Source organism: Pollachius pollachius, assembly GCF_949987615.1.
Source record: "Pollachius pollachius genome assembly, chromosome: 2".
NCBI classification, from domain to species: Eukaryota; Metazoa; Chordata; class Actinopteri; order Gadiformes; family Gadidae; genus Pollachius; species Pollachius pollachius.
Window position 1 is genome coordinate 29,716,158 of NC_136935.1, and position 126,622 is coordinate 29,842,779.

Here is a 126,622-nt window from a genome sequence, read left to right on the forward strand (position 1 = left end):
GTCTCGATTGATGCTGATGACAGCCAGTCCACTTAAACGCTCCTGCCCCATCGATGAACGCAGGTATGTTTTAATGAGCTTGAGTTTTGAAAAGCTTCGCTCAGCAGAGGCAACTGTGACGGGGAGAGTCAATGCAATTCGCAAAGCAATCCACAGATTGGGATACACCTCTTGGAGCTGATTGTCATGAAGAAATGTCAGCATTTCCAAGGCAGATGTCTCTGGTGGTAGCTGAGGAAGGTTGATGATTTCCTGCAGCATTTCAGGTCCATCAATGTCAGCTGTTCCCTTTTCCGTAAGTGTCTTGTGTACTTCATTGCAGTGTTTTTTTAAGTCCTCCTTGGACATTCCATTAACTTTGCTGAAATCAAGCAGCACTCCATATTTTTCTTTGACTTGATTCATGGTCTCAAACCACTCCTGCAGTGACATTAAAGAAGAGTCCACGACACTATTGAAAAATGTGGCCTCAAGCTTTTTAAGGGCATCATTGAAGGGCTCTTCAACAGCTTCATACACAAACTGCCTTTTTGTGCTCCTGAGTCTTTTCTGCTTAAGCTCTGGTTCTATATTCAGGGCCTCACAGAGTTCCTTAGCAGTTGACACAGCCTTGTCAACTGCTTGACTGTCTGTATTTGGTGAGGTTACTTTTGGCACTGTCAATGAGCCTAACAGCAATATCAAGCTGCATGGAACTTGATTGAAGTAGCTTGTTCACCTGGTTTGTGATGGTAAGAAGTTCACACCACACAACAGAGCAAATCAAAAATCGAAATGAGGCTACTTCCTCAGCAAGAGCTTGAGCCTCCACTTTTGCCACTGGATCCTTTACAGCCTCCCTAGCCTCCAGGAGAGCATCTCTCACTTCCTTTGTTTGATTCCGGACAGCTGTTACACTCTTAAGCCTGCTCTCCCATCTAACATCACTCCCAGATTTCAGTGTCAGTTGGACATGCTTTGTCAAAATGGCCCATCGCTGGGTGGCCCCTGAAAAGAAATTGAATAACTTTTGCAAATAGCCGAAGTAGCCAGTGGCATCTTGGGAGGACTTGGCAGCATCAGCTATGACGAGATTCATGGTGTGAGCTCCACAAGGAACCAACAATGCTCTTGTGTTTAATTGTAGAAGTCTAGCCTGAACACCTTGCTTCTTCCCCTTCATGTTGGCTCCATTGTCATAGGCCTGTCCTCGACAATTTTCGAATGGAATGCCAAGCTCCTTCAACTTCTCTAGGATAACATTTGACAGGCTAAGGCCAGTAGTTTCCTCCACATCAATATATCCCAGGAAGTATTCTTTAATGTCTGGTTGTAGCTGGAGATGGACAATGCGTACTATGACTGACATCTGTTCCTTGTGACTCAAATCTGGGGTACAGTCAAGAATGATAGAAAAATATTTTGCTGACTGGATATGTCTCACTATAGTGCTTAATGTTTCTGAAGAGATTATCTGAATGAGTTTGTTCTGTGTCTCATGACTGAGGTAGTGTGTGCGGGAAATTTTAGCCAGGTGAATCTCCATTACAGGGTCATATGTTGCCATAAGCTCCACTTCCTTCAGAAAGTTGCCATTGTTTGGCTCATGAAGACGGTCAGAAGAGCCTCTAAAAGACAAATTTCTTGAAGCCAGTGAGAGAGTGATTGAGAGCAGGTGTTTCAGAACATCTTGCCACTTTTTCCTTTCTGCCTTCAGTAATGTCAACTCCTGTTGGTCTATTGCCATGCCCTTTTTAAGCCGTGTGTCCAGTTCTCTCCACTTAACCATGCACTGTGTATGGTTTGGGCTACACTCATGACCTCTCAAACTGGTGTTGATGTTCGACCAATCACTGTGGCTCTCTGCAGTCAGCTTTATGTCCTTCACACTAAAAAGTTTACATGCAAAGCAGATCACAGCATTGTTCTGTGGAGAGTACACTACCCAGCTTCTGTTAACCTTCTCTCCATTTGGTAAGGTTTTGAACTGGAGGCTGGAATGAAATGCTCTTCCATCGGGTCCCTTTGGAAAACTAAAATCAGGGCTGACTTTGAAAGGCCCTCTGTGCACAATTTCAACCCGATCAGCATCTAAAATGTGTGCTGGCCATAGAGCAGGATCAGTTGGAGGGGGCACATACGTCTCTACAATGTCACTTGCTGATGGCCTCTCAGTGACAGGACTCACTTTGCCAGTGGTTGTGGGCTAGGTTTTATCTGTACCTGACCTAGTAGTTGATGGTTGTTGGTCAGGGCTGGGTGCTATTGCAGAGTCTGCAGAGATTGGTGGTTGATGATGTGTGCTTGAACTGCTGGTGGATGGTTGATCATCTAAATCTTTCTCCTGGTCTTGAGGAACTCCTCGCACATATCTAAGCATTGACCCTGCATTCAGAAATACAAGAAGAAATATTCAGGGATTGTACACTGAAATACGGTTTTGCACCTTGATTTTAAAACAATATTAAATATTAATTACAGGTTTATGTAAGCCTATGTGTAAAAAAAAAAAAAAGGCACCGTTACGAGGCACCGAAATGTGCGTTCTTATTCGATCTCGTTACAACCGTTTACGTCGGAACCGGTTCCCTACTGGAACCGAGTTTCGGTGCTCAACCCTAGTTACCAAGAGCCGTTCTCCATTCATCAACTCATTACTTTAAAGTATCATCTGTAGCATTACTTTTTCCATTACAGTACACAATTGCATACTCGTTGGTTCACACTACACATGCTAGCATAACGTAGGCTACATAACAAACGCCAAATAAACGTCCTGAAATGCAGTAGGCCTATATAAGTAAACTTGGCTGATGACTTATGATGGCTAAAAGAATATAGGAGCTAACGTTAGTTTGTTGACGTTAATGGTAACGTTAACCCTGGCATGAGCATAGACATTCATAAAAGGACTAAATGTTACGGAATTAGCCATTTTTATTTAAAACATTGTCTTACCTGCCATCGACGCATGTGCATCATCTCGATGTCTCTTCTTCTTTCTCTTATCCGCCCCAGACTCTTGATGCCTTTTCGAGGCCATGTCCAAACACAGGTGTCTGCCGAACTTGAGAATGATGTCGAACATACCACTGGGATGTGGGGGAGGGGGGCACGAAGGGGAGAGAGAGAGGGAGACACATCTTTTTCTCGAGCAAATGTTACTTTTGTATTTCTTATCTATTAACACGTTTTACACATGTTAATTTTAAATATATGGTGTTATTATGATTATTGTTATGATGATGATTATTATTATTTTTTTGGTGCTCCCCCAGGCACTTGGTGCCCTACGCGCAGGGCGTGTTCTGCGTGTGCGGAGCGCCGGCACCGGAGATAGGTCTCAAAGTGATTCTTAAGAAATAAGGAACGTTGGTCTTGAGTGTGCTACCTGGTTTTTAAATTGAGTTCCCTGGTCTGTAAGCAGTCTCTGAGGTGCATCAAATTTATATACAAAATCACACAAATGTATTGATTACCACTCTCTGCAGCACTGGGCCTCATAAGGTCCATTTCCAACAGCTCTAAAGGCTCGGATACCTGAAAAGGTTTAATGATAATTACACATTAGTATAGAAAGTAGATGGTATGTAAGCACATTTCGCTGCATGGGACATTCAGTTGCACAAATAACCTCACCTCTATTGGGTGGTACTCAGCCTTTTCCTTGGCCTGCTTCCTCTGGCACTCTGGACACTGGGCAACCGGAAGTCAAATATTATTCAAATCAATGTACCTCAGGCCTTTGGGCAAGTAGAAACAATAAGTTAAAGAGATTATGTGTAGTTTGGTTTGACCGATTATTAATTAGGCCCAGTGGCGCCGGAATGAATTCAGATGCACGTGCATGTGTCGAACAGCGCGGACACCTCATCAGCCTATGATAAATCAATCAGTCCGTTTCCCGGGTCTGTCGGTCTTGAGATTATCAGTGTGATACAAGAGGGAATTCCCTGACGTAAGTGCCGTGGTGGTTCCAGCTGTGAGAATGTTTTGACCAATGAATGATTCTAGAACAGAGATTTTGACTAGCCTACGTAATCATCGGAGAAACCCCTCTTGCATTAGGACGGGATGTTTGGTGTCGTTCTCGGGCATAGCATACCGACACAAACATATAATGCCAGTTCTTTCAATCAATTCGTTTCCGCAAACTAAAGGGGGGTTGGACTGGAGTTAAGTGAAAGAGATCAACCTATTCTGTTGTTGATGCTTGTGACTGTGTCTCAGTCCGTAGGCTACTAAAACCTAGAGAAAGCATCAGACGATTGGGCAAGCTGCTCCTCAAAATACAACGTAGGATAAAGGGTAGACTATATGCACTTTATACGTTTTGAAGTCTCCTATCTGAGCTGACAGCTGAAGCTGCGGTGGGTCGAAGTCTCCAACACGCTTTCTAATTGAATTACCTGAAGTCCTATTCCTCCCCAAATTGCAATGTGACATGCCTGCCGCCACCTAGTCTGACCTAGATGTAATTCATTTTGCCATAAGAAATAATGCTTTACAATCGATTGTCAGTCATAGCTGTATTTTGTGCGTAACATGCATTAAACCAACATCTTCCATCTCAACCTGGCGCAATGAACTTAACGAGTTGGTAGCCTATTTTAGGCTACGTTCTCCATGGAGCAGATAGGTTACATGGCGAAATGAATGAAGCACAAAGGACCCAGCCTCCCTCACTTTAGCTTTACTCAAATAATTTAACCTTTCGTAGCCAACAAAACAAAGGGCATTTTCTTAGAAGGCTGGGCTATAGCCAGATGCTAATTTAATTGGTAGCTACCAATGCAATTATTTTTTGGGCAACGGTGGCCATTGACCTCGTGGCCTAATATTACCTCATATGTAGCTACCAATGTAGCTACATAGCCAGGTGCGCCGGAACCTATGTAGCTACCAATGTAATACCAATGTAATTGGTAGCTACATATGAGGTAATATGAGGCCGCGAGGCCAATGGCCACCCCGGCCAAAAAATAATTACATTGGTAGCTACCAATGTATTGATGAAATATTTAGTTTCTTAGTAGGCCCTTAATTTTTTTTTCTACTAAGAAACTAAATATTTCATCAATATAAGCTAAGAAAATAATTACATTGGTAGCTACCAATGTAATTATTTATTTATTTTGAAAATAATTACCAATGTAATTGGTAACTACATATGAGGTAATATGAGGCCACCCGCGAGGCCAATGGCAACCGTGGGTGGCCCAAAAAATAATTACATTGGTAGCTATGCTTAGCCTGTATTGATGAAACATTAAGTGTAAAAAAAAAGAAGTAAATTTGGCGTACCTTTATTACTTACCCATTTGCCATTTCCGCCTACATGCCAGGCCAGTAGTATCGGCTGATCACTGCAATGTGGGTCTTTTCGACCACCGACACTGCTACAGTGCAGTTCCTCAAATATGAGGTTGGCCTTGGCCGCTGAGCGAACAACCTTGGCCAAATGCTTCCTCTCTTGCCTTCTTCTTCAGTCACTGGTCGTCATGGCAGCGCGCATTGTTCAGCCCGGAATACATTATGGTTTCTCAGTATGAGTGCTTCAGGCAAATACATTTTAGACAGTGCCCTAAAGAAGTCATGAAGTTTAACAGGTGGTTAATGAAACAAGTTCTGCTCCGAAAATCAATGAAATGCCCTTCTTGCTCTCATGCAATGAATTTGAAGAAGTCATACAGCAGAAAAGACTGCATGGTGAGTACACACACACACAGGCACACACACACATACACACACACACACAATCTCGGTCAAACAGCAACTCACACACACACACACACACACGCACAAACTACCTCAGTCACCCGCACTATGGCCAGGTCATATTTTAACGGCTTTATTTGCAGTAATTAAACAATTAGGAGGTAATATTGGGTGAAATCTTAATAAATGGAGTAGTAAGGCTAAAATAAGGTTATACAGAAGAATAATATGTGTCTAATAATTACTAATAAAGGGCCAGTATGTTACTAATAGGCATATTAATAAGCACCTAGTTAATGGTGAATATGTGTACTTTAATATAAAGTATTACCCACATCTCTTTGAATGCTTACATCTACTCCTGCTCAAGATATGAATCAGAAAACCAGAAGCTTGGTCTGGGATTGGTGTCTGTCTAGTCCAATGCTTTGAAGATGTGATAAGAAAGACTATTAGGCAGGAAGAACAGAGTGTTTTGTTTTTTCCTGCTTCTACAGGCGTTAACCAAGAAACCCATAAATAAACTACCAATGCATCAAGAATATACAGACGCCTCCGAAAACAGTTGTGGTTTCTGCACACAGTCCAACGTGCAATGCTACATATAGAGAAAATAACACCATGAAAACATTCACACACACAGGCAGCCACACCCATTCATACACACAAAAGCATGTAGATGCACATAACCTCATGAACAACAACGGACTAAATGTAAAGTCCATGCACAGACTATGTTGAACAGGATGGGGGAGATGAGAAAGAGATCAAACTAACCCTGCACAAGGGGTTTCTGTGAAAGTACAAAAGCCTTTGCTTATTCAATAGCTTTATGACACGATCCAGGGTTTACTGCAATTGGTCAGCCAGTGATTGGTGTGCCAGGATAATATTTAGTCTAGTTTCACAGCTTGCCAAATTGCCATAGGGTAGGGGTTTGATTCCCTCTGGTGCCAGCCATGCTAAGAACATATGAAAACACAGCGTTGTAAAACTGTTTGGATTAAAGATTTAATTAAATTTAATAATATTGAGTAAATGCTAACAGAATATTTCTGTATTATTGGTGGATATATGAAGTTATTAAGAAAGTTTTACTCGGTTTCATTGCTATAACTACGATTTTGGAGTATGGAAAATATTATATCAATGAACATTTATTCTAATCTAAACTTGAATCAGAACGAAATTCAGGTCACCTCAGCCCATGAAAATGTTTTCGATGTTCTGACAGTCAAACCTCACCTGATATGCTGATAGAAATAACCTCAACATTTTCCACAAGGCCAGCCAATCATAAGTTGTTTTCATCTTTCCGCCTGTCAGTCAAATGCGCGTCACAAAAATGTTTCAAATGTCTTCTTCTCAACAGATCATCACCATGAGCTGGATGTATGTCTTTCTACCCATCGTCTGGGGTAAAATATTAATATTTTTAATATTCATTTAATATTTAATATTCAATAATACACAAATTGTATATGTTGTACAGTAGGCCTATTATCTTGTTCAACAAAAACTTTTAATGATGGATTACTATATCATTACTATATATTATTACTTATATATTTGAACACACATCATTCGATAGTCTCTATGTTGCTTCTTATTTCTTCATTCTGACTATTTTATATTTTATATTTTTAATTCAAGGTGCTGTTGTGTCCTCTTACACAGTAGTGGAGCTGACCGTGAGTCCAGGAGAAGACGTTACTGTACCTTGTGAATGTAAACTCTCACCTGGTGAAACTATTGTTTGGTACAGGAACTGTTCTCATGCGAATCAGCCAAGATTTACTCTGAAAGGGTATAACGCAGATAAAGGCATGGATTATGAAGAGAATGGAAGCCATTCCTCCCATTTATATATGAGGTGGAATAATTCGTCAAACTCATACAACTTACTGATTAAAAACATCACTGATTCTCACCTTGGTCTCTACTACTGTGGAACTACAAAACCGGTTGTGATAGATAGAAACAATTCGAAGATAATTCGAAAATATATCCACAGATATGGAAATGTGACGAGGATTTCATTTGGTAAGTTGACTCTGTGTAGATGTGTATAGCCATTAGAAATTGTTAGCACAAAAAATGCTCCATTAAAGTAAGAAAATCAATGTTCTCAAGATGGGTTGATATTCTCATCGTAGATATTTGTGCCACTAACTAGATAAAAGATTTACCCTTAGCGTTAAAGTCCTATACACACCCTGCACTTTTATCTCCAGATACAAGTGCAGGATATTGGTATGTATTGTTTAATGTATAACTTGTTATCAGTGCATTGTAGAGGGTAGAGAGATGATTGATTCATTAAATATGTATCATTGATTAGTTGATTTATTATTTTTCTGACATTGGAATTTTTTTTGTGATTTCTTGCAATATGCAGTATATATTGACAACATGCAGTATACATTAAATTGTAAAAGGGTAAAAACTATATATTATATATATATATAAAATATATAGTTTTTACCCTTTTACAATTTAATATTTTTTATTGCTGCATGTGGTCATATATAACTAAATAAATATAGTTATATAGATTATTTTTATATATATATATATATAATATTTTTTTAATCTTTTAGTTAAGCCTCTAGATGTATGTGCAGACTGTGGACAGTGCTGGAGGCTGCTGGTCATCCTAAGTTCCTCCTCTGCTCTTCTCCTCTTCCTCCTCTCATTCTCGGTCGTCTACCTCCACTGCAGAAGGAAAGGTAGCGAATATATCTCTGTTAACTGTCATCTTCTGTATCTTGAGAACACCTATGCTAGATATTGTCTTCTGTATGAGCAGTAACTGTCTCCCTGCGCTGGTTTTGTGATGTAATATTGACTGTGTTTCTTTAAGATGTTGCTCAGGGAACATCCAGCAGTATGGATATAACACCTATCAGGAACCAGGTAACGTATAGTTCATATACATTTCTGATGTAATGGTAGATCCAATGTATGAATTACATTTACATGTTTAGTGGAGCGCTGTACAAAGATGTTGACTGAAGGCTGAATGAACAACAATGGACCCAGTGTTCAGTGATAGTCAGGTGTTATAGGACGCAGTGAGAGAAGTACATTCAAAAGAGCTTCATGTGATTCTTTAAGAGTTCAGAGTAGCTGCTTCCTGTAGAGTCGCCTCATCAGGGTGTAACAAGGGAGACACACTTAAGCAGTGTTCAATAGTTTGATATGAGACGGGAAACCAACTAATATGTTGATGATGATATGGTAACGCAAAGTGTACATTGTTTTGATGATGCAATGGTTCTGCAGAGATAATGATGTAATAGTAATATTAATAGATGTATCTGTCTCTCTCAGGATGAGGATGGCCTGTTTTACGCTACACTAGATATCCCTCTACGTTCTCAGAGACCTAAAAAGAAGAGAGTCCAACCCTCAGAGTTCAGCACCTATTCAGCCATCAATACTAAGAGGATGTGACCATGACCAAGTCTTTTACTACAAATACAAGGACTCTACTTCTTCAATATGAATTCAGCTTTGTGCTTTCTAGAGGAGGAAGACTATATCATTTTCCGCTTCAGTCTCAATAAAATGCATGTGATATAGTAAAGCTTGTTCGGAAGTATGTTTCAAATATCATATACTGTTTCCATATTGTTTGTCAATAGTATAAATCCAATAATGCGTTTTTGGCTATGTTTATTCACTACATTATTAGATATTGTTTGTTGTTCATTGTTTACTATGTAGTAAGATGGAGTAAACGGAAATGTACAAAGGACTCTATTGTATCAGGTTATGATCTGGAGCTAGCTAAAGCTATTCTGCGTAGGTTGTCATTTTTGCTTGGCAGTCTCTACTCCTTGTCTTACAAGTAGGATGCTGGCAGCCTCTTAAATATCCCAAGAACACGTCATTATAACAAAAATACCTTTAACATTTTACAAAAAGGCTCCATTAATGAACCATTAATTAAGTCTTCATTCAAATAATATTAAATCTATAAATATAGTGTTAAAGGAAAACAATGGGATTTCTTCAACCTGTACCCTTTATTGCAATCATTTCGGTTCTAAGGGACTAATACAGACCACAATTTTTGATGGTCCAGTATTGAGCGAGAAGGTAAACTGGAAAAATGGGGACTCCCGATTATTTTCGAACATAGTGGAGAGGATCTTTGTAGAAAATTAAAATGGTTTTCTTTACCTTTCGCCTTGATCTGTTTGTTATTGTGTCAAATCAAGTCTTATTTAAAGATAAGTCTAGCTTATTAAGAGTTCAGTTATTGCAAAAGGAGAACAGTGGATCTGTGAGTTAGAGCTGGAGAGAGATGGTTGTGTTGGACTACAGAAATTGTAGATTAGTGTTATCTAAAAGATTTGGTTGAACGAGAGTTGAGTTGTATTGACAATAGGGAAAATCCCAGCAACATCAAGATGTCAGAGATCTCCATGAGCGAGACAAAATAACAAACAGAATGGATGAAATGAAAGGTAGAGAAAAATGTTTTATCTCTCTGTAGGGTTCCTTTCCATAATGTTGTCAGCCATGTGTACCAGTCAGTCAGTGGCAAAAAGCAGCCCTTTAAGAGAACATAAATTGAGGGGTGCTGTTGCCCCAAAGATAAGCTTTGGGGCCCTTCTCGTAGATTACAGCTGAAGCTTCTTGCTCAATACTGGACATATTTTCAATTATTTTTTCTTCAACCTAAAATTATCAGAAAATAGGGCCCAAGTGGAGAAATTTATTTTTTCTGGTTGGTGAATTAAGCCTAATTCCTTTGCTGCTGGAACAATATTTTCATTCATGTTGACATCTTTAGTTTTCAATGATGAACAAGTGTGTGGCAATATAATCACATTAAAATACATAAAAAGGCTAAGAAAACTGTCAAAATATATTTAGCAATATGAAGGTTATTCGTGAGGGCTGTTGTAAAATACAAGAGGTCTGCTAATTCAGTGACTGAATAGACTGCAGCAAGTGTTGTGTTTTTCAGCTACAGGATGCTGTTGTGGTTTTCCTGTCTACTTCTCATCAGTTAATTGTTAGCATGTTCACTCCATTTTTATTTTTTTGGGTTATGTGCACATATATGGTGGTATATATAGAGTGTGGTGTCATGAAAAGTTCATTTTCATTTGGTCACATTCGTTCTAATCTAATATTAGCATTTGCCATGGAGACTAAAATAACACACTGAATAAACGAATCAAAGACTTCCGGTTATCTGCCAAGCAACACAACGACATCTGCAAGTGCTCCACTCGGGTTAATCAGTGGAGTGGAGTCCATTTGACCTAATACAAACAATAAATAATGCAAGTCATATAAAATAAAATACATGCTCATTCATTTGTTTGTGTCATCAGCTACTCCAGCAGTTAAGGTGAAGAACTGAAGGGATGTCCCACCGTTTCACAGCTTCTGTTAATGAAAATAATGAACATATTGTCAGAAATTAACAAACTGAAGCCTTACTAACACGGAGGTTTAGCATGTTAAATTAAGTGAGTACACTTCCTTGCCTGTTGAGATTTTTCATGATTTGTAAATTTACGTTCATTGATTGAAAATAAGGCAACAGTACTTACTTAGTGCTCCGAATCTTCACCAAGCATCTTTGTGTAGCTGCTGCAGACTGGAGTTTTTTTTTCCGCCTCCAATAAATTTTCAGACAAAAACAGATTTCAAATCAATGCAAATTAAAGTTCTGATATTCATGAAAGTACTGGTCCCATAGTCCAATTTTGGATAAGTACAGACCAGAATAAAAACTAGGTAATTGACATCGATAGAAACGTTGAGTAATCCTCAGGGAGATTGAAGTGGTAAAGCCTCTCAAGGGTTTAAGTTGACGTAGGCTTATATTCTGGGCCTGATGTGGCTAGACATAATATGACTTGACCTGGCTCGAATCAGGCTCTCACTGATTTGTCCGGGTCCATCGGTGTTTGCTGGGATTCCACTCCAGATGTTACAGACAAAGACCGGCTCAAATTCATAATGCGATATTTATCTTTTGATGGCATCATTGTAGGTTTTTTTTTCAAGTTTCAGTGAATTCAGAGTCATTGAGGAGAGTCATTTTGCCAGTCTGTTCTTGGAGTTCTACAAGACATTGGTAATGATATCAATAACGGCAGATGCCAGTGTTATGATAATGCCGCCAACATGTCCGGTATTTACAACTAACTGACCCTTTGGGCGAGTGACTTCCTGCGCTGCACACACAGTTAATTTTAGTAGGGATTAACAGTGTTAACTGCTGTCTCAAGGCTGCAGTTAACACTGTTAATGTGCAGGAGCCAAGCCAGACACTGTTCAATTTAGAAAAGTTTATCAATTCAGGAACAAACAACCGGTTTGGGGGACAGCCGTCCGGTACTATCAGTTCCCTGTCTGACCCCTTTCTCAATGCTCCAAGTGACAGCCCCCACCATGCAGGAAGGGGGAAGGATATGGTGGGTAACCTTGGAGCAGAACCAGGGTCAACAGGCGAGATAGAGCATCAGCCTTTATGTTCTTCGAGAGAGTTGCTTGGAAACTTGTTATCAGTTCATTGTAGAGGGTAGAGAATCGATCGATTCATTAAATATGTATCATTGATTAGTTGATTTACTATTTTTCGCTGGATTTGTGGTGTTACATTGACTGTTTGTGATTCTTTAAGATGAAGACCTCCATGTTGCTCAGAGAACGCCCAGCAGTAGAGATGTAACATCAATCAGGAACCAGGTTATATATAGTTCATATATTTAAGTACATTTGTGATGTAATGGTAGAGGACACTGTGGAGAACATTCACATGTTATGATGGAGCGCTGTACAAAGATGTTGACATCAATTGACCCAATGTTCAGCGATAGTCAGGTGTCATAAGACACAGGAAGAGAAGTACATTTAGCAGAGCTTCATGTGTTTTTCTAAGAGTCAAGAGTAGCTGCTTCCTGTAGAGTCGCCTCATAAGACAACTATTATGTTGATGATGTAATGCTATGATGTATGTTGATTATTCAATGTTACAGCAACGTGTACAGTATGTTGAAGATGTAATGGTGTAGCAGAGAGTAAAGTAGGGTAATGATGTATTAGTAGTATTAATGGTTATCCCTAACCCTGTCTCTCTCAGGATGAGGATGGCCTGTGTTACGCTACACTGGATATTCCTCTACGTTCTCAGAGACCTACAAAAAAGAGTCTAACACTCAGAGTTCAGCACCTACTCAGCCATCAATACTAAGATGATTTGACCATGGCCAATTTTTTCATCACAAACACAAGGGCTTTCTCAATATGATACATCTTTGTCCTGTCAAGAGGAGGAAGAATATAATTTTCCACTTCGGTCTCAAGATAATGCAAACATTTAAGAAAGTAAGACTGATATTATATTTGCAATTTAGATTATGAGAAAGTGTTTGTTGTAATGGTTTATTATCTATTAAGATTGAGTGAAGGTATATGTACAAAGGCTTTACTCTTCAATGGATCATCATTGTAGATAGCTGTACTGTTTAACGGTTTGACCCTAAAGAGTTACCGTACTATGAGTGGGTCTCGCGGGATTAACTTCACGTGATTTGGTTGCGATTACCCGGAACTCGTGGTACATGGATTCTCTGTTAAACTGTGGTCATCAATAAATAAGATTCTAACTTTACCTTCCGGATACCTTATTGATCAAACCAACATGGTGTCAGAAGTGGGATGCTTCCTGAAGACATCACCCGGACAACTTAATCTCTAGGAACGTTAACTTTGAAGTCTCGACCGCGTTAAGCGAAACCATCGAAATGGCAGATGGATTCAGACGTCCGGACCCTCTCGTTTTCGACGAGAATGTGGCACTGCACTGGCGCAAGTTTGAACAAGAATATGACATTTTCATTGCCGCCGCACACGGCGATAAACCTGCCCGAACAAGAGCTTATATACTCCTCAACCTCACAGGACCGGAGGCTATAGAGAGGGAGCGGTCATTCACCTATGTGTCCGCAGTACTAGGAGAGGATGATAACGTCGTCGTTCAAGCAGAATCTAGAGAGAACCCCAAGTGTCTTAAAATAAAGTTTAAAGAAATATGCAACCCTGAATCAAACGTGATAATGGAGAGGCCCAACTTCAACACCAGACACCAAAAACCTGGCGAAACAATCGAGGCATACGTGAGTACACTGAGAAACCAGGCTAAAAACTATAATTTGGTGCATTGGAAAACGAACTGATAAGAGACAGACTAGTCTGTGGAATAAGTAGCGACAGTGTCAGACGTACGCTGCTAAAAGATACTGACCTAACACTGTCTAAAGCACTACGCATTTGCCAAATTAGTGAGCTCACTGAAAAACATAGCAAAGCCCTCTCCACGCATGAAATTGCTACAACCGCCAGCGTGGATGCTGTACAAATAAAACATAGAAACATCTACAGCAAAATGAAGCGCACTATGAAGGAAAATCCATAAATTTCCAGCTGCCGGAATTGTGGGGGAACCCATCCAGCGAAACGTGACCAATGTCCGGCTTTTGGCCAACAGTGCCACAACTGTGGTAAGCAGAACCACTTCAAAAGCCAATGCAGGTCTACCAAGTCAAGCAGACCAAACAGACAGATAAATCAGCTATATGCCGAAACAAACTCCAGCAGGGAAAGTGAAGACACATTCACCATTGAAGGCTTGTCCTTGCATGATGATGGGAAGAAAATTTACAAGGAAGGACATTGTTTTGTGACTGTTAATGACAAACGACTGAACCTGAAAGTGGATACAGGGGCGAAATGTAACGTTATGTCCCTTAACACATACAAATTCGTCAGACACACTGAAGAACTGCAAATGCCAATTAAGCAGGTCAATCTTGTAGCATTTGGTGGATCTATGATCAAACCGATTGGCACAGTGACATTACCATGCAAGCTAAATGAACAGCTGTATAACCTACAGTTTCAAGTCGTGAAGGAAAGTGTTCACTCCATTCTTGGCCTACAGGACAGCCTACATATGAAGCTAGTCACCTTCAGCAGTGAGGTGCTCAACCTAGACTGTGTTAAGGATCACACCCTCTCGCAGAAAATGTTTAAGGCGTATTCAGACCTATTATAAGATGAAGTCGGTGACTTACCTGTAACGATGAAGGTAGATCCAGAGATAACACCGGTTGTCAGCCCTCCACGTCGTATCCCAGCTGCAATGCAAAAGAAAGTGGAGCAAGAGCTCCAAATAATGCAAACCCTGGGAGTAATTTAACCTGTGGACGAGCCCACAGAATGGGTTTCGAATTTAGTGGCCACACACAAGAAAGAGACGGGTGACGTGCGCATCTGCATAGATCCCAGAAACCTAAACAAGGCCCTCATGCGCCCTCACCATCCCATGCACACGGTGTAGGAGGTTGCCGCTCAGATGTCAGGTGCCACTATCTTTTCCGTCCTTGATGCTAAAAGATCCTTCTGGCAAGTCAGACTGGATGATGCCTCATCCCTCCGCACAACATTCACAACTCGGTATGGCCGATTCAAGTTCTTAAAGATGCCGTTCGGAATTTGTACAGCCTCAGAAGTGTTTCAAAGAGCCATGGAACAAATCTTTGCAGGACATCCATGTGCTATAATCGTGGACGACATCATCATCGGTGGCATAGACCCTGATGAGCATGAAAGAAACCTGAAAAAGGTACTGGATCGTGCCAGACAGGTGAAACTGAGACTGAATCCCAGCAAATGCAAGTTTGGACTCAACGAGGTGAGCAATGTTGGGCACACATTCACAGATAATGATGATGCAATGCATCACAATATGGTTTAGGGGCTGCCTGCCTCCAAGAAGAGAATCCCATGTCATACACGTCTCGCACACTGACCCAGACGGAGACGAGATACACGCAAACCGAAAAGGAACTTATTGCAGTGGTCTTCGCCTGCTACAAATTCTATGACTACATCTACGGCAAGCCGGTTGTGATTGAGACTGACCACCAGCCCTTGGTCACCATTCACAACAAGCCATTTCACACTATCCCGGCTCGCCTGCAACGCATGATGTTGCAGTTGCAAAGATTCGACCTGACTCTCACCTACAAAAAAGGAAAGCACCTCTATTTAGCTGACACCCTTTCCCGTGCACCAAGGTGCAACGCCAGCCCACAGAGGGCAGAACGGCCAGAGTTTGAGGTGATGACAGTTCAACTAATATCCCCACGGCGTCTTGAAGAACTCCGTCAATAAACTGCTGAAGACGCAGTGCTACCACAGAAGCTGTACTCAGAAGTACCACAGAAGCTGTACTCAGATAATGGAACACAGTATACAAGCCAGACCTTCCATGACTTCGCCCGATCTTGGGATTTCCAGCATGTGACGAGCAGTCCAGAGTATCCTCAGTCCAATGGACTCAGTGAAAGGGCCGTAAGGAGTGCAAAGAAACTGTTAGAGACCACAGAGAGGGACGGGACAGACTTCTACCTGAATCTGCTTGGAACACGAAACATGCCCCGAGACAAAATCTTGGGCTCACCTGCACAAAGGCTGTTGTCCCGTCGCACTTGGACCATTCTGCCCATCTGCAAACTTTGCTTAAACCAGCTGTGAGAACCCCGTCCGGCATCAAAGCACAATTAACAAAGAAGCGGCAGACACAAAAAAACTAATACGACGAAGACCGGCAAACCACTGCGCCCCCTGGAACCAGACCAGGTAGTGAGACTCCAAACACAAAGGGGACATGATAAAGTTGGAGTGGTGACGCGGAGGTGTGATGAGCCACAATCATATGTTGTGGATTCTGAGGGGAAGGAATACAGGCGTAACCGACGCCACATCCTGCCAGTGATGGAATCACAGCCTCCGAAGAGCACCACATACACTGATGAACTGAACACAACAGGTTACACGCTCGACCCCAACATGGACAAAATACAGACTAAAGGAACTGAACAAACACCAGCAGAACAGTGTCACAGACAACAAAATCCAGAAAAGTCTCCCACCAATGTATCCCAGCAAGGCGTGGGATCCGAGCAACGTGTCGTACTGCCGGCCAAAAACCCAGTTCAAGTTGCTTATTCTATATATTTCACTAGGTCCAGCAGAGCCTCTAGGCCAAATAGAAAATACATGAACTGAGCAATCTGCCGAAATTTATTGAATCCAAAACGTCAGAAATTATGTTTTGTTATTTGACGTCTGCATAATGTTTATTCTGTTGACAATGCATTTAGTTGTGGGGCACTCAGTTAAAGTTAAGTAAATCAGATCATATTTACATTTATATTATAAAACTGCTGTTAGTGCAAAAGTGTATCGTTCTATGTTTCCCATGTTCTAGAGCAACAGCTAAAGAAGGGGGATGTAGATAGCTGTGCTGTTTAACGGTTTGACCCTAAAGAGTTACCGTACTATGAGTGGGTCTCGCGGGATTAACTTCACGTGATTTGGTTACGATTACCCGGAACTCGTGGTACGTGGATTCTCTGTTAAACTGTGTTCATCAATAAAGAAGACTCTAAATTTACCTTTCAGATACCTTATTGATCAAAACAACAATCATCATGCGCTGGATCGGATGTATGTCTTTCTTCCAATCGTCTGGGGTTAAATATATATATATATTTTAAATTTCTTCAAATATACATGAGTTTTATCTGTTGTATAGTAGGCCTATTATCTTGTTGAACAAAAACTTTTAATAATGGATTACTATATGGTATTTTAACAGCACATCAATGGTCTCCGTATATAGCTCCATGATGCTGTGTATTTCTTCATTCTGACTCATATTCTATATTTTTGATTCAAGGTACACTTAAGTCTTAAAGCCCATGTTCCAATTTGGAGACCTCTGTGATGAAAGAATTTTTTGAAAGAAATTGTGAGTTAAATTACTTCCGCGTCTCAAAAAACGCTCTGACCGGACGTGACCGGAAATGACGCAACGACAGGTAAACATCATCTCTTCGTAATGGAGTCAGACAGTGAAGAGATTGCAGTAGGGGTTAATGTCAGCTCTTACGATGGGCCATTGCCATACAATTAAGAGCCGCCTAGGTGAGAGAGGGGTCAGGCAGAGGTAAGGGGAAGGGTCAATGGACAGAGGAGAGATAGAGTTGTGGTGTGAGGAGAATCGGTGGAGAATTGAGCAGGTGTCTTGGTGAGTTAATGGTGGCTAACGTTGTCTTCATGTTTATCACATTGCAGTATTTGTAAAAAATCATATTTAGCAATATTGCTGTCGACTTTTTTGTTTTTTAAGCATCCATGTAGATTGTCACCAGCAACATGTGTCTTAAATTCTTTATTTTAGATCCCAGATGTTAAATGAATGCTATAGGCTATAGCTTTAGCTATAGCCGTAAATGAGCTAGCACATACAGTATTGCGGAGGACGTGTCTGAAAGCAGTTAGTGTTCCGAATAGGACGGGGATATGCTGTTCATGTAAATATCGTCATTGTTACAAGGATATTTTATTGTCACATGCAGATACTGGGTGTAAGGCATGCAGAGAAATTGCATCTAATTGACAGCCTATACTGTGCATAAATGGAGGATGGGATGTATCTCACTTACCTAAGCTTTAGGAAATAAGTAGTCTACATGTCATTTCTTTCAAGGCCTTACACCAACTATTAGAGCTACAAGAAGGGAAGGAGAGTGAGTTTATCTTAGCACAATTTGTTTAACAGGTGCTTGTGTGATAGATGTGAGGCTGTGCCGTCAGCAGTGGAGAGTGTGTGCTGTAGGGAGGTCGACGCCTATTGGTCCCTTGTCCAAAATCTAGATCCCCCAGAAGATATTGCCTGCCTCACACTCCATCCAGGGTTTGAAGCCTCCTGTCTGAATCCTTCTGTGCTGCAGATAGCTTACATGAACTTCAGACAGGAGCACGGCCCTCTCCAAGCCAGCAGACCATATTAGGTTTTGAGCAAAAATAATTTAACTTTAATTTAAAGAACCAGCTTTTCTACACCAAAAAAGTAAATCCTGTTAAGCAGGTTTTAAACTCAGAGGTTTCCATTTACTTCCTATAAAACCAATTTGGTGTTGTGTAGTACAGTAGAATATCAGCCAACAGGACATGCAATATTTACCATTTGAAATTGTTTGCTATGAAAACATGGTATGATCAAAATTAAATTATGTCCCCATCTCCACCAGACAGTTCCAATACACAGCATACAGGCAGGTTGTCCAATGGGCATACGGAGTTCTAGGCAGGGACATCAGGAAAGCCATACCTTCATGTGTTGCAGCAATAAGGAGGTAGTTTGCAGGAGAAGGACAAGGATGTAAAGGTTTCCAGTGGCCCCGTTTGGAAGACGATGAATAAATTCATAGTGAAACAAACTGTGCTGGTAAAATGTATTAGATTAGATTTATTTGTCATTGCACAGGAAAATCAGTGCCATTGTATCCATTCTTTTTTTTTCGGCTAATAAACTAACTAAAGAGTACCGATATGTGTGTTTTCTCACAATTTCTTTCACGTATGTTTTATTACATGTTAAAACGCAAGTGTCGTGCGAGATGGAGGCTGACTACCTCATCCTTGGCAACCTCCTGGAGGGGAGTGGTGAGGGGGGGCTGGGCAGCAGAAGACAAGACAGCATTGCTTTCTTGTAGGGCCTGTGGTAATCTAGAGTATTCCTCTACCAGACAGACCATAAGATTTGTTGCGTATCCTTGAGGAGAGAAATGTTAACACATTTAGTAACATGGTTGACTCGCATAAAAAAAGAGATTCACAAAAGATATTGAGAAACTAAGCGAAACTACTAACCATAAGATGGTTTCTCCTTGATTGGGCTGACTACCCAGCCACCTTTCCGAAACCGTGGGTAGCCAACGGCGTAGCGTGCCTCACCCTCACTGGTTCAAGCTACATCTCTGTTGCCATTACTGTTGAAATGTAGGGCCGCCAAGGGAAGCCTGTAGGAGACAAGTAGATCGAACATTAGGTCTCCAAAGTTAACCCAACACAGTCTAATGCAACAGAAATACAATATATGAGATTAATGTTTTCAGTTCAAATGGGTCTAAGACAAGGACTCAACTTTTGCGCACAATATGTAATGCTGTTATCAAAAACATTTTGGTCTACTATACAACACTACATTACTTTTTAGCCATATTCATTCCGTCACCATTTACCTGCTGTTAGTGTTGCACGTGCACAAAAGTACAAAAGTATAGCAATATCCTGAAATTTAAAAATGTCAATACCTAATTTTATTAGTATCGATACTTTTAAGTGATAACACTACCTGCTGTACATCCAAAGAAAAGAGAAACCAGTGTGTTTGGGAGCAAAGTGCAGAATGAGGGGATGGTAGGCCTCCAGGGAGAATGTCTGATGCTGAGGTGACAATTCTCGAACATCTTTCACCAGTGCTTTCCTGGCAGCTACACTCTCCAGTTAAGCAGCTGCTGGTGGTCCTGCATGAAACATTATGTCATATAGTCTGTCGCATCTCATAACAAAAGTAATTATTAGTACACATACTTTCATGAGATTCATGTTAATAGTTGTTCACCATTACACATTCATTGGTAACAACACATGCAGTATCTAATGCAACCCAGTACACAATATCTTTTTCTAACATTATGAAGTTCATAATTTCAATGTTTGCTGTCTGAAAAGTGTAAATTGCTAAATAGTAAGCATCAGGGGCGAGGCTAGCCCATTTTTAGGGGTGCTGAAGCACCCCTAAAAAGGGGCTCAGCACCCCTAAAACTTGGGAGTAAGAAATGTTATTCTAAAAATTATATTTGTTCGTCTTTGAAATTGTTAAATAATGTCCAAAACATACTCTGTAGTTTTTGGTTTGAAATGTATATATTTAAGGAAGAAAATGAAAAAACATCCCCGCTTAGCAAATGGTATCATCCTCTTCTCAACCATCCTTCTCCTCTGTACCTGCACCGCTCCGCAGCCCGCCCGTCGTCCAGCGCGACTCATGCAGAGTGAGATCTGTTTAGTTGTAGTGTTGTGAATCAATCAACTAAGTAAGTTGCTCTAAAGCTGTGTCTCACACTTCTTTCCTTTTACCTAGAGTTGTTCCGATTCTGATACCATATCGGATTTGCATATATTTTTGTGTGAAAAAAGGGTGGGTGGTGTGGCAGTGGGGCTCATTGAGTGCTCAGCACCTCTAAAGCTCTGACCCTAGAATCGCCCCTGGTAAGCATGGAGAAAATGAAAAATGTTAACATGTCATCCTTATTTGTGATTGTATATGGCATGTATGGTGAATGCTAGATATAAGCTAACTACCTAATGAACGATGGAAACATCATATGTTGCACTGAGATCCACGGTGGACCATTACTGGCTCAGGGTCCATCGTAGAGATGTCTCCATCTCCATCATCTTCAGGCTCTGAAGTGGTAGTTGCACGCGCCCCATCTTTGCTGGCACAATGTTTCTGTCAACCGCAGCCTAATATGAACCACAATGGTCTCCACAAATGATATAGCACACTTCAGTGGCCGCAATAGATGAGCGGCTGTGTTGCTTTTATTGTCGAAAATGTGTGCATGTTTTGGTGCTGTAAAAATTACTCTTGGTTTAAATCCTTGAAAGGAAAAAGATTTGTCTGGCTACATAGCATCATTAAAAAGCAATTTTTAACTATACTACTATATAATTATAATACTATATATAAGACTATAATACTATAAAACTATAATATAATAATATATATATAATAATTATAATAATATATATATATATATATATATATAATAAAATAATATATGTGGAATCACCGGCAATGATTTTTGATATACCCTTAACAAATGAACTGTTTAACATTACCGAGTGTCTGATTGATTGTTAATGTGTTGATAGTGTTGTGGAGTAGGTCTGACGCATCAAATTAACATTATTCGTTGACAGGTTTTATTAATTAGTCTCGGAACATAGGCCTATATAGTGCAAGGGACAATGCAGTACGCAAATAATGGCTGGTAGACAGTAGAGTTGGCTCGGTCGCGAACTAATCAGTTCGAATGAACGAATCTTTAAGACGAACGAACCGAACTGGTTCCTCTCTCGTTCGTCTCGTTCGTCTGGTTCGTTCTCAGACTCGACTCCTCCCAGACCCACTAGTCACTGACTCACTGACAGTTCGTTCACTCACTGTGTGAGTGGTGAGGAGGGACCGACTGAGAGACGTCACGACTCACGAGATCCAGCCAATCGTATGCTGTTCTAGGACTGAGTCTAGGACGCTCTCGTTGAATTTTAGTCAACGAGAGAAAGAAATCAACCGGTATCTTGGGGAATTAAACAAATGGGCTTAGTGAGCGAGCTATCTATTATTCACATTGGCCATCTGTTGCATGGAAGTATTCAAAGGATACATTGTACATATTTATATTTTGAAATTCGTCCCAGCCTTATACCACATTTTTCACAACCTACCAGCTCTCGTTGTGAAGACTAGTCACCGCGCCATTCGTTTCAATGGGAATCGCGACGGTATACTTTCAACATAAAGTGTACATATTTATCATTTGAAATTCATCCCAACCTTTATACCACATATACTCTAGGGCATAGCTGTCAAACTCAAGGCCCGCGGGCCTAATCCGGCCCGCGGTGTAATTTAATTTGGCCCGCCAGATAATATCTAATGTCTATCAGAACTGGCCCGCCGGTTTATCGCATTTCAGCGTTAAAACTACAAGTCCCACAATGCACTGCCGCTGCGCTGGTATGCGTCAATCGAGGCCCGCAAGCGCGAGCCCAGCCCCCACAACCTGTAGCGCTCTAGTCTAGAATGTTTACTGCAGCAGCCGCATACTGTTTATCACCTGAAGTAGCCTAAGTTTTTTAGCTAACTTTTTGTTAGCTACCTGTCGCCCCATCTGTCTTGTGTGCGGAGCAGATGTGGCTGTCACGAAAGAGTACAATTTAAGACGGCACTATGAAACGAGACATCAAGACAAGTACAAGGATATGAACATTCAACAGAAGCTACAGAAGGTAGTGGAGTTGAAACGAAGTTTGATGTCACAGCAGACTATGTTTGTTAAAGCCAAAATACAAAGTGATGCTGCTGTAAAGGCCAGTTTCATTGTGGCGGAGAAGATTGCTAAATCCGCCCGGCCCTTTACCGAGGGAGAATTTCTAAAAAACTGCCTTTTTAAACATCAGTCTGAGCAGAAACACCGTTGCTGATCGTGTATGTGAGCTCTCCACCAATTTAACAGCTGACGGAAAAGGGAAAACAATTTATCGCATACTCCCTCGCTGTGGATGAGAGCACTGACACGTCAGATACGGCCCAGCTGTCAATCTTCATCCGCGGAGTTGACTCGAGCCTGCGCGTTACAGAGGAACTTTTAGGACTGAAATCAATGCATGGCACAACTACCGGGAAGGATCTCTTTGATGAGGTGTGCAAATGTGTGAATGAAATGGGTCTGCCTTGGGATAAACTTGTGGGACTAACACAATTGGGGCGCCTGTGATGTGCGGTCAAAAGAATGTATTGGTGGGCAGGATTTGGGAGAAGATGCTGGAGGTGAACGGCGCAGGAGAGCTGACAGTGTATCACTGCATCATACACCAGGGATCGTTGTGTGGCAAAGCTTTGAAAATGGATCACGTAATGAGAACTGTAACACAAGCAGTTAATTTCATTAGAGCCAAAGGTTTAAATCACCGTCAATTCAAGTCCTTTCTGGCGGAGATTGGTTCGGAATATGGTGATGTGGTCTATCACACAGAGGTGCGGTGGCTAAGCTGGGGGAGGGTGCTGAACAGATGTTTCGAGTTGCGTGAGTAAATATGTCAGTTCATGGAAAGCAAAGGGAAAGACACAACAGAGCTCCGGGACAAAGGGTTTTGGTGTGAATGGGCGTTTCTGTGTGACATTACAAGCCATCTCAATGCGCTCAACCTGCAGCTTCAAGGGCGGGATCATGTGATCACTGACATGCACGCTGCGGTGAAGGTATTTAAAACCAAACTGCGCCTGTGGGAGATGCAAATCCTGCGAGAAAACCTGGGCCATATCCCGTGCTGCCAAACTATGAAAGAGCAGGTCTCTGTGTTCCAAAGTGCACAATTTGCTGAAAAGCTCGGCATACTTAGCGCCGACTTCACACGCCGATTTGCCGACTTTGAAGCCCAAAAGAGTAGGTTTGAACTGTTCAGTAATCCGTTTGCCGTAGACGTGGAAAGCGCACCAACCAACCTCCAAATGGAGCTGATCGAACTCCAATGTAGCGACACACTCAAGTCGAAGTATGACTCTGTTGGTGCTGCACATTTTCCACGTTTCATCCCTGACACAATGCCCCAGCTGCATGCTCAAGTTGCTCAAATGCTCTCTATGTTTGGTAGCACATACCTATGTGAACAACTTTTCTCTGTAATGAAGTTGAACAAAACATCACACAGGAGTTGTCTCACTGATGAACACCTTCACTCAGTCCTGAGGATTTCCTCAGCTCAGAGCCTGACCCCAAACATTGAGGAACTTGCGTCGAAGAAGAGATGTCAAGTATCTGGTTCAGGCACCAGGGCAAATCACAGTGCAGTAAACTGAGCTTTAATGTAGCATAGGTTTCATTTTTGCACTTTTGTATATGTTTGGATATTAATTGAGGCATGTGAAATTAGTGTCTTTTTTATTTTATTTTGAAATTTGATCTGAGTTAGCCTCCTTGTTTCAGATTACATATCTATTTATATGTGTGAAACTAAGGCTGATTTCATGTTTAGGCCTACAAATGAATAGATCTTATTGCAATAGCTAATAAGCCTAAGCTTTAGGCCACTTTCAGATTCAATATAGGTAAAACTTAAGTTCATAATAAATATTGATATGTCCGGCCCACGGCTTGGACCCAGTTTTTTATTTCGGCCCACTGGGTATTTGAGTTTGACAGCCCTGCTCTAGGGTATATAGCATATAACCGCGTTGTCTGATTACAGTTTAATTCCTTTTTTACAACCTACCAGGTCTCGTTGTGAAGACTAGTCACCGCGCCATTCGTTTCAATGGGAATCGCGACGGTATACTTTCAACATTAAGTGTACATATTTCTAATTTGAAATTTGTCCCAGCCTTTATACCACATATACTCTAGGGTATATAGCATACAACCGCGTTGTCTGATTACAGTTTAATTCATTTTACACAACCTACCAGCTCTCTTTGTGAAGACAAGTCACCTTGCCATTCGTTTTAATGGGAATTGCGACGGTCCATACTTTCAACATTTACATATTTGTAATTTGAAATTCGTCCCAGCCTTTATACCACAGACACTCTAGTGTCTATAGCATATAACCCCGTTGTCTGATTACAGTTTAATTCATTTTTTACAACCTACCAGCTCTCGTTGTGAAGACTAGTCACCGCGCCATTCATTTCAATGGGAATCGGGACGTCTATACTTTCAACATTTGCATATTTGTAATTTGAAATTCGTCCCAGCCTTTACGCCACAGATACTCTAGGGCAGGCATCTCCAAACGGAGGACCGCGGTCCGGGTCCGGACCAAGTGACGGTCCTATCCGGACCCATGACAAATTTAAAATAATGCTTCTTTTTTTTTTGTATTTCACTATACAAAGCATGATTATGTTAATAAAGACATTTCACACTGAAATACAAATTGAAAGGCAGAATAGTCCGTAGTACAGCATAAAAACAGCAAAAAGAGTCTTCACAGAGCGAAGATCATGCACTCTCATGGGATATCATGCAATGATATCACAAATACTGTATTTTATTGGCACAAACTCACTTTCTTTGAAACTAACAGAAAAGTATGAAGTGCAATTAATGAGCTCATGTACAAATTCTGTAGCCTGGGCAAGAGTGGGAACTGCCACTTCATAAGCCAATAATTCTTGATTAAAATTCAAAGTTTCATAGCGCTGGAACTCAAAAGCAACAACAGTGGAATCAATCAGTCCAAACACTGGGAGAATGTCATTCACATCAGCAATAATCATAGACTTTCCACTGATGTACTTATTGCCATTGAGGATAAACCATTTCACTGAGACAATAGACTGCACGATATCTAATGTAAAAAACTTATGTCATTCTGACAACATTCAAGAAACTGATTGTGGTTTGCTAGTGATTTACACACATTTTTGAAATTTAACTTAGAGGCCCATTGCTTAAAATAGGAATGCTTTGCCTCAAAGCGAATGCACATACTCCTTATTAAAGGACCAAGGGATATGATTTGACAAGGAAGATGCAACATGGAATGCTGCTTGGGTATCACATTGGCTTCAGGGAAAAGTTGTTTGAACTGATACAGGTGTTGCTCAATCATACTTTTGAGCAACAATACAGTTTGTAAAGAAATAGTGGGAGCCAGGACTATTTGTACTATCTCAATTAACTTCATAATAAATTGAACGTACTCATTGTCCACACCACTCAAAAGAAAAGATAATATTTTTAAAAGTATAAACATCTGCCCACAAGTCTGTTTCAATTTGTTGTCATTAGCTGCTAGAGTGGTGACACTGATAGGACAAGGTTTGTCCCGTATATCAAGAGGTGAGTAAGGAAAGTTTTTAATGGCTGCATTAAACTCATGTAAATCTATTTTTCCAAAGAGAATAAGGTGTTTTAATACAAGCTTAACCTCCATTGGTGCGACACCTTCGAAAATAACATGCATTATGTCCTGGGGAGTTTGTTTGATCAGATCAAATGCAGGAACATCTACTAGTCTGCTTCTTCTGTTAATTCCATAAGTTGTTTTGAGGGATCCTTTCAAGACATCTGTGCTTGCTTTGTCTATTTCAAGACACTGACTGATGTGGTTCTCCATAGTTCTTTTAACAAAACTATTCTCGTCAGAAAAACTTTGCATATCCTCAAAGTCACATTCACAGTGTCTATATTTGCTATGAGCAAAACCGACCCCCTCCTTAAAGCCAGCAAGCTCGTGTTGGGCAAGTGTGTCTCCACATATGGGTATCACAGCACCAAACAACTCAGTTTCACCATTTTGTGTATCAATCATGACACCATTGTAAAGCTGTGTCAGATCCCCAAGAATTCTATTTAGTACAACATCAACACCACTCTCCGAAATATCTTTTGCATTTGCAATAGCAAGGAGTCGTATTGAAGCCAACTTAGACCTAAATTTTGGATCAATATTACCTAAACTATAATAAAACATGAGCAATTTATTTGCAGAAGCATAGGACCCCAAGGGGTTACATATTTGGATTTCATCTGTGTATAGTATTATTTGCAATGCATTCGGCCTTTGAGAATATAAAGGGTGAGAGGTAAAGAGGGCCCCATCACTAAAATCATAGAAGAATCCCTCTCTGCTCCTTTGTGGTAAAGTGTTCAACATGGTAAAGATTCTGGAATTGGTCAATAATTGCTTTAGACTTTGAATTAGGGGAATATAGTAAAACACTTTGTTTCTTATGGACATGACCTGTGAACGACCTCGCTTTGCCCAACAAATCTTCTGGGACACTACAACTTCCTCTGGGTCAACTGGATTGAATAGTTCCCGAATGGCCCTATTCTGTCCATATGCAGTTGTGGAGAAAGGATCTGTGAACGTATCAAACGTGGCCAAAGCCGCATCTTGAAGCCGAGTGGTCGTGTCGGAATTCTCTTCAAACACCCTTCTCATTCTCTCTCTCAGCGTACCCAGGAGAACAGCTTGATATTGTTGCACCCCTGAAATGACATTGTTGACGGTTCTCTGTGAAAATATTTGAAATTTATATTATTTCTTCCTGCACTATGAATCCATCCAATAAGTCCACAATATACAACTAAAGGCCATGACATAAACTATGTTTGTCTCAAAAATCACCTCACCTATGATCAGTTCATCTCATACCATCCATACACCCAACCACAGCTTGTGGAAGTTTATATTCAATTTCGTTCAAGAATTGATAATTTTGTCAATGTAAACGTATGGGCACCGAACATATTTAGAAATTGTTCTAAAGGTGCAATTTTCATCCTGTAGACTTTCATTTTTAAAAAAATATATATACTCGATTACTCTCAGCCAGAGGCATGACGTGACTCGCTCAGCAGGAAATATGTTCGGTGCCCATAGGTTAACATTGATAAATGATAGATTCTTGAACAAAAGTGAATTCAAACTTCCACATGCTGTTGTTGGATGTATGCATGGTATGAGATGAACTGATCATAGGTGAGGTGGTTTTTGAGATGAACATATATTGTGATAGGTTATCCCTTTAAGCAGAAAAAGGGACTGCCATTATAAACAAATACAATATTGTGTAAAATACTGGTCCAATAGAACAAACCAGACCGTGGTAATTCGTGATGCCATCCACGATCAAGACGCCACTGGCGCATATAAAAAAGCATTGAAAAATAGGTGAATGGTGAGAAGGATTTTGTCAGGTCAGTTGTTTTGCTTTTTGTTTGCTGTGTCCTAGCTTGTTTTGTTCATAACTTGGTTAGCACTTGGTTAGAGTCCTACATTTATTTTCCTAAAAAATACATGTAGTAGAGGTCCCACACATCCTTTAAAGTTTTTTGTTTTTGTATTTTACGACATAACATTGCATTGTCAAATCGTTGTTGTTTGTGTTCAAAAAATGACTTGATTGTGTTTGATGTTATGATGATGGAACCCTGACAGTGTTTCAATAAATTTGGATTTTCCTCATGCAGTCCTGGCTGTGGTTTCAGTCAGTGAAGATGTGTAGTCTAGGAATAAGGACAGGTTTTAAGGTTTTGGGTCTATTTTTAAGCTGTATTTAGTTTCATTCTAGGATGAGGCAACTTGTATCAAGATACAGCTTAATCATACTATACTTAAACTGAGTCTTTTCGACTTAAAATATAATTTTTTTCAATGTTTTTAATCTGTAATTTGCTAAAATTAAGGGTGGGGGGAGAATTGTTTGCTTATCTTAAGTATATTTCCCTTATTATTGGACTGTATTAAGTTCAATTTCAAGTATATTAATCTAAAAAACAAGCATTCTCAGCTTATTTTCAACAGCGTATTTGCTTATATTTAGTATATTTCCCTTATTATTGGGCTGTATTAGTTCACTTTCAAGTATATTCATCTAAAAAACAAGCATTCTCATCTTATTTTTAACAGCGTATTTGCTTATATTTAGTATATTTCCCTTATTATTGGGCTGTATTAGTTCAATTTCAAGTATTTTAATCTAAAAACAAGCATGTTCATCTTATTTTCAACACTGTATTTGCTTATATTTAGTATATTTCCCTTATTATTGGGCTTATTAAGTTCAATTTCAAGTAAATTAATCTAAAACTAAGCATTTTCAGCTTATTTTTAACACTTTGAATACTACTTATTTCTATATTTTAAAATCTTATTTCAAGATTTCTTATCAAGTAAAATTAACTTGCTGCATGGACAGATAATTTCACTAGTTTTAAGTAGATTCTCCTCAAATTTAGTGCTTATATCTTATATTCAGCCTACCCTTTTTTGCAGTGTGGTCATTTTAATGTTGATTTTAAATAATCAAACACACTTGATTACTTTGCTACTTTATTCCGGTCACAAATGTATGCATTGCACGGTCTTGCTGTGCATGCAATACAATGTAAAGTTCTGTTGTTTGTTTTTGAGCTGGTTTGCTAAAGAGGCTAATGCAGTTAACAATAAACAACGACTAGCCAATTTCATGACACAATCACAAAAGAAACAAACAAACGGGAACACTATAAGTGCTCCGAGACCGGAAATGACAACACAAGTGCAACTCGGAAGGCTGGTGTCCGAGGCATCTGGATCACACTAACAGTGTAGCCTGCTAATGAACCCAAGGAAAAAGAAGAACACGCACAATGAACAAAGGGCAACAATGTAGGACATCCAAGAACGACGGCAAACTTTTGCGAGACATTTTCTTCAATAAACAAAGCTATGGCCATTGTCCAGAAATACCTTGCGGGTACTGTGTTTTTTTGTTATTATCCCCCTGTCGCACGGCTGTGACGATTCTGTCGACCAATTAAGGGACGGCGTGTGTAGCTCGAACTTGCCGGCACCCTTTCAGTCGTCTCAGTACCCCAACGGAGGAGTACTGTGAGATGAGTACGGCTCAATACCGTACTCATCCTGCCCACTGCATCCGTCCGTTGACGGATCCCATTGACTTTGAATGGGGCGGAGCCACAATGCATTGTGGATCCATCCGTTCCGCTGGATCCGTCGGCTCCGTCAAGAAAGTTGAACATTTTTCTACTTTTCAGGCAGCGACGGATCCATCATCTAATCAGATCGCGTATGCTCGGGCTTGGCTGACGTATGCCTCTGCAAAGACCCATCCGTCAGCCACATCCTTCATGGACTCACTTCTAAGACCACCACATACCACCTGTGCTCGGTTCACTGTTACCGTTTTTTACAGTTCTGCTCGAAACATTCTCCCCCTGACGTGGCAATTTCCTTTAACAAATATTGCGTCTAGGACAGATGAGATTTCTAAATGCAAAAAGCACACAACACTTGTAGACAATTAACCTAGGTTTAATGCATGCATACGTTGGACTCCTCTCTAGCAGAGTGAGTCCAGAATACAGTTTGACAGAGCTATTTATACAGTTCCCATCCTCCCCCCATTGCAGATGTCAATAATCAAATCAGGTAATGTTTACCCAAGATTCAGAGTTGCCTGTGTTCTCATCAAGCAGAAGAGTGCATAAAAGGATGTCCTCTCCCTTGTGACCGGTTTACCCAAGTACGAAGGTTAACACTTTGATTGACTCTGAGGAGGGAAGGCCGGTTACCCATAGAAAATGGTTTTAGATGCCACTGAGGAAGGTGGGACAGCTGGTCAGAGCACAAAGGTTAAGGGTAAACATTTTGACAACATCCCTCGGATATGAGGTGGCTGACGCAAGCACAAAGGCCAATACATAGACGACACTGAGGAAAAGCAGGCTGGCAAGACAATAGGTTACAACCTATGCATTCTTTCATCACAGTTTGCACTTCACTTCCAAATAGTTCCCGCTTAGAGCCACAATCGTAGTGTTTTTGAACCATTCATAATTTGAGCACTTATATCTATTATTTTAATATTATTATGTTTAGATTTCTTTTTGCGCTTATGGTGTGGTCTAGAACATGAATGGACTGAATTGGTTATTTCGACATCAAGCTAGATTCTGGACATGGACATCCACACATTCCCAATTAGGACCTAGGGGAAAATGGGCGTGACCCCTGACAACAATTACCACAGTTCGAAGACGGATTGTTTTATTTGAGTGAGAGCAACTTTGGGACTTTTGCGGTCAAAAGTTCGAACTGCTCAGGATAAGATGGAGTCAATTGACCAAACAACATGGCCGCCAGAGCCCAAAGTGGTCCAATCAAATTGAAGGAGCTAAAAGGCAGGGTTTACTTAACCCAATCATTATACAACTTGGTTTTCTTAAAGGAACATGTGTTAAGATGAGTTGCTCCAAAGTTAATCAAGATTGGGCAATTGAGGGCGCTATAGCAATAAACTAAAAAGGTAAATATTGGACAGTGATATTTTCTGACCCCTTTCATCTACGTTCAAGAAATTCTGCCCATGTATGTGTCTCTTGATGGCAACTGAATACCATAAGGATCCTATTTTTTTTTTTACCTTGATCAAAATCTTTTAACAGGTACCATCTACGGACCAATACATTTCATCAATCGAGAAAGGAAGAATGTACACAAAAGAAGTGCCAAAACACAAGTGCCAAAAGCTAAGAAAAGGGGGTGGTTTAAGACATTTGGACAGCTTATATCGACATCAAGATTGATGCCTATGATCTGGAGTCCAATACAAAAGTTCTTCAGGATAAAATTCTGAACAAGATGTCATCCACACATTTTCAATTACGGATTGAATATCCCCGTCAGGGGATCATCGTGGAGGTTGACGCCTCAGACGTGAGCCTAAGGGCTGTCCTCTCTCAGCAGTCCATGACGGATAACAAGGTTTACCCCTGCCCATTCCTTTCCAAGAAACTCTTGAAGAACATCAAGCCCGATGCTCTGTCTCGGCTGTTTGACCCTGGTTCTGCTCCAAGGTTACCCACCAATATCCTTCCCCCTTCTTGCATGGTGGGGGCTGTTACTTGGGGCATTGAGAAAGAGGTCAGACAGGCAACTGTTAGTGTTCAAGTAGTATGGGGTGAACATGCTAACAATAAACTGACGAGAAGAAGACAGGAAAACCACAACAGCATCCTGTAGCTGAAAAACACACCACTTGCTGCAGTCTATGCAGTCACTGAATTAGCAGAACTCTTGTATTTACAACAGCCCTCATGAATAAATGTCATATTGCTAACTATAATTTGGCAGTTTTCTTAGGCTTTTAATGTGCAATAAAACAGGATTATATTTCCACACACTTGTTCATCGTTGAAAACTTAAGATGTGTCAACTTGAATGAAAAGATTGTTCCAGCCGCATAGGAGTTAGGCCTAATTCACCAACCTAAAAAAATAAAAATTCTCCATTTCAACCCTTTTTTCTGATAATTTTAGGTCGAGGAGAAAATAATTGAAAATATGTCCAGTGTCCAGCAAGAAGCTTCAGGTGTAATCTGCGAGACGGGCCCCAAGGCTATCCTTTGGGGCAACAGCGCCTCTCAACGTATGTTCTCTAAAAGGGCTGTTTTTGCCACTGTCTCTGACAGCTACACATGGCTCTGAAATCTTGTTGTTGCAGGGAATTTCCCTATTGTCATTACATCAACTCTCCTCCAACCAAATCTTTTAGATAACACTAATCTACATTGTCTCTCCAGCTCTCCCTCACGTATCCACCGTTCTCTTTTTGCAATAACTAAACTCTTGTGAGACTTATCCTTAAATAAGACTTGATTTTACACAATAACAAATGGATCAAGGCGAAAGTTAAAGAAAGGGGCCACCCTTTTTGCGGTCTACCATCTCGCTCAATACTGTCAAAAACCGTTGCCTTCAAAAAATGATTAAAACAGTGATGAACCAAAATGATTGTAATGTTTGGTACAGGTTGAAGAAATCCCATTATTTTCCCATAACACTTTATTTATAGATTTAATAATGTATAAATTAAGACCTAATTCACTGTATTACTGCAATAACTAATGTTAATTAATGGTTAATTAATATAGTCTTATTGAAAAATGTTACCGTATTTTTTTTGTAACAACGTGTTCATGGGATATTAAAGGTGCCGCCAGCGTCCTACTTGTAAGACAAGGATTAGAGACCGCCAAGCAAACATTACAACCTACGCAGAATAGCTTTAAATAGTTCAAGATCATAACCTTATACAGAGGCCTTTCTACATTTTCTTGATACTGAAGTGGAAAATTATACTCTTCCTCCTCTTGACAGCACAAATATGAGGTCATATTGAGGAAGTAGAGTCCTTTTATTTGTAGTAAAAGACTTGGTCATGGTCACATCCTCTTAGTATTGATGGCTGAGTAGGTGCTGAACTCTGAGGGTTGGACTCTCTTCTTTTTAGGTCTCTGAGAACGTAGAGGGATATCCAGTGGAGCGTAACACAGGCCATCCTCATCCTGAGTGGGACGGATAAAACTATTAATATTACTATTGCATCATTATCTCTGCTAAACCATTGCATCATCAACATAATGTACAATTTGCTATTCCATAACATCATCAGCTTGATCACTGGTTTCCTGTCTCAAATCAAGTTATTGTTATTATTATCAAGTTATTAAGTGTGTCCCTTGTAACACCCTTATGAGGCGACTCTACAGGAAGCAGCTATTGACTCTCAAAGAACCACATGAAAATCTGCTTAATGTACTTCTCTTCCTGCACCTTATAACACCTGACTATCGCTGAACATTGGGTCCATTGATGTTTATTCAGCCTTCAGTAAACATTTTTGTACAGCGCTCCACCATAACATGTAAATGTACTCCATACTGTCCCCTATCATTCCATCACAAATGTACGTAAGTATATGAACTACACGTTACCTGGTTCCTGATTGATGTTACATCTCTACTGCTGGGTGTTGTCTGAGCAACATGGAGGGCTTCGGAGGGAAACACAGACATTATGAGTGATTATAACTCCACAAAACCAGCACAGGGAGACAGTTACTGCTCAAACAGAAGACGAGTAGGAACTGTCAATTGAACAGCTGCATCTTGAGGTGTTCTCAAGATGCAGAAGATGACAGTTAACAGAGATATATACACTACCTTTCCTTCTGCAACAGAAATAGACGACCAAGGATGAGAGGAGGGAGAGGAGAAGAGCAGAGGATGGACACAAGATGACCAGCAGCATCCAGCACTCTCCACAGTCTGGAGCAGCAGAGTCCCCAAAACCTGCAGCAAAGGCATCATATATATATATATATATATATATATATATATATATAAATTAATAGAACAATAAATTAAACATTTTTTATACATATTTAATGAATATATAGGCTCTCTTGCCACTACATTGAACGCAACATCTGATAATACCTGATATCCGTCACAACAAGGAAGAGCATGTCTTACCAATGTCCTTCAGTGTAGGACCTACACTTATATCTGAAGATAAAAGTGAAAAGGAATTGTAATGGTTAGGGTAGAATTTGTAACTTTAGTTAGTGGCAGAAATATCTCAGATTAGCATAACGGCCCATCTTGAAAACATGTTGAATTGATTTAATGAAATAAAAAAATAAATGCACATCTTTGGAAACTTTTTTCAAAAGTAAATATTCTTTGCTTGACATGCAGAACAGTTGCATATGTCCCTACTTATGATAACAGTTCCTAACGGTACCGCCGATATGACATAAAAAAATTAATTAAAAACATGGACTGGGGACAAACACTGTTTTTAGTTTTGGAAGATCTTGACTTTGTTTTTCGGGATCTTGACTTTCTTTTGTGCTCCAAGGGACCGGCTGGCAATCGGGGTGGTGGTTGTGCCCTTGGGATGGTGGGAGGGTGGGAATTTGATAGGTGTTTGCCACAGAGCTCCCGAGGGGGACACAGACCAGCGTTTTGCCGTGGAGAGTGCAATGTGCGTGTGGGTCTGGCAAAAAAGGATCGAAATCTTGCAAATCAAACTAGACACCTCGCAAAACAAACAGAAGATCTCGCAAACCAAACTCAAGATCTTGCAAAACAAACTCAAGACCTCTCAAAATAAATTCAAGATCTAGCAAAACTATAGTCAGTGTTTGCCCCCAGTACATATTTTTTTCTTTATGTCACTTCGTTGGCGCCGTAGTTCCTTATTAATTTCAAGAGAAAAAATTGTTGTAGCATGAGGCAATTTCCTTCAATTTGACATTGCTATAACAATCCATGCAGAGCCAACTTACCAAATGAAATCCTTGTGATTACATTTCCATATCTGTGTTTATACTTTGTATCATACTGGCCTTGATCTATCACATACTGTTTTTCGGTTCGACAGTAGTAGAGACCAAGGTGAGAATCAGATATGTTTGTAATCAATAAAGTGTATGATTTTAAATAATTGTCCCACATCCCCTTTAGATGGGATGAATGGGAGTCGTTATTCTCATCTAATTCCTGCCACTTCAGAATAAGTGGGGGCTGGTTTTCATGAGAACAGTTCCTGTACCAAACAATAGTTTCACCAGGTGAGAGTTTACAGTCACAAGGTACAGTAACGTTTTCTCCTGGTCTCACGGTCAGCTCCACTACTGTGTAAGAGGACACAACAGCACCTTGAATTAGAAACAAAGATTATGAGACAGAATGAAGAAATACACATGGATAACATGGAGCTGAATCAATGAACATGAATCGATATTTACGTTTCTTTTTAAACAAGACAATAGGCCTATTATACAACTGGCCTACTGTTAAGTAGAAATTCAAATGTTCATATTTTACCCCAGGCGATGGGTAGGAAGATATACATCCAGCTCATTGTGATGATCCGTTGCGGAGTAAGACATTTGAAACTACACATACAGACACATACTAACACACACAAACACCCACACACAAGCACACACACATAAAAAAAGAAGCCTTGCGATTGGCTGGCTATATGGAAACTGTTGAGGTTATTACAATCTGCTTATCAAGCAAGGTTTGATTGTCAGATTATCAAAGAGATCTTATGCTTTTTTAAATGCTTCTCTTTTTTGCAACTATAATTGTGTTATTATATGAAATGTAAAAACACGATGTAACAATTAACATTTGTTAATAATTTAACTAGTTGTTCTACATTCAGGTCTTTCCGAACCACCAATAATACAGAAATATTGTCTTAGTTTCTACTCAATTAAATGAATTTATTTATTTTGTGTTTCCAACACAGACACAACGTGACATTAGGACAGTACAACTACTGAGCACACTTCCTAATAGAACAGGTTATTTACAAAATTTAATGTAGAACGTGTACTATCAGATACCTCATGTTGCGGTGTTAAAGGTCTGGTTTCCTGAGAGACGCCAGGGTGTCCGGTACGAACCGAAACACAGACTGAGTTAGAATAAAAGAGACAACGCAATCAAATGAAGTGCAATAACACTTCCAGTGGATAAAAGCACATGCAGTTCGACCCATGTGACTGCAGAGGAAGCAGAGGAACAAAGAGAGGAGAGCAGAGGACAGGCACAGGGTGACCAGCAGCATCCAGCACTGCCTACAGTCTGGAGCAGCCGAGTCTCCAGCACTGGCACATGGGCTTACCTGAGAGATGTATTTCTTAATATTGATAATATTTATGAATATATAAGTATAAATAAATAAATACAACCGGGCGAGTAATATAATGTAAAATATAGTATTAGTTAGCATATAGTATAATTCAATTTTTTATCCAAACCTTCCAATACTGTGTTTTCATAAGTTCTTAGGCGGCCCAGAGGGAATAAAACCCCTACACTATGACAGTTTTGCCATCTATCTATCTATCTATCTATCTATCTATCTATCTATCTATCTATCTATCTATATATATATATATATATATATATATATATATATATATATATACACAGTATATAGATCTATGAAGCTCTATCTATCTAGATAGAAAGATCTTCTCCAATGTATACCATTTCATCAAACAGCTTCTCCATCACACAGCTCAATGTATTGCTAATCAATAGTATCTATCTATGCAGCGATTAGTCCATTGATAGACACACAAAGAAAAAACCTGACCTGCCACACCACAGTGCTGGGCCCCAGGGCTGCATCTGGATACTACTCGTTCGCCATGTGTTTTACAGAGAGAGACAACTAGCTAGCTCGCCAGTGTGTGTATTCCTACGAATTCTATGAAACGGTTATACCCATGAAGCGTGAGTCAGTACGCTTCATAATACCATTGCACTAAACCCTGGACCTCTTTCTCATCCCTCCCTTTCTGTTCAATATATTGTATGTATGAACTTTACATTTGTCTGTTGTCCATGGGTTATGTGCATATGTCTTTGTGTGTGTGTGTGTGTGTGTGTGTGTGTGTGTGTGTGTGTGTGTGTGTGTGTGTGTGTGTGTGTGTGATAGGTAGCATTGCAGGTTGGACTGTATTCAAAGAACGCATCTGTCTTCATTTTGGAGTTTAATTTAGGGGTTTCTGGGTAAACGCCTGGAGTATCAGGCAAGAACAAACACAAGATTTCTTCCAGTTTGGTAGTCTGTCTGATCACAGCTTCAAAGCATAGGATGAGACAGACAACCATCCAGACCAAGCTTCAGTGTTTCTGCCTGTTTTCTTCTTTGTTGGTCATTCAGCCATTCTTAACCAATCGGCTTCAGACGAGAGACAATAAATATAAACATTGATTGAGGGAATTGAAATAAAGAGATATGACTTTTGACTGTGCTAGTTTGTGAGTCAATACAGTCTGAGATAAAGCATTGTGATCTCATACAGAACTTTTGTTGGAACATAGCAAATCAGTCTTTTTGTAACATTTATTTTTAGTTTATTGAATTTTTAGGTATTATTGGCATTAGTGGTGATATACGTAGTAGCAGTGGTAGAAAGAATTTCCCCCAAAGGGACAAATAAAGGATAACTTAAACTTAAACTTACTTAGTATTATTATTGTTTTAGTAGTATCGTCATTCATATTATTTAAAAGAGAAATTCATATAAGTTGTAGTTTGCTGGAACAAATAATATTTTTCCTTTTCTTTTAAGGGCCCCTATTTAACCACCAGATGTAAGTGTATTTAGCAATTGCAAGCTGTTTCAAAATCTGAACTGCCCTGTGACTTAGTGACATCACAAGTTGGAGTGTCCGCTCAGATGTATTTTGGATAGATCAGTCTATCACTCTACCCAGTGGACCGTAGCAAGTGCTTATCCGTCCATTTCATACAGCATTTCAGAATGTTTGTAAACATTAGGCGTCAAGATACTTCCGGGTGTCAGAACACGAGCGGCTTCCACTGACCTGAAGCGATCCAGCCGGCTACTGTAAACAGTTATATAGTTAAAAACATTGTTGTTGATCTGAAGTTGTAATGATGACGAAAACTATATTAATATTATATTATGTGTACATATATATAGATATATTAATGCGACGTCACGTTGTACCCCGCAAGAAGAAAATCATTGTTTTCTCGATCGCTCTGCCCTGGTCAAATGACATTGATGGGTTTGTTTACTAGTGGTGCCATTGGAGAACACTTCGGATTTTGACATCCGGAGGAACGTATATTATTGTTGTGACGTCATGGTGAATTGTCGTATATCGAGGTGGACCCTCCACTTGTGATGTCACTAAGGTTTCAGTCACACTGCGAGCATTCTGCTTAATTCGGATTGATAGCTCAGATCCGATTTTTGGGTTTGGATGTTGAGATTACGTTTAACAAGTGGTCAATATCAGATTCCAGTGTGAACTGGCCAACATCTGAGCTGACCTGCATGCGCAAGAACAATAACATAGACGTCACACGCAGAACGCACAGACGTATACATGAAGTAAGTAAATAGTAAGTACATTTAATTGATAAAGCACATTTACACACAGCATAACCGACCAAAGTGCTGTACAGTGGAAAACTAAAAAGACAAATAATACAAAAAACACATTGGACCAATAGTCGTAATTATATAAAACATAAATAAAAGGAAACCCCATGGAAGGCCAGGGACTAAAGGTGGGTTCAGCCTGGATTTGCAGACTGAAATGGAGGGGGCGGTTCTGATGTCCAGGGGGAGATTGTTCCACAGACGTGGAGTAGCAACTGCAAAGGCTCCATCACCCCTCTGTTTTAGTCTCGAGCGCGGCACATGCAGAAGCCTTGGTGGTCTGAGTGGGGCTGTACAAGGTAGGTGATATAGGTTGGGTCCAGCCCATTAAGTGCCTTAAAAACAAATAATACAACTTTAAACTGAATCCTGAAAAGAACTGGGAGCCAGTGCAAGGAGGCCAGAATGGGGGTGATGTGCTCATGAAGGCCACTGAATTCAGCAGTTAAGGTCAAATCAATAAGTTGATGTGCAGTAGTACTGATACTGTGTGGACCTTTTCACTACAGGGGAGGTTCTTTTCATCAACTGAAATTTCTAAAGCGGTTTAAAATGTTTAAAAAAATGTGTTCTTTTAATGATGCCAAACTACCAAAAAGCCAAACTACAGTATCACATAGGATTGCTGTGTGGCGTGGACGTCAATGGCTTTTGGGTCCACCCATCGGTCCGAGTCTGACTCTGTGACGGCAGAGCTTCAATGCAGCCTCAAAGTTTCTGAAGACACACAGCTTCCATAGTATCAGATAGCAAACAAATAAGGTGGTTTAAACATTGTGCAAAGTTTTGATGAAATTGCACAGCAGGAATAGCGCTATTCAAGAGAAAAACACTGATTATTGATCAACTGTGCATCCACTTTGAACCTCCATCACTGCTGTCTTTCATTTATTCACTGATTGTGTTCACATCAAACTTGCATGAATTTCAATATGTTCAACCTGAGGTTCTGTTACAAGAAATCAGTCCTGAATCTGATTTAAGGAGATCAGATTCTATGCGATTCTTGCCCAGTTTTGCCTCCAGAGAAAACAATGCCAGAGTCCCAGGGCAGGGTCGATTTTGAACGTCTTCTAACAGCAAATAACACTTACCTGGTAGTTTAATAGGGGCCTTTTAAGCCTGGTCAATCTGTCCTCGTAAAGAAAAGCCTGACCTCTAGTGGAAAGATGCAGTGATTCAACACAGACAGGACACAACTAGGGCCTCATGCTGTGTGGCGCTGCTAGGATTGTTGTGTTCCTTCCTACATCAGGGATTCTTACATTTTATTAAATACAAAAAAATCCTTTTCACACAATTAAACAAGTACAGTAAAAAGCTTTATTCAGCTTTTTATTCCAAGAAGACATTCATTCAATGTGTTTTGGTAGTTGCTGGTATTTGTGTTCATAAGATCAGGTCTGTTATGAAGAAATGAGTATGATGCATTACTGCACCAATGTGCAATGTGTTCAAGGTTACTAAATAATATGATGGTATCTTTCAAATTCACCGGAATAATAAGAAGTGCTCCATTCTTTTCACTAACTGCCCAAAGAAAAGATTTACTAACATATTGCATATTATAAACCCATTGCCAAACATACTGAATAAATACAATACTAAATAAAATCAATCAAGAGCTGAAAATGAAACATAATTGAGTTGTATTTAAATGTAGTCAACATTGAACCTGAGAACATGCTCAAATAAACTGATGAGAAGTACACAGGAAACCACGGCAGCATCCTGTAGCTGAAAAACACGAACCACTGGTGGTCTAAACACGTGATGTTGTCCACGGCGTTGAACACTGTTAATGTGTGTCTCCCTTGATACACCCTTATGAGGCACCTCTACAGGAAGCAGATACTTTTGACTTTTAAAGAACCACCTGAAGCTCTGCTGAATGTATTTCTCTTCCTGCGTCTTATAACACCGGACTATCGCTGAACATTTGTACAGCGCTCCATCATAACATGTAAATGTACTCAATACTGTCCTCTACCATTACATAATAAATGTACTTAAGTATATGAACTACACGTAACCTGGTTCCTGATTGATGTTACATCTCTACTGCTGGGTGTTCCCTGAGCAACATGGAGGTCTTCATCTTAAAGAAACACAAACAGTCATTATAAGGCCACAAAACCAGTAAAGGGATAAGGTATATGTTGCTGCTTCTACGGAAGACAATATGTATCGATGGTATTCTCAAGATACAGAAGATGACAGTTAACAGAGATATATGCGCTACCTTTCCCTTTGCATCGGAGGTAGACGACCAAGGATGAGAGGAGGGAGAAGAGAAGAGCAGAGGAGGGACACAAGATGACCAGCAGCACCTTCCAGAGTCTGGATAAGCAGAGTCCCCAACACCAGTAGGAAAGGCATCATATATACTGTATATATATTGTGGCAGACGCCAGGGAGGAGTGAGGGGATTGGGGATTGAAAGGAGACATTTGGCAACCCGCAGGCTCCACCCCCAAGCCATACATGGACTTACTCCAATTAGCGAGGCAGGCCTGAAGGCCATTAAGCTTGAGTGCTTGCTTTTAAAGAAAAGAACAGGCTACCACAAGCTGGAGCGAGGGGGAAGCTAGGGCTAGCAAAGACAGGCAGGATTTGTGTGATCGCCTGGAAGCGCGGTACGGCCTAAGAGAAAGAGATAGGCGGAAAGTAGTGAACTGATTAGGAATACGGATGGTACCTTAGCAGAGGTGGATGACCCTTTTCCCACCCTGGTGGTTTTGATTTACTAGGTAAATAAACCATCACCCATTTGAACTGCTCTGTGTTGTGTTGTTTTATCATTTAACTTGCTGGCGTGGAAACCCTACACCCACTGGTCCACTACAATATATATATATATATATATATATATATATATATATATATATATATATTTAGCGAGACAATATGAAATGAAAACACTGGGGTTTTACCTTTTTACAATCTACTACTGTATAAACTATTGCTGCATGTAGTCACAGATATGTACTAGAACAATCAATTAATAATTAATGAAGCATATATAATGAATCAATAGGCTCTCTTGCCTCTACAATGAACAGCATCTAGTTACAATTGATATCCATCATAACAAGAAAACATTTACCGTTGTCCTACACTTATATCTGAAGATAACAGTGCAGGATATTTATAGGAATTGTAATGTAAAGGGTAGAAATAATAACTAGTAATTGGCACAAATAACTCAGATTAGCATAGTTGCCTATCTTGAAAACATGTTGAATTGATTTTCTTGATAAACTCAAATGATATTCTTTTGACACTTTTCTATGAAAACTTATGAAAGTAAATATTGTTTGCTTGAAATTCAGCCCAATTGCATATTGTCCCTCCAAAAGATAAGAGTTCAATTATTAATGGCCAATTTCCGTTACTTACAATTAGACATTGCTGTGAAAATCGACACAGGGTCAACTTACCAAATTAATTCCTTGAAATATCCTTTAAAAGTCCATATTTGTGGATTTATTTTAAAACCATCTTGTCTCCAGGTTTCATAGTCGGTCCTGCTGCTCCAGACTGTGGACAGTGCTGGAGGCTGCTGGTCATCCTGTGTCCCTCCTCTGCTCTTTTCCTCTCTCTCCTCGGTCGCCTACCTCCACTGCAGAAATACAGGTAGCGCAGCAAACTCATCCTCTGTTTAGATCTTCTTTTGACCAATATTTACCAGTCTACATTGGCTTTCCATGAGTTAAACCTACACTATGGGCATTTCGCTATATTTTACAACCTCTAGGGGCTTGAGTTGTATCCATATTTATAGATTTTCCCACAGCAGGGAACAAGAGTGAAACAGAATGAACGTTTTTTTAGGGAAAATATTCCTGGATTAAGGGCCTTGTAGTTCCATAGTGCAAATTAATCTGTCAATGCCTATGTATGTATATATGGATATTGTTTGATATATTGTGGGCCTATTGTATCAAAAGAGATGATTAAGATGCAAATAGCAACAACTGACCACTCATTTTTCCACATCTTGACTCTGTACCAACTCCAGCCGCTAAAGACCCCAGAGTTTATTTGACAACACCTGACTCAAGAAATAGAACTCAGGACACCAGGTTCCAGAACCGCTTCACCCAGTTCCTAGTTTTCCTTAACTTCCTAGTTGTGTTTTTAACTTCATACATGCGAGAACCATCCATTGTAAAAAGCTGTACTGTACTGACACTGTTGTATTCAGACGGTGTCCCATAATAACACCATCCTGCAAAGATAGCTCTCATCGTTTATCCGAGGCAGAAAATATTGCTCAATATTGTTTGAGTTATATTCTATCCCATAGTGATTTGTGTTGACCTGTATTCTTACATTAATGGATTTAATATAGGAGATATGACTTTAACTTCTTTTTTTACTGACTCAAATAAAGTATGAAAGTTTAAAATAAACTGCCATGCAACATCTTTGGATTTTATTCATTTATTCATGCGTTTTATCAAATCATATAAAAGAAAGGTTACTTTTGGGTATAAAACGATATACAAATGCATATTTCAATGTTTTTTGTGAAACATATTGTACATTAATCCAAGTTGTATAGATTTCAAGGTATCAAAAGACCATGAAACACAATTTCAATTCATGTGTGTTTGTGTGTGCGACTGTGTTTGTGTTTTTTAGTGAGTGAGTATGTGTGTGCGTTGGGCTGTGTGTGTTGTGGAGGGAGGAACTCTAACCAATCCGCCTCTCAAAGCCCACTCGTACTGCGGGCGGAGAAGCTGTGAGATTCTTTGTGTTGTGGAGTTTTCAACACAGAAAAAAACACACGGCTGTAGTTTTCATCCTGAGAGAGAGACAAACACAACGTGACATTAGGACAGTACAACTACTGAGCACACTTCTTAATAAAACAGGGTGTTTATATCAATTAATGTAAGAGGTGAACTATCAGATACCTCATGTTGCGGTGTTAAAGGTCTGGCTTCCTGAGAGACGCCAGGGTGTTTTCTGGCACAAACTGAAACAGAGGCCGAGTTAGAATAAAAGAGACAACGCAATCAAATGAAGTGCAGAAAGACATCCAGTGAATAAAAGCACATGAAGTTCTACCCATGTGACTGCAGAGGAAGTAGAGGAACAAAGAGAGGAGAGCAGAGGACAGGCACAGGGTGACCAGCAGCATCCAGCACTGTCCATAGTCTGGAGCAGCAGAGTCCCCAAAACCTGCAGCAAAAGCATCATATATATATATATATATATATATATATATATATATATATATATATATATATAAATTAATAGAACAATAAATTAAACATTTTTTATACATATTTAATGAATATATAGGCTCTCTTGCCACTACATTGAACGCAACATCTGATAATACCTGATATCCGTCACAACAAGGAAGAGCATGTCTTACCAATGTCCTTCAGTGTAGGACCTACACTTATATCTGAAGATAAAAGTGAAAAGGAATTGTAATGGTTAGGGTAGAATTTGTAACTTTAGTTAGTGGCAGAAATATCTCAGATTAGCATATCGGCCCATCTTGAAAACATGTTGAATTGATTTAATGAAATAAAAAAATAAATGCACATCTTTGGAAACTTTTTTTCAAAAGTAAATATTCTTTGCTTGACATGCAGAACCGTTGCATATGTCCCTACTTATGATAACAGTTCCTAACGGTGCCGCCGATATGACATAAAAAAATTAATCAAAAACATGGACTGGGGACAAACACTGTTTTTAGTTTTGGAAGATCTTGACTTTGTTTTTCGGGATCTTGACTTTCTTTTGTGCTCCAAGGGACTGGCTGGCAATCGGGGTGGTGGTTGTGCCCTTGGGATGGTGGGAGGGTGGGAATTTGATAGGTGTTTGCCACAGAGCTCCCGAGGGGGACAAGGACCAGCGTTTTGCCGTGGAGAGTGCAATGTGCGTGTGGGTCTGGCAAAAATGGATCGAAATCTTGCAAATCAAACTAGACACCTCGCAAAACAAACAGAAGATCTCGCAAACCAAACTCAAGATCTTGCAAAACAAACTCAAGACCTCGCAAAATAAATTCAAGATCTAGCAAAACTATAGTCAGTGTTTGCCCCCAGTACATATTTTTTTCTTTATGTCACTTCGTTGGCGCCGTAGTTCCTTATTAATTTCAAGAGAAAAAATTGTTGTAGCATGAGGCAATTTCCTTCAATTTGACATTGCTATAACAATCCATGCAGAGCCAACTTACCAAATGAAATCCTTGTGATTACATTTCCATATCTGTGTTTATACTTTGTATCATACTGGCCTTGATCTATCACATACTGTTTTTCGGTTCGACAGTAGTAGAGACCAAGGTGAGAATCAGATATGTTCGTAATCAGTAAAATGTATGATTTTGAAGAATGGTTCCACATCCCCTTTAGATGGGATGAATGGGAGTCGTTATTCTCATCTAATTCCTGCCACTTCAGAATAAGTGGGGGCTGGTTTTCATGAGAACAGTTCCTGTACCAAACAATAGTTTCACCAGGTGAGAGTTTACAGTCACAATATACAGTAACGTTCTCTCCTGGTCTCACGGTCAGCTCCACTACTGTGTAAGAGGACACAACAGCACCTTGAATTAAAAACAAAGATTATGAGTCAGAATGAAGAAATACACATGGATAACATGGAGCTGAATCAATGAACATGAATCGATATTTACGTTTCTTTTTAAACAAGACAATAGGCCTATTATACAACTGGCCTACTGTTAAGTAGAAATTCAAATGTTCATATTTTACCCCAGGCGATGGGTAGGAAGATATACATCCAGCTCATTGTGATGATCCGTTGCGGAGTAAGACATTTGAAACTACACATACAGACACATACTAACACACACAAACACCCACACACAAGCACACACACATAAAAAAAGAAGCCTTGCGATTGGCTGGCTATATGGAAACTGTTGAGGTTATTACACTCTGCTTATCAAGCAAGGTTTGATTGTCAGATTATCAAAGAGATCTTATGCTTTTTTAAATGCTTCTCTTTTTTGCAACTATAATTGTGTTATTATATGAAATGTAAAAACACGATGTAACAATTAACATTTGTTAATAATTTAACTAGTTGTTCTACATTCAGGTCTTTCCGAACCACCAATAATACAGAAATATTGTCTTAGTTTCTACTCAATTAAATGAATTTATTTATTTTGTGTTTCCAACACAGACACAACGTGACATTAGGACAGTACAACTACTGAGCACACTTCCTAATAGAACAGGTTATTTACAAAATTTAATGTAGAACGTGTACTATCAGATACCTCATGTTGCAGTGTTAAAGGTGTGGTTTCCTGAGAGACGCCAGGGTGTCCGGTACGAACCGAAACACAGACTGAGTTAGAATAAAAGAGACAACGCAATCAAATGAAGTGCAATAACACTTCCAGTGGATAAAAGCACATGCAGTTCGACCCATGTGACTGCAGAGGAAGCAGAGGAACAAAGAGAGGAGAGCAGAGGACAGGCACAGGGTGACCAGCAGCATCCAGCACTGTCCACAGTCTGAAGCAGCCGAGTCTCCAGCACTGGCACATAGGCTTACCTGAGAGATGTATTTCTTAATATTGATAATATTTATGAATATATAAGTATAAATAAATAAATCCAACCGGGCGAGTAATATAATGTAAAATATAGTATTAGTTAGCATATAGTATAATTAAATTTTTTATCCAAACCTTCCAATACTGTGTTTTCATAAGTTCTTAGGCGGCCCAGAGGGAATAAAACCCCTACACTATGACAGTTTTGCCATCTATCTATCTATCTATCTATCTATCTATCTATCTATCTATCTATCTATCTATATATATATATATATATATATATATATATATATATATATATATATACACAGTATATAGATCTATGAAGCTCTATCTATCTAGATAGAAAGATCTTCTCCAATGTATACCATTTCATCAAACAGCTTCTCCATCACACAGCTCAATGTATTGCTAATCAATAGTATCTATCTATGCAGCGATTAGTCCATTGATAGACACACAAAGAAAAAACCTGACCTGCCACACCACAGTGCTGGGCCCCAGGGCTGCATCTGGATACTACTTGTTCGCCATATGTTTTACAGAGAGAGACAACTAGCTAGCTCGCCAGTGTGTGTATTCCTACGAATTCTATGAAACGGTTAAACCCATGAAGCGTGAGTCAGTACGCTTCATAATACCATTGCACTAAACCCTGGACCTCTTTCTCATCCCTCCCTTTCTGTTCAATATATTGTATGTATGAACTTTACATTTGTCTGTTGTTCATGGGTTATGTGCATATGTTTTTTTGTGTGTGTGTGTGTGTGTGTGTGTGTGTGTGTGTGTGTGTGTGTGTGTGATAGGTAGCATTGCAGGTTGGACTGTATTCAAAAAACGCATCTGTCTTCATTTTGGAGTTTAATTTAGGGGTTTCTGGGTAAACGCCTGGAGTATCAGGCAAGAACAAACACAAGATTTCTTCCAGTTTGGTAGTCTGTCTGATCACAGCTTCAAAGCATAGGATGAGACAGACAACCATCCAGACCAAGCTTCAGTGTTTTTGCCTGTTTTCTTCTTTGTTGGTCATTAAGCCATTCTTAACCAATCGGCTTCAGACGAGAGACAATAAATATAAACATTGATTGAGGGAATTGAAATAAAGAGATATGACTTTTGACTGTGCTAGTTTGTGAGTCAATACAGTCTGAGATAAAGCATTGTGATCTCATACAGAAATTCTGTTGGATCATAGCAAAAGAGTCTTTTGGTAACATTTATTTTTAGTTTATTGAATTTTTCGGTATTATTGGCATTAGTGGTGATATACGTAGTAGCAGTGGTAGAAAGAATTTCCCCCAAAGGGACAAGTAAAGGATAAATTAAACTTAAACTTACTTAGTATTATTATAGTTTTAGTAGTATCGTCATTCATAACATTTAAAAGAGAAATTCATATAAGTTGTAGTTTGCGGGAACAAATAATATTTTTCCTTTTCTTTTAAGGGCCCCTATTTAACCACCAGATGTGAGTGTATTTAGCAATTGCAAGCTGTTTCAAAATCTGAACTGCCCTGCGACTTAGTGACATCACAAGTTGGAGTGTCCGCTCAGATGTATTTTGGATAGATCAGTCTATCACTCTACCCAGTGGACCGTAGCAAGTGCTTATCCGTCCATTTTATACAGTATTTCAGAATGTTTGTAAACATTAGGCGTCAAGATACTTCCGGGTGTCAGAACACGAGCGGCTTCCAGTGACCTGAAGCGATCCAGCCGGCAACTGTAAACAGTTATATAGTTAAAAACATTGTTGTTGATCTGAAGTTGTAATGCTGACGAAAACGATATTAATATTAAATTATATGTACATATATATAGATATATATTAATGCGACGTCACGTTGTACCCCGCAAGAAGAAAATCATTGTTTTCTCGATCGCTCTGCCCTGGTCAAATGACATTGATGGGTTTGTTTACTAGTGGTGCCATTGGAGACCACTTCGGATTTTGACATCCGGAAGAACGTATATTATTGTTGTGACGTCATGGTGAATTGTCGTATATCGAGGTGGACCCTCCACTTGTGATGTCACTAAGGTTTCAGTCACACTGCAAGCATTCTGCTTAATTCGGATTGATAGCTCAGATCCGATTTTTGGGTTTGGATGTTGAGATTACGTTTAATCACTTTACGTTTAAAGTGGTCAATATCAGATTCCAGTGTGAACTGGCCAACATCCGAGCTGACCTGCATGCGCAATAACAATAACATTGACGTTACACGCAGAACGCACAGACGTATACATGAAGTAAGTAAATAGTAAGTACATTTAATTGATAAAGTAGGTGAATTATGTTACACTTACTACAAAAGCACATTTACACACAGCATAACCGACCAAAGTGCTGTACAGTGGAAAACTAAAAAGACAAATAATACAAAAAACACATTGGACCAATAGTCGTAATTATATAAAACATAAATAAAAGGAAACCCCGAGGAACGCCAGAGAGTACTGGTGGGTGTTAGCCTGGATTTTCAGGCTGAAATGGAGGGGGCGGTTCTGATGTCCAGGGGGAGATTGTTCCACAGACGTGGAGTAGCAACTGCAAAGGCTCCATCACCCCTCTGTTTTAGCCTCGAGCGCGGCACATGCAGAAGCCTTGGTGGTCTGAGTGGGGCTGTACAAGGTAGGTGATATAGGTTGGGTCCAGCCCATTAAGTGCCTTAAAAACAAATAATACAACTTTAAACTGAATCCTGAAAAGAACTGGGAGCCAGTGCAAGGAGGCCAGAATGGGAGTGATGTGCTGATGAAGGCCACTGAATTCAGCAGTTAAGGTCAAATCAATCAGTTGATGTGCAGTAGTACTGATACTGTGTGGACCTTTTCACTACGGGGGAGGTTCTTTTCATCAACTGAAATTTCTAAAGCGGTTTAAAATGTTTAAAAAATTGTGTTCTTTTAATGATGCCAAACTACCAAAAAGCCAAACTGCAATATCACATAGGATTGCTGTGTGGCGTGGATGTCACACAGCAATCGGAATTGTAATGGTTAGGGTTATTTCCAATTAGGACCTTGGGGAAAATGGGCGTGACCCCTGACAACAATTACCACAGTTCGAAGACGGATTGTTTTATTTGAGTGAGAGCAACTTTGGGACTTTTGCGGTCAAAAGTTCTAACTGCTCAGGATAAGATGGAGTCAATTGACCAAACAACATGGCCGCCAGAGCCCAAAGTGGTCCAATCAAATTGAAGGAGCTAAAAGGCAGGGTTTACTTAACCCAATCATTATACAGCTTGGTTTTCTTAAAGGAACATGTGTTAAGATGAATTGCTCCAAAGTTAATCAAGATTGGGCAATTGAGGGCGCTATAGCAATAAACTAAAAAGCTAAATATTGGACAGTGATATTTTCTGACCCCTTTCATCTACGTTCAAGAAATTCTGCCCATGTATGTGTCTCTTCATGACAACTGAATACCATAAGGATCCTATATTTTTTTTTACCTTGATCAAAATCTTTTAACAGGTACCATCTACGGACCAATACATTTCATCAATCGAGAAAGGAAGAATGTACACAAAAGAAGTGCCAAAACACAAGTGCCAAAAACTAAGAAAAAGGGGTGGTTTAAGACATTTGGACAGCTTATATCGACATCAAGATTGATGCCTATGATCTGGAGTCCAATGCAAAAGTTCTTCAGGATAAAATTTTGAACAAGATGTCATCCAAACATTTTCAATTACGGATTGAAAATCCCCGTCAGGGGATCATCGTGGAGGTTGACGCCTCAGACGTGAGCCTAAGTGCTGTCCTCTCTCAGCAGTCCATGACGGATAACAAGGTTTACCCCTGCCCATTCCTTTCCAAGAAACTCTCGAAGAACATCAAGCCCGATGCTCTGTCTCGGCTGTTTGACCCTGGTTCTGCTCCAAGGTTACCCACCAATATCCTTCCCCCTTCCTGCATCGTGGGGGCTGTCACTTGGGGCATTGAGAAAGAGGTCAGACAGGCAACTGTTAGTGTTCAAGTAGTATGGGGTGAACATGCTAACAATAAACTGACGAGAAGAAGACAGGAAAACCACAACAGCATCCTGTAGGTGAAAAACACACCACTTGCTGCAGTCTATGCAGTCACTGAATTAGCAGACCTCTTGCATTTACAACAGCCCTCATGAATAAACCTCATATTGCTAACTATAATTTGGCAGTTTTCTTAGGCTTTTAATGTGCAATAAGACAGGATTATATTTCCACACACTTGTTCATCGTTGAAAACTTAAGATGTGTCAACTTGAATGAAAAGATTGTTCCAGCCGCATGGGAGTTAGGCCTAATTCACCAACCTAAAAAAAAAACATTTCTCCATTTGGACCCTTTTTTCTGATAATTTTAGGTCGAGGAGAAAATAATTGAAAATATGTCCAGTGTCCAGCAAGAAGCTTCAGCTGTAATCTGCGAGACGGGCCCCAAGGCTATCCTTTGGGGCAACAGCGCCTCTCAACGTATGTTCTCTAAAAGGGCTGTTTTTGCTACTGACTCTGACTGCTACACATGGCTCTGAAATCTTGTTGTTGCAGGGAATTTCCCTATTGTCATTACATCAACTCTCCTCCAATCAAATCTTTTAGATAACACTAATCTACATTGTCTATCCAGCTCTCCCTCACGTATCCACCGTTCTCTTTTTGCAATAACTAAACTCTTGTGAGACTTATCCTTAAATAAGACTTGATTTAACACAATAACAAATGGATCAAGGCGAAAGTTAAGAAAGGGGCCCCCCTTTTTGCGGTCTACCATCTCGCTCAATACTGTCAAAAACCGTTGCCTTCAAAAAATGATTGAAACACTGATGAACCAAAATGATTGTAATGTTTGGTACCGGTTGAAGAAATCCCATTATTTTCCCATAACACTTTATTTATAGATTTAATAATGTATAAATTAAGACCTAATTCACTGTATTACTGCAATAACTAATGTTAATTAATGGTTAATTAATATAGTCTTATTGAAAAATGTTACCGTATTTTTGTTGTAACAACGTGTTCATGGGATATTAAAGGTGCCGCCAGCGTCCTACTTGTAAGACAAGGATTAGAGACCGCCAAGCAAACATTACAACCTACGCAGAATAGCTTTAAATAGTTCAAGATCATAACCTTATACAGAGGCCTTTCTACATTTTCTTGATACTGAAGTGGAAAATTATACTCTTCCTCCTCTTGACAGCACAAATATGAGGTCATATCGAGGAAGTAGAGTCCTTGTATTTGTAGTAAAAGACTTGGTCATGGTCACATCCTCTTAGTATTGATGGCTGAGTAGGTGCTGAACTCTGAGGGTTGGACTCTCTTCTTTTTAGGTCTCTGAGAACGTAGAGGGATATTCAGTGGAGCGTAACACAGGCCATCTTCATCCTGAGCGGGACGGATAAAACTATTAATATTACTATTACATCATTATCTCTGCTAAACCATTGCATCATCAACATAATGTACAATTTGCTATTCCATAACATCATCAGCATGATCATTGGTTTCCTGTCTCAAATCAAATTATTGAACACTGCTTAAGTGTGTCCCTTGTAACACCCTTATGAGGCGACTCTACAGGAAGCAGCTATTGACTCTCAAAGAACCACATGAAAATCTGCTTAATGTACTTCTCTTCCTGCACCTTATAACACCTGACTATCGCTGAACATTGGGTCCATTGATGTTTATTCAGCCTTCAGTAAACATCTTTGTACAGCGCTCCACCATAACATGTAAATGTACCCCATACTGTCCCCTATCATTCCATCACAAATGTACGTGAGTATATGAACTACACGTTACCTGGTTCCTGATTGATGTTACAGCTCTACTGCTGGGTGTTGTCTGAGCAACATGGAGGGCTTCGGAGGGAAACACAGACATATGATTATAACTCCACAAAACAAGCACAGGGAGACAGTTACTGCTAAAACAGAAGACGAGCAGTAACTGTCAATTGAACAGCTGCATCTCGAGGTGTTCTCAAGATGCAGAAGATGACAGTCAACAGAGATATATACACTACCTTTCCTTCTGCAACAGAGGTAGATGACCAAGGATGACAGGAGGGAGAGGAGAAGAGCAGAGGAGGGACACAAGATGACCAGCAGCATCCAGCACTGTCTACAGTCTGGAGCAGCAGAGTCCCCAAAAACTGCAGCAAAGGCATCACATATATATATATATATAAATAAATTAATAGAACAATAAATTAAACATTTTTTATAAATATTTAATGAATATATAGGCTCTCTTGCCACCACATTGAAGCGCAACATCTGATAATACCTGATATCCGTCACAACAAGGAAGCATGTCTTACCAATGTCATTCAGTGTAGGACCTACACTTATATTTGAAGATAAAACTGAAAAGGAATTGTAATGGTTAGGGTAGAATTTGTAACTTTAGTTAGTGGCAGAAATATCTCAGATTAGCATATCGGCCTCTTGAAAACATGTTGAATGGATTTAATGAAATAAAAAAATAAATGCACATCTTTGGAAACTTTTTTTAAAAGTAAATATTCTTTGCTTGACATGCAGAACAGTTTCAAATGTCCCTACTTATGATAACAGTTCCTAACGGTGCCGCCGATGTGACATAAAAAAATGAATAAAAAACATGGACTGGGGACAAACACAGATTTTATTTTTGCGAGATCTTGACTTTGTTTTTCGGGATCTTGACTTTCTTTTGTGCTCCAAGGGACCGGCTGGCAATCGGGGTGGTGGTTGTGCCCTTGGGATGGTGGGAGGGTGGGAATTTGATAGGTGTTTGCCGTGGAGAGTGCAATGTGCGTGCGGGTCTGGCCAAAATGGATCAAAATCTCGCAAATCAAACTAGAGACCTCGCAAAACAAACTCAAGACCTCGCAAAATAAATTCAAGATCTAGCAAAACTATATTCAGTGTTTGCCCCAAGTACATATTTTTTTCTTTATGTCACTTTGTTGGCGCCGTAGTTCCTTATTAATTTCAAGAGAAAAAATTGTTGTAGCATGAGGCAATTTCCTTCAATTTGACATTGCTATAACAATCCATGCAGAGCCAACTTACCAAATGAAATCCTTGTGATTACATTTCCATATCTGTGTTTATACTTTGTATCATACTGGCCTTGATCTATCACATACTGTTTTTCGGTTCGACAGTAGTAGAGACCAAGGTGAGAATCAGATATGTTCGTAATCAGTAAAATGTATGATTTTGAAGAATGGTTCCACATCCCCTTTAGATGGGATGAATGGGAGTCGTTATTCTCATCTAATTCCTGCCACTTCAGAATAAGTGGGGGCTGGTTTTCATGAGAACAGTTCCTGTACCAAACAATAGTTTCACCAGGTGAGAGTTTACAGTCACAAGGTACAGTAACGTTTTCTCCTGGTCTCACGGTCAGCTCCACTACTGTGTAAGAGGACACAACAGCACCTTGAATTAAAAACAAAGATTATGAGACAGAATGAAGAAATACACATGGATAACATGGAGCTGAATCAATGAACATGAATCGATATTTACGTTTCTTTTTAAACAAGACAATAGGCCTATTATACAACTGGCCTACTGTTAAGTAGAAATTCAAATGTTCATATTTTACCCCAGGCGATGGGTAGGAAGATATACATCCAGCTCATTGTGATGATCCGTTGCGGAGTAAGACATTTGAAACTACACATACAGACACAGACTAACACACACAAACACCCACACACAAGCACACACATAAAAAAGAAGCCTTGCGATTGGCTGGCTATATGGAAACTGTTGAGGTTATTACACTCTGCTTATCAGGCAGGGTTTGATTGTCAGAATATCAAAGAGATCTTCTGCTTTAATAAATGCTTCTCTTTTTTGCAACTATAATTGTGTTATTATATGAAATGTAAAAACACGATGTAAAAATTAACGTTTGTTAATAATTTAACTAGTTGTTCTACATTCAGGTCTTTCCAAACCACCAATAATACAGAAATATTGTCTTAGTTTCTACTCAATACTATTCAATTAAATTAATTAATTTATTTTGTGTTTCCAACACAGACACAACGTGACATTAGGACAGTACAACTACTGAGCACACTTCTTAATAGAACAGGTTATTTATAAAAATTTAATGTAGAAGGTGCACTATGAGATACCTCATGTTGCGGTGTTAACGGTCTGGTTTCCTGAGAGACGCCAGGGTCTCCGGTACGAACCGAAACACAGACTGAGTTAGAATAAAAGAGACAACGCAATCAAATGAAGTGCAGATAGACTTCCAGTGGATAAAAGCACATGCAGTTCGACCCATGTGACTGCAGAGGAAGCAGAGGAACAAAGCAGAGGACAGGCACAGGGTGACCAGCAGCATCCAGCACTGTCCACAGTCTGAAGCAGCCGAGTCTCCAGCACTGGCACATAGGCTTACCTGAGAGATGTATTTCTTTTTATTAAAAGATATACAGTGGGGCAAAAAAGTATTTAGTCAGCCACCAATTGTGCAAGTTCTCCGACTCAAAAAGACGAGAGGCCTGTAATTTTCATCATAGGTAAACCTCAGCTATGAGAGACAAAATGAAAAAAAAAATCCAGAAAATCACATTGTCTGATTTTTTAAGAATTTATTTGCAAATTATGGTGGAAAATAAGTATTTGGTCACCTACAAACCAGCAAGATTTGTGGCTGTCACAGACCTGTAACTTCTTCTTTAAGAGGCTCCTCTGTCCTCCACTTGTTACCTGTATTAATGGCACCTGTTTATCAGTATAAAAGACACCTGTCCACAACCTCAAACAGTCACACTCCAAACTCCACTATGGCCAAGACAAAAGAGCTGTCAAAGGACACCAGAAACACAATTGTAGACCTGCACCAGGCTGGGAAGTCTGAATCTGCAATAGGTAAGCAGCTTGGTGTGAAAAAATCAACTGTGGGAGAAATTATTAGGAAATGGAATACATACAAGACCACTGATAATCTCCCTCGATCTGGGGCTCCACGCAAGATCTCACCCTGTGGGGTCAAAATGATCACAAGAACGGTGAACAAAAATCCCAGAACCACACGGGGGGACCTCGTGAATGACCTCCAGAGAGCTGGGACCAAAGTAACAAAGGCTACCATCACTTACACACTACGCCGCCAGGGACTCAAATCCTGCAGTGCCAGACGTGTCCCCCTGCTAAAGCCAGTGCATGTCCGGGCCCGTTTGAAGTTTGCTAGAGAGCATTTGGATGATCCAGAACAGGATTGGGAGAATGTCATATGGTCAGATGAAACCAAAATAGAACTTGTTGGTAAAAACTCAACTCGTCGTGTTTGGAGGAGAAAGAATGCTGAGTTGCATCCAAAGAACACCATACCTACAGTGAAGCATGGGGGTGGAAACATCATGCTTTGGGGCTGTTTTTCTGCCAAGGGACCAGGACGTCTGATCCGTATGACGGAAAGAATGAATGGGGCCATGTATCGTGAGATTTTGAGTGAAAACCTCCTTCCATTAGCAAGGGCACTGAAGATGAAACGTGGCTGGGTCTTTCAGCATGACAATGACCCCAAACACACCGCCCGGGCAACGAAGGAGTGACTTCGTAAGAAGCATTTCAAGGTCCTGGAGTGGCCTAGCCAGTCTCCAGATCTCAACCCCATAGAAAATCTTTGGAGGGAGTTGAAAGTCCGTGTGGCCCAAAAACATCACTGCTCTAGAGGAGATCTGCATGGAGGAATGGGCCAAAATACCAGCAGCAGTGTGTGAAAACCTTGTAAACACTTACAGAAAACGTTTGACCTCTGTCATTGCCAACAAAGGGCATGTAACAAAGTATTGAGATGACCTTTTGTTATTGACCAAAAACTTATTTTCCACCATAATTTGCAAATAAATTCTTTAAAAATCAGACAATGTGATTTTGTAGATTTTTTTTTTTCATTTTGTCTCTCATAGCTGAGGTATACCTATGTTGAAAATTACAGGCCTCTCTCATCTTTTTAAGTGGGAGAACTTGCACAATTGGTGGCTGACTAAATGCTTTTTTGCCCCACTGGATATAAGTATAAGTATAAATTAATTAATAAAAACTGGGCTGTTTTGTAATGTAATATATACTATTCCTGCATGTCGTCATGAATAACATTTAAATATCTAATGTCATAGAATAGTAAATCAATTAATCAAGGATATTTGAATCGATAGACTCTCTACCCTCTACGATGAATGTTTCAAGTAGTTTCAAGTATTTATAGCACAGATGTATATTGTCCATACGTGTAATTATTTCTAATTAATTTCAATCGTAAAAATCATTCATGGAGCATTTTCTATACTTACAATTTCCCATTGCACATCTACACAAAGTCAACTTACCAAATGAAATCCTTGTGTTACATTTACATATCTGTGGATATGTTTTTTAACAATCTTGTCTCCATCTGTCACAACTGTTTTTTCAGTTCCACAGTAGTAGAGGCCAAGGTGAGAATCACTGATGTTCGTAATCAGTAAAGTGTATGATTGTTATGGCCCATTGTCTAGGCGCAGGCATGAATAGATAGACATGAGAATTACTGAAAAATTGGGGTTATATTCAGGTTCCCGCATAAAGTCATGTGACTTAAACAGCCAAAGGCCGAACTTATGGTCTCACTCAGGAGACAGAAAAAGAAGGAGGTGGCAAGGCTTAAGCCCAACCGCAAATCTTCATGTTTAGGGAGAGGGAGGCTTTTTCCAGAGTCTGGTCTGCTGAAGTAGCCTACACCCCCAGGTATAGGCTATGATTGCCAATTGGCAGCTGGAAGCACTCTAGCACCAGCAGGTGGTGCTAGAGTGCATAAATAATCTATACAAAATAAAGAGGGTTTGTAACACCCTCTCCCTGAAATGGTGGCTCTAGCCACCACAAAGTAATAGTAGGGTTAGCCTATTTCAATACCTAATATCCACGTTTTAGGCTAATAAGAGCATTCATAATGAATCAAAGCTAGTTTATAAATCGCGAAAAACAAAAGTAAGTTCCCCCGATCTAATGGCCTCATGACAATGCATTGGCCAAGCTGTTATCTGACCCGCGCACATGCATGATTTTGAGGTCATTTGGCTGGAGGATGAGACTCCAACGCATCAAACGTTGGTTTGAGTTGTGCATCTTATTTAAGAAAAGCAACGGATCGTGATCGGGTGAGATTGACGAGCCGAGGTAAACCTCGAATTGTTGTATAGCGAGGACGATGCTTACTGCCTCTTTTTCAATGGTCGAGTATGCTCGGTGATGTACATTGAATTTCCGAGAAATGAAGCACACGGGGTGCTCAATACCATCGGGCCCATGCTGAAGTAGGACAGCGCCTGCACCTACATCGCTCGCGTCAACAGCTAGGTAGAACGGACTACCGAAGTCGGGGGCCAGCAGTATGTAAGCTGAAACGAGGAGACCCTTTACCATCTCAAACACACATTGGCACCTATTGGACCATTCAAACGGGACCTTTGGACTAAGTAGGTCAGTGAGTGGTGAGACCACGGACGAGCAGTTCTGGCAAAAGCTGCGGTAATAACCTACCATACCCAAGAACCGCCTCAGACTGCGTTGATCATCAGGCGCAGGGAATTTGAGGATGGCCTTTACCTTGGCCCCAACAGGCCGGACTTCGTCCCCACCCACTACATGGGCCAAGTATGTAATCTTGGCTTTGGCAAATTCGCATTTTGCCAAGTTGAGCGTGAGGTTCGCCGCGGACAACCGTCGAAACATAGCTGAGAAAGGTGTCAGGAGTTATGAAGGCCGAGATCTCCCTGGTGTGAGCCGTCATTGGGATTTGCGAGTACCCTTTTAGCATATTGGAATTTACTGACATAGAAGAAGGCCCCAACCCTGTCTACACAGTCATCTGCACGGAGGAAAACAGAGGAAAACAATCTGGCTTGGTAACAGTATCAACCCTTCGATAGTCTGTACAGAAGCGCAGGGAGCCGTCGGATTTACCTAAGAGCAGGCAAGGTGAACTCCAAGCGCTAGTGCTGGGTTCGGCGATGTTGTGCCTTTACATTTATTCAACTTCATATTGCAAATGAGCTCTCTTAGCTGGATTAACCCGTTAGGGATGTTGTTTAATCAGTGAAGTTGAACCAACATCGATGTCATGCTCGAGCACAATCGTTTGTGACAGGACATAACCGAAAAGATTACCGAACTCGCGTATAAGCATTTAGATATCCTCATTCTCAGTAGGCAACCAATAAGAGAGAAACTCTGGGAGTTTCGCAAGCATTTCGGAAATTTTAAGGGACAGAGCTACTTGGATCTGTTATGTCATCTTCTTTAGTCCCCACTAAAGACAACATAGCAGGAAATGTTTAGTCAGTGGAGACTCAGAGTTCAGGACTACAGAGAGCGGAGTCGGTGGAGACTGAGTTTGAGAGCACGGAGAGCGCCGCAGTATCACACTCTCATGCATAGTAAGGTTTCAGCATATTGATATGACATAAACGTGAACTCTTGAGTCGATCTGGAGTTTGAATCACATAATCACGATCAGATACCTTTCGTTCGACTGTGTATGGACCACTGAAACAAGACACAAGAGACGATCCAAGGACAGGGAGTAACACTAGCACTTTGTCACCCGGCTCAAACATGCGTCTTTTCGCTTTGACATCGTACCATAACTTCATTTTTGTTTGTACACCTTGGAGGTGCCTTTTCGTGCACAGTGAACAGACGTGAACTGAGGACACCTACATGATGAAGCACGCTACCCGGATTGGACTCACTTAGCCAAGCATCTTTGAGAACGTGCGCTGTGTGACAGAAAACTAGCTCAGCCGGGCTGAAACCAGTGGACTCCTGGACCACGTCTCTCGAGGCCAGGAGCAACCAGGAAACACCCTCCTCCCAACTCGCCCCTAGTTCAAGACAGTAAGCCTTAAGCATCGATTTAAACATCTGGCGATGCATCTCCAGCGCTCCCTGGCTTTCGGGGTGGAATGCGCTGGAGTTGTTGTGCTTGATCTTAAGCTAAATCAGAACTCTGGTGAATACATGAGAAGTAAAGTTAGTTCCCCTATCGCTTTGTATTACTTTAGGTAGACCGATGAGCGAAAAGAACTTAATCAGTGCCTACGTTACGGTTTTAGTGGTTATACATCGCAGAGCCACAGCCTCCGGAAAGCGGGTACTAGCGAACATCAAAGTGAATAAGTAACAGTAACCACCTACACAATCAATTATCATGTGCTCAAATGGTCAAATCACCGGAATCGGATACAACGGAGCAGGTGGAATCTTCTGATTTGGTTTGCCTAAGAGTTGACAAATATGGCACGTTTTGCAAAAACGCCTAACATCTTATTTTAGTCCAGGCCAATAGAAATGACGCAGGACGTGATCGTATGTCTTGGTGACACCTAAGTGTCAGACAGCAGCATCCTGGGCTACTCCAAGTATCTCCCCTCGATAAGCAGCAGTCACAACGATCTGTGACACTACCTGCCAATAATGTCGGAAATTGTGAGGTTTCCATTTTCTCATTAGAAAACCTTCATGAAAAAAATAGCCCTGAGGCTTCGATACAAGATCGATGGAAGGACAAGCCGATGTAACGAGCGAAGTAAGGGTCTTATCCTCCATTTGTGACTCAATAAATTTCTCTCTTGAAACGGGAACTCTAGCATTTTTAGTCAGCCGATGACTTTTCTCTACACTGCCTACAGCGGTGGACAAAGACTCAATGGTGTTAGAACCAATTATTTTGGTCGGGTCCGAATAGAGATCTTCAAGAAAGGTATCCTGCAAATCATCAAAGATGGCTGTACTTTACGCGTTTGTTTCCTTGGACATGGCACGGGTGATGGGAGACTTTCGGTGGCACCGCAACGTCCGGTGGCACCGCAACGACTTGGGGCAGTTTACCTGACTTCCCCCACACATCCCCACTGCCAATATCATTCCAGAGAAGGAAATCAATATCTGGAACCGGCAAAGACGGCCATACTCCCACTACGACGCAGTCAGAGAGATTGGCTGAAGACTTATGATGAAGTTTGTGAGGAGGAACTGGGATGAAAGTCATACCAATTCCACAAACCAGTAAGCTACTCCCTAGTGCAGTTTTGTCTGACAAAAGCAATATTCCCTTTTAATATCATGGATTGGCTAGCGCCGGTGTATCGAAGGATTTGAACAGGTTTAAGTTTGTCACTGCCTGGAAGTGAAACAAAGCCCATACTCAAACAGTTTATAACCCTCAGATTGATCACACTCATTGACCTCTTCCCCCAAACTTGGAGTTGGAGGCAAGCTATGTTTAGTGGCAATACAACCTGCACCCTTGGTATTTTTATTTTTCAGTGACAGACAATCTGCCACAACGTGACCAGGTTTCTTGCAGTAATCACACTTAAAAAAAGTTTTTTTTTCCCTCAGTCTAACCCAGTCTTCCCTTGGCCCAGCTTTCCTGATCAATTTTCTCCCGCGATGACGTCAAATGACGCGCTTGACGTCATCTCGGGTGAACTTTACTTGCCTGCTAGAAGTGCAGAGGACTACAAACCACTGATTCCGCAAATTTGTGAGCCCACCAATAAGGAAATGGGGGGGGGGGGGTGCTCGCGTAGGAGATGTAAACACAATGTCCGCCATGTTTCTTCACCGCTTAGCTAGAGAACAAATTTGCAATGTGAAACAACCGAAATGGACTTTGAAAATCTATTGTATGATTTGGAGATTCAGGGCTATTGGAACAAGCCAGAATACAGCCAGGAAAAATTGACACAAATAGGAGGAGGCTGCTGCTGAACAAGCCTTGCCTGTTGCCGAGGAGCCGGAGCACGCCGGTTTGCTCTGTTCGCCTATAGACACTAACACAGAGTCCCTGTGCTGCAGCGAATTTCAGCGATGCCAGTTTCTTCTAGAATAAATGGCTGAATCTGGCGAGGACGGGCCATGTATGTAACCTCTCACCCAGGCTTTACGCCTAATCTGAACAGTTGGGTATTGGATACATATTTCTGTACCCAGAAAGTGAACTGGAAACACCAGCCAAAGCCCACCGGGAGAAACAGACGTCTAAACATAGAGAAAGTGTTTAACACATTTGCTACAATAGTTTTGAATACCGGGGAACGTGACAATGTAGCTATCCGAAAGTGGCCGACCTTATTGGCAGAGCATAGGCTACGTTACGTTAGCTAGAAGTCTGTGTAATGCTGTATAGGCTACTCAAGGCATAATTTATCTTGCTTTGCTAATGTTGTTCTCTTTCTTTCTTAGACAGTATCGGCTTCCTGTGTTGTCCAGTCCATCAAAGCCAATTACCCAGCACAAGATGGGCAGTACCGTGGCTACCAGGAGACAGTAGATGCTCAAGATGAGCTGTGACTATTTTGACTCCATCAAACGCACCCTAAACATTTCATTTTTGTAAATAGTTCATATTTTTTCATGAATAAAACTTCAAATTCATGTTGGTTGTTTTAATTTGTTTACTAACCCAAGTGCTGTTATACTAAAGTAGTCCTACTGTATAAGATAAACACTTATTTCAACTGGGAAGAAAAGGTTGAGTACAAATACTTGATATGCTGAGCAACTGTAATTAGCAAATGTTTGTATGCTGTACAGTAATATACAAACGATGCGTTTGAAAAAACGAGGGCAGAAGTCTAAACTAGTCAACGTATCACGGGGATATGTTTACACAAAGTTTGCTCGCGCTACCACTCGCGCTAAGACCATGGGTCCTCCCCCCTCCAAACGGAAACAGGCGGGCGGTGCAGCGGGCGCAATGCACTGTGATAGTTTCTCCGGCTAGGATGAACTGATTTCAATTTTTTCTGCACATTTATAATACATAGAGTTATTTACTTCATATAACCTTCATATCTCCACCGGTGAAGTATTCCTTTAATTCAGCAGCACGACGATGAGAGCTATCCGATTGGTGTGGTAAGCTAGTCTCAGACGGCGGTTTCACCCGGTTCAAGGTCTCATTCTTACGCGGCCTGTCGCGCATGCCAACTCTATGAGTCAGCACGTACTCAACAGCGAGAACAGCGGCTTTATCAAGAGTCGTAGCCCTCTGTTCGTTGATTTACAATGCCACCGCATCGGGAAGAGTCTTTAAACTCCTCAATTAACACCAACTGACAGAGTTGTGCGTAATCTGTGACCTTTCTCCTTTCTCTCTGGCGAATTCCACAAAGGTGTGGCTATCGGTTTTACGCAAGTGTCAAACGCAATCAAAAACCGCTTCTGGCAAGCTTATATGCCCGCAAGATCGCACTCTTCACCCCACCATAATCTGCACTCTGCTCTAATGATAAAGACGGCTAACTAGCCTAGCCATTGCAACCTGAGAGGCAAGCTCCTGCTCACGGGCCTGTGATCATAACTCTTTCCTCCGAAAGGCCAATTCATCTCGTCGAAGTTGCAATTCCTGCATTTTATATTCGTGATCGTGCTTGCGCTGATCGAGCGATATGGGAGTTTTCGGGGTTCTACGAGTACTCGGCGGCTCCCCTGGAGCAGGAGACCGGCCTCCACCGAGTGGTTCATCTGCTGCGTCATCTGACTCATCATGCGGATCCTCAGGTGGATTGTCTGGTTCAAGAATAATTTCTTTCTTTACCAGACCAGCTCTTAAAGCACTCATTGCTGTATACTTTCTCCGCCTCGAATCATACGTGAGAGTAATTTTATAATGATCGGCCAATTCCACTATTTGGTCTTTGACAGTCGCCATACGTGACTTTACTTAGTTGTTAGAAAATAAACAAGTTTAACACTCAAATCAGCGGTCTCTCAAAGTGTGCACTAACGCAACGGAAATTTAAGCAAAGCTTAAGGAAGTGGCGTTCAAACCATGGGCGAAGTGCACAGAGATCAATGGTCAAAGCTTAACCGGTGCACAAACGAAGCACTGCAGAGCAATGCAGGCAGTTAACCAATGCATCACACAAAGACAACGCACAACCCCCTTAACAAAGCGCTACATATGCAACGCAGTAATGTTTCAAAGAAACAGAGCGCAACCACGCACAAAGTCTCGGTCAAACAGTTAACAATCCACGGTAAAAACGGCAACACAGAGAAACCGTGCAAACGGAACCATGCACTTAACTGAATCAGCGGAGTTCCCTCCTACCTAAACTGAAAACTGCCTCACCAATCTTTTGGCCGTACTGAGCTCGAGGTCTTCCACGGACCCCCTCCTCAGATATTGCCTGAAAAAAAAGTGAATGAAACAAATCGGTCTGCCTACAGGAACTCCACCCACCCAGGAATGCGCTTACCTTATTCCGCACACTTGCAAAAAACCTGTATGCATGTTAACCGACGAGACTGTAACAAAAGGGCCAAATTCAAAATCTCGAATTCAAAAGAGTCCGAAGACACGGATACAAGACCCCAATCAATTCATGTTACGGCCCATTGTCTAGGCGCAGGCATGACTAAATAGACACGAGAATTACTGAAAAATGGGGTTTTTATTCAGGTTCCCGCATAAAGTCATATGTGACTTAAACGGCCAAAGGCCGAACAATTATGGTCTCCTGCAGGAGACAGAAAAGGGAAGAGGTGGCAAGGCTTAAGCCCAACCGCAAATCTTCATGTTGAGAGAGAGAGAGGCTTCTTCCAGAGTCTGGTCTGCTTAAGGTGTAGGCGATGATTGCCAATTGGCAGCTGGAAGCAGGTGAAAGCGAAAATGAGCCACAGAACATAATAGCACCAGCAGGTGGTGCTAGAGTGCATAAACAACCTAAACAAAATAAAGAGGGTCCGTAACATGGTTCCACATCACATTTAGATTGGATGAATGGGAGCTCTTGTACCGAACAATTTCTTCACCAGTCACAGTGTAGAGTAATGTTTTCTCCTGGTCTCAAGGTCAGCTGCACTACTGTGTAAGAGGACACAACAGCACCTTGAAGTGAAAAATACAAAATATGCGTAAGAAATACGCAATAACATGGAGCTATATAGGGGACTACTAATGTGATTTTAAAACACCTTCGACCAATCAAACGATTTTCAACAAAAAAATAAGCCTACTGAATAACATATACAACTCTGCATGTATTATTGAAGTAGAAATAAAGATATTCATATTTTACGATGGGTAGAAAGATATACATCCAGCTCATGGTGATGATCCGTTGCGGAGTAGAAGACATTTGAAACTACAGACACAGCGACACAGACAACACAACCACAAACACATACACACACACACACTCACTCACTCACTCACTCACTCACTCACTCACTCACTCACTCACTCACTCACTCATATATGTGGAAAATGTTGAGGTTATTCCTTTCTGCGTAACAGGCGAGTTGTGAATATCAGAACATGAAAAACATTCTCATGGGCTGAGATGACCTGAATTTTATTCCGTTTTTAGATTAGATTCCATTTAGGGGTTGTCTTACAATTCTGTGTTTTCATATGTTCTTAGCATGGGAGGCCCCAGAGGGAATCAAACCCCTACCCTATGGCAGTTTGGCAAGCTGCATAACTGGAAATTGTATTGTTATGGCTCACCAACTACTGGCCAACCCTGGATCCTTACTATCATTAAAGAAAGGGAAGGCCTTCATACTTTCACAAGAAATCCTATGTTCAGGGTTAGTTGTATCTCTTGTCTCTCTGTAAAATGGGGGATGTGCATGAATTTGACATATTCTGTTTTGTATATTCTGGATATGTTCTGGATATTATGTCTTTGTTTGAACCAATGTGTGTTCCTGTGTTCACGCTTGTGTTTTTGTGTGTGTTTTTATGAATGTTTTGATGTTGTTATGTCCCCAGCCTCTGTCTGTAAGTAGGATTGCAGGTTTGACTGTGCAGAAACTAAAGCTTCCCACAGGCATGTGTTATAACTGTTGCTTTAGTGGTTAGTGTTTTCTGGGTTAACACCTGTAAAAATATTCAGATGTATGACTTTCGACTTTGCTAGCTTTTGACAGTCATGATATTCTTTCATAAATCAGTGAGGTTTTCGTGTTCGAACAGAGGAAGACAAGTCTTTTCTACTGAAATCCTTTTTTATATGATTGAAATATGAATATGAATAAGTTGTATTATTAGTGGTATAAGTAGTGGTTTCATCATTCAAATTATTTCAATGAGAAAAAAAAAGAAAATAAAAGTTGTAGTTTGCTACTTATTTTTCTTAAAGCGATTGTACAAACTGGCCTCTTTAAAACACCCTGACCTCTAGTGGAAAGATGATACAATAACTATATAAATTAATACATTTCCTAGAATAATTCTTTGAAAATGTAAAGAAAAAAGGAAAAAAAATGCTTTTTTAAACTCTCAACACAATCAAACCAGTACCTTATAATCTTATTTGGGATTTTTATTCAAAGGAGACATATTTTACATGACTGGGTATTGATAGTTTCTGGTAGTTGTGTTTAGAAAACAAGAAAGATAGTGAAGAGCATGTCTGTTATGAAACATTTGTATGATGCATTACTGCCCCAATGTGTTCATGGTTATTAGATAATATGACGGTACCATTAAACTTCTCCAGAGTAGCTCTGTTACATACATTTTACCAACACTGTCGGAATAAAACCTTTTCCCTACATATGGCCCAAACACTCTCTTGAAATACATACAACAAATAAAAGAAAACAAATTCAAAAATGTGAACATAAGTGTGTTCATTGAGCTGTAAACAATCAAAGAAATAAAGCTGCAAGCAGCACTTGTAGCCGTCCAAGCATTAAAAAAAGAGAAAACAATGTAAAATCAAAACAGCAATACTTTTCATATACTATGAATAGACAATTCATAGTATATGAATTGTAACAATACTATTGGTTTCATAAGGACCCAAATGCATGTTAAGGTGCTGTCATCTGGAAAGTTTGAGCAAGACATGTAGATGTTCTGTATTTTTTTTGACAAATTGGTAATGTTATTATGGTACAGTTATAGAGTAAAATATTTACGAAATTATATATTTTGGGCTACAATTTGTTGAACAATCTTCTTGGATAACATCCTTGGGGGATTTTGAGTGGTAGTGTGTTTTGAGCTTCGGACCCAAAGAAGAAGTGGAAGAACAGAAAGGAACAGAAGAAGAGGAAAGAGCATATAATGAACAAAATTAATGAACACAAAACATAAAAAAAAATTTTTTTAAGTCAAAGATCAGCTGTGGTTTACAGCTACATGGTAGCCCCTTAAACCAAAGCATAGTGTATTTGCAAAGGATTGCCAAGAGAACATGTACATTAATAAAGTTTTGTAAAATACATTTCATTGTCATTGAAACTAAAGCTTTCCAAAAGGCAGCATACTTCATATTTAAGTTTTCTAATTACTTCCAAATTAAAATAGTACAAATAATCACAAAAATATATTATATACTCTGTAAAACAAAAATCTACTTCCAGTGACAACCTGGATTATGAATTTATAATCAAGTTATATATGTCCTGGTAGCAAATCATTTACAGCAATACAAAATATTAAAGACAAATTTATATTAAATGATTGAATGTCTTTTCAGACACTTTTTAACCTGAGCATCATGCCGTGATTTATTAGCCAAAAGTCTTTGTTCGCTGTCGACATAGTATTCAAATGCAAAATAATAAGAATTCATTGCTTCATCCATGCTACAGAATGTTTTAATTAATTTTTTAATTAAAATAAAGATATATTGTGGACATAGCTTTCATTGTTAGATAATTGTTTTTAGAAACCTAAGCACAGATCAATAAGTATACCATCTGTTGGGAACGCCTGTAGCTTATACAGGATTTACACTGACCTTGATCAGTGTAAAGGCAACAATATCAACCCATTAGCTTACAGTGTGTAGCTCCATGGCATACGTAAGCCCATGCTGCCCCACATCCAGCAAAACAGTTCAATGATTCAGATTCTCCCATCACGCACACACACTCACAAGCACACACACACACACACACACACACACACACACACACACACACACACACACACACACACACACACACACATACACACACACACTGAAATCACACGCAGTAATCGATTTATACTGTTCTGCGTATAGACATATAGCGAACAATTCTATATGTAACAAATACATCCGATCATACAGGATTTCCACCGTATTCACATCCTGGCATAGAGATGCAATGATAAACTAGCCTAATGTTTTCCCCAAAAACCCAATGATATCTATTTATGTAGTTGTCACAAAATATTCTTGTCACAACCTGTAGACAAGAATAAGTACCTGAAATTAGGATTGTCCATTATATGCTCATCACTTGTGATGTAAATTTGAGAAAAGCTTACATGGAAAACACTAGATATTCCTATTCGATAAGGCATATATGATCAGAGGCCCCTGGTTCTCACCTAACTTTATGCAACTTAATTTAAGGTTGTCTGTTCTCAGCTCAGTTAACATTAGCAAAACCTTCCCACCCTTCCCTTATCCAAATTCCCACGGTCATGGGTCAACTCGCTTTGTCACCATCATGATGCTGACACAGCCTGCAAACCAATCATAATATTTTTCTTAATTGCAAATACATGACCTCTGCATTCATTGGTTTGTATTTCAACACACACATTAATAAAAACAGAGGTCCCAGGGGCACCGGCCCCATTGGCCGTTTGATAATCTAGAACTAAAAGAAAGAGCTAAATTATATGGTTCAGATAAAGTTTAAACATCAAGTTTCACAAAATCTAAACAACGAGAGTTATAGTTTCTGCAGGCCACCCTCCAGTCTTTCTGAAGCGCAGTCCTTTTTCTTTTTAAACAGGTTTTTCAGCTTTGAGGACTTCTTCCCCTTGTCTCTGTCCTTGCTCCTTTCCTCTCCTTCAGGGCCGTGCCTGGTCGGAGCAGAGTGGGAGGCCCTTGGTGGGATGGGTGGTGGTCCTGATGGTGCTGGAGCTGGCAGTGAGGCCCCCTCTCCTCCCAGTGGGCTCTGGGGCAGGTTGGGCGTCGACGCAGACAGTTCCCCCAGGCCGGGCCCCGCCGAGGGGCAGGACTTCTCCAGTATGCCGTCGTAGACGAGCTGGCACAACGGGCCGGTGGCCATCAGGTCGGAGGGTTGTTGTTTCCATGGAGACGTTATGGTCAGGTCCGGCTGACCCATCCTACTGGGACACGTGTTGGCTTCAGGGTGCACCAAGAACTCGGACTCCCTAAGGATCCGTTGCTTTGCCGTTTCAACATCAGCTTTATCCCAGCGGACCTTCCCTGTGGGTGCATCGACAGCAATGTCCATCTTTTCCCGAGGTGTCCTTCGCAATAGAGAGCCGACACCCATCTCATATTCATCTCTCGCTGTCCTTGCTGCACAATACTCCAGCTCCTCTCTGGATATCTTTCTGGCGGGGATGCTCTCAGGCAACTTATCTTTCGGCACGCCTCTCACAAGAGACTCAAATTGAAACATGTCTGTCTTGTTCCAAGCCAACCTCCTAACTCCTGTGTCCATAGACATTCCCATTGAGTCCCTGGTTAATTTTCTAGGATTGGAGTCACATATTTGCTCTGCCCCTTCCCTCTGCAGTTTTCTGCAGCCGCTGTCCATTGAAGATCCCATCATATTTCTTGTTAGCCTCCTCGCTGCCACATCCACCAATGCATCCGGTTGACTCAAAAGCGTCTTTCTATTTGGAGCATCCTGTGATAAATCACTTCTATCTCTGTAAATGTTCCTCAAAGCAGAGTCTAGTACGTCTGTATTGCGAGGTGCAAATTCTACATCGGCTTCTGGGTCATTAGATGGTAGCTTTCTCCCATGGCTCTCCAGTGAATCTTCATTCCTCTCATTGGATTTCTTCCTAAAGCCACTGTCCATTGTCGATTCAGTAGCCTCCTCAGGCATGTGCAGCCCAGGAGTCTCAATGGGTTTATCTTTCACTTTTCTTTGGACAAGTTCTACAGATGCCTCAACCTCCCCCACAGACATCTTTTGGACAGGAGGCTCAATGGAAGCCTCCAGTTCTGTAGTGCTGGTCTTCCTGATGGAGGCATCTGCAAACGGCTCCATAGCTTCATCCCTATAAAGCTTTCTGGAGGAGTCTTTGGAGGAGGAGCTAGGATAGGTTCTGCTTCCCGGAACCATGTAATCTGTGTCTGGATACAACTCAAGGGAACTTCTGTTGGTGAAAGGAGAAAAGAAGGAAGGAAGGAAGAAGATAAATGAGGAATGAAAGAAGGAAGGATGAAAGAAAGGAAGGAAGGAAGGAAGGGAGTGAGAAAAGGAAGTGAGTTGAGGGAGAAAGGAGGAAGTGAGATGGGGTAGGAAGGAAGGAGGTAATATGAGGAAGGTTGGAATTGAGATGAGGAAGGAATAAAGGAAGTGGTAGAAGGAAGTTAGTGAGAGTAGGAATTAAGGAGTGATATGAGGAATTAAGGAAAGAAGGCAGTGAGTTGAGGGAGGAAGAATGGAAGGAAGTGTGATGTAATGAGGAAAAAAGGAAGTGAGGAAGGAAGACAGTGAAGTGAGGAAGGAATGAGGAAACATTTTTTATCAGATTCCAAATGAATACCAAAGTACATTTACTACGGAAAAACATGTAAAAATGTTTTTGAAAGTGGAAAGACATACTGTTTCATGTGTGGTGGTCTGTTGGGTTTGATGAAGCGCCCCTCTTCGTCTTCTGAATGGGGCATCGGCGCTCTAATGGGGATGAGGAGGTCCGGGTCTGAGGAGATCATGGTTGCTTGGGGCGGGACGATGACACCGGGCCGACGCAGTCGACAGATGACGGAGCCCCGAGGCCGAGGTGAGCGCTTCAGGGACGATCCTGGGAAGTTCAGTTTCAACAAATGATCAAAATTATAATATATTTTAATATATAACATCATTAAAATACAAAGGCTGTCAAAAGGTATGCAACACAAACATAACAAAAAGTTACTCCTCATTACTGGCCCCTTCGGCCGGTAGGTGAACTGCATTACACCTGCAACATACACTTAGAAAGTTTATGAAAGAACAACCATTGTTGCTATTAGCGACGTCTAAGAACACTGAGACGTCGGTTCCACAGAATGTGGTAGAGAATCTTGCCAGGTCAGGTAAAGTACAACATAATACAACATATATTGGACATTTAAAGAGATTTATGCATGTAAAAAATCAGACACGTAGAGCCTTTCAGCAGAATGATCATACAAAAATGACAATAAATGTTATGCATAATGCAAAATAATGTGTGTCAATGAAAACCATTAACCCTTCCACCACAAATGTCACCACCACATGATTCAACAGCCCCTCCTGTTATTACCACCGGCCGCCGATTCTACCAACCTGGCATCGGAGACATGATGGGGGCGGAGGAGTCCTCCATCAGGTCCTCCATGGAGCCGTGCAGGGAGCTCTGGCAGGAGTACGAGGCCTGGCCCCGGCTCACGGGAACCGGGACGGGCTCCGAGTACAGCATGGCAGTGAGGTGGGCCAGTCCAGCGTTCCTGAAGATTGGGAAGCCGCACAGACGCTCAACCTGCTGCCAGCGGTGGAGGCGCTCGCGCAGGCAGGCGGTCACGTCGGAGAGGGCGTTCCTGTGGAGGCGGACGGAGAGGTTACTGCAGTGGGGTACTGTGACTACATGCGTGTTGTCCCACGCATGAGGCCCTCAGGCTGGGGGTACGGAGGAATGTAACATCACGATAATCAGAGGGAATCTATCTTGCAGGATTGAGCAGTGTCTGGGGGGTTTCGCTCCTAGGCAAAACAGTAGTTGGTTTGTTTCCCGTGTCCTCCATTTAGCCATCCTTGAGTAAGATATGAGCCGATATGCCTATTGTGCAAACAGTGCATCTCTATCTATCTATCTATCTATCTATCTATCCATCCATCCATCCATCCATCCATCCATCCATCCATCCATCCATCCATCCATCCATCCATCCATCCATCCATCCATCCATCCATCCATCCATCCATCCATCCATCTATCTATCTATCTATCTATCTATCTATCTATCTATCTATCTATCTATCTATCTATCTATCTATCTATCTATCTATCTATCTATCTTTATGCAACCTGCCACCTTAATATACTTCAATATAGAAAGCCTATATATATATATATATATATATATAGGCTTACTCTATTGAGGTATATTTAGTTTGCAGCCATCTAGATATACCCCTTTAAAGATATTTAAAGTAGATCTGATGAAGAGTACTACAGTACAACTACAGTACAACTACAGTACAACTAGTACACCTACTGTCCACCTGCCTGAACGCACACACCGATGAAGTCAGGGTTAGTCAGTGGCGCGTACGCCCACACATGAAAGTTGTGTTTGGTGAAGGGGACTCACTTGGCCTCCAGTATCTTGTGGTCCACCTGGTCCAGGGAGGAGCTGTGCGCCACATGAAGAGTCCCCAGCAGAGAGCTTCTCTTCTTCTTGATCTTCTCTGCCTTCAGGGAGAGGAGGAGGGAGTTTAGCAGACAGAGGGGCTGACGGACGGACGGACAGACAGACAGACAGACGGACAGACAGACAGACAGACAGACAGACAGACAGACAGACAGACAGACAGACAGACAGACAGACAGACAGACAGACAGACAGACAGACAGACAGACAGACAGCATGTTGGCGTTACCTCTTCCTTGGCGGAGGCCAGCTGTAGCTCTGCGCTCTGCCTCTTGACGCTGTAGTACTGGACCTCCACCTCGTGGGTGAGCTGTAGCCAGAGCTGCAGGCCCTCGGAGGCCGAGCAGCTGACCTGCATGTCCTTCTCCGCCTGCTTCAGCGCCCCGCGCACCTGCCATCACCGTCCCAGAGATGGAGTCAGCTCATTAGGTTACCTCATTGTAGATATGTGGAGCACTTTCAAAACACACCCGGCTCAACAGACACTCCGCTAGAAACGGGTGTGGCCAGATGATCACGAGTACGTCGACCTGCTCCGACTGTTGGTTACCTTGTCCTAAACCTGCTAACCCTTAACATTGAGGTCCACATAGGAGGGACATGTTCAACCTCCTCACTGTTTTATGTTTTGTCACCCTGAATCAAATCAAATCAAATCAAATGACGCTTTATATAACCAATCGAGGGTCTTTCCGGTCAACATACATTAAACATACGTACATTAAAAGTCAGAGGAATCTCTGGACACCATTTTGACAAGTGGTTATGTAGGATCTGAAGAGTGGTACCAAGCAGGGGTCTTCAAAGTGTGAGCTGGTGACACCCCCCCTCAGAACAAATAAACGGCTGCGCCCCCCCTCCCCCCCATAAAAAAATCTTTCTGTTGTTTTTTAAAGATCGTTTTGTTATTTTACATAATACAAACATCTTTTTAAAAACATTTCAAACCCCTGTGTGTTTTTAAACATTTTTTTTTTCTTTTACACATATTAAATGATAATAAAAAAAAAAAAATAATCTTATATATTATTTTGTTGTTGGAGACGGCTGGCAGAGGAATGAACGGATCAATGGAGAGACAGGGCCCAGATGGAGTGGTAGATGACCGGCTTCTGGGGGGGGGGTGGTGCACACAGGCTACCTGCTCCAGCTCCTCCTCCGCGTAGCGCAGGCGGCTGAGCTCGGTGACGGCGCCCTGCCTCAGCCGGTGGAGCCGGTGGGCCTCCTGCTGAGCCCCCATGATCTCGTCCCTCATCTTCTCCTCCAGGTGGTGCTTCTCCTCCGCCACGTTACGCTTCTCCTCCTGTGCTCGCTCCAGCCTGAGAGACACACACAGATGCGAACACACGCACACAGACGCACACACACACGCACACACACACACACACACAAACACACACACACACACACACACACACACACATTACACACTCATATGTCTCACATTCATATATATATATGAATTCAAATGTTATATATGTAATATGTAAGTAATATATCTATGTAACTATCTATGTAAATATATGTTTACATATATATAGATAGATAGATAGATATATGTACAATAATACTTACTGTACATACATTGAACACTAACGACAAATCCATTACAAAATGCACACCACACATATTACACACAGACAGACAGACAGACAGACAGACAGACAGACAGACAGACAGACAGACAGACAGACAGACAGACAGACAGACAGACCCTCTACTCACTGCTCCTGCAGCTCCTGGAGACTGAGCTCAGCACGCTGCAGACTGTCCAGGTCCTTCATCATTTTGGAGATGTGGATCTTGCTCACTTTGTTCTGGGTCTGTGCGAACCAGCAGCCTCCGATCCCCATCACCACGGAAACAATCAGCAGCAGGTCCTTCATGTAATTGTGAGGAGGACCTAGACGATATTATAGTCATCAGCGTGTGTCCTGCCCAGCGAGAAAGGCAATTCAATTAACTCATTCAAGCACTACAGGGACAGACTTGAATGTGTGCTGGTGTAGCCGTGCTATCTCACCTCCAAGCAAAACAGCATATCAATCGCGTGTGTTTGTTTGTGTGTTTCAGCGGGAGAGTGAGAGGGTGAGGGTTTCCAAATGGAGGGTATGGTTTCGTTCTACTCTATGTACATTGGGCTAAATTGGGCCTCACAGCATTTGAGAAGCACAGCGTAGCGTCCATTGGCTGATAGGACATGGTTTTGTTGTGGCCGCCGAGTGTCTGGCATTTTGCAGAGAGTAATGGGTCTATGGGTGCTGGATATGTACCCAGTGCCTAGGCTCTAAGACCAGGCTGCCGCGTCCCAGAACCCAGAACCCAGCCTACAGGACCAGATTGCCAGACCAGACCCCAGAGCCCAACCTACAGGACCGGGCTGCCGGACCAGAACCCAGAACCCAGCCTACAGGACCAGAACCCAGAGCCCAGCCTACAGGACCAGGCTGCCGCATCCCAGAACCCAGAACCCAGCCTACAGGACCAGGCTGCCGGACCAGAACCCAGAACCCAGCCTACAGGACCAGGCTGCCGGACCAGAACCCAGAACCCAGCCTACAGGACCAGGCTGCCGGACCAGAAACCAGAGCCCAACCTACAGGACCGGGCTACCGGACCAGAACCGAGAACCCAGCCTACAGGACCAGGCTGCCGGACCAGAACCCAGCCAGCGGGACCAGGCTGCCAGGCATCACTATTCATTTCGTCCCATATTTTCCCAGTCAGCAATTAAAGATCAAATCAACAAAACCAATGTTGGTGTCGAATGGAGGGGCGAGCTCACGTGTGGGTGGTCCAAACAGCACTACATCCAGAGCCTTGATGTTAAGCTTCTGCTTGTCCCTTTGGTCCTGGATTCTGAGGTGGCCGCTGAGGAAGGCTGGTTCATTGGCTGCGATCCTATTACAGAAGACTATCAGTAACTGGAAGGAAGTCCATAATACTGTGCGAGTATTGTAGCAGATATGGAACAAAAGCTATTCTGCAACAAAAGTCTGTCTTTGTAAATAACAATAATGGTATTCATTTAATTTAGTTGTAGGCTATACTGGATAATCTTATGGCAAAATCTGTTGATATCATAACATGTTCATTAGTTATGGTAGCATTCACATCTGAACATTAGAGCATTATTGAGTCACGCCTGGTTTCCTGTTTTGTTGTGAGATATTGTACCGAAGAGAAACTCCTTCATGCGAGTGGATGAAGCTGTCAGAAAAGGATTTCAATACGTGTGTTTCTACAGTGGCTCGTCTACACGGTGTTGATTGGAAATATTACAGGGACTTTTCGGTGTCCAGACAGGATGAGCCTTGTCTACCCACAAGGAAAGGTTTACTAGGTCTGAGGTTTTACCCAGATCTGAGGTCGTTTGACTTGATATCAGACTCGATATTACCAATCAAAAGTGTGATTTGTGAGGATGACGTTATAAAACCGTCGCCTCGATTGAAAGTTGGATTATAAACCGACCAAACCCTGTTTCAATTCTGTTACAATCTGTTCAGCACAAGGCCCCATTTCCTATGGTCCCATGTCATGGGGTCATTAGCTTAATGAACATTAGGGGGGGGGGGGACACTGTTAGCGGTAATCATGACAGCACGGTGGATTCCAGCAGTGTGTCTCACCTGGGGAGTGTGTTCCCGTTCACTTTGAAGTCCATGAAGTTCCTCTCGTACTGCGGCAGCTCAACGAAGCCCTTCAGCCAGCGCAGCACAGCGTCCTGAGTCCAGTTGTGCACTGTCGGAAACAATGTACGATACATAAACAACTACATATATATTACAATAGCATGCAGAAGACCGAGATGTTCACACAATTCCCATGTGTATATTGGCAGACAGACACACAAACACACGCACAAACACACAAACATGCCGCAAGTCACCCACACATTCACACACAGACACACATATGCACACACACACACAGACACACCCCTCTTCACCCACACGCCCAAAGACACACAAACGCACACACACGAGGTATTCACACACACACACACACACACACACACACACACACACACACACACACACACACCAAGGGCGTAGGAACCGAGGGGGACGGAGGGGACGTTTCCCCTCCAATATTTGAGACAGGCACATTTGTCCCACCTAAAAATTATACCGGGGGGAGAAAAATATTTTATTTTATTTTGAAAGTGCAACACAGCGTCTTGTCACCGCTTCTTATTCTAAAAACCTGGATGATTGAGCGTGCAATTAAAGAATTGATTTGATATTTATCAGTTCATTACTGCCATTCAAAATGTGTTTTCCTTTACATTTACAAATGTATCTTTATAGTAGAATAAAATATATTTGTGAATTTTTTCAGTGTAGTTCATTTATGACATATTTCTGTTCAAACCATTAACGGATCTGTTAGGTTTCCGATATGTGTCCCCCCCAATGTTAAACTCATTCCTACGCCCCTGACACACACACACCTTCACACACACACACACACACACACACACACACACACACACACACACACACACACCCTCAGAGGACTTCCATCCCCTCCAGAGCTCCTCCACAGTGATGTGCTGGTCCTCTCGGTGCAGGTGGCTGTGCTTGTTGGTCTGCTGCTCTTTCATGTCCTCGATGATGAACTTTGGGGGGGAAAAAGAAAGTCAGCAAATGCTAAATATATGCTTCACAGAAGGATCTTAACGTGCAACTATAAGGGCTAGGAGGCAAAGGGCAGTGGTCCAGCACAAGCTCAATCAAGCAGTCTAAAACGGTTGTGTTGCAAGAGCGGGCTGCAATGTGTTAGCCACTTAGGTTTCAGTCGGGGAATAGGGCCTGGAGCATGATAATACAGCGTATTTATTTAGAATTGACTTGAGGATCAGTTGGTATTCCAAATCTAAATGTGTGTTTGCGTGTGTGTGTGTGTGTGTGTCTGTGAGTATGCGTGCCCATGCATGCACGTGCACGTGTGTGTGTGTGTGTGTGTGTGTGTGTGTGTGTGTGTGTGTGTGTGTGTGTGTGTGTGTGTGTGTGTGTGTGTGTGTGTGTGTATTTCCTTGTGATTGCATGTGTAATTATGACTGTGTGTGTGCACAGTTGTGTGTGTCTATGTTTTTGGTGTTGCTGCTGTCTTGGAATGTGTCCTTGGCTGTAAATTGATTCTTCGTCTGATGACTAGGTGGATCATTTGAAGAGCCCTGGCCCCTCCCGCTGCCATCGCCATAGCAACCGCAACCCGAGCCCTGGGATACTGTGTCCAGGGACTACATTCTGAAACTTTGCACCATCCTGGAATTCTGGCTTTACTGCCGATCCTACATTTCCCTACAGGCCAAGCATTATCTCAGCAAGACAACCCTTCATGGTTCACTGGGAGATATTAAATTACGCTTTGATAACCAAGACTGAAGATGTAGAGTTAAATAGATATGCACTGGTATACAATATATGTACACTCCAATGTTTATGCTCTAGCTTCAAAACAGCTGAAGGTCTGTTGGACTAAATGTGGAGGCTTTCATCTATGGCATGGGTTTATGTTTAGATTTGGCTCCTTGTCAGTTTGCAGTTTTAAAAAGCTAACTTGACTTTAACATAGGCTTGTAGTGTTTGGCATTGATGCTGATCTGCTCTGTTTGGTTTGTCATGATAACAAACGACTCAAATTAATAATATAATAATAACAAAAAAAATAATAATAAACTGCAAATAAGGGAATACACCAATAGGAACCAAGTATTGCATTAGGCTAGGCATTGCTGTATTCAACCTTGCACTTGCAATTATTCCCATTAGCAACCCATATAGGCTTCAGTTGTAGCTTTATAATTTGGACCAGAATAAAACGGTTTAAATAGAATAACTTCTTGGATCAATTGATTTGTTGATCTGTGTAACTATCTATGTACATATATATATATATATATATATATATATATATATATTGTTCTGTTCTAACCTTTCTAGTTCAGTTATTTTTTAATGGAGTAAAAAGCTGCAATACAAATGAACAATAGTGCAGGTTTAATATTTTGCAATCCTAACAAGAACTATAAAAATAAATGTGCTTTAAATATATGACAATATATGTAAGGAAATTAACCATAGCTGTGAGAATTATATTTGTGATATTAATTTTACTAACACCTCACCTAATTACATTTACTCTGATATCAGTCCAGAAAGACCCTATTACAGTGTGTCTCCTCATACTATAGTGCGAGCATCAGCCTGGCAACAATTGGACTGGAATTGACCTCCGCACCAAGTGCTAATGATGAGATATCTTTTAACCGTGTTCCGTTGTCCAACTAATGCCTAATAAGCATTTTATGGGTGCTTTAAGAAGCACCTTTTTACCTCCACACTCTCCTCGACTTCGATGCCTCCATCGTGGTCGTCATCCATCATCTGGTGTATGTTGCGCAGGGCCTCCAGGCTGTAGCGGTCCGCCTCGCTCACGCAGGGCGGGGAGACCATCATGCACAGGTCTGCAAAGACCAGGAACAATGGGGACGATTTAGTCCCTCGAGCAGCTCTCTGGAGGTCAAAGTTTGGTGGTTCCTCCAACAAGCAACAGAAAAGTCCCCAGAAAGGAATCACTACACACTAAACAATAATGAAAATAACCAGAGGACGAGGTTAGAATGAACATGGTAAAACATATCATTCTTTCTGTTGTGTATATGTATATATTCAGCCATTTACACCTTCAAGATTGCATAGCTATGTAACTAAAGAGTATGTCAAAGATTCACTCAATCAATAAATAAATCTGTCTAACTCTCCAGCCATCTGCAAAATATAAAAATTAAATCCATTAATTTCAACTAACTGTAATGAATCAATTATTATGTAATAAATACATTCATGACTCTGCCATCTCAGTAAGCCCCACTAAGTCTTGTTCTAAAAGTGCTGATTCACGTAAATCTGACAGTTCCTACAGTACCTACTTATAGCCAGTGTTGAAAAATACATTTACTTTAACATTTTGAAAATGTTTTTGGGTATAAAGCATTGAACCCATTGACAGGGATTGGAAGCTTCGGTCCAGGACGTATGGATAGATGCAAAAGGGTAGCCCTAGTTCCTATTGCACAGGAAGAGGCCTAGAAATAACATACAACAAGGAGGAAATAACGTGGAGCATTCCTCGGGTGTGTCATGCATCATGCAATCATGAGATGTGTCATGTCTGACTCAAACGATTGGGTAACTAGAAGAAGCACGCAAAGGCCGGAGTCAGAGGTCAGCAGTCTAGTTTCTTTACAAAGCCCTCTAAAAAGGGCACAGATAGGATCCAGCATGGACAGTATCCCTACATAGTATTACATAGGTTTACCATGGGCAGCCTACTACACTTTTCGTGTATGATGATTGAGCGCTTTACGATGGTTGGGAGAGGAAAGTGACCTAATTCAGATTTAACAATTATAAATGGAATAAATACGACAATTGGGCCCTATATATATTGTTAGGATGACTGCAGATGTAAGTGTAATTTATGTTGTATTGGTTTGATTGCTGCATTCAAGATAAACGTACAATCACTGAGATGGTTGGTTTGTGTTCCCCGTTTGAAATATCTTCACAAGCAAGTTTATCAAAAATAAAACCATTCAGGAGTCAATCCATCCAGGGAACATTTCTCTGAATGGTTTTATTCGGGTCGACTTTTTCCCAGCCCATCATGGGACAATCTCATTCTCATGGGACTACTCAAGACACTTCAACTCAAGACACCAGAGGTTGCCAATGAAGAAACGTAAATAGCACCGTTTAAAGTTAATTTAGTTTAGTTGTCCTTAATTAAAATGCATTTTCCTTATCTATACTCAGTGAGATGGATGCTAATCTAGTCAAAACAGTTCATCACAAACACGGGAAACCAACACGTTCTCAGACTCAATTGTGACCTCGTGCAACCCTTTCACCTGTCAGCACATCAGTCATCGGGCCTACCTATGGGCTCGAAACCCGCGCCCCCGCTCCCCCCGGGGAAGACGAACCCGCGGTGGTCTTCATTGTGCGCGCCGCCGACGTCCACCCCACGCGTGGCGATCAAGAGCGCAGAGCGCAGGAAAAAGAAGAGCAGCGGGGAAAGTAGCAACATCGCAGAGAATACAGGCCGAGAAAGCCCTGGGAATAAAACCCCTGGGAATAAAAGCCAAACCAACAAATGTGCAGCAGTGACACAAAATGTAGCAGGTAGCGTCTGTGCCCGCAAGCGTTAAGCGATCTGTGTTGCTATTAACAGCATCTCCAAAACGGACACTCGATAGGTTACCAATGATCAACTTTAGATAACCAGCGACGAGATTGTTCTGGTGTTTTACCAAGTCTTCTTATGAAAAACGGGTAGCCGAAGACAAATTAAGACGATTTGGAAACTCGTGTATATAATACTTATGTCTGGCCTGGGCACAACTGTCACTCGAGCTGCTGCGGTCACAGACGACTCTCTGAAGAGCTGTGTGTAAAATGGCTCGGGGGCGGGTAGTCCATATCCAGATTATAGTCATTCCTGCCCAGCGTTAAATCCATACGAATGGACACAACAAACAAAAAAAAGAGCAGTGCAACCTAAAATAAATCCAATAAATCCTTAAACGCGTTGTGGTGCGACTAGGACGCACAGCGGTTCAAGTTCATATCGTAGCTCGGCTCACTGTAAACAACCTCTTAGGTCCGTCTCAAACTGTCCTGCTCTCAAGGTGACGTCAACGCTTTCCTCTTGTCCATCATATAGCATGCCGCCGTCGTTCAGTTTTCTTTCCATCCCTCGGTCGGTGTGCAACAGAAGTTGACACCGGTATAGGACGTTCCTGCGCGGAATTGACGCCAAGAAGAATCACGCCCACACCACACCCATCCAATTAAAAGTTCCCTCGCCACGCCAATCATTATCAAGTATTATACAATTAAGCATATCATAATAATACAGACTTGTTCATTCAGAGGGTTTGGTCAATAGGCGCTTGAGGTGACAATAATTTTCGCTGATTCCCAGCTAAGTACTTCGCATTTAATAAACTCAGCTAACAGGTAAACAAACACTTTTTGTCTAAATTTGGCATGGTCTCTCTCTCTGCCTTCATCTCTTCCCGTTCATCCCTATCTCTCTACCACACACACACACACACACACACACTGCTTGTTTAAACGTTCTGTGCTACATAGATGTTTCCCTCATGACTTGATATTGTGGCTGTCAGAGTTGCACAAATGTACCTCATTACCCCCCCCCCCCCCCCCAACACACACACACACACACACACACACAGTGTCAGTTTTCATTCCAATGACCCTTCCAGTCTAAATATAAAGCAGCTCTGTCTTGACTTACTCAGTGAGGCATGCGCAGATGACAAATATCCATCAAAGCCCCAACAGGAGTTCAGTGTTTATGTTTGCCACCCCCCTCCCCCCCTCACTCACCCCATATTGTAACAAGTCGGTAGCCCATACCCTTGGTGTCCTATGACCACTTTGTTGGTGAGTTTGACATTTCGCAGCAGGTATTAACCATCAAATATTAAGAGGTGTACGAAAAAGCAACAAACTCATGCGCACACAAACACACACAGTTAGGAAACAAAAAAAACAATACACAATATAAAATTACAAAATAGAAAACCCTGCAACACCCCAATTATGACTTTAATAGCTTAATCCCTAGCTAGTATTGTTTGTCATGTAAAGACTGTAATCGGGTTCAGGTGAGTACATGAATTGTGCGCCTACACAAGCAGGTTCATTGTTCAAACCATGCTACCAGCGGTAGCATGGCAGTGTTCTGTGGCCCCCAGTGGTCAGATGCCCCTCGGCGGTCTGATGCTGTCCCCAGTGGTATCATGCCCCGGCGGTCTAGAAGTTTGCAGTGGAATTGCAATGCTAGGCTTGTGTGTAAAAAGCTTAATATACCCCAACAAGCAGATATAACCCCCAGACTTCGCACATGGAAACTAACCATGAGTTCCTATAATGTGTGGACGCATAAGAACATTATTTCAAGCGAAATGTATGCTATGCTCCATAAGCCATTTGTCCTGCTTAACAAACTTAGAAACACGCAGCACAAATGCCTTTTGCACATAGCTAAAGGCATTTAGCACAAGAGCATGACACTAGATTCATTTAGGAGTTCAGACTGTCATCACATCATGTACAGAAATAAAATCGGACAGCCCTGGACAGTTTCAATAGGAATATATTCCCTGGTGTTCTAGAAAAAAGACACCAAACAATTCAAAATGAAGTAAAACAAATAACTAAATTCAACTTCTTTTTTATTAATGACCTTTCGCTGAGGAACACTGGCAGTGATTCTCCCTAGAGGGATTTACAAAGAGACAGAGGCATTGACAAAATGGAGGGGCAGACAGAGAAAGAATCATACACAAGGAAGATGATGAAAGGAGCAAGCCCAGAAACTAGTCTGCTTTTAGTTGTCTTGATTAGTCCAAGTTATAATAAATAGCTCACCCTATTGCTGCACCTAAAGGGGAAAACAACCCAAACAAGACGCCGTTGGGAGAATTTAAATTGGGCAATGAGGCGTTCAGGCTGTTTTTTAGAATACTTTCAAACCTTTATAAAATGAGTGTATTGTACGATGCAACTAAACCTACCAAACAAGGTTAAACTATCAGAGAGGGCATCCTTCCAATGCATAAAAGAGGGAAAGTTTAGTTCTGCAGTCTTTGATTGACCGGTACTAGCAAAGACGGACAGAAACTAAACCGGGCAGATTATTCCGTAAGTGAGCAGTGATGGCGTATCAGACAGTTCCCTATACACAACAAGTGTTTATCCTTTTTAATATGTATTACAGCACCAATGAAACACAGGTTAGGAGCTTACCACTCACCCATCCATCTAACAGTGTTGGGGACACAGCGGCTCCGCTGCCTTTACCGTAGAGCTAGGGGGCCGAGCCCCTAGCTTAACCAGGGAGGCCTACACAGAGAGGGCAGGGGCTAGACCATACAGGTAGTGGTTTGGTTTGAAATGTGGTCTAAACAACAACAACGGGAAGGAAGAAAGTGTGTGTGTGTGTGTGTGTGTGTGTGTGTGTGTGTGTGTGTGTGTGTGTGTGTGTGTGTGTGTGTGTGTGTGTGTGTGTGTGTGTGTGTTGGGGGGGAGGGGGAGAGGGGGGGGTGTCATTGGCTCAACCAAAATTGATATGCACAATGAACACAGGATATGAAAAGCAACATTACATCTGGGCTCTGACAGAAGATTGATGTAGTGGGCCGCAGGAGAGATCCCAACACCGAAAGGTGATCCGATTTGATTGTAGAAAACACGAGCTTCGTAGGAAATTGCTTGTTTTCAAAATCCACATGGTGTTGAGCATCAACAGCAGCAGTTGGATGGTGGGCAAGAGGAGCACTCTGTGCTACAAGGCAGGAGTGGTGGTAAAGCTGTTCAGTACTTTTGCCCCCCAATGGGAACCCAAGGCCCCTTCTAAAGTTTCCCAGCAAAGCGCTGGGCACTAGATCATATGAAAACACTGAGTTTAAACTCAAATTATTTACACAATGTATTAGTTCTCATTACCAGCCTCTAAGGCTGAAACGCTTTTTGTTGGGGTGTTCTGTGGGAGAGGGGGTCACAGGGCTACTAGTTAAGAAGGAACTAAGTCAACTTTAAGTTGGACCATTCCGAAAAATAAAAATCGGACTAACTGGAAATCGAAGGCCTCATGTGGGAGTAGCACACTAGTCGTGCCTTAGAATTTAACGTTCTGCGCGCACACACACACACACACACACACACACACACACACACACACACACACACACACACACACACACACACACACACAGTACATTTAAAATAGGCCTGATCAGAAAAGGCGAGCGGTGTGGAAGATCTAAGGAAGCAGAATGGCTGGGAGCGCTGTACAGCTTCTTCCTAAAGACTAGGCCTTGAGTATTTTCCTTTGTTTACATTATTGGAAGGTTATTGAAATGGCTGCTAGGATTGAGTTTCCAGCTCCAATGAACATGAGAAGCAAACCGCAGGGGTCCCCCCTTCGCCACCCGGCCCTCGCCATCCCACTCAAGTTAGCCGGCCAAAGACCTATTCGTTTTGGTAACAAATGTGAACTTAACGCGATATCATACAAAAACCAAAAAAAAAAGTGAAAATGTACCTCAACTAAAGCTTATAAAATATAATACGAATAAAATAATATAATATTCCTTGGTCCGTAAAAACTATGTTACCATAAGAAAAACCCTCCCCATGAGTTCCCCCCCCATCCCCACAGCCGCCCCCGTAACACACCGGCGCCAAGCTCTTCAGTACAAAAACCAAAGACGCACTTGACACTAGTATAAAGTAAGCCTGGGGAAGACCTCCTACAAACCCACAGCTACAAAAACAAACAAGAGTTCTTTGACATGAAAGGCTTCAATGACTGTCTGTGTCGGTGGCAGGGGGGGGGAGAGTCGTGTGCATCCCCGCCGCTGGTTTATACCGTACAATCCTCAGGCTGGGACGCGTTCTCAATCCACAACTGTCCACAAGAGGGGGCTAAAGAGGAGTGAGTGGGGAGTAAAAAAAATAAAAGATATTACACCCCACCTCTCAACACCACCCAAAGTCTGTGTCTTTTAAAAGAGGGGGAAAAAAACGTGTCCATTTCCACGGAGGACAGTTGCTCTCTTGATTCAGTTCGTGGCTTGGCGTGCTGTTCTGCCCGGGGTCCATGCACGCGCGCACACACACACACACACGCACACACACACACACACACACACACACGCACACACACACGCACACGCACACGCACACACACACACACACGCACACACACACGTCGCTACTATGACAGCACGGACATGGCCGACGCCATGCTGGCGGCAGAGTCGCTGGTGGGGTACGCCCCCTGGGCCTCGCCCACGCCCCCCAGCGAGGAGGAGGAGGAGGGGGAGGAGGAGGAGAGCGGCGAGGAGGAGGAGGTGCTGTGGGTGCGCAGGATGGCCCCCGCCGCGCTGCAGTGGGGCCGGGGGCCCGGCTCCGGCGTGTAGGTGAAGGTGAGGGCCGTTGCGTAGATGATGCCGTCGTTGCGCACCAGCGTGACGGGCACCTGCACGGGCTGCCGCACCCAGCGCCAGCCCTCGCGGAAGGCCGAGATGTCGGGCACCACGCACAGCACGCTCTCGCCGCACCTGGGGGGGGCACGGGGGACGGGGTTGGTTGGGTTGTTAGGTCGTGTTTTCTCTTTTCAACTGACTATTTTAAATCATAGTTTACTTTGGTGCCAATACGTTTGATGTTGGAATTACTTTTCTGCAGCGGGATACACTTCTAAAGCAGCCATCTTAATCAATTGAAAACATTTCCAAACGTGAGACGTCTATGGTTTGATTACATTTTAGTCAGGCTATTGTTAAGGAAAGGATACTTTGTAATCCGCCTAAAAATCTGGACCAAACAACGCTCAATAGAGTGCTGCTGCTGCCTGAGCGTCTCCTTGGCAGCACACACACCAATAGACACACTGACTCATACCGGAGAGTGCGGCTTTAGTTACCCGCGTAGCATCAGTGGAATTAACCTAGATCCCTGCTAGAGCACATTTAACATATTAATATATATATATTGCCTTGCCTATGTTTTTTTTATTGCATTTTGGTACGCAGTGCTACAGTGCATTCACTGGTTCAACAACTACACTAAGATCTACAATTCTGAGGATTGACAGTGCCGCTTTCTGATTGACTGATCACTTGCTCAATTGCAACACTTTATAGAGCGTATGACAATTATTTCAACATGCAAGCAACAGTGCAAATTCTAAAAAGAATACCATCTCTCAATCTTTTGTGTACACACACGCACACACACACACACACACACACACACACACACACACACACACACACCTGTACATGGTGTCCGCCTCCACATCTCCAAACCACACTCGGAGGTCAGGGGTGAAGTTCTGTCCCGTAAGCTCCAGCATGGCCACATCGCCGCCTCCGTTCAACTAGGCCAGGGTTGCAGGGAAAGGTGTGTTAAAGCTAAACCAAACCCCAGGTTGGACCAAGTCCCGTTTACTAACTGAAGAGAACCCATACCACTGAACCTATGCCAATGAACCTAAGGTTTTTGCTTCCGCTCACAAGGCACTCCCACTCGCTACAATCAGACTTGGGAGGTGAGGCTAGAATGTTTGATTGACGTAACCAGGAAACCAGGCAATAGCTCCCAATGCATGCCAACAGCATGCTTTGAATGTATAGAGGGCCATTTGAGGCCACTTTTAAATTATATCCTGTGTCTTGCAAATGTTCTGCATTTATGTCAAGAGTTGGGCTGGGATCAGTTCGAATCCCAACGCATTATTTACACTTTACCACCGCTATAACACTCTTCAGTATTACACATCCTCCAAAATAACGCAGACCTGCTTGGACCCCAATTTTGCGGCACGTAATTTGAAACATTTCCCTCTGCAATTTAGTTGAGGAGGGAAACTGTTAACGCAACAGCAGCATGCAACCACTGAGCATAACGCAAGTTTACGATATGACAAGTCAGTTGTACTTTTGAAATTGTTTTATTTATGCCCACTCTTATTTAAATTTAGCTTTGTCGTACTTCCTTTAATAACTGCTGCATGAATGTGGTTGCTTCTGCATGCGCTGTTATTGAAACCAAATAAATATGAACGTTGTTGTAATAATGATGATACGATTCTCGCTATCACCTAATCTGGGGAATAGCACAGTTAGTCATTTAGGGAGCCCAATGACAGTGCTAAAGTAAAGGTAAGAAGGACTTATGGAGTTTGGTTTTCCTATCCAAAAAAAAACCTTTTGCCTCCTGAATCTAAGGGTCTATTCACACCAGGATAGTCCTTAGTTCGATCTCTATGGTCCGGACCAAAACGCAATGTTTATTTTTTGGTTTGGTGTGGTCCCTTTTCACATTGCAATTTTTCGCAACAGTCAGAGAATTTATCAACAACGCACATGTGTGCATAGATCGTTCAATCATTGGACCAGACGGTCGGGGGCGGGGTAACGCATAAAAAAAAAGTAAACAAAGAATACAAACTATGGAGATTCAGCGGGCTGCACTCGTTGTGCTTATACTGATTGGTTTCATACAGTAACCAACATCTGCAGTACTTTTGGAGCATCAGAGGCGTTTGGCACAACGTAGATTTTATGATGTTAAGCTATCTGCGGACCGCTCGAACGCCTACTCCCCCATCCTTGTACAGAATGTATTAAATGCATGGGTATGTTCTCCAACATACTTTATGTTGGCGTCTGCCCAAATATCCCAAAGACATTTTATCTCCTCTTCGCTACATGTTGAGCCACGGCTCATTTTAAACGGGTGTGATAACGTGATGCCGGTCTGATCTTTGAATTTACCGCGCTAATCAAACAATGTAAATAAACAAGCAGCAATGGGAGCCTGTTGCCTCCAAAAAGGCATATTATTTTTAGAACTGGGTCGGACCGAGCGCGGTCGCTTTCACATCTCAAGCGAACCGCACCAGGGTTCGTTTGGAAGCGAACTGAGACCACCTCTCCGGCTGGGTCTCGGACCAGCTGTTTGGTCCGCTCCAGAGTTCGATGGTTTGTATTCACACCAGCCCAAAAGGTCCGCACCGGCGATTTTTTTTGGTTTGGTTCGAACCAAACAAGGCAGGTGTGAATACGGACTAAGGTTGGCGACTTTAGGTCCCAGCTCAGAACAAGAGGGTTTGGAAACGCACGTAAAGAAAAGAAGAAGTACTCAAAGGGACAGGTTGGTAGTACAGAGCGTGTGGGTCCGTGCTATGGCGGCCATGGTTGTACCTGCAGGCTGTCCACCACGGGGACGGGGGTGACGGGCTTGGGCACGGGGCCCATGCCCTCATAGAAGGTGTACTCGGCCTTGTCTGTGCTGATGATGGTCCAGGACGCCCCGTCGTTGATCATCTCTTTGTTGGACTCTTTGGGACACGGCGTGGCCTGCAAACAGAGGTTAAATATAAACTAGACAAATGTGGGCAATGTAGTTCCTGTATAGAATATTGGAACATTTCAGAGGTTTTATAAGTGGGACACATTTGGGGGAGGTGTAAGACAAAAGCAGAGAAGAATAATGTTGTTTCTGTGAAACAGACACGGCAATGGATTGTATGATGGATGAGATGCAACTCATTCATGATAAGGATTGTTACAGGGTTATTTAGTAAAATGTTATCACGAAAACCCTTCTGCAAAAGTGGACAAGAATAAAACGATCAATACATAGAGAACAATTCCCTAAATGAATTCATTTTGGAAACATTCTAGTTCTGATGATTTAATAAGTAAATAGCTGCAATCGAAGGTTAAATAGTGCATTGCACAAATGTGCCTCAGTGTCATTCGTTTTTTTATTTTACCTCACAAAAGGTGCAATTTAAGTAATTTGAACAGCTTTTGGAAGAATCAATACACTAAATATATTCATCAAGTCACACTTCAGCCTTAACAGAGCCTAACACTTTCGGATAATTTGGATGTAGTTAAAGTAAAAACAAAAAGGGGAACATGAGGCAGTGCCAAAACAAACCTAGCTGTGTGTTTACCCTGCTCACTAGCCAAGATTATCATCTACCCCTCCAAAGGACAACATTACAATAAGGATTACAATAAAGAATCAATAACGCAATCGGGAATACGTTTGCTTTGTATTCTCACGTTATTTAGACTATACGCTCAACGTCGAGCAAAACGTTTGATGCACAGAGCAGCTCTACCGACCGCCATGCCAGAAACGCAATTCAATTAAAAAGCTTTGGAGAAATACTGCCTGGAGGCCTTTTGGTTGTGTGTGCACGCAGGTACCTGGAACTGGATGATCCGTTCCTGGGACAGGCAGAGGTACATCCTGTCCGTGTCTTTCAGGTAGAAGGCACACTTGTGGAGCTGGGACACGGGGTCGTCGGCGTCCATTAGGGCCGTTTGTTTGTCCACTTTACGGATGACCTGATTGCAGGGGAGGTCCGTGGGGGATCAGACACTTGGTAGAACGCAGATACCCAAGAGCACACAAACCGTGAATGTTCCCCTCGGGACAGGATCTACAGCATCTGCGAGTCGCTGATGCTTTAGCCACTACCAACTGTTGTAAGACACGTTTGTACACACAGTGTAGCCCTCATGCCCCTGCCCACCCGACATCAACACACACAAACACACACCCACACACGCATACCTACATACCAGTCTAGGCAGCGCCATGCCAGTCACAGAGCACACCAGTTTGACCGTCTGACCATAGTGGATGTAGCCGTCCCGAACCGCAAACTCCTCCCCTTCAGACTCCTCATCATCCACTGCACAAAAGCACATAGAAATTCATGCTTTTGTTTACCATTCAGCTATTTGGCTTTGATCGAGCCGACAGTGAATACAGATGCATGTCAACAAGGAGCAGATAGGGCCTATGGGCTGCCGACAATTAGGATCCAACCCAGAACCAGAACCCTTCAGTCAAAAACAAGAACACTATCCTGCACCCATGATCTTGATTCTAAATATAGATGTGTGATTTAAGTCCCTTCAAGCCCAGATTCATGTTGCCGCATTTGGTCATCTATACCACCTCAGGACTTATTATAAAGTTACTACTAAATTGACCCATTATCCATCTGAAGCAGCATTTCAAAAGATTACACATTAACAATAAGGAGGGATGCAGAAGAGCGTAGAGTAGGAGAATAAGCGGGGCCCAGAGGAGCGACATACAGAGGTGGATGTAGAAGGCCCCCCATTGCTGGGAGCTGGCGTGGAAGTTCCCCCCCTCCACGTGCAGGTACCTGGTGCTGACCGTCTGGGAGCGCAGGCGGTTGAACAACGCCACCTTGGTCCCCGACGCTATACACACTGGGGAGACAGAGGGATCATCAACCAACACACACACACACACACACACACACACACACACACACACACACACACACACACACACACACACACACACACACACACACACACACACACACACACACACACACACACACACACACAATACACACTGGGGAGACAGAGGGATCATCAACCAACACACACACACACACACACACAATACACACTGGGGAGACAGAGGGATCATCAACCAACACACACACACACACACACTGGGGAGACAGAGGGATCATCAACCAACACACACACACACACTGGCGGCGGACGGCCATCTACAAATGGATGTTTATACCCTGGAGGGACAGACATCAACACACACTGATGCTTTGCACACTGGAGACAGACGGACATCTACATGCTATACACATAGACCATCAGTCACTCAAGAGGCTATCACCAAACACACACTGTGATCACACACTCTCACATGGACTATGCATCCACCAACACACACAGACTGCGATAAAATGACATGTGTATGTGTATATGTGTGGATGACAACAGATGTATTTATCAGATGTTGTGGTTCTTCAGATATACCCCGGTGTTGTTGATGATTGTAGGAGCGTGTGATGCAAGACACAGTCTTGTGTGACCGGGCAATAAAGTTGTATCTAACCCTATCTCTCTCTCACACACTGAAGGATCCCCAACACACACAATATCCACATTGGAGACAGAGAGACCGTCCTCCCCACACATACTGGAGACACACACACACTCAACACACACACACACACACACACACACACACACACACACACACACAGGAGAGACAGTCACCAACACACACTGGAGAGACAGTCACCAACACACACTTGAACAACCCTCATCACACAACACACTGGAGACAGAGAGACCATCACCGAGACACACCAAACACTGGGGACAGAGAGACCATCCCTTATAATCACCAGAAAGTCAGTCGCCAACACACACTACACAATGCAGACCTCAGAAACACAGAATACACTGCAGAAACAGTCACCCCCACACACTACACACTGGAGAGACCGTCAACATCACAAACTACACACAGGAGACCTCAGAAACACAGAATACACTGGAGAGACCGTCACCTACACACACACTGGAGAGACCGTCACCTGCACACACTGGAGTGACTGCAACAACACACTCTTGAGAGACCGTCAGCAAACCACGCTACACATTAAAGCCAGAGAGGCCACCAAAACACACACAGCACACTTAGGAGACAGGGACCGTCATCAACACACACTGGAGAGACCATGAACAACACACTAAGTACAAAGAGACCCCACCAAAACACACAGAAGACTGTCTGTGTGTGTGTGTGTGTGTGTGTGTGTGTGTGTGTGTGTGTGTGTGTGTGTGTGTGTGTGTGTGTGTGTGTGTGTGTGTGTGTGTGTGTGTGTGTGTGTGTGTGTGTGCGTGTGTGTGAGAGTGTGTGTGGACACGCACATGTTGTTCTCCACTTACAGTCAGCGTTCTTAAGAGACTGCTTCTTCTTGGAGGGCTTGGAGATCACCTTGATGCGCTTGCTGAGGAAGACTCCGATGTCGGCGCTGTTGCCGTAGAACATCTGGACCGACAGCATGAAGTGTTTGCGCTTGTCCGAGTCGCTGATGTACAGCGTCTTAGCAGTGCAGAAGTGCTACGAGGAAGTGAAGGGAGGTGCAAGAAACATGAGTGACTCTCTTGAGATCTGAATCGTTGTTACAGGAGAAGGATTGCAAATTATTGATATTAAAAAATACCCACTCAATATAGGAAATCAACTTCTTTTTTTTCATAAGCAGGTCAATTTCCACAGGAAAATGTTATAATTTAAACTACTTTATCCAATGTACAGCCCTCCAGATGTTCTTACAACAAAATGTGTATTCCTCATAATTTACCAGAGGCAAAGGAAGCCAATATTAAGAGGAAATTCAGATGAATCATAATGGGGGAGTGTTTTATGCCAACCTTGCCCTCAAGATTGAGTTGTTGCATCTCCTGTTCGCTGTTGCCTATTCCAATAAAGGCGCAGGGCTGGGACTCTTGTTCTGTGCACCCTTCCCTCTCCATACTCTCCAGCTTCTTCTGCCAGCCACTCCCCATCAGATACACACATGGCGGAGGGCAAAAAAACCTGTGACGAGGGAGCGATTGGAAAGGTAAACACAACGGCAACAACACTATTACTATGATTATTAGCAGGTGTGCTAGACGATCACACCGCTTTGGGCCAAATGAACCCAAATGAAATGACTTATACCATACAGTCTGTAATACACCAACCTTTTTTCATTCCCGTAGGACTTCTGTGCAACCTTAGCGTGTAGAATGAGGACCGTTTGATCGTCTTTGTCTTTTAAGTAGTTCCTCATAGCCTCCCTGGAGAGAAAAAAAAGGTTGACATGTGAAACGCAGTAAACAGCGTATAAGCATCGGAAACCACATTGCACATGTTTTCTCAAAGCCTTCTCCAGCATCGTCTGCAGCCCAGCTCTGGTTCGTGGTTTACCTTGTCAAACGCTGAGGTTGAGGTCGCTCACCAAACTTCCTGCAAAACAAAATATGAACTTGTTTAACATTATGGAGTCAAATCTTCTCGCGGCACAGATTAAACTCGTGTGAAAGCCCCGGTGGAGCTGCAGTCTTGATGTTACGTGACTGCATAGCGGAGGAGACAGTCAGTGACACTGGAAATGGAAAACCCAGCGTTGCGCTGCCACTGGTTTGATTTAAGTTGATGTTTAACGACACTTTCCCGACACGATTGTCTTCGCTGGATGCTTACTAAGTAACTCAAAACGAAGCGGACCATAGACAATGTGACCACAGGGTTTGGCGTTAATTCAAATGATCCATTCCACTGGTGTTTCTCCGTTGGAATAAAAGGTAGTGATTGTACTACTTAGGGTGGCGAGTTTTAGAGAAGTGGCCCGACAGAGCCACAGACAAAGTAGCATGTAGTTAGAGGCCACTTTAGACAACAAGGGGGAAGAGATCCACTATAAACGGCATTCTGCAACAACTCCACCAAAGAGCAGTCGTTGGGCGAAACCAAGAAGTGCAACTTTTTAACAATTTTAAATTCGTTTTGTTCTGAAATTCAACACTTACCCCGTCACAACGGGCGCCATCTTCCAATAACTCTCTCTAAAAAAAGTCCAACAATCGCGAGATCCCTCCCCCAGCCCCTTAGCGAGGCGAGTCGGACAACAGAAGAACCAGACTGGGAGAGAAAAAGGGAGAAGCGGGAGGTGTGACGGGGTGAGAAGCGAGGGAGGGGGCGACGGGCAGAGGGTAGACGCCACAACAACAGGCGTGGGAAAGTTCGAATGTCGCGCGAGAACAAAAAAACTCTCATAATAGACAATAATGAAAAACGGCCAAAGCTATCGCGAGATTCAGTGATACCCTTATAACCTGCCTGAGCTGCTTTCACAAGGTAGCATACTGTAATTCGATTCCCACGCCTTATTGAGCAATAAACCAACCACACATCCCCTACAGCAGAAGGCTAGAAAGCACAACTTGGGGATAAAGATTAGTATGAACTGAGGCCAATATAATGGAGAATGTCTATTGCGCTTGACAAGAGAAAAGAAAACAGATCATTGAGAAGTGACTTATTCATGGAAAATATTCCTTGGCTCTACATCTCATGAGGTGATAGTAAATAAATAAACATTCAGACTCAAAGTACATGAAAGTAGTTGTCCTAAAAGGCACATTTTATGTATTTCTTAATGGTATAAACATGTTTATTTATGAACAATTATAATGTATTGCATTTATGTAGCACTTTTTTGCAAGTCACTCAGAGCACTACATAGTGTGTGTGGAGGGGGATATGACACCTCATCCACATGCATCTTCATGTAGCCAGCACAGAATGAGTTAAATCATTTAATTATTCATTATAGAACCAATTGAATGTGTATAGTGTGTGCATTATTGATAGCATGTCAATCCATTGGCACACTATTACAAACTAAAATGTTGTACTTGGAAGTATAAAAGGCTACGGAAAAATAGTGAAAAGGTCCCGTATTTCTAATTGTGCAGTGGTAAAAAGTATGAAAAATATGATGCCTATATACCAAATTAAAAAATAGTAATTAAACAAAAAACAAAAAGGTAACGCTAATTTGGCAAAACAAATTACAATGAATGGAATGAGAAAACACAATTCTAGACTTTAAAATATCAAACAGAAATGACCATTTGACCACCATGAAATGTTGTAGCGCTGCCTCTGCTGTCCAACAGGGACTTGTCTGTCACTTCTTGATGACCACACACAACATAGGCCAATGTCATTGAAAAATATCTTCATTTAGTTTTGGTCTAGCTCTTTTCTAAAGTAAACATAACATATGTAGATTTTATATACATACAGCGAAATTTATAAAAATAAATTCCATCTTTTGATTTTTAAGGTAGAAGTCCTTTGATTTTTCAATTGCAAGTCAGTAAATCTCACAGAAATCCAACTTGGGAGAACCCTATCGGTTGTCCTTGACCCGTCTGCTCAGCACTGTTTGGCTTTAAATCTTCCAGAAGACCCTTTTCTTGTACAGAAGGTAGGAGATGAAGACCCAACAGGAGGTAGCCACCAGGTTCTGGGCTAAGTGCTCGGCGTGAGACTGGCTGTTGGCCATGCGCCAGCGGAAGGGGAAGTACTGCTCGAACACTTCGTGGCCCACGTAGACCAGGATGGAGTTCATACCTGGAAGGGAGAGCAGACACAGCAGTGATATGTGAGGTGAGAGCAATGACGAGACTCAACAAGTACCGAAATACCTGAAACCAGCCTCATAACAGGAGTCATATATGATTTATTTAATGTGATCTGGCCTTAAGGCTTTCACAGAATATTATCAGTCATTAAATAGAAAAAGTAGTAAAAGACAACGTTTTTCTTAAAATGTGTTTTGTAAACTGTGACCAAATTTAAATCAGAGCTGTAAATTGGCTCCATTAGCTCAAATTGACAAACGTATCTTATACTTTTTGGAATGAATAATGAATAATGGATGAACAATAAAGTATTTGTTGTATACGTTGGTCGTACACACATACTTGAGACTTAAGCCCATTCTCAGGCAGTATATTCATGAAGAATAATATAAACAGCTATTACAATCATCTCCAGGGTACCATGACATCAAACCAACCACTGTGGTAATAGATAATAAACACTAAATAAGAAAGTGGCCATCTAGTTTTTATAGTGAGACAGGTTCTCTTGGACCCCATCACATGATGAACCAGCATCATCCATGCTCCTTGCTCTATGATGGAGAACGTCAGCAGAAACTAGGAGGTAGAGGCTGCAGCTCACCAGGGTAGTGGAAGGGCGCTCCGCTCCACCAACTCTTCACGTCCACGACGTAGTAGACAAGCAGCAACACCACAAAGGCCATGCAGGCCAGTGTAGTGACATAGGAAAGGGACCTGCATTACCAAGGACGAACGGACACACATCGTAAAAATGTGCATCTAGAGAGGCCCGCTCTACATACTTTACGTCAAGAACAAACAAAAACCTAAAGTTGTAGAAGACGTTCTTGGAGACGAGGCAATAACACATTTCATAAATGGAGTCTTACTTTCTCTCAACATTTAACATGTAGACAGTGTTGACAGTGTACATGACAGTGTGTTATGTTTCTTATATTTAACCACAATCATCCTTGGTGACCAAAACGTCGCCTCACTAATTAAATTGCAGACAAATGCAGTCTAAATTATGGTAAGAGCTGGTTAAATTTCATTCCGCCAAACTCAGACTCTGTGCCACTGAAACAACCGGTGAACAAACAAGGTGCCCTTACCAGAGGTTCTTGTTGACAGGAATGAATCCTTGGTTTCTGGAACACTTGGTGAGGACTGCTGATAATATACCCTGTGTGAGACCAGCAGAATCTTTAACAAAGTCAAGAGACGTGTTCAGCCAGTATAGTGACATTAGCATACACATTTGACTCCCGGATTAGCCTATGCATACTCTCAGAGAAGGTACTTTGTGAAACTCGTTGTAATGCTTATCCACCTTGTCAGTCAATAGACACAATACTAGAGGATATTACTCAGTGATCCTTTACCTAAACAAATGAAGGAACATCATAATCACAATCTTACCAATATGAGAGCCCATATGAGGAAACGGGTTATTATCTTGCTGTGCAGGTCTTTATAGTGCAAGAGGATTTTTCCTGCCTGGTAAACCCCACCCCGCCCGAAAAACACACAAAATTAAAAACACGTAATGAGTTTGTACTCAAGAATAGATCATCATAACATATGGTTAACACTACACACCTGTAATCCAAAGAAGGCCATGAGGACAGTGTTGATGCTACCAAGAATACCTTCAGGGTCGTACGCCGATTGGGTCAGGTATATAACCTTGAATGAGATGAGAGAAGCCATCATTACATTACACAAATTCAGTATTATGCATTTATATAACAACATATGTCAAGTAAATAATCGTCATTATAAAAGGACCAAATCGAACTGCTCTGCAAAGCTGATGAGGTTGATAAGATGTCAATCCTCCGAAGGAATTGAAAATCTAAATGGAAACCTTATGAACCGCATATGCTCTTCCAACCTCAAATCCTCTGTAATGGGCTAATCGATTAGCAGCTAATTTACACCTGGTCTCTGGTGACTTGCTTTGCCAAGTAGCTATTAGAGTTATGAAAATGATAAGGTAGGGTTGATATCGCTATCAAGCCTGCGATTTAATGTTATTTTGCAGTTTCCATCCGCTGTTGCCCCAAGACTATGAAACGTCCTCCATGACCACCTGAAGGCCCCACAGACTACAGCTGTTTTAAACAAAACCCTAAGACTTATCTTTTTAAAAAAGCCTTTTGCTAATTTCTCTTTTGCTGTATATGTATTATATGTTTTAACAACCCTTTTTTTTTTCTTTTAACTCTGTAGCACTTTCAGATTTTTGAATGTAAAGTGCTCTACAAATAAAATGTATTATTATTATTATTACTATGCAACATCATGAAAAATACAAAATAAATAATTACTTAACATTTGGGGTAAAAATGAAGACCTAATCTGACTCTCTTTCATACATGAGATACAACTTATTAAGAGTGGAGTCTTGAGAAGTGACAGAACGTATTCACTAATGTCAGACCGAGCCCTCACACCTTAATGACCAAAAGAGTGTGTGATGCTGTCTTGTGAATGATGTGCATTATGACTGCCAGTTCCTGACCCGTGAGGAGGGGTTCTGGTAGATGTGGTTGTTCCCAAGCAGCCAGCGGTCTACGTATCCAGCCGCCCCACCAGTGCAGTTAGAGTACATACCCATGTCCCCAATTCCACCGGGACCCAAATACCCCCTGCACACAGACCGACAGGCAGGCAAACACACAGACAGACAGGCAAACTTAAAGACTTGATGACAGCTACTGAGTGATGCATGTATTCTTACTCAAAACATTGATGTATGTTATAAAATCATCCTATTGACATACATATATAGTGAATAAAAACATGCGTGCGTGCGCGCACACGCACGCACACACGCACGCACACACTCACTCACGCACGCACACACACACACACACACACGAGTAGTGGCCACTCACGTGGGGCAGCCAGGGACAGGAAGAAGGAAGGTGATGCACAGCCAAACTGCTTCCAAGCAGAGCACGCAAATCCAGGCTGGCCAGTAGAGAAAGATATCACGAACAGGATACCACCAAACATCCTGGGAGAGGTAACAAGAACACATGACCCAAGAGAGGCTTATATGAAGTCAACCAAAATAATACCTATGGTGAGACTGAGAATGAACAAAAGTAATTCCGGGAATACTGGCAAAACCAGTGTGAAACCCTTATTGGTGCAGTGCTAATCATAGTAAAAACACAGGGTATTAGCAGGTTATGACTGACCACAAGGAGATTGTCGGTGTGAACTCTGGCCACCAGTAAATCCAGCATGGCTACCAGGAGGTAGGCCACGGCCAGCCGCTGCAGCACCCCTGGTATCCGCAGGCCGTCCCAGGACACTGCAGGGGAGGGGGAAGTAAGCACACAGGGGGGGGAAGAGGTTATTTAGGCATACTTTGCATGGGCTGGGATTTTTAATTAATTAATTCAGTAAATAACATACAAGCATGCTTACGAAGGTACCATGTTCTACTGATCCATTTTCCATGTGTCAATAGTATAGGGAGTGTCAACTCAACACATCCAAACACCCATATATAGACACCGTTGCACCAGATAGAACACAAACATGTTCTATGATCCTTCTGGGCCGGCAATTGCCTCCACGACAAAGAGCTCAATGGCAGTGTTTGTGATTTGAGATCGCATACACTGAGAAAACTTAATCATGAGCCATACCTCTTAATTTAAAAATACTAGGCCCTGTTATCTTTTAACTGTATCATCTTTGGACTATTGTACTATAATAGTATTAATTGTAATATTATTCAATAATATTCATACGGATATCATTTTTAGAACATTAATAGTGGATGTTTATAGAAGAATCTGAAAATATATAGTTAGTTTATAAGTAGTCTCGGATCCAGCCTTCATATGTTATAGCAGAACTTCTGGGGGAATATGGTTCAGAAAAGAGAGGCGAGTGAGAATTGCCTTGTTTCCGGTTTCGTTATTCTACTGAATAGAGGAAGTGATTCTTGCTAGTAGACAAAGCTTCAGAATGACATTTAATTATCATTATAGTCTACACAGTGTTTTTTACTATGTACTAGTGCTGTTAAGAGTTTGCGTTCGCTGTCAATTACCAATAATGCCCTGACAGATCCTTGTTCCAGCAACATGATTGTTCTGAACCAATATGAAGCGAAAGAAAGAGAGATGCAGTTCAATAACAATAACAACTATAACAAGGCCACTAGACTAGTTAATTAGTCAATGGTGCTAAAAAGACAACATCTGTAATTCAAAAACATGTAGTAACTCTATGAAACCACAAGGGAGCAGTGTCCTGATGAGGCTCATCGTGTGTGCTTGTGTGTGTGCTGTGTATGCTTACAGGGGCCCAGGCAGTAGTTGGGGTTGATGATTAGGACTCCTATGAGGAAGAGTTGCAGGCTCCTCCAAACTGCTTTCAACAGCAGAGAACAGCGAGACCAGCCTGAACGGAGCAGGGAGTTGATGGACAAGGCTACGGACGTCCCCATTATAAATACAAACCTAGGGCCACGAGGGAGGGTAGAAATCATTTTAAAAGAGAGTTAAAAATGGACAAGAGATTTAGAAGGACACATTTTTTCAGTTTTCATTATCTTTCTGAAAAGCAGAAAATTACTTCAATATGTATAAGCTTACCATGGAAACACCAGATCAGCAACAGTCAGACCTATAATGAAAAAATATAAACTCAATGCATCAAAGTGAAAGGAGAGATACTGAGAGTGAAGCTAGTTAGTTCAACAATAACTTGCCATTCCAGCTCTCGTGTCTGAAGAACCAGTATCTCCCTCCGCCGTAGTTCACAAACACCATGACGACCAAGGAAATCCTGGGTGGGCAGATACAACACAGAGTTGCTAAACAGCATTTGGTTCGGAATGTGAAGATGCATATGCAAACTAAGCCACAAACCAAGCTTAAACTACTGCAGTATGTCCTATCCTCACTATAGCCCCGGTGTTCGTGGAAAAACTGGCAAATCACAATTTGAACAGACCAAAATATGGGACAAATCCTGAGGTTTATTGAGCTGTAAGGTTTTATTCTTTATAGATGGATATTTACATAGTTTAAATAATTTTGGGGAAAAGGCTATGGTGGAGTAGCTACAAATAAATTACATATTATTATTATACTACTATTATTATTATATAGTACATAAGTTACATACATCTAGAAAGATGATGATAATACACGGCCAGCTCCTTCCTTAATAATAACACGATTGTGAGCAGATCATAACAATCATCATGTGATGTTAAACAATAATGGCAATCATCATTGGTGTGTTTTTTTGCATGTGGTAGACGGGGGCACCCTCTGAATGTGTCCAGAGATCGTAGCCTTCTGCTGAGGACACTTGGTGCAGGCAGGATGTTGTCGTTGCTCGACTCCACCAGCCGGCCTGGTGATCCCAGCTCCTGCAGAGGGAACAAGATTCATATGAGACGTAAGACTCTGGGGCCGTATATACACATGGAAATGTATGATGAAGCCGTTTAAAGCCTTTAGTCATGCGTGTCATGCACTTTTTCCATCTGAGTCATGCATGAAGAAATATGTAAGTTAGCCAGTGAACAATGGCAGGTTTACAGAAATGTCCCTCCACCGTTTAATCAAATCCCTGTTTGTGTGCTACTTAAACCATCTGTATAAAATAATGCATCATTTTCATTCATTAATCCATTGTCATCCTTAATTCCTTTTCCCTATGGGCTACCAGCCATCCAATCAAAGCAAGTACACTGATAACCAATCACCAACCACAAGACATGCACAGACAACTCACCGAGTTGATGAGCCTCTCCGTTTCCATGGAATTGCTCAGTCTGTGAAGCAAACCCCCGACCACATCTAGCCTGGGAAAAATTATTAAATGAGTTCCTTTGCCAATGCAACCAGCAACACAGTGTCTAAAGCACACTAGAACTAATGCAGTACTGAGAGGGGCCACAGAGTCTACTTAACATAGGCTAGTGCTACTGCATTACAGAGGAGGTTCTGAAATATCTTCTCAGTTACAACTGGAGATGCATCAAAATAATTAAATACATACATTATTTGTACATTATTTTTGTTAAAAAAAATCATCAATGCATTTAATTAATCATAGCTGATTTTGTGCAATGGAGGTATATGCATTTAATGTGGCACAATTCACATTTTGCAATACTTTTACAGATAAAAACCCCACAAGTCAGCAAATGTAATGCAAATAAATACTGTAATAGATGGATAATTAATTACTTTATTATTGCACCTCCAATGGCTAACAGCATGCCTAGTCCAGCCAACACGATGAATGCTATCAAGATTGCTGTGGAAAGAACAGATTTCAGAAAATCTACTTTCCAAATGTATATATTTTATAGATTTCAGAACATAGACTTCACCAAATATATAGTTAGTCGATTCAAATCAAATAAAATGAATGTCATACAGCGTTGCATCAATTGTAATACATCATATATCATAATCAGACAGCAGAATGCAATGTGAATTTGAGGAATAAATAGACAAAACATACGCAGGTAACTGTTAACCGGGTCTGAGTGAGTGACCATGGAGCAGTTCACTGCTGAAAAAACTGAGTGGTTCTTCACCCAGAGGGAGTAGTTGCCGTGCTCCCCAAAGGAGAATGGAACCCTGAGGAAGAGATGTCATTCACGGTACCCAGCCATTAAAAACAACCTCTTGAACAAATTCAATGTTATCGGAAATGTATTGAAAGACAATTGTTCCAAATAGTATACAAATCAAACATTGAATGAAATAATGGATATGTGCTATTCTTGTTATTGTCATGCAAAATATTTAAATAAATAACCTTTATAAGCATTTTATAACAAAAACCTTGGTGGACATGTATCTACATGTATTGAGCCCACCTGCAGAGCTCCACATTGAGATCTGAGTTGTTCAGTTGCAGGGTGATGCCATGCTGCGTACCCACTTTGAAGTCTGCATAGCTGGACTTGCCAGGGCCCGGACCTGCAGGAACCAGCCCCAAGGTCTGGTACAAGCACTGACAGAGACCAACAATAGCAATGAATACACCAACATCAAGATCATCGTGACAGCATTAATACAAATATGTGATTGTCCATATATGTTGAGTTAATCTCAGTCAAAAACAAATCTGTTCTTAGTCCTATATGGGGCATTGAATGGGAATACGCCTACCTGATAACAGTGGTTAGACATCCAAGACACCACCAATTTGGTCTCCAACTCATTGTTGACCTTGAGGAATGCCTCATCCATTTTCAGCGACATTGATTTACGATATGGGAGCGAGGCTGAATACATGGAGAGACACGCACACAATGATAATCCGTTCTATTGACATCTGTTAGTTTACAGCTGGATAACTCCACTGGGAGATATCTCTTACAACCATCGTCATCAGACCACACCAAAGTGTGAATCCACTGTGTTTTCAAAAGACATAGACACAGTCTGGCTTAAGTTCAGCTAGTTTGCTAGTTTGTCTGTTGTATTAAAGAGGCAACCAATGGGACACGTTTTGAATGGCTGTTTTTTTATATAGAAAGCTGAACCTACCTCATCGATCTAAGATGGTGAGGCATGTATTAGCTAGATCATCAAAACAAGACAACTGAAAATAAGCTGTTAAGGATACGGGCTAGGCAGAAAGCTACTGTCCATAACCAGGCATATGAAACAAGGGACCCGTGGTCACATGCTAGATCAATGGGCTTTTAAGAAGATTAACTATTCCTTTGGAGGGACATTCAAAGACGTAAGACTGAACATTCTCCACTTACTGCGCCCAATCATGCCAATCTTTCAATGTATAATTTAAGACTAAGAGAATTTGTGGTTTGTTTGTTTAGTGTTGTAAACATGACATTCCTAAGCGATTACTGTGAGACTTTCTAAAGTTGGGTCTATCTTTCACGTGTTGGGAATGGGATTTCAGAGAGATGGATTTGGTCGCTACTAATGTTAGCAGAAGGAACAATACCAGTGATTTAAAAGGTGCGATACTTACATGAAGATATGTCAGCTGTTAGAGGAACCACGCAGATGGCTACGACCAAGGCAATGAGTGGGATGAAACGCGACGCACGGTTCTGTGGTCGGGGCATCATCTTAACAACATCAGGTCTCTGAGGGTCTGTTTCTTGGCTCTCTTTCTCGGAGCCCTTAGACTCCAATCGGGCCTTTTTTCTCCGTTTGTACATCAGCCTCTTCCGGTCCCTTGTTGTTTTGAAAGGGTAGTGGGAGAGAGAAGGTACAAAGTACATATAGGTCAAGGGTTTGCGTCTTAACTACACCTACACCGAGTATGTGGTCAGTTTACAGTTGTTCCAATGAATAGTAGTAGTCGAATGAGTTTATTTGAGTATATAGGTTAAGTATTCAATATATTAACTTCTATATTATACATTTTTAGCAAATATTCGTGTAAACAGAGCTGAAGTCTAACGCATGCGCACAAGCTACGGTGTAGAGGAATATACATCGATATCCGAGGAAGGAGTGCTCCTCCCTGAATCTTTCACTATGACAGATAAACAAAACATGCAGAAAAGGTAACTTATTCTCCATAACTATCCCTACACTTATTCGTTGGAATACTTTTGATGGACTGAAAGGTCTGCATACGATTAGCGTTTCTTTGGCTAAAGTAACCTTAAGTTAGCTCAACTAGCTAAGTGTGCAACGATAGCATTAGCCCAAACTTTCATGGTCTTTCTACATGATCTAACCCACACAATGTGTTTCTCTCTTCTATAGCGTCAAAATAGCTGCTGGAGCAGTTGTGTGTGTCGAAAGTGAAATCAGAGGAGATGTTACGATTGGTAATGGACATTGTAACTTCATTTATTTTTGTGCTTATCTTGCTTTATGATCCCTACCACAATTAATCGAAACTGTATGTGACCTTTTAGCTGCCCATCGCTAAATGTACCACAGTGAGATGTATTGTCTTGTGTCCGTAGGACCCAGGACAGTGGTCCACCCCAAAGCACGGATCATTGCAGAAGCCGGGCCCATCGTGATCGGGGAAGGGAACTTGATAGAGGAGCAGGCTCTGATTATTAATAGGTAATTTGTTGTAATTTGTATTGTCGACTTGTCTATAGCCAGTATTGGTATGGTGCATGCATTTCTTCTTCATTCTACATGCCCTTCGATCCTTACTTGTCTGTTTGCTTTCCTTGGTCGTCCATTAGTTACCCAGAAAATATCACACCTGACTCTGAGGGAGTGGAACCAAAGACCATGACCATCGGTATTAACAATGTGTTTGAGGTTGGATGTGGTATCCTTTTGTTATCATAGAGGGACCAAATCCTGGACCCAAAACCTTTTGAATTCACAATACCAATACATGTTTAGGTTGTGCAGCCTTCAGAAATTGCGAGTTATCCTAGATGAGTGAAGTTTACCTTAACCAATCACCCATAGTATCGCAAGCCCTGAAAATTGGGGACAACAACGTCATCGAATCTAAAGGTGTGTAAAATGGAAGGAAAAGTCAAATACAAACATTTGGATGTAATATTTGGCATTGACAACATTTTTTTTTTTTCAACATTTTCTTCTTTCCTGGTGTCTAGCTGACGTGGGTAGAAATGTTATCCTTACCAGTGGATGCATCATCGGTGCCTTCTGCCAAGTTAACACCTGTGAGGTCATCCCTGATAACACGGTCCTCTATGGCTCTGGGTGTCTGAGAAGGGTTCAAACTGAGAGACCGCAGGTATGCTATCCTATTAACCTATGCATCTCCTTTTCTAGATTCTTCACATTTGTGTGGATGTCTTAAGTCTTTTAATGTCTACTTAATCAATACCCTTGAAAGTAATATAAAGACTTGCCACATATGGGTCTCCCATGCGCTGTATGATCATTTGTGAAGTAAAGTCACTATGGAGACCCACATGGTTACCCGCGCAGATGGCTGGGGACAAATTACTGTACTTTTTAACCACCTTCCAATGTCTAGTAATCAGTTATTTGAAGGGGCCCACTGTATGCATTTCCTCATGAAAAATGCACTGATGCAGTGTTGATACCAAGTAGGGCTGGGTAAAAATATCGATTCATCAATGCACTGCAATTGATTTGTTCTCGATTCAGAGCTTTTTTGAAATCGATTATTTCCATTAAAAAAAAAGCATACTTAGTCATTGTAATCTAGAAGCGAATATTCCTAAATGTACATGCCCTTTTACATTTGTCCATGTTATGATTATTACTTTTATGCTGCAAGTTTAGCTCAGGAACAATACTATACAATGGTGTATTCCCTTTTTGCTAGTTTAAGCACAATGAAATGGTTAATTCTAAATAATATTTAGGTATTCTTGTCATCTGCACGATATCGAAGCAATTGGATCAATATCGAATCGATATCAAATGAAGACCTAAAGAATCAAATTGAATTGAATTGTGAGGTACCTGGCAATACCCAGCCATAAGTATGAGGCAACACAAAGTGGATTTCAATGTTTGTTTATGCAGTGTATCAACACAAAAAAGTTTAAAAAAAAATTCTTCAGGACACGTGCAAAAAAAAAAGAATCGCCAATGTTTTGGGTTTCTGTTTGTTTTTACAATGGATGTATGCACTGTACGTCAACATTCTGTTCATATTTCCTCTTCTACAGCCCCAGACGCTCCAGTTGGACTTTTTGATGAAGATTCTGCCCAACTACCACCACTTAAAGAAAACCGTGAAGGCTAGCCACAACCCTAGCTAAAACAAATGACTAGGAATGTAGGATCTATTTATAAAACTATAACAGGCTTCTTAAATTCCCCAAAGTGCAAATGTATATAGTACTGAAAATACAGGCTGCTTTGGTAGTTGATGCTCTCCTTTGTTAATGCTGTAACAAATATTTTCTACTTGTTTGACTAGAAATTTATCTTCCAATGCCTTAGATTTTATATATCTAATTAAATGCTTAAGATTTGGTTTGGTTTTATTTCATGGAAATAAATTACTGCAGTTTAAGCTATGAAGAGGTTAACGAAAGTTAAAGCACATTTTCAAACAATTGGGATCCTGTTGAACATGTTGAATATCTCCTGGGTTGTATGAGGGAAGTAAGTGGTGTTATATTGGCTTCTTCGACAAGGTCACGCAGTAAAATGACACATAAGCCCATATGAGCAGTTGCCTTTATCTGAAGCATACAAATTAAAAAATGAAACAAATGGTCTGTACTTAAGTGTAGTATGCAGCATACTGAAACTAGTTTTTACAACAAATTGGTCCCCGTGTCCTTTGAACATTTGACTTTTCTAACCACTGCAGTGTCAACCACAATTCAACTCCATAGTATTCTGGTTTGTGTTTTTAGTATCAAGTGATTGGAGTATCCCGATGAGGAAAGTAGTTATGCAGTAAGTCTTGTGTAAAGCTAACACAATCCAATCCTTTGAGTCCATTATCGATGATCACTGAAGCAATGATGGGATCGATAAGTGTAATCGGGAACTTTGATAATTCAAAATAAAGAATAAACTCAAAGTAACAGAATAAAACCACCAGTCAACACTTTAGAACAATTCAACAGTCTGGGTTGTAGAGGCGTATAAGGCCAATATCCCTTGGGCTAAAGCTCCGGCCTTCTTGCTCTCCGGCCAGCCACCGCTAGTTCTGTCCCTTCTTCACCGGCACACCCTCTGAGTAGTCCTCCAGCACTCCAGCCAAATGGTCGTTGTGAGTCTTGAAGCGCCTCTTCTGTCCACCGGGCTTTTTCCTCTTCTGCACTGGTAACTGCACATGGAAACCAAAGCACTTTAGTGTCACATCCAAACAACCAACTATAGCCACACAAATGCAATTGATTTTGACTCAAAGCATGCATTGATTTTGTGGAGAGGCGAATTCATTGTCTAAAGAGGTAGAAATATTTTATGGAGAGGAACAGCTATATGGTATGGTAGACAGAAGGAACACTGACCACTTTCTTTGGACCCGTCTCCTGCATTGAGGAGATGCCTTGTTTCTTCAGGTACTCCTCTATCTTCTCTTCATCGATTGAGTCCACGGGAACACTCCGCCACAGCTTCTGAAACTCTTAAGATGGACACAGGGAACAGGTGTGAATGCCATTGTGTAGAAGGAAGTTTAGACGGTAAGGTTTTCAGAAGCGCATGGTTGTATGATCTTCATTGTAAACAGGAAGACCTGCCCTTGGGGGATGGCTAAATGTTGGAGGAATGTGTATTGATCCTTTTTGATTTCATTAGCTAGTGGTTGCAATGTATAGCACACTGAATTGCTATTTTGGGCAACAAACACAAGGGGAAACTCAATTAACATTTATGTAACAGTTGAGAAATAAAATCAAGCGGATGCTCACCTTCATCGACCAGGAACTGGCAGTGCTTGTCGTTGTAGAACAAGACCTTCTTCTTGTCTGGTCTGGTCACAAAGGTGATCATATCGCCCAATGTCTGAAGGACAACATTTACACAGACTTTAATGAAAAGGGACCTCTTGTAGAACGTTTATAATAAAGTAGCAATCTCAAAGTCTTCCGTTTTGTACTATCTCACTTCCCAGAGATTCAGACCATGTCGCCTGTGTGACGTCTGTCAGTTGGAAGTCAATTTACGGGCATCGCTAGCAGGGAGCGGAAACAATCTTCACACACAACTGAGTTGAGTAGCGAGTCTGTTATGTTTTTATTGCCAGTTGAAAAATAGAGTAACATTTAATAGTTTTTGTTGTCAGTTTTTTTTTTTGCTTCATATTTTTTTATTAAAGTGTATACAAAAGTAGCAAAGGCACTTACATGGTGTGTTGGCATCAGCATTAAACATGTTTGCATACAGCTTTAACAGTTTTACAGAAATAAAACCAAATAGACTATACAGTGTTTGATACTTTAGTATAGTCTATATATAACAATCAAACTGACATAACAAACGAAATACATAAATAATAATAAAAGAGAGAGGAGAAAAAAAAAAAACGAAAAAACGACAAAAAAAGAAATAATAAGAGGGAGTGTGTGAGTGAGGGGGGGGGGGGGTTACATCGTTGCAAAGAAGTCAATAAACGGTTGCCACTTGTTGAAGAATTTACTCACATCCCCCTTTCTTGAATATCTAATTTTCTCGACTTTCAAAAAGGACATAGCCTCTTTAATCCATTGTGTACTGGAGGCAGCCATCGTAGATTTCCAATTCAGAAGGAGGTGGCGTTTAGCAATTAGTGAGGTAAAAGCTATTATTTCCAATTCTTTAGTAGAATATAGAGTATAGTCTTCTGGAAGACCGAAAATGCCTATGTGTGGTGAAATGGGAATTGTTCTTGAGAGTACTTTAGACATGGTGTTGAAGTAAATTTGCCATAAGTTCGACAGAGCTGGGCAAGAGAAAAACATATGCGTGAGATTGCAGGACGAGCCTCCACATCTATCACAGACATCTACCATATCTGAGAAAATCTGCGCCAACTTTGTCTTCGAATAATGGCATCTAAATACAACTTTAAACTGTATCAAGGTCAGGCGGGCACAAATAGAGGTTTTGTGAATGACCCTCAGCGCAGACTCCCACCAGTCTTCCTCAAAGATCAACCCCAACTCACGCTCCCAAGTCTCCTTTGTTTTGGTAGGTAAATGTTCATCATATGATTGGATAGAACTGTAAACCTTTGAGATCAAAGACCTTTGCAAGGGATTAAATAGTAAAAGTTCACCCCATGGCTGCTTGGGCGGGAGGTGGGGGAAGGTTGTAAATAAGGATTTTGCACAGTTCCTTACCTGGAAATATCTAAAGAGATGGAAGGGTGGAAGGTTGAATTCAGTAGCTAGGTCCGCGAAAGAACAAAGAATTCCTCCCCTATAAAGATCCCCAAAACATTTCAGTCCCTTATCATGCCATAAGGAGAAAGTGGGATCAGTAAATGTTGGTTTAAACAAAGGGTTTTTTAACAATGGGGTTAAAGCTGTGGGGGCAGTAAATTCAAACTGTTTCCTAAACTGAAACCATATCTTGAGCGTGTCGTTAACCACCGGGTTGCAGGTAAGGCCGGAGGGGTTGGTTGCCACCGGGCCGGTCAATAAAGCATACAGAGAGACTGGGGAGCATGACCGTGCTTCCAACTGGTACCAAGGTACATCAGTTGACTTAGACCAGAGTATAATTCTAGTTATGTTCACAGCCCAGTAGTAGAATTGAAAATTTGGCAAAGAGAGACCGCCATAGAACTTACAGTTTTGTAACACTTTTTGTCTAACTCTAGGTATTTTGCCATTCCACAAAAAATGACAAATGATCGAATCTACAGTTTTAAAAAAACTTTTTGGCAAAAATATAGGCAAGCATTGAAAAGAAATAGAAATTTTGGGAGGACACTCATCTTGACAGTATTTATTCTCCCAATCAAGGAGCGAGGGAGGGAACCCCATCTTTGAAAGTCTGTCTTAATCTGGGCTAAAAGGGGAGAACATTTTTCAGAGTAAAGACATTTGAAGGACCTGGCTATGCTAACCCCAAGGTACCTAAATCCCGAAGGACTCAATTTGAAAGGAATGTCTGACTGGGAGAGCTGCATAGCTGGTTTATTGACTGGATAACATTCACACTTGGCGACATTACCTTTATACCCTGAAAACCGGCCGAATCTATGCAGAAAAGAAACAATAGAAGGGCAGGCTCTTACTGGATCTGTGACATATAGTAACAGGTCGTTGGCGTATAATGATAATTTCAACTCTGTGTGAGACCTGGTGATGCCATTAAAAGTAAGAGAGGTCTTCAAACTTATAGACAAGGGCTCTATTGCAAGTGCAAACAGGAGAGGGGATAGAGGACAGCCCTGTCTGCAACCTCTATTTAGAAAAAGTAGCATGACATTCCTGGGCGTTATTAGTGGTAATACTAGCACAGGGAAGCGTGTAGAGAAGGCGTAACCATGATATAAAGCTTTCACCGAATCCGAACTTGGCTAAAACGGCAAATAGATAGTTCCATTCAACACGATCGAACGCCTTCTCTGCGTCAATCGCAATCACTACTTCAGGAGTGGCCCTTGTTTCCTTAGAGTAAATTGTGTTTAACAAAGTGCGAACATTATAATAGAGCTGGCGCCCCTTTATAAAACCTGTCTGTTCCTTAGAAATGATTGTCGGAAGGACCTTTTCGAGTCTGCGGGCCAAGGCCTTAGCAAGAATCTTTGTATCGACGTTCATTAAAGAAATTGGCCTATAGGAGGTACATAAATCTGCATCTTTGTCCTTTTTTAAAAGAACACTAATAGAGGCCTATCTCAATGTAGGAGGGAGTGAGCCATGTGACAGAGATTCAAGATAGACAGAGTGGAGTAATGGAGTAAGTTTGGCCTGAAAAGCTTTGAAAAATTCGACCGGAAACCCATCAGGTCCAAGGGCTTTATTATTTTGCATATTTTGTAAGGCTGAGTTTAATTCTTGAATGGTCAGAGCAGAGTCTAATTGACCAACCATTTCTGGGTTTATGGAAGAAAACTGAAGATCGTCTAAAAACCTGTGCATATCAGTCGGATCTGATGAGAATTCAGACTTGTACAGGGACTCATAAAAAGAGTTAATAACAACTGGGTCCTCCAGCAACGCTCCCGATCCGTCTTTAATGCGAGGTATTAAACGCGAGGCAGCTTGGCGGCGCAATTGGTGAGCTAGTAACCTACCAGACCTGTCGCCATGTTCGTAGTATCTGGAACGAGAATGAAGCAACAGGCACTCAGCCTCGGTAGTTGTGATGAGATCTAGTTCAGTTTGTAAGACCACGCACCTCCTTGAAAGATCGTCAGAAGGGGAGGTTGCGAGTTGCCGGTCTACTGTTCTAAATCAGATGAGAGCTTCTGAATATTTAACATCCTTAATTCCCTTATGTGTGCAGAGTATGAAATTATCTGACCTCGCAAATATGCTTTTAAGGACTCCCATAATAGTGCATTGGAGATAGGTTCCGAATCAGATTGGTTAAGACCAATATAATCATCTATTGCGCTTGCAATGAATTTATGAAATTTGTCATACGATAGAAGTGAGGTATTGAATCGCCACTGGGTGGGATAGCGAGGTCCGGAGGAAATCTGAACGTCTATGGACACCGGTGAATGATCTGAAACAATGATTGGGTGATACGAGGCATTTGTCACCTTTGGCATAAGTTTAGCGTCTACAAAGAAATAATCTATTCGAGAAAAGGTCTGGTGCACATACGAATAAAAAGAGTATTGCCTACTGCTCGGATTCCGAAATCTCCAGGGGTCTACATAGTCATTGCTAGACATGAAACTGCAAAGAGCCTTAGCCATTAGTGATTGGGATGAGCCGGGTTTGGAACGGTCTAGTTGAGGATCAATAGCACAGTTCAAGTCCCCTCCAAAAATCAAAAAACAGTCACTCAGAGAGGGCAGATTTTCAAACAACTTGTTCATAAAACCAGGATTATCAAAATTTGGTGCGTAAACATTGACTAACAGGACAGGCACTCGAAATAGAGTACCTAAAACTATCAGATATCTGCCATCACTGTCCGAAATTATATTAGTCAGAGTAAATGAGACCGATTTACCTATCATGATAGCCACCCCTCTGGCCTTTGAGTTGAAACTAGAATGGAACACCTCAGCAACCCAGGGACATTTCAGTCTGACTTGATCTTTGTTCCTCATGTGGGTTTCCTGCAAGAACACAATGTCAGGTTTCAGCCGCTTCAGATGGGAGAGCACTCTACATCGCTTGACAGCACTTCCTAGGCCTTTAATATTCCAACTGATGAATCTCACATTTGGGCCCGAAACATTAGCCATGTGGAAAGTGGATGAAAATAAGAGGCAACCAGGTTCCCGTCCCACACTTCAGGGGCAAGGGAGGAAGGAGAGGGAAAGGTAGGAAAGGGGAAAGAAAGGAAGAGAGAAAAAAAAACAAGACAAAAAGCAAACAAAAAAAAAAACACACACACAGGGCTAACTTATCGAACTCGCCCCAGAACCCACACCCTCCCCAGTGCACCTACAACTATCCCATCCCCAATCGATAGGATACCAGTGCTAACTCCACAAGGAGTCATAATCCAAACAAAAAAACTCCAGGCTTTGGACTAAACAGTCATCTTACCCTCGCTCCAACTTAACTGGAGCTCCCGGAAACAATGGGAAGGTAAAAAAAGCAAAAGACAGGGCGTGCATGATAAACAACACAAGGCTACTAATTTACTAATACTGCTTATTAGAACAACAGTAGTTATGGTGCCAACTATTTGCCAATGTGATTTATGACAAAATTTACTTAACATGTCTACAGTAATGGTTACTCAGTTATTTCGTAGAACATGCTGTAGATCAAGAACCGTTTCAGCTTCAATAATATATATATTTAAAAATAAATAATAACGATAATAATAATATAATTATTATTATTATATAGAAGAGAATCTTCAATAATTACGATTATAATAATGGCAAAACTGTAATGGCACCTACTTATGTTTTAATAACTATGCTGTAGCAGACCCATGTTTACTTGAGTGCTTCCACAAAGGCAGCGGCATCCTTCGGTGATGTAAATTCCCTTGTGACATCCCCTCTGGTGATGCGGAGACGCGTTGGGTGTAGCAGCCCAAATCTTATGTCGGGAATGTCCCTGAGCTGGCGCCGAATGTCGGTGAAGGCTGTACGGGCTTTGGCTGTGCGTGCAGTGAAATCCGGGAAAATGGAGATTGTTGAACCCTTCACCTTGATCTGCCGTTGGGTTCTAGTACGTTGTAGGATGTCGGCACAGTCTGCATAATAGTGTAGACGTGCTATTATGGGACGAAGGCGCTCACCGGGTTTCGGCTTGGGCTGTAGGGATCGATGCGCCCGGTCCACCACCGGCTCTTTACCTAAGGCGAGGGCGTCTTTCAGCAGGGCGGAAACTGTAGTCGCGTCAACCGCGCCGATCTCCTCGGGTAGACCTATTATCCTGATGTTGTTACGGCGAGTCTCGCCTCCAGATCTTCACATTTGCTGTCCAAAGTAACAAGTTGGGCCGAAAGTTTGACCACTTTACTTTGAAGTGAAAGCACATCGTCAGTGCATGTCGACAGCGAGCCCTCCATGTCCGTCACAGTTACCTTTAGCACATCCACCTGTAGTTCGGACTTTATCTGAGCGAAATTATTCGTCAATGCTGCCTCCAATTCTGCCTTAAAAATGCCCACCACCTCATCTCGAAGAGCGGCGAGGAGTTCAGCCTTAAAGTCCGAGGAGGTCATGTTCGAAACAGCGGCGGTTTTCTCTGGAGTGGAGGGCTTAGCGGGCCCCCGCGGCGGGGCGGCCTCACTACTCCCCAGGGAGGATGTAGCCTGGGGGGTAGGCCTCGTTTGTGTAGGCGCCGGGTTGTTCGTATTTTTCAGTTTTGGAGGCATAATGGTTTATAATACAGTCACAATGAGCTTGTGAAGTCGAAATGTGGAAAAGGAGAGTTCGTGAAAAGGCCCTATACAATAAATTAAGAGTTTCACAGGAGCTCGCGCAGGTGCGTCTCACTCCATTAGTCGCTAAACCGCCATTTCGTATTTTTTTAACAGACACACAGCTACCAACTGCTCTGGGTTACCAGGCTGCCTGAACACGGCCGTATCTCCTCTGAAGCCTACGCACCTGCCTTTTTCAAAGGCCGGATGCATGACGTGCATTATACACAAGGGGGCTCAGGGTACCTTTATGGCCTTGGCAGAGTTGGGAAGCCCCTCCTCCACATCGTCGAGCAGGATTCCTCCAAGGCCCAGCTGGTCGTGTTTGTCCAGCAGCCTCAGCAGGGCCTTCTTGTCCTTGAGGCTGTACTTGGGCTTGAAGGCGTACTTCCCGTCTCGCGAGTCGATCTTTGGGTTGTTGGCTAAGGCCTAGCATTGGCATAGGGAAGCGGGGGGATAAGTCTCACAATCCAAGGTCATGTGTCCATTTCATTTTAGTGCAACCATGTTCTTGGTTTAAAATGACTGATAATTTCAACCTTTCAAACGCTGTCCCTTTGTCATGTATGCTGTTTTGTCTTTTATGCCTACAGCAGCCGACCTCATCCATAACCTCCTCATCCATAAAAAATTATGATTCATGACACGCACGTGCACGCACCCACCTCAGACATGAGCCATTGTTTCTGCTTCATGCCAATGTCCAACAGCTTGGTCTCATCAAGGATTTCTTCCAGGGTGAGGAAGTGCGTGTCCCCCCTTTGATGCCTCGTCTAAGAGTGGACAGAAATACACAGAACAAGGGCAACTTTAAAATCATGAATTGGTTTTAGTGTTTAATGCGGTGGCTAAAAAGATTGGGTTGAAGGGTTGAAAAAAGATTGCATATAAAGTTAAAACATGACAGGTGTTAAATTATCTTGACAGTATTTAAGTAACAGAGAAATGTGCAACCTTGGTTAGAAAGCATAACATTTTAAAAACTGAAATGGTGAGATATTTTCAAAAGGATTGCAAAGAGCATTTAAGGGAGTGCTGTCAAAGTGAGAGCTGTAATCAAGGCAGGAGAGGATGAGTCAGCTAGGCAGTGCAGTTCGGGGAGATCACTTCAAACAGAGCATCAGAGCGATACACAAGCTGTTATCATGCACCAAATGTTACAAAGAGGACAGGAGTGACTCATAGACTTGACACAACAAGAGAAAAGCATTTTGTTTTGATCCTAAAACACTGAAGATGACGTGATGTAAAAATGTCAGGCTATAAAGACTAAAATAATAGATTAAGCATAACAAAATCATGTGCATTAAAAAAGGTACTTTTTCATAAGAATCAGTACGTCCTTTTCATTACTGGCTCCTTTGGCCACGCATTGAAGAAAGACGCAGGGATTTCTTTACATACACACATTGGTCTAATGCCAGTATTGACCGAGACATCAATGAGATCAAGACTTGCTGATGCACAATAACGAACACACCGGATCAAGCCAGGGATAAGCAAAGGTTGCATTGGGATCTGTTTGATAATGTTGTCAGATATTATCAAACACAAGCAAATCGGAGCATGTCAGTGCCAAACCAAGCACTATTAAAAGACCCGCAATTATGGGATGTGCTGCCCCAATGTGTTATATTGCATCCCGTTTCACAAATTGCAGCTTAACGTTCCCCCTCAATTCTGAACCAATGTCAAAGATGGCTGTCCCCAAGCCCCCAAACTTTTCCTTTAAGAGAACTGGAGCCATGGGATTTATGCAATTTAATCCTGAACTTGAAAGACAATAAACAGATGATCACAAAAGTATACACTCAAAGCGTTAGAAGTATGACCTTCATGTAGTTGACGATCTTGGCCAGGCAGCCAAACTTGTACCCAGAACTTCCACTGAGGGCTTTGAGGTTAAAGCTGCCGTTACTGGAATCTATAAAACAGAAGGGATTATACAAGAGGTTTAACATCTACAAGTTGCAATGTGCAGATACAGACTTGAACATGAAGAAACTGAAGGTGAGACAAATGCTAGAGTGAAATTGTAATGGCAAGTAGAATCGCACTGACAAGAATGAGAGCCTTGAGGCAGATTAAACATTGATTCATCTTTCCATGACACACTCGGTCCTCTATAGTTGGCAGTTTCCTCCACCTCAGAAATATGATAAAAAATGCTGCAGCATTCAATCCCTCCTGTTAGTTAGAAGGTTTTCCACAACAAGGCTTGACATTCCCATTCTAATTGCCATTCCCTCTGGCTCCAGCTTACCTTCAGTTGTGTTTGTTTTTGAACTCTGTGAGAACGTTTCATTACAAAATTCAAAATAATGAAAATAATGCTTTTTCGATGTGGTAGATACTTCCACCCACACATTAAATAACTTGGGGTTAAAACCTGTGGTCTTTAACACACATTTGAAGAGGAATGCATGCATTTATTAAAACATTTCAATGATTTTGAAGATCAACCTGTGTCAGGACTGTACACATTCCCCCTAATTGTGTGTATAATGTAACTATTTTCAAATAAAAATGCAGTTTCTTGGAATAAGGGATGGATAAGAAGTCAAGTTATTATTGGGTATAGCAAATAACTAGGTTTATATATTTTTCATTGTACAGACAGAACCACATGCAGACACAAACATACAGTGTGTACCAAAACAAGCCATCACAAGCCACTTCTGTCATCCTAGTCGACTCGCCACTGGAGTCCAAATCAAGATGCTGCCCTCCTGCAGACTGTGCTTTGCCTCGGGCCAATCACACCTGCCGATTGGCACACACTACTGAATGATTCATGTGTGTGTGGGCGGGAGCTTCTGTTGGCCATGTCTAGCTCAAGGGGCGGGACATGGGATTTGATTGAAGGGGCAGCGGGCTAATGCAGAAGCAGCTCTTAACCATAACCAATGATAGAGCAGGGAGCATCTGCTCCGTTAGGTTGAGACGCAGAGAGCTGCAAGGAGTGGCAGCGTGAGCCGGAGAGTGCCTGAAAGCGGGAGGAGAGTGTGTCGGGGGCGAGCAGAAGAGAAGAGCAAAAGGTGGAGCAAACCAGAGGAGAGATCATCCTTTGTGAGAGAGAAGCACCAACACACAGGTGAGTCTATGTGTTAGGCACATTGTCATTGTTGGCGAATTTGTATGCGATCAGTGTAGGCGGAATACATGAATGATTCAGGCTGAATTCAATCTGTGTGTAGACGTCACACTTCTTACACAGCTCTTCTTACAAGTGACATCCTTTCCGATCATTAAACGAGCACAATCCATCCTCACCCTATTACTCGACTTGGAAAATACTTAATGTAGTAGCATGTACTATATGTTTACATAATCCTACTCAAAATAACAAGCCGTGTCATCTGCGTTGAAGTGTGTGTGGTTTTCCAGGAGGATGCTTGAGATCAAAGCTAAAATCAATACAGGGCTGACCACTGCACGTAGCCCAACACATAGCCGTGTGTGTATAGTATGTGTGTGTGTGTAGAGGGGAAGTCCCCCTGTGCAGTCAGAGCGACCTGCACTGCCATTCCACCTTAAGTAGTAGAGCTGAGGTGGGGCTTCACGAGGACAGGGAGAGCAGATGCTGCAGACAGCCCCACTCTGCCCTTGTGTTTTGATGCTCATCGGGAGAGTAGAGGGGGGGGGGGGGGCTGATGGGGAATGGGGAAAAGCCTGGAGAGACAGACTAGGTGGGTGGAAGGGAGCCTGTCGTCAGGGTGCCAGGATAAATTCAATGATCTTATGACGGACCAAAGCAGGCGCACACACGCACACAATTTAAGGTATACACCAATTTCTAATGCACATGCTGGATATGAGCTAGTGCTACAGGCAAACTCTTAAGAGAAAAATATGCATATATAACAGGAAAAGCTACCCCACCTCACTAACTGGTCCTCCCCCATCCTCCTTTTCCTGTTCAACCCACTCAAGCAAAGTGGGTCAGTTGACTACGCTAGTCACTTCATCTGAAGTGTGTGTGTCGTCAACGTGTTTCAGAGGTTAGTGTTCCAGTTTGAACGGTGGGAAATAAATATAGCGATTAACGCAAGACTCACGATTCTCATCTTCTATGATTCTGAATCAATTTCCAATTTAAATTCCCCAAATTGTTGTTGCTTCTATCCTTCGGTCTTAGGCATCCCTGTCTGTTGTTTACATTATTTGAGAGAGAGAAAGAGAAGAGAGAGGCCATGTAGCTTCTCCGCCGGCTGTGAAGAGGGTGTTGGAGGGGGGAGTGCGTGGGGTGGGTGGATGCGAGGACTCAAGGGGGGGGCCACTCAGACAGGCTTGCTGCTTTCTCACTTCAAGCCTGTCCAGACCTCATTTCTTTCTGCCTGAGCCAGCAGCATTGAATACAAAATAAATAAATCTAGACACCTGACAATCATCGTTAAATTACCCTCAAGGGTTTCCATTGTATTTTCTTCTTGTGTGCCTTTGCAGACGCAAGGTTTATGAAAACAATTACGACAGCCAATTGCTGATGTGCAGCTACTCAGGACTATATACAAGCATGATTTGTGTACGTCTGAAGCCCTTTTGCTTTAGGATGCAGTCCGATCTTGAGGAGGTGATTGTTCAATCTCTGCTTGAAGTCATGAACTCTTCAACAACAGGGGGGGGGGGAAGAACGTCCCGTGATGTCACAGCAGAGTGGAGGAAGCTCCTGTCAAGGCTTTAGCCCTGAGGGTGGCTTGGTGGGAACCTCTGAGTGGTTCGCCCCGGGACATGAGCTGAGGCTGGCCACCACAAAGGACTGCACGTTACAGCGGTTATCTTTAAACGGTTATCGTGTCTCCTGCTGTGACGTGCGGTTTAAGTATCATACTATACAAACTAATATACGTAGAATTATTATTATTCTTTTTAAATCTAGCCTATGGTATGATATGGCACGATATGCATTTGATTCATCATACAGCCTAATTACAGTTGACTTGTAAAGCAAAACTCTTGGGTGACACATCTCTCTGAAAGTCCAACAGTTCCTTAAGCAAATTTGTGCGCGGTTGCTTTTTGTTTGGTCCTGTCATGAATATAAAGTTAATCAATTCTACTAAAATCTCCCTTCACTGAAGAGATCCATTTACCTCACTCAAAGAGACTACCTAGCACCCTGTTGACAGTAATTGTGCCACTCTCATAACCGCTTTTACTTTGAATTTCCATCCTCCGGTGGCCGAATCACAAACACCTTCCCTCGAAGCTCCCGACACGCTCGTCAGTTCCCTCATGCCGTCGCCTCCTACCGGCCTTCCAATTAAAAACAGGTCAAGTCGCAAACTCCCGACAAGTAACAACCTGCACGCCTCTTCCCCTACAGACCGCCATGGCCAACAGCACCACCGTTTTCACCAGCGCAGCCGCCAACACCACGGCCCTGCCCGGCGGCCTCTCGTGGCCCCCAGGGGTGGCCCTGCTCTCCCGGGTCTCCATGCAGGTGCAGGAGGTCTACCCCTTCCACGACGGCTGGAACGTGGCCTGCTTCGTCATCCTGCTGCTCTTCATCCTCACCGTCATCTCCCTGGCCGTGCTGGCCGTGCTCTACGAGCTGCTGGACTGTGGCTGCTGTGCCAAGGGCAAGACCCACCAGCAGCTCCGCGAGGAGAGCCCAGCCTCCTGCAGTGGCTGCCACTGCCCGGGCAACGTGTCCCAGACGGAGGTGGTGTAGGGCGAGGGAGAGGTGGAGGCGAGGAGGAGTCGGGGGGTAGGGGAGGTTGAGGCAGATGTAAGGCGGGCCGGAGGCAGGGTCACTCAACCATCCATTACTACAGCTTTCAAGGCCGTCCCCAAAGGATATATGAAGCGGTTCGTAGTACACTAAGAGCACGTCGCTGACATGGGGTGCAGCACGATGCAAGCAAATGGGCAGATGAGACAGAGACTGGAGTCAATGGATATAAAGAGTTGATGCCTATGTATTGTGCATGGTAATTGACAGATTGTTATCTCCCTCAGAAGAAAGCTAACGCTGCACCTCTGAACACCATGTCATTTCAGAATGTCAGACGCGCAGAAGTGCAGCCCCAAAGAGCTATTTTACCTTTACCGTTATAACAACTAAAAGCCATCAAATTGGTGCACTTGAAATAGAAAAAACGAATACAAATACTCCACCTCGATGGCATTAACACAATGAATTAATTTTGTATCGATCAACAACTAAGCATTATTAAACATCCATTTCACAGGATGATAGAAAACTTTTACCACATGCTAAACATTCTTTAGATTTGGCACATCTCCTGTCAAATGGGATCCTTGTGTGTGTGTGTGTGTGTGTGTGTGTGTGTGTGTGTGTGCGTGTGCGTGTGTGTGCGTGTGTGTGTTCAGCGCTCTACACTGAAGCCCATTCTCTTCACTTATATGCAACTAAAAATAGAGGTCTGCTCACAAAATACAATATAGGACGATTTGTTGTGATTAAGTATATTTTGTACTTTTGTTTAATTTATTATTATTTGCATTATTATAAAGAGACAAAAGTATTATTACTTTAGGAAATGGACCTTGCAGTGGGCAAATACATTCAATGACACATACAGCTTATGTGCCCCTTTCTTCCTTCATGTGCCCCTAACATTTTGAGACACTACAGAACACCTTGGGAAAAGGTACCCTTAGAGAACCCTTTGTGTGTTTAGGGGGTATCCCTCAAGTGGCATCACTCATCTGACTGTATTGACAATGACCATGAACAACATAAAACAGAAAAACAGAAATAATATATAATACAATTGTCTTAGGTGGATTTGTTTACTCCAGTATTCTCATTATTGACTTGCCAATAAACCATTGTAAACTCGTACAACAGAATGCACCAGTACCGATAGAGGGTCACGCTTTGATGTACATGCACTAAATAGACAACATGGCTAAATCATATTCCCAAGACCACGACTTGATCTTATTTGGGCATCTGGACATTTTGTGTGATGTATGCACGTCATCATACACGATCTACCCTCTCCCATATAGGTCCTGGCTATTAAAGGCATTTAGCAATTCAAATAAGAGGGTCAGTTAATTGTAACTTTTCAAACACAATGAGCATAATTGCTCAATTGCATCCCCCTGCCGCGTAATGTACGCCTATTGAATACCGGAGACAAGTAGTATACACAACTAGAGAATACTGAAACACATAAGTCTGCCACACCAGACTTTCACTCTCTTGAAGCCACAGAGCAAGACATATTCTGTCCAGGTGGATGAACAGCACCAGGAAATAGGCTGTACTAAAACAGAAGCAGAAAATAAATGAAGCTAGGAATGACATGTGCTTACCTCCAACTTGTTTGGAGCCCGATGAACCCTCTTTATCAGCTTTGGACTTCTTCTTCTTGTGTGAGCTGGACTCGGCGGCGTGTCTCTTCTCCACCGCCGGGGTGGAGAGAGCCCTCTTCTTGAAGAGCTCCCTCTCTCTCAACAGAGAAGGATCCATCTCGACTGTGAAAACACAAACACAATTCATAAGGTGAAAGAGTCTATTCATTTAATCGAGAATAGCCCTAATGGATAACACTGCTCAGATATGAGATTAATACAGTGCTTACAACTTAATAACACACAAAACATAACACCAGAATTATCAATACAAAATGAACTATGCTGAACAGCATGATCAAGCCAACAGTTTGGTCCAACTACTTGGACTTATGTCTATGAAAAGAGCTGTGACATAGCTCTGTAAGAACTAGAACTGGCAGTATTTAGATTTGATAACGTTACTATATCAGACTAGTACCAGTTGTATGTAGAGTCAAGAGCTACATAACTATATAAAAGCTTAGAACTGCCAGTATTTCGATAGTGTATTAGTGTTATACTACATCAGACTAGTGCCAGTTGTATGTTGAGCTACCTTGATCTGTACATGTGAGAACTGGCAGCATTTAGATTGTGTATTAGTGTGATACTACATCAGACCATTACCAGTTGTATGTAGAGCTAACTTGATCTGCACGTGTTAGAACTGGCAGTATTTAGATTGTGTAATAGTTACGTTACATCAGAACAACACTAAGGTGAACAGGAGATCTAGGATCTACATAGACACGTCCCTGGAGTCAGAAACACGCCTCTGACAGGGTTTAAACAAAAGGTTTAGACCCCACCGTGTCTAGCCACATTAGGCTTTATTGTGTCGCTTTCTCATGAAAACACTTCATCAACAGGAATAACAAAAGTTGTGACAGTGCTGGGGTCGGCATGCTAGCTGCGTGGAGCTAACTACCGTCCTTACTTTACCTTGTGTCTGGATCACGCTCCGCTAGGCAAGAGAAACGTTGATAAATAGAAAACACAACGCGAAGTTTCTCCGTACAACACTACGAATTGTTGAATCCGACAATCAGGTTCTTCTTCCTTCTTCTTCTTTTTCAGTATAATGGCTAACAACATTCAGCGTTAAGACACATCACCGCCCCCTACTGGGCCGGAATGGTGCCCAGAGTTCCCCAACGACAAAACAAATCCATTCAATTATCTTTATTAACCCTGTTTCTTTTAAAAACTTAAACAAGCCTTCAAATTTTCCTTCCTCAATGCTGAATCAATTATCAGGATCCAATACTCCCACTCCACATTTCTTAATTTCATTCTTTAACTTTTCTCTCAGTGTTTTATACTTCTGTCAGAGACAGATGACCTGTTCTTCTCATAAGCCACACGTGTCCCCATTAAATGCATTGTTTTATGTAACGCTGTATGTCCTGACCTCAATCTTGATAGGATTGTTTGTTCCCTTTTGTTTGCATTCCTCCAACTTTTGCTTTATTTTATAGATGACACCCTTGGTTCACTATTTTCCCCAATGCCTTTGCCAGGCTGTCATGATGTGGTGCTGTACAATAGCTTTAGCTTCAGCTTTACTGGAAGCAACTTCCACCATTCTGGTCTGTTTCAGCGCTTCTTTAGCTAGAGAGTTCGCCATTTCATTCCCCTCAATGCCCCTATGAGCAGGAATCCACAGAAACTGGACTGCTGTTTCTGTACGTCTCAATATTATGATAAGTGTTTCAGATATTTCATAGTGTATTTTTGCTGTTTTGGGATGGCATGGACTGCAATGATACCAGCACTGAAAACGAGTCTGAACATATCAACTTTTTTTGCTTACTTTGCTCTATCCACTGCAATGCAGCTAATAGCTAACATATTAACTGTATACACTGATCTGGTGTCATTTCCTTAATGTTTAGATATAGAACTGGTTCAACAAAAGAAAACCCAGTATTTCCATTCTTACGCTCCTTTGATCCATCTGTAGAAACTGAAATAAATGGTGTATATGTTGTTCTTAATCTTTCATCTACTTTACCTGCCCATTTTCGTTTCTTTCATCTCTCTTTATTTTCTCTTCAATAAAAAAATTGAAGTAACGGGAACCTACCCATATTGGAGTCACAGGGTAAGGTACTATGAAGCTGTATCTTTTCTCATGGTATCCTATTTATTTTGCCATTTTACTTAAGGCCCAAACATAACACTCTCCCTTCACTTTCGCACTTTCCCCAGCATGGACTAAGAGCCTTTACAGATGGATGATCTCCTTCCTTGTGGATTTGCCCAATAGCATAATAAATCAACATTAGTTGCTTGTATCTTAGGCCAATTGGTATTTCTCCCATCTCCACTTGGACTGCTTAATCTCAGTGCCTGATTTTGTATGACTTTCAGATTATTTAACAATGTTTTTGCCGCTGACCTTTATACTACGCTCCCACAATCAATCATGGATCTTAGTAAAGCAACATGCATTTTCCTCAAAGATCTTCTACTTAGATTGCTCCCTATTCAGACCCTGTCAGACATTTCATTGCATTTAGAACCGTCTTGCATATTTTCACTATCTTATTTATATTATCAATCCAGGTCAACTTTGCATCAAATAAACCCCCCAAAAACAAAAAACCTACATCATACATCTATACATCAGCCTCTCCTACCTTCTTCCGAGCAAATACCATCACTTTTGTATTCTCAACTAAAAACCTAAATCCCCATGAGCATAGCCATTTCTCAACTACTCTAACTCCTTCTTTATTCTTCCCTTCAAAGAATATTACATTCTTCCCCCTTTTCCATAAGGCATCTTCCTATGTCCCAATTCATGTTGGAATACACATCATGAATCATAATGGAAAGAATTATTGGGCCGATCTGAGTGGTTGCGTTATCAACATTATACCTATTAGATAGCTGATCCCATCTAAACCTGAATAGATCTATCAAATAAAAAATCTTTAATCCAATTAAAAGTTATTCCTGTTATTTCCATTTTATATAATTGAACCATTAATCCTTCTTTCAAACCCATATCATATGCTTTCTCTAGTATATAAAAAAACACTGCCAATATGGCTTATTTATTAATTTGGGCTATCCTCATTTCTAAATGACTGGGTCCATTTCTCCCCTGCATTGCCTAAACGCACTCTGGTAAGGAGAAATCAATCCTCTTCTTTCTACATAAAATGTCATTCTCTCTGTAATCATCCTTTCCAATATCTTCCACAAATCTTCCACGGTAAGAAAGTGAAATTGGTCTAGCTTGTTGGACTTGCCGGGTCCTTTCCTGATTTTATTTTAGGTAGGTGCAGGTAACTGCATCTTTCCAACTGATAGCTACCCATACTTCCTCTCATACTTCATTATGTATTCCTCAAAGTCCAACCCCGTACATTGTTTAACATTATCTAACAAACGTGGTCTTTCCCTGGAGATATTTATGATATATTATGATATATTATTTTGCTATAGTCTATGCATTTCTTGTATAGTAAAAGTTGCATCCATTGAACCACTTGTACACTCTCGCCTCTGTAAAATCTCTGGATATGCTCCTTTAGTTTCTTCTCCCCTTCGTTTCCTTTCCTCTGTTAGATTATTGGAGCTAGACATTTCAGTGAACGTCTGTGCTATTATTTCTGCTTTATCTTCATTTGATATTGCGGTTTCCTGCCCCGCTTTTTATACTGGATACTGCCAATCTCTTTGGATGCTGCTCATCTTTCTTATCAAACCCCATACCATACCTATCGGAGTTGATCTGCCTATTTTGTTCCAGAAGCCAATCTTTTGAATATACGTTTCTCTTTTAAACCCACTGGTTGTTTGCCTTTTTAAAGCTCCTTTTCTGTGCTGCTCCTTGTTCCATGTTGCGGATATATACAATCGAAACTGGGATTTACCACACTTCCAAGACATTGCATGTTTTTTTGTGTAGTGTATGTTGTATCTGTTTGGATGGATGAAGGATCAGTGGATAATTAGATTCATTCATTATAATTCAGGAATTATGTATTCTTACTAAGGGAAATCTTAATATAAAAACAATAAAAACTAGAAAATGCATTTCCTGCAGAAAATGCGGTGAGTGCTGTAGTACAAAGTGAGGTTGAAAATATTTTTTTAAAAAGTCACATAGATTAAGACATAAGGAAACCTTAAATGGCTTAAATCAAGTTAAGGGATTTGAACAAAAGTTCAAAAATCGAAATGGATTAAACAATGTAAACATGCACACCATTTAAGAAAAAGTAAATGGTTAGAAACAAATAAAGTTACCGCTGAATGAAAAGCGCAAAGCTTTGCTTCGTCCTCCAAAAGTAGCCCAATCTGGCAACACTACTGAACGCCATCACGCTTTTATCCAAAGCGTCTTACAATAAGAACATTTGTCATAAGAAGTGAAACAATATATTGCTGTCAGTACAGTAAGACGTTCATAGAACCAAGTGCAAGTACTAACAATCGCTAGGCTAACCCATTCCACGTGTACAGCAATGATAGCAGCTACTGCAGATGCTACACAATTAAGTACTATGAATAAGTGCAATGTAGATTAAGTGCGTACAATAAGTGCGTACATTAAGTGCCAGGATGTACAACATACAATAGTGGCCGGAAGGGGCTGGGTAGCTAAGCTAAATCAATGAGACCAACTGAAAACGAAGCCGGTATGAAACTAAAACTGTGATTCTGAATAAAGTTTAAATGATAACGAAATTCCGTTTGGATGTTATTGAAGATACAAGTATGTAGATTTGTTAAATGGTCTGAACAAAGATAAACGGTTGAAAATTCATTTAGTTCCGTCTTATGGGTCAATGGGAGTCAATAGGAGGACGGCAGAGCCGTCCTCCAATTCATGTTAAAAAAAGATTGTGGTGACCAACAACAACATAATAAAGACATTCACCAAGGGACTGTTCCTTTAAGGAAAAGGGTTTTGGGATAACAGTTCGGGTTTACGACAGTTCGGGTTTTCGGGTTTACGGCAGTCACGTTTGAACTCATGCTGGAGTAACTTGTTTAGTTTTGAAGTGGAGAGTAAAGCTGACTCGACCCATCTCCGTCTCTTGTCTCGTCATTTACCGCACTCCACAAGATAATATTTTAAAAGTAGAATATCTTAAAAAGTATAAAATATTTAAAAAATCTGAAAAGAACCGCTCGATTCCAAGCTATTCTTAATATTTTTAAATTTGAATGGGTCTCTAGGTGAAAAATTGAGTAAGGAGACAGGTCTCAAAGTTTGTAGAGAATAAGAAAGAAAGAATAAAACTTATGAAGAACAATAGTTGAGAGCCCACCTAATAAAGAAATATAAGGGGTAGCTGGGAGTGGTATGTTATGTGGAAGTGTATTTCAAACTAATTTAAAGATCCCATGCCTGTATGTTAGAAATACCCCATATTATTCTCCAACTGTTCATTTCTGCAAAACTATATAGGCTACGTCATATATCAGTCCAAACTTTGTAAAGCAAAGGGAAAATTTGAAAAAGCATAATATCACCCCTTTAAAACGTTGTGCTTTTGAAAAATCTGTTATGATTTTATATATTTAAATTTTGGGTTACAAAATATAAAACATCCCATGGCATTTGATGTTCAATTAATAAAACTTGATATGTTATTACCTACTTTTTAGCGGGGGGGGGGAGTAACATTATAGGAAGAAAATATTCTCAGTTCAAACCCATATAGTACATCTTTTTGTTGAGTCTGTATTCCTTATCGTTATCGCCCACCTGCAGACAACCCCCCCCCCCCCCCCACCCACACACGCACACACACAGACACACAGAAACACACACACACACGCACACACACAACTCCTCACAGGTACAAAAACATCCTGTAATTCATGTAACTCAGATGTTCCCACGGATCACAGAACAAATGAACATTTCCAAAACTCCTTATTCATTATTTAGCAGGCCAGTCAGAGAGGAGAGTCCACATAAATGATTAACTACATGCTAACCCAAATTAGCGCCTACTCCATAATGAATGAATTTTACTGTTCCCTCACAGCAAAGGAAGATAGAGAGCACGCTCACGCATGAGAGAGAGAGGAAGAAAGATAGGGAGAGAGAGAGGGAGAGAGAGTGTTTTCAGACTTTATAAACACTATTGAATGATTCGCCTGATGAGATGATGTACATACATTATTCATCTTTTTCTTCTATTTCCCAGATGACGTGAACTTTCAAGGCACAGCCATGAAAACCAGCTTAGCCCCATCTAAATGGAGCCAGGGCCAATTAGACCCAAACTGTCACCGTACTTTTAGAGAATATTTCTGATTCATAGTGTGCGCTAAATATGTCCTATTTATAAAGCGGGTTATTGAAAGTTTTTGTACTATAAAAATAGAGTCATTACTCTATTGGCGACGGTTAGTTGGTGGGTTGGTGGAGGCTAAGAGGAATGTGTGTGAAAAATAGCAATGATTAAGGAGATCGAGGAGAGCTTGGCGGGGAAAGAGAGTGAGAAGAGAAAAAAGAGCAGACTGAAGAGAGATTGAGAGTGAGACAAAGGGTGATGAAGGAGAGAGACTTAGAAAGCAAGTGGGAGAGAGAGAGTGAGGGAGACAGAGAGAGACAGGGAGACAGAGAGGGAGAGAGGGAAAGAGGGAGAGTCGAGAGACAGAGTATACTCTAATC

At 41.6% G+C, this 126,622-nt stretch overlaps 5 protein-coding genes and 3 long non-coding RNA genes across 9 annotated transcripts; 2 read left to right on the forward strand and 6 right to left on the reverse strand.

Moving 5' to 3' along the window:
* The first annotated feature begins 7,066 nt into the window (after positions 1-7,066).
* LOC307071707 lies at positions 7,067-9,887 on the forward strand. The gene is made up of 5 exons (XR_013811637.1): positions 7,067-7,115; positions 7,351-7,740; positions 8,298-8,426; positions 8,561-8,613; positions 9,031-9,887. It is a non-coding gene; the product is annotated as an uncharacterized lncRNA (long non-coding RNA).
* Positions 9,888-32,116: 22,229 nt separating this feature from the next.
* On the reverse strand, positions 32,117-34,031 carry LOC307071121. Its single transcript, XR_013811608.1, has 3 exons — positions 33,899-34,031; positions 33,671-33,729; positions 32,117-33,241 (listed from the first exon to the last, which is right to left on the reverse strand). It is a non-coding gene; the product is annotated as an uncharacterized lncRNA (long non-coding RNA).
* Positions 34,032-43,149: 9,118 nt separating this feature from the next.
* Positions 43,150-45,486, reverse strand: LOC307070466. Its single transcript, XR_013811559.1, has 6 exons — positions 45,438-45,486; positions 44,897-45,268; positions 44,078-44,110; positions 43,765-43,878; positions 43,611-43,672; positions 43,150-43,498 (listed from the first exon to the last, which is right to left on the reverse strand). It is a non-coding gene; the product is annotated as an uncharacterized lncRNA (long non-coding RNA).
* Positions 45,487-67,954: 22,468 nt separating this feature from the next.
* On the reverse strand, positions 67,955-79,710 carry LOC307071305 (stromal interaction molecule 2-like; the record flags this gene model as incomplete). The annotated part of the gene is made up of 12 exons (XM_079730291.1): positions 67,955-68,501; positions 69,818-70,016; positions 70,526-70,776; positions 71,551-71,651; positions 71,840-72,001; positions 72,752-72,929; positions 73,336-73,513; positions 74,396-74,511; positions 75,243-75,354; positions 76,123-76,234; positions 77,955-78,085; positions 79,560-79,710. 12 exons carry the CDS (start codon positions 79,708-79,710, stop codon positions 67,955-67,957), a joined length of 2,238 nt encoding a protein of 745 aa, XP_079586417.1.
* Positions 79,711-83,887: 4,177 nt separating this feature from the next.
* LOC307071820 (recombining binding protein suppressor of hairless) lies at positions 83,888-92,739 on the reverse strand. Of its 2 annotated transcripts, none has more exons than XM_079730909.1 (11): positions 92,624-92,739; positions 92,022-92,060; positions 91,796-91,891; positions 91,481-91,646; positions 90,974-91,166; positions 89,351-89,488; positions 88,826-88,938; positions 88,448-88,588; positions 87,428-87,583; positions 85,496-85,599; positions 83,888-84,778 (listed from the first exon to the last, which is right to left on the reverse strand). In XM_079730909.1, the coding sequence occupies exons 1-11, from the start codon at positions 92,641-92,643 to the stop codon at positions 84,433-84,435; spliced, it is 1,512 nt and encodes a 503-aa protein (XP_079587035.1). In that variant the 5' UTR covers positions 92,644-92,739; the 3' UTR covers positions 83,888-84,432. The 2 variants fall into 2 exon arrangements, with proteins under 2 accessions (XP_079587035.1, XP_079587036.1); XM_079730910.1 differs by having other exon boundaries at positions 90,992-91,166; positions 92,624-92,738.
* Positions 92,740-93,230: 491 nt separating this feature from the next.
* hgsnat (heparan-alpha-glucosaminide N-acetyltransferase) lies at positions 93,231-102,488 on the reverse strand (the record flags this gene model as incomplete). Its single annotated transcript, XM_079758514.1, has 18 exons — positions 93,231-94,235; positions 94,851-94,963; positions 95,344-95,414; positions 95,651-95,728; positions 95,831-95,917; positions 96,756-96,882; positions 97,132-97,253; positions 97,441-97,556; positions 98,558-98,718; positions 98,854-98,884; positions 98,970-99,046; positions 99,535-99,638; positions 100,007-100,076; positions 100,465-100,534; positions 100,745-100,863; positions 101,106-101,242; positions 101,401-101,516; positions 102,233-102,488. 18 exons carry the CDS (start codon positions 102,486-102,488, stop codon positions 94,054-94,056), a joined length of 2,037 nt encoding a protein of 678 aa, XP_079614640.1. The 3' UTR covers positions 93,231-94,053.
* A 182-nt stretch (positions 102,489-102,670) lies between these two features.
* LOC307091937 (dynactin subunit 6-like) lies at positions 102,671-105,170 on the forward strand. The gene is made up of 7 exons (XM_079758783.1): positions 102,671-102,776; positions 102,982-103,046; positions 103,188-103,293; positions 103,422-103,510; positions 103,657-103,704; positions 103,809-103,951; positions 104,862-105,170. The coding sequence occupies exons 1-7, from the start codon at positions 102,673-102,675 to the stop codon at positions 104,952-104,954; spliced, it is 648 nt and encodes a 215-aa protein (XP_079614909.1). The 5' UTR covers positions 102,671-102,672; the 3' UTR covers positions 104,955-105,170.
* A 131-nt stretch (positions 105,171-105,301) lies between these two features.
* gtf2e2 (general transcription factor IIE, polypeptide 2, beta) lies at positions 105,302-121,043 on the reverse strand. Its single transcript, XM_079758782.1, has 8 exons — positions 120,916-121,043; positions 119,953-120,114; positions 114,495-114,586; positions 113,328-113,435; positions 112,909-113,091; positions 106,569-106,662; positions 106,167-106,282; positions 105,302-105,979 (listed from the first exon to the last, which is right to left on the reverse strand). Exons 2-8 carry the CDS (start codon positions 120,107-120,109, stop codon positions 105,854-105,856), a joined length of 876 nt encoding a protein of 291 aa, XP_079614908.1. The 5' UTR covers positions 120,110-120,114; positions 120,916-121,043; the 3' UTR covers positions 105,302-105,853.
* Between the last annotated feature and the right edge of the window lie 5,579 nt (positions 121,044-126,622).

Coding starts and splice junctions, on each gene's coding strand:
- LOC307071820 (XM_079730909.1), bottom strand. CDS start 92,643: ATGGCGCCCGTTGTGACGGG. Junction 92,061..92,623: donor ATGGCGCCCGTTGTGACGGG/GTAAGTGTTGAA, acceptor TTTGTTTTGCAG/GAAGTTTGGTGAGCGACCTC. Junction 88,589..88,825: donor GCATGGCGCTGCCTAGACTG/GTATGTAGGTAT, acceptor CCCTGCAATCAG/GTCATCCGTAAAGTGGACAA.
- LOC307091937 (XM_079758783.1), top strand. CDS start 102,673: ATGCGCACAAGCTACGGTGTAGAGGAATATACATCGATATCCGAGGAA. Junction 102,777..102,981: donor AAACAAAACATGCAGAAAAG/GTAACTTATTCT, acceptor TCTCTTCTATAG/CGTCAAAATAGCTGCTGGAG. Junction 103,294..103,421: donor CAGGCTCTGATTATTAATAG/GTAATTTGTTGT, acceptor GTCGTCCATTAG/TTACCCAGAAAATATCACAC.
- gtf2e2 (XM_079758782.1), bottom strand. CDS start 120,109: ATGGATCCTTCTCTGTTGAGAGAGAGGGAGCTCTTCAAGAAGAGGGCT. Junction 113,436..114,494: donor AGATCGTCAACTACATGAAG/GTCATACTTCTA, acceptor GTCCACTCTTAG/ACGAGGCATCAAAGGGGGGA. Junction 105,980..106,166: donor AGACGGGTCCAAAGAAAGTG/GTCAGTGTTCCT, acceptor TTCCATGTGCAG/TTACCAGTGCAGAAGAGGAA.